Raw genomic sequence first — 144179 nt, 5'->3', positions numbered from 1 at the left:
TCCTATAGGCTAACATGGAGAGGACTTTATTAAATTTAATTAAGTCTAACTTTGGATTGGAGCTACCTAGCCATACCATTCAAAGTATCAAATTAATAGTCACATTAAATCCTCCAAGAACTTGCCAAGCACTCATTTAGTATAACTATTACAGGAAAGTAGTTTTAGATCTTACTACCCTGAAGTTACTTAAAGCAGTCCTTATTTATTTATTTATTTAAAACACTTGTAAAGCGCAGCTGTCACCTGGCAGGTATCCTGGCGCTGAAAGCTTACTCCTGAGCTAGAAGCAGTGGGAAACTGTTTTAGGGGGGATAGCCCTGGCGGGGGGAAACTAGGGGAAAAGCCACGTTTTAATTCGTTTCCTGAAAGGCAGGAGCTGTGGAATTTGACGAATGTTGGCGGGCAGACTGTTCCAGAGCTTAGCAGCAGCTACTCTGAAAGATCTTCCCCCGATCCTAACCTTCTTAAATCTGGGTACCGTCACAAGGCAGGCTGTGGCGGATCGTAGAGTTCTGGTAGGGATATACCAGGAGAACAATTGTTGTAGGGGTCTTGGGCCTGATTCGTGCAGTGCCTTGAAGACCAAGCAGAGAGCCTTGAAGGCTATTCGTTGCTTCAAGGGAAGCCAGTGTAGCTCGGCTAAAGCAGCTGTGGCCGAGGATCTCCTGGTCCAACCAAGGGCCAATTTGGCTGCTGCCGACTGGACTCGTTGGAGTCTGTCCGGGAAACAACCATTACAACGCAACTTTTACAACGAACTACCATTACAACGAAACTTTTACAACGCAAAAACTTTTACAACGCATACCATTACAACGCAGGATTTTACAACGCAAGTACCTTTACAACGCATACCATTACAACGTAAGTATTGGTAAGTATATAATTATTTTTAAAATATTATATGTTTGGATTTTTGGGTAAAGGGGTATTTTTAAGGTTCAAGGTCAGTTTTCAGTTTTTGGGTAAAGGGGTATTTTTAGGGTTCAAGGTCAGTTTTCAGTTTTTGGGTAAAGGGGTATTTTTAGGGTTCAAGGTCAGTTTTCAGTTTTTGGGTAAAGGGGTATTTTTAGGGTTCAGGGTCAGTTTTCAGTTTTTGGGTAAAGGAGTATTTTTAGGGTTCAGGGTCAGTTTTCAATTTTTGGGTAACGGGGTATTTTTAGGGTTCAGGGTCAGTTTTCAGTTTTTGGGTAAATGGGTATTTTTAGGGTTCAGGGTCAGTTTTCAGTTTTTGGGTAAAGGGGTATTTTTAGGGTTCAGGGTCAGTTTTCAGTTTTTGGGTAAAGGGGTATTTTTAGGGTTCAGGGTCAGTTTTCAGTTTTTGGGTAAAGGGGTATTTTTAGGGTTCAGGGTCAGTTTTCAGTTTTTGGGTAAAGTGGTATTTTTAGGGTTCAGGGTTAGTTTTGGGTTTTTGGGTAAAAGGGTATTTTTAGGGTTCAGGGACAGTTTTGGGTTTTTGGGGTACAGGGTTAATTTGTAAAAATAAAATAAAATTATATTTAAATTAAATTAATTAAATGTAATTAAATAAAAATTAATTATATTTTAATAATTTAAATTAAAAAATTTTTTTTTAGGGTTCAGGGTCAGTTTTGGGTTTTTGGGGTACAGGATTAAATTGTAAAAATAAATTAAAATTATATTTAAATTAAATTAATTAAATGTAATTAAATAAAAATTAATTATATTTTAATAATTTACATTAAAAAAATTATTTTTAGGGTTCAGGGTCAGTTTTGGGTTTTTGGGGTACAGGATTAAATTGTAAAAATAAATTAAAATTATATTTAAATTAAATTAATTAAATAAAATTAAATACAAATTAATTATATTTTAATAATTTAAAATAATTTATATTAAAAAAATATTATATACTTACCAATATTTACGTTGTAATGGTATGCGTTGTAAAGGTACTTGCGGTGTAAAATCTTGCGTTGTAATGGTATGCGTTGTAAAAGTTTTTGCGTTGTAAAAAATTCGTTGTAATGGTAGTCGTTGTAAAAGTATGCGTTGTAACGTCATACATCCGTCTGTCCAATAGTACCGCTGGAGATTCGAGCAGGAGAGCATTGCAATAGTCAAGGCGACTAAGAATAGTACACCTGACTATCAGTGCTTGGGCCTGGGCGGGGAGTAATGGCAGGATTTTACGCAATGAGCGCATAAGTGCCGAGCAGGTAGCGACTGTTTTGGTTACCTGCGTTTCCATGCTAAGGTTGTTATTTAGCATGACACCCAGATTGCGGACACTGGTAACCGGTTGAGGTTGATCTGGGTTTTCCGGGGGCTAGAATTCCCCCGGCAGAGGGCGAGGGATTCGGCTCCCGGGACAAAACAGAACCTCGGTTTTGGAGGAATTGAATTGGAGGGAATTACAATGCAACCAGCCTGCAGTGTCTCTTAGGCAATTGTGAAAAGCTTCCATGGGGATAGAGTTTTCCCCTTCCCATGAAAGAATGAGCTGGGTGTCATCCGCATAGTTTACTGTTATCATTTTGTGGGTTTTAATTAGAGTGACCAATGGTTTTAAGTAAACATTGAAAAGGATCGGACTGATAGAAGAGCCCTGGGGTACACCGTGAGGGACTGGGGAGAAGGCAGATTGAAAAGGGGGAAGGGATACAGCTTGTTTCCTATCTCTGAGGTACGAATGGAACCAGAGCAGGGCAGTGCCGTCAACCCCTGCGTCTCTCAACCTCTCCAGCAGAATCACGTGGTTAACAGTATCGAATGCGGCAGACAGGTCCAAGAGGATCAAGGCCACTGCTTGGCCCCTGTCTGCCCGCATACGAAGTTCTTCCATGGCTATAAGCACTGCTGTTTCGGTGCCATGGGCTGGACGAAATCCGAATTGGAAGTCGTCCAGAACGTGATTCTGCTCAAGATGTGTCGACAGACAGGAGCTGACCCAGCGTTCCACCACTTTCGCTGGAAAGGGTAGAAGCGAAATAGGTCGAAAGTTAGAAAGACACTCCGGGTTCAAATATGGTTTTTTCAATAACGGGGTAATAAGTGCTTGCTTCCAGGGGGTGGGAACGAGTCCACAACATAGAGATTGATTACAGATCCTCCGGAGGGTGTGGAAAAGCTCCGTTCCGCATGCTTTCCAGGTTTTAGGGGGCAGAGGGTCCAGAGGGGACCCAGAGGTGATGCCAAGTGCCAGTCTCTCGAATTCAACTTCGGGGATAGGGGGAAAGGCCCGTAGACCTTCCCTAGGAGGGCAGACTGGACTCGGGGGATCCCAGTTGGTGGTATCGACTCCGGGGGAATTTAGAATATTTTGCGATGGGGGGGTTGCCAGATTGTTAATGATGGTCTCGATTTTGTCCGTAAAGAACTGTGCGAGATTGTCACAGAGGGTCTGCGAAGGGGGGATGGTTTTCTTGGCACAATCAGGGTGTATGAGATTATCAAGGATCTGGAATATACTTTTCGAACTGTTAGCTGCGTTGACTATAGTGGAGCAGTAATAGGACGATTTGCTCTCTGTGATGGCAGATTTGTATTCACGGAGCTTGTTTTTCCAGATGATTTTATTGTTGTCACAGTATCCCTGTCTCCATTTCCTCTCCGCCTGTTTGCAGGCTGATTTGAGGGTTTTCAGGGAGTCATTATACCAAGGAGCAGGTGCTCTGCCTTTTGGTTTACAATGTTTTAGTGGGGCAATAGAGTCCGTAGTGGATGCTATCCTCGTGCTGAAGGCTCTGTAGTTGTTTTCAACCGAGTTAGTTGGGGAGAAGCTATCTTCCACATCGAATACATTGGTAGTGGAGCTTAGTTTTTCAAGAGCTTTCCAGTTTCTGTATGTAAATTCTGGTAGAACGCTTTTGTTCAGCTTTCTTGTTTTAGTGCTGGTAATATAAAATTTAATAAGAGAATGATCCGTCCAGCTCATGGGCACAATGTCATTCATGTGCGTTAAACCAGGACTCGAAAAAATAAGGTTGAGTCGATTGCCTGCTGCATGGGTAGGTTGCTTAACCAGTTGGTGAAGTCCCACGCTGTCACAGGACAGCAGGAGGTTGTCTAGACCCGTGTCTAGGCTACCGTTTGGCCAGAGATTAAAATCCCCTAAAATGATTAGTTTGTTGTGGGAGGTTGCCATATTCGTAAAGGTGGTGAGTAATGCTTGCTGTTGAGGGGTGGTGAAGGACCCTGGAGGTCGATAGCAAATAATTGCCGTAAAAGTATCTCCTAGGTGGCAGTTTATGGATAGGCCAAAGAGCTCAAACCCAGCCACTTGATCTATATCTATAGTGTTTATTTGCCAGGAGGCTCGGTAGATAATGCCCACTCCGCCACCACGGCCTTTGGGTCTGGGGAGGTGCAAAATATTAAAATCTTGAGGGCAAGCCCATGCTAAATCAATATCGCAATCGGCTTGAGTCCACGTCTCAGTTAAGAAAAGGACATCTAGATGGTGGGATTCTATAAGGAGATAGATTTCATTAGCATGCTTTGGTAGTGATCTGACATTCAGAAGGCCTCCCATAAGCAGGCCCTTGTGTGTGAAGTCAGATAGTGGAAACGCTGTGTCTTCAAAGGTGAGCTTACCTTCGTGAGCAAACCCTCGTAGATTAATCAGTGATTCCCGGGTATATCGTGGGGGCTGAGGGCAAATTTGGGCAGAGTTATCGGCGCTGGTCGCGTCCTCGTCGCGGACGAGCGCAGACGAGCTTGCCTTAAGCGCGCCTTTGGCGCGCAAACGGCGCGCCCGCTGCGCTCGTCCGCTGCGCTTCCGGTGTGGACTCATTACTTGTAGTGGCAGCTCAGACGTCGGGGGGGGGCGTGGCCAGCAGAGATGGCCGTGTCTCTAGGCTCCCTCGGCGTGGTAATGGCGCCAAAGAAACGAGCGTTTTTGTACCAAAAAGTCCTGTAGCAGCCTCTTCTGTTTGGTCATCCTTTGCCTGCCAGAGCCAAGCTGTTCTCTGGGTAGGTGAGATGAGTCCTTGGGCTGCAACAATACAGCCATTTGGTAGGAGGATATGATCTTTCTGGAGAAACCAGGGAGAGGAAAGGGGCTGGGTAGATAAGCTGGACGTCAAAGGCAGGAGCCTCTGCACGAAACGGGTGTCATAAGACCCATGCCATCCCCACTTCCTAGATTTCTAGCCAGATGGGAGCCCTCGCTAATTAGATTAGTAGACGGGCTGCAAGTGGAGTGTAGTGAGTTGTTACAGAAAGTGGTCATATTAGAGGAATATAACTTAGTCCTTATTGGTTAAGGTGCCCCCCTACTTCAAGCTCAGAAATGAAAGATAAATAAGGGGCATCTGAAGAGCTCACCTGATCACTGCCTGTGAAAAAAAGAAGAAGAGAAGAAGTACTGCCCTGTTGGACCTTGAACTGCATCCAAGAGAGGACTGCACTCTAAAAGGTTGCATCCGCTGCACTCACAAGGTTCAACAAAGAAAGGACTGCGCCTGCCTCCAAAAGAAAAAGAGTGGACTCTCTGACCAGCAACAGGTACAAAACAGCTGAAGAAGGTACAAAAGAGCTGACCAGTTGTAACTGGACTTGTCCTGGATAAGTGCATTGTGGGAGATTGAGTCCTAGCCCCCCAAGTGGCACCCCAGAGTCTCTGAAATCTTGGCTAGTGCTAGAGGACACTTACCTCTCCAAAGGAACCAAGAGACAGCACAGAACCGACATGAGCCGAAGCAAAGACTAACTGCACAGCTTCATTGTAACCGATGTAGCATGTCGCAACATGACGCATGACCTGACATCACAGCCCTCGAAACTCCTTAGAACCAATGACAAACAATGCAAAGCCGAACAAAGCAATGCTGCGCAGACCGTGCACCAAAGACATAAGTGCCCGGCCTAAGCTCTATTGCGGTCAGCCTGAACTTGTGCCTTTGTCCCAGTCTAACGCGACTCAATTGGTGATTTGCACCGTTTGCCGCTACTTTAACAAAATCTTTAGAAATTCACATCTCCAGTTCCCTACATTGGATTTTTGATTTGGTGTCATTTTAAAGATAAAAATATTTTTAGTTTTTATAAATTGCCATTGGATTTTTATTGTGTTGTGTCTCTTAATTATTGTTTTGTTGGTATTAAATGCTTTACACATGCCAATCTCCCAAATTAAGCCTGACTGCTCATTTGCCAAGTTACCAAAGGTTGAGCAAGAATTAATTTACTGAGACTTGACTGGACCTCTTAGTGATTGTGGTATTATTACTAGCTTGCGGTGAATACCCCCACCTACTAAACACCCACATTCCTACACCCGTGTAGAGTGTTCCCATAATCCATCCTGCTTGTGACGAGGGTGTGGGTGACACTTTTTCTGGTGTTGCTAAGGAGTCCTTTGGTGATATATCTCAGCATCCTCAGGGTGGGAAGCAGGAAGTTGTGACGGCGTTGACTTGTGTGCACATGTCCAATTTTTTTCAATGATGATCCAGAGGTTCCATGTGTGAGGTTTGGGGGTGGGAGTGGGTACAAGGTCAGCCAGCCACCAGGTGGAGTCCCAAGGTAAGGTATTTGTTTCCAAGGTCACTACATCTGCCTTGTCAGTATTAAGCGTGGAAACTTCGGACATGCAGGCGGTTATGCAGGTCATACAGGCTCCCAAAATTCAAGATAAGGGATCCCTTCCTCCCTTGTGCAGAGCCTTTGTGTCTACCCGGGAATGGGAACAGGTAAATGAGCAGTCCTTTCCCCTGTGTCCACTCTAAACCTTTGATGGGGGGTGCTTCCCTCCAAGTGGGTTTGGAGCCAGTCTGGTTAGTTTGGGCCTAGGTAACAAAGGCTCGCCCTCCTTCAGGTCTCACTTTGCATTTACTTGTGAAAGGGTAGGTCTCCTGTGTCCTTTACAAGTTAATGAAAAGGACCCAACTGTCTTTCTGGCAAGGAGAAGAAAAACTCCCCCTCCCACCCAGGCTATTGTCTCTGCTGTGGGAGCAGGTTTCACACCTCATTGGCAGGGAAGCAATTGCAGGCTAATGCTAATCAGTCTAACTCGGATTCCATCAGGAAAAAGTATACTTTCTAAAAGTTACTTGTCAAACATATTTAATAAAATTCTGATCTCACCAATATATTGGATTTTTAATTAATATGAAAAATACAGTTTGAAGGCTTATTCTAACTGTTACTTGTCAAAAGTAAAAAACAAATGTTTATAATTTATACTTTGACATTTTCCAGAGCCCATCTACAGCCCTGCCAGTGAAAATAGCTTTTGGAGGCTAGTCACTGGAGGGACATGCCAACTTTGATTTCAAACATGTTTCACTTTTAAATATCAGGCATCCTACCTCATGGGCACAAATGGGTAAATAGGGGTGACTTATTAAGATTTAAAAGGAGGATTTCCAACCGGTCAGAGAGGGTTATTTTGAAAGGTTTGAAAGAAGGTTATTAGGCTGATGGAGTCAGGCTACACATGGAAGGCCTGAAGCCATGTTTACAGGCCCACTCTGTAGATTGCACACAAGATGCTGCAGTCAACAAGTAACATTTAGCTTTTAGGCTTTATGTGCATTTCTACACCATAAACAAGAGACTTATAGGCAAGTTAGATATGCCAATCAGGAGTAAGTCAATTTCCCCTTGTTTAAAGGGAGCAAACAGGCTTTTCGCTTCTGTTTATCAGGAGTAAAGTGCACTGAATTCGAAGTCGAGCAAACTAGATAAGGCAAACATTGAGGATAAATCACAATGGTCATTTCTTAAATAGTGTGGTTCTGGATTTTCATAATCAAAGTCAATGTAGGCATTTTGTTATCTCACCCTAGGTTGCTCACAGATGATGTTCTGACTGAGCACAGGAACAAAAGACAATGCCAGGAACAACTGGGTAGGTTTGTTCGCTCTTTGACACTTTGTACTGATAACAAAGGGTCAGGTGGTACCCTTGGAGCCCCAAGGAAAATGAGTATACCTCCCACATGATTACTTATACTTAATTTTGGCATGGGAACTCAAAGATTTTGGTGAAAGGATTTACATTGGAGAGAGGAGTGTGGGCCAGAGCGGGATGTGATGTCCTCAGAGGGTCGACTGTAATACCGTCCACAAAGTGTGGGAGTGTGGCCTGATACATCTATGTACTCCAATAATTGGGATGCTAATAGCGAAGGAAGGTTTTTGGCTTCGCTTATGGCAGTCTGGTCTTCAAAGCCGGAGAAGAGTTCTCTGAGGTTCAGACCGGAAAAAAAAGGACCCCTGGTAGGAACTATTTTCTAAAGATGAGGGTAGTCACCTTCATACTTATTGGTGTTTAATGTTTGGCATGGGTATTCAATAACTTTTCTGAAAGTAGTGGAATTGTATTTGGGACAGCCCCATCCCCTTTCACAACTGCAGAGCTGAAGGAATGAAGGCCGTCGCCGAAATGATGAAGAGCAGTCGCCTGAAACTGAACTCGGATAAGACGGAGGTCCTCATCCTTGGCTCCACCCCCTCCGCCTGGGACGACTTATGGTGGCCGGCCTCACTGGGAACTGCGCCGAAACCCACCCACCATGCACGCAACCTGGGGTTCATCCTGGACTCATCTCTATCAATGACCCAGCAAGTTAACACAGTCTCCTCCTCCTGCTTCAACACCATCCATATGCTTCGCAAGATCTACAGATGGATCCCCATCAGAACCAGAAGGATGGTCACCCAGGCCCTTGTCACCAGCAGGCTGGACTACGGGAACGTCCTCTACGCGGGAACCATGGCCTAACTCCAGAAGAGACTCCAACGCATTCAGAACGCCCCCGCATGCCTCATCCTCGACATCCCCCGCCACAACCACATCCCCGCCCACCTGAGGGACCTGCACTGGCTTCCTGTCAACAAGAGGATCACCTTCAAGCTCCTCACCCAAGCTCACACAGCACTCCACGACGCCGGACCAGCATACCTCAACAAGCGACTCACCTTCTACTCCCCCAACTGCCAGTTCCGCTCCACTGACCTCGCCCTCGCCACTGTCCCACACATCCACCCGAATGACCACCGTTGGCAGATCCTTCTCCCACCTCGTCGCCAGGACATGGAACACCCACCCCATCCACCTGCGACAGACACAGGACCTGCTGACCATCAGGAGACTTCTCAAGAACTGGTTGTTTGAACAGTAGCAGCACCCCCCCAGCACCCCCCAGCGGCTTGAGACCCTCACGGGTGAGTAGCACGCTCTACAAATATTATGATTGATTGATTGATTGATTGGTTGAAAGTCGTCAGAGTGCCATACTGACTCACCAATGATAAGATCCTGTGCAAGGGGGTGGGGGAAGGGCTTCCCAGACCTGTATATCTGATAACAGGGGCGTTGGTAGCCCAGGACAGTTTGACCTAGCTTAAGTCTACTAAGCCATCAATGTCAGCGCAGACGAACGGTCCAGGTATGGGTCAGAGAAATCTCAGAGCACCTCACCCCTCACCTGCTGTAGGATCTGTCTTATCCTATGGAACGTTGGACTTTGCTCCAATCAGAGTTAAGTGTAGGGAGCCAGTGTTTGTCCCGAGCTTCTCTGGACCATAAGGAGAACCAGGTATGCTGCATGGCGGGATCTAGTTCAGCTATTGGTCTGAAAATTGGTGGCCACAGGAATTGGGCTTATGCTCATCTCCAAAACAAGCTGTGCGTAATCTTGGAATAACGATCGATAATAAACCATCCATGAAAACCCATGTCACTCTTGTATTAGGCACATGTTACTGCATCCTGCGGAAATTGTGTAAAATCTTTAAATGGATACCTATCGAAGCCAGGAAACCTCTGGTGCAGGGTCTAATAGTGAGCCAACTGGATTATGGGAATGCTTTGCTGGCTTCCCTAAACGAAGATCTTTTTTCCAAACTGCAGATCCTGCAGAACACCGCTGCCGTATTTATTTTGAATCATCCATCCAGATCTCCTTCAGCCCCTAGCCTGAGGTCCCTCCACTGGCTTCTGGTAAGAAAGAGAGGCCATTTTAAAATCTTATGCCTCACCCACAAGACCATACATGGAACCGCACCCAGTTATCTAGCGAAAAAGCTTAACCGGTACCGGCCAGGAAGACTTAAGATCGATGTTGGGGATGGGGGGATGGCCTAGTAGAATCAGCTCGGTCTTATCTCCGTTTAGTTTGAGACATGAAGATGTCATCCATGAGGTCACTGCTTCTAAGCAGCCCCTGAGTTTATTGGACTCGGTATGAGAGTGACTCAGAGCCACCACTGGCTGAGTATCATCCGCATAGGTGACTATTTTTATCCCGAACGGGCGGACGATCTCAGCAAGGAAGCTCATGTAAACATTAAAAAGGTTGTCTCACATCATGGTGTCTTCATTTGGGGAGAGGTTATTTGCACCAGATGTTATTGTTTGGTTTCCTGTATGTCAACAAAGTCTTTTATTTATCTGTTCCATTTTAGTATATGCCCTCAAGTTGTCAGGCCACAGCAAACTTGATAACTGTCCTTGTGAAATTCGGAAATGGAATTATGAAATTAAATTGGATCAAATTGAACATGCTGCTTTCTTTTGCATCCTGTCTATCCTATGCATTGTCCATCAAATGTAAAATATTATGCGCCTGAGTTTCTCATGCTCAGGTTGAAAGTTGACTGCGCCAGATATTTTGCAGGTTTATGTCTGATGGAATAAAATAAGCTATGGCCTGTCTCATCTTACCACTGGGTCTGGTGGCTTACTGCACTAATGCATCCACAGCAGGTGCCTGCGTTTGACCTCATGGTCACAGGTCCAAATCCCAGCAGGTCCACTTTGCCTTTCATCCTTCTGAGGTTGATAAAATGAGTACCATTGAGTTGGGTAACAATCAACATTTGGCATCCAGGGTCAGCATTAGGGTGGTCTGGGGACTAATCTGGAAGGGGACGGGCACTGACCTGTGGAGGGGGAAGGCTGCTGAGTTTACGAATAACTTACAACTTTAAAGCACCTGCAGTAGAGTTCTTCATTTGTCCAGCTTTCAGGCTGCAATAAAAATATCAAAATAACTCTTGTGATTAATGTTCTTGCTAGAAAGAGATCGGAGTTTTGTCTAGTGGCAGTTCTGACTCACCATAAAGTCGCGCAGAGGGTTAATGTACCTGCTACAAAGAACAGATCTGTATTTTGTGTGGATTAGTGAAGCCAGCCTTTACCAGTGCTTTAAAACAAATGAAATGTATGTGAGAGAGGGGCTATAGAGAGACGAGGAGCACTTTTACAGGATGGTAGTGAGAGAATCCGAGTAGGAGGTCATGAGGGGGTGCCAAAAAAGATTTTTGCACCGGGCGCCACCACGCTAAAGCCGGTCCTGAGCTAATGCACACGAAGACTGCGACAAAGGAGCATAGAGTCCTGGAACATGTAATCAATTCAGAGTCTCATGTTCACCCTGGAAAGTGTTTGTCTTGTGGAGACTCGGATGAATGACGTTTCAACGCATGCTTTTACAACGCATGCCATTACGGCGCAGGTTTTACAACGCAAGTCGTTACAACGACTTGCGTTGGGGGGCGCTGGATAGTGAATAGTTTAATTTACTATTCCAACTCCAGTCCCCGTGGATAGTAGGGAAGGTGTTGGATAGTAATTAAACTATTCCCTATCCTAGAGCGTCCCCCAGCGCATTGCGTTGTAATAACATGCGTTGTAAAAGTTGCGTCATAATGGTAGTGCATTGTAAAAGTTGTGTTGTAAAGGATGTTCCCCGGAGACTCTACAGGTGCACAGAGAGGAACAATGGGGAACGGGTGCTCACCAGGCTCTACTGAAGCAGGGCGGCCTGACTTGCATTGTCTGGAACCAGTCTACTGTGTCCGAAGATACAATATTGTAATGTACAAGAACACATGCAGGTGCCCTCTGAGCAATCCTTAAAACTGCTCCACATCTTTGACCAGGGCAAACCCTCCTTAAAAGAAAGCGTTTATAAATGTTAATACTCAAGAGGAGGTGCCAAAACGTAACTTATTTCCCAGTGCCAAGGAAACGTTGGCTGGTTGTGAGAGCATGTTCATCCCAAGGAAGACACTTGGGGCTGTGGACAGGTAATAGATGTTTATTGCTACTCACCTGAATGGTACAAACACCTCGAATTTCAGAAAGCCTTAAAGAATTGCAATTTCCAGTCATTTGATTCGAGTCGATAAGCTGATGCTAAAGACGGCGGCTACTCGCGTAATAGGCAGAAAACTACACAACAGGTGAGTATGGCAGCATAAAAAACAACATGAAGGCTTGCAATGGCTATGTGTTCACAGCCTCCTAAAAGAAAACAGTCAGGCTGAATTCTGGCAGTATGTTAATAACCTCAAAGGATATGCTCATGACAGATGGAATGGTGCAGGGGTATGGGGTGTGACCAATGCACAAAGCACTCAAAGGGTGGAAAATGCATTTATGAGAGACCTTTTAGCAGTTCCCCCAAGCTGCTCTAATTTTATTTGTCATTCTGAACTGGGGACCTCATATATAACAGAGGAGATCAATTGAACTTAGGGGCATATGTACAACAGAATGACGGCGCATGGCTTTAAGCAAAACGTGCTAACGCCATGCTCTGCCATTCTGACAATGCAAGGATGCACCGTATTGGCAAAGATATGCTGCACCCCTGCAGTTCTCCTAGCGCTGGTGCCTCAATTAAGCTGCCTAGTGCCAACGCAGGCACCTTTGCACTGTAGTGAAAGGGTGGCTGTGGTGGGGGGAACGATTGTTTATGTGCAGGAAGTTGTCCCTTCACAAATGGCATTCTATGACTCCTATGTGTGCTGCATTGTGCAGCCCACGTAGAAGTTGCAAATCGTCTTTCATTAATGATTGTTTATATGCAGGAAGGAACACATTCCTTGACATAAACAATCACTCATGGCGTTTTGCTGTTTCTATGTGAGCTGCACAATGTAGGAAACATAGAAATAGCAGAAATGAGGAGAAATAAAGTATTTCTCCTCATTTCCTCCTCAACCTGTTCTTAATTTCGTCATGTTAAGACCTGGTTTTTTACCTGTTTTTTTAATTTTGGTCCTGCTCCATATTTACACTACCCTTGCAAATAGAGTGCAGCGTCAAAATCAATGAGTGAAAGGGTGCCTTATTTACAAGGCTGTGTTAAGCCATAAGGCGAATCCCCTATGGCCAAAAAGTGATGCTCCTGTGGCGATAGGGGCTTGTAAATATGCCCCCTTAGTTCCCTTCCCTCCATGCCTCATCATGCAGCCACTAAGCTTCCAAAAACTGCACCACTCAAAAATATAACAAGGTTTTCACTTTCTCCCGTCTCTCACAACAGAAAATCAAAAATGTTAATCTACACAAACACCAAACCCTGAACACTGCATCGGGTTGTTATTTTTACCATTAGGAAAGCAACTGAATTATTAGGTTGCCAATTAGAAAAACAAAGAAGCTTAGACAATGACAAATGCCTCTTAGGGTTCTTGGACCAGGACTCTGCCGTGCTGAGTCCTGAGTTAGCTTGGACCTCATCTGAACGCATACTTTCAATGCACTAGGTGGCGCCAAAGCACTCAATATGCCGGAAACAAGCCTTTTAGTTAGCGTATGTTGAGTTCCTTCAGTGTTGCAAACTCCTGGCTGAGGTCATCTTTAAAATGAATGGATTTTTGGGCTCGGCTGAGCCTTTTTCAGAAACTCGATACGGGGGCCATGCAAGAAGATTACAACATCCGAGGAAGTGCTGCTAGAGGCTTTGATGAGGCCCAGGGTAAACATCTCGGTAGGTCTAATACACCAAAAAATCTATTGACTTTGGAAGGATGAACGTCAAGAGAATCTGCCATGGACGACATTTAGGGGTCGCAGCTGGCTTGCCCCTTGCTGCCCCAGACACTGGCATCAGAAGTGGAGCAATCAGTGCCGCGAACACAGGAGCGGCTCCTTTTGTTTTCTTTCACTCGTTCATTCTCCTTATATTGAATAATATTCTATTGTTCACTATTAGTGTAATAAAAAAGCAGCAAAATTAGCTGAAAGCAGACCTTTGTTGGTAGGTGAGGCAGTAAAAATCGGCTTTTCAATGTATGTTGTGTGCGTTCTTTCAGGTGAGAGTGTGTTGAGGTGAGGGAGCGTGTGAATGTGTGAGCATTTGTCTGAGTAAGCGTGTGTGCAACTCAGTCACAGGAAGTGAGAGAGCATGTGTGAGATTGAGGGGAAAATATACTAACATCTGACACAACGCAGCACAGCAACACAAAATACAACAAGAGTAGAGTAAAAACAGTGTCATATGTACTAAGAAATGGCGCTGTTTTAACCGCCCCCAGCACTGGTGCATTTTAGACCGCCACCTGCCACGCATACACCCTTCCACCATAGTGCAAGCGTTGGTGCATTCTGTCAAACATAGGTTTTTTACTTAAAGGGCACTTATTTGTCACCCATAGCACATTTTGGAATAACAGGCCCAAGTCCTGGCCTTAGGAGCATTGTGTTAATTGACTTGGCACACCATACAAGAATATAAAAATGTAATTTGCGTCTTGTCAGAGCCTGATTACAAGTCTGACGGTCTTGCGACAGCCAGATTTGAGGTGGCGGTTGTCCGTTTGCTGCATTACGACTTGAAAAGTCGTTGCGTCAGAGGACCACTGGCTGCACAAGGGAACAGCCATTCCCTGGTTGTGGCAGAGGTGATCCACAATGTAACATGGTCAGTGGGACTGGTGCAGTCCCGCTGGGCATATTACGAGTTCCTGCACAGCCCGCCTTTTCATGGCAGGAGAACTGCCATGAAAAGGCTGGCTGTGCAGGAACAAAAGGGGCCCTACAGGTCCCCAATGCCCACCCCGCCATGGGGATACATTCAGGGGACACAACATGTGACCCCTGTCTGTACTCCACACAACTTTCAGCACAGCATGGACGTCACCATCCATGACGTGCTGAAACGTTTTTGCCATTCCCGTTGCGGTGCCTGTTTTCCAGGCATTGTCGTGGGAAAGGGGAAGGACCGTCCGCCTGGACACGAGTTCAACTCGTAATATGCCGAGTGGTCCTTACGCAGGTTTGGCGCAGCTGTGCTGGCGGAAAGCCGGTGCAACTGCGCCAAACTTGTAATCAGGCCCTATATCTTTTTAGCAACTTTATGTGAAAATTGTGATTTATAATGCACTGTTGGTCTCAATTATTTTCAAAATATTTTCAAGAGGAGAAACCCCCCTACAAGAGGTCTGGCTTAATCGCTTAACTCACTCACTACAATTTGGGACAAATATTACGCCCTGCAACCTTCAAAGATCATGTCAGCACTATAATGAAGGTGGCATGGAAAATAGGCATTTGTCTGTAGTGTGTTGCTATATTACTCATGCAATTATTAATAAACTTCATGATGTTAATTATTGTGAGATCATCAGGTTTAAGGTCATGTGACATGATTTCCTTATACAAAATCATATGGGCATATGTCACTTCCTGTGATGTCATGAAGGTCAAAGAGTATGTGATGTCACTTCAGCCACCCCTGGTATGTTGGTGAATCGACATCCATGGATTCTGGCAGCATTTGGACATGCGATGTATAGGTGTAGGAAACTGGCTCTATATATACTACACCAAAGTGAGTTATAGTGTGTATAGAGTCCAGGTGACCCCAGAGGTAGGCAGATGTTAAAGTTAGATAGAACCTTACTCTATTTGTGGCAGAGTGGTCGAGCAGTGAGGCAGTATCAGAGGACAGTGTTAAGCATTTGATGTACACACTCAGTCAACAAAGGAATTCACACACTCAAGAACTGAACTCTAGGCCAATTGTTTTTGTATAAAAACATGTTGTTGTTTATTATTAGAACCAAGCAAGCCTGGCACATGTAAGCATTAAATACTTTTCAGTAATACATTGCTGAATATAGAACAGTTTGAAAGTGCAATAGAACTTGTACTTTGTTTGATTTACAGGGGATGCAGCAGGTTGCAACACGTAGCAAATACAGTACATTGGAATGAATAGGCATTTTCAGTAAATTACAGGTAAGTTACTTTCTACATTACTTTTCTAACTCAGTTCTGGATACCTAGATTCAGCACTTAGACATTTCCTGTAAACGGGTAAGTAATTACGTTTTGGTTATTCGCATGATTTTTAAAGAATATCTTTAGATTTCAAAACTCCACACTGTTGTTTTATTGGAAGAAAAATATTGCATTGAAATGACTAGGCTTTTTCAGTAAATTACAAGTAAGTTACTTTGTACGTTACTTTTCTTACTCAGTGCTAGATACCTGGATTCAGCACTGGGACATTTAAATATGTTTTGGTTATTTGTGTGATTTTAAAGAATATTTTTAGATTTCAAAACTCCACACTAAGAAACTTTTTGGAAGAAAATTGTCAATGTTATCCTACGTAGGAAAAACCGGTTATCGGTTCACATTTAAGTAATTGACTGAAGGAGTTACGGTTCTGAGGTTAGACTCGGGTCATCCAGGGTCAGTGATGCACTGTTGTTGCACCCTCAGCGGCACTAGGGCTGCCGAGTGCAGAGTGTTGAGGCCCAATGTTATCCGATGGGGGATAGGGGGCCTCCGGGTTGGCGGCTGCTGGCAAGCAGGCCACTGGGTTGTGGAAGCAAAGCTTCTATGGTTAAGGTCCGGGCAAATGGGGAATCAAATTAGCACAAAAGGTGCACCCTCAGCAGCACTGGCGCGGCCGGGTGCAGAGTGTTGTTTCGAAGTCGGGCGCCCTGTTATTTTCCATGGAGAACATCCGGTTTGTAAAAGCACTGCAGGCAGGGAGACGAAGGACTTTTGGGTGCGACCACCACTTGGAGGGGTAAGTTGGGAAGTTAAGGGTTGTTTAGGCACCGTCGGTCTGGGTACACAAGGCCATGGGGCGTCGGGTGCAGGGGTGCCTTTTGGGGTCAGATCTTCTTGCCAGCTCCTGGTCGTGGTTAGGTGGGCCTTCTGGATTTAGGCTGCAGGTGTCGGCTGGAGGCTTGAGGCAGGTCAGGGGTCGCCGGATCTCGGGTCAGGATCGCTGGGGTGACCTCCTCGTGGTATTTTTCCACTCGAGCTCGGGAAGAGTTCAGCGGGTGCAGAGTGGGCTGGATTCGTGGTCTCTGGCTGCTGCCAGAGGTTGCAGTTGCACACATCCGGTGTTCACGGGAGAAGCAATCTTTGGAAGTGAAAGCAGGCATGTCCTCTCGGGTTTTTGAGGTTGCTGGCTGCAGGACAGACGGGGATTTCGCAGGACGAGGTTCGAGGGGAGACAGGCCAGTAGCGCTGGGGCCAAGTCAGTGGGCGTATTCCTCTTGTTAGCTGGCTGCACGACTGTTCGGTCCTTCTTCTTCTTTTCTTCTTGTTGTCAGGCTGGATCTAAGGAAGCAAGGTCCTGGGTGCCCCCTAAATACTAGATTTAGGGGTGTTACAGGTAGGAAAGGACAGGGACCAATGGGTCCCTTCCATGGGGTGGGTACACCCCCTATCGTGCCACGCTCCAGTGGGAGGGGGGCAGGAGCCTGTCCCTGGTTGGTTGGGTCCCTCCACCCTCAAAATGGCGGGGACTCAGAGTAGTGCTTCACCTCGCCTCCCCCACCCGAGGGGTGGAGTTGGCAGAGGTGAGCACACCACTTTCCCTCCCTTGTTTTTCCCGCCGGCTCTCCCGCCCAAAGTGGGGGTAGAACCAGTGGGGACTAGTTGCTGAAAGCAGCAAATGGTCTGGGGAGGCTCACAAAGGTGGCGTGCATTTGAAAGCTTTCCCTTTCGTGAACCCTGCCCTTCCTGGGTGAGGAGGCTTGGCACCTCGTCCCAAGATCTGTATTGTTTCAGGCCCCCGGGAGCAGCAAGCTCTCGACCCAGGGGTCTAGAAACATGTCTGTTGGTGGCAGCCTAAGCAGTCACTCAGTCGGGTCACTAGAAATTGGCCAAGTTTCAGGGGGCATCTCTAATATGCCCTCTGTCGTGCATTTTACGTTAAATTCCACACTGGCATCAGTGTGGGTTTAATGTGCCGAGAAGTTTAATACCAAACTTCCCAGTTTTCAGTGTAGCCATTATGGTGCTGTGGAGTTCGTAGTGACAAACTCCTAGCACTATACACTCTTAATGGCAGCACTGAACTTACAGTGCCCAGGAATGGCCTTGGGCACTTTAGGGGTACAGGGTTCATGCACCCATACCCTCACCACTGGCATAGGGCACCCAGCTAGAGGGGTGACTGGTCTATGCCAGGGCAGTGGTTTGTGGGCATGGCACACGGGGATGTGTGCCATGTCGACTCTTCACTTTGTTCTGCACCAAGACACGCAGCCTGCAAAGGCAGTGTGTGTGTGTGTGTGTGTGTGTCAGGGTACAGGACCTCTAAGGGAGGCACAATAAGTGCTGTAGCCCTTAGAGGCCTTCTCTGGTCACAGTGCCCTGGGTACCTGTGGTACCATATACCAGGGGCTGACATGTGGCCAGAGATGCCAATTGGGTTTAGGCTTCAATGCAATTTTAGGGAAGGAACATAGGCTGATTAGCAGCAGCAGCAGCAGTTCTCTTGGGAAGGAGCCATGCGCTGCTCCAAAATCCACACTCATTTTTGGCCCTGTATTGCTGCTTCCTCTTGGGATCCTACAAGTGTTTTCGGCACCCTTGTCTTTGGTGTTCCAAACTCTGCAAGAATAAAGTGGGGTGCATTGCCTCCTAGCTAGACTGAGCCAGGGTAAGCTATTTTATGGGAACACCCCAACTGGTGCCCTGATCTACCTAAAGCCTGTTACTCTTTTTTTAGATTTGACGTTAGCCAAGATCTTTCAATTTTACTCTAATTATAAATATGTTATGCTTATTTATAGCGGTCTTGAGTGGCCCTCTTTATCCATAGGTCTGCTATGTAATCGTTCACATTTTTCTTCTCCCCACAGCAGCATAGCGCACGGGGGAGCCGGCCAGCCCACTTCCGTCAGTTCCTAAATTCACTCTGAGTTGTGCATACAGCTGTTTCAGAAGAAGCAAATCCACGCAAAAAGTAGTTCCACTGAATGACAGACACTACTATGGCAATGAGACTTCGTGAGACCCCTAATATAACTTTTTGCTTTCAACATTTTTGTAGATTGATGAGGGCCCAGTATCTTCACAAAGTGTTTCAAAAACTGTAACAAAACAAAATAAAAACTGACAAAGGCAAAAAACTGGCAGCTAAGATAACGCCCAACCTATTGGCTTTACTAATGCTTCTTTAAACTGTGCCCTGAAGGAACTAGCAGCAGTTCTGTGTTCAGACAAATGAGAACCTCTACACCTCACCCATCCCCCAATTATGCAGCGCGGAAGCAATTTTTAAGGCAAATAATACTTTGTCAAGGGACAGTTCGTGTAAAATAGTGGTACACAACACTTTCACCGATTTTAGTCATTATGAAAACTACTAAATTTGCAATTCGTGAAACAGCAAACAGAGCTCGAGTGACAGGTTGAAGTAATCGCGCACCTGGGTGTGTTAAGCTTTTGCTCCAGGTCTACTCTCAACCCATGCGCCGCGAGTCTTATCCGTTACAAAGATTCAATTAATTCAATGTTGAATCATGTCTTTTTCTGCACAGAAGTTTGCCAAAGCGGCTGTAGGATAAGTTACCATACTTACTGTTTTGAGATATGCTGCAATTATGCAACCACATTTTTTTTTACCAAAGCAAGCGTTAGATCAATAACAAAGAGGAAATGTATTGCCGTTTCATGAAGGTAATTATGAGGCAACTGTTACTCAATTCAATGCATCACAATGCAAAGCAACGCGTTAACAAGGTTGTGTACCCTGGGCAGCGTGTTCGGGTCTCGCCTTTGAGACAGCTTTAGCTGTTACGCCAGACTACTTTTAAAACAAGCATTTGCAATGCAACAGGTCTCGCATTTGTGAGAGTTTGTGCTATTGGCAAATGACAATGCCTTTTATGTATGTGTTTTAAAAACTTGCAAGCGGGGGGCGTGGCCAACTGCCGAACATGGTGGCAGCCTGATCCGGGAGCTCCCCACGGCATAGCGGCCCTTAAGTGAAATCCGTTCAATTATCCGTTGAATCGCCTGCCCGAAGTAGCGGCGCCGACTCCAGAACCTGTGAGGCACAGCCCGGTCCAATCCTGGTGCAAATTGGAGACCGGGAACTGCTCCGCTCGATACTTCCGACTTGTGGCCTGCGCCTGCCTGGAGACACTGGCCTTGCGTGCAGGAGGGGTCCCGGCGGAAGTGCGCCCTCTCCGGCCTCGGCGAGGTGAGACCCCCCCCGCCTTCACCCCCTCCCCGTGGAACTTTGGCGAGGGTCACTCCGGCCCTGCGCATTGCACCTGGCAGCCCCTGGGGGGAAGCGGCACCCTGAACTGCCGGAATAGGCGGCCTGGAAGGGAGATCTGAGGAGTGCGAGGTCCGCAACCCTGAACCGCCGACGGCCGCCATCTTGGGTGCGTAGCCGGCGCACATATCCTGAGCCCGGGCGGCTCGCACTGAGGACCGTGACATCCCTGTGTGGGGGTGCCCATATTCGACGCCCCGCTGATGGTCGGAGGGGGAGGAACAATACTCTGAGCCTCTGGTTCCTGTCACGATTGCCCGCAGTGGAAGTGACCAGGAGGGGCTAGCGCCTGGAAGCGTGCGACGCCTTCCGCGTTGAAGTCGCCGTGGAGTGGCTATTGAGGCACACCAACCTGCTCTGAGGTGAGAGGCTTGCCGCCGCTCGGCGGGGGGCGCCTTACCTGGGGACCGCCGCCTCCGGAACGGTTGCACTTTCAAAGCTGCTTGGCCCTACACCGTATGGACACTCAGCACGAGCGCTCTCATCTGACCAAGTAAGGGGCCGAGCTTTGTACCAAACTGGAGAGGTGCTCTCCGACCGGGGTTGTGTGGAGTGGCTGACCCGGGTGTGCTGTGCAGGACATTCTACTGGACACGTTATCTGTAGTCCGACCTCTAGCTGAGGACTTTGTGTAGAGCGGTCTGGGATCCTGACACCGGCTCGAACAGACCTGACTGGATACCTCGCCCCGGCCTGCGGAATCAGCCCCGCAGCTAGTTGAATTGTGGTGCCAAGGGTGCCGCTGTACACGGGCTCCCCGCTATCCAGAAACACCACGCCATGGTGGGTAAAGGGACTAGGAGCACCTCGACACAGGCTAAACTGGATAAATTTGCCTACTCGCAGCACGGACACCCCCAGGCGGGTGGGCGACATTCCGCGGGCTCTACTCCGGACGCGGAGGGGGCCAAAAAAGTGACTTTGGAAGATGTAATGAAAACTCTCACAGCGGTGCAAACGACAGTGGGATCCATCTCCTCAGAAGTTACCCTGTTGCGGGCTGACCTCCAGAAAATGTCGGAAAGGGTGTCCCAGGTCGAGGTGGTAACGAAAGCACTGGTGGAGGACACTTCGGACTTGCAAGCAGCAATGGAGCGCATGGAAAAAGTCAATAAACAACTGCAGGAGAAGCTCGACGACCAAGAAGGGCGCTCCAGGAGGAATAACATACGCATCCTTGGCCTGCCGGAAACAGAGGGGAAGGGTGCAATGGATTTGTACGTCGAGGACCTCATCCAAAATGAACTGCGGCCGAAAGGCCTATCTAACTTTTTCTCAGTCGAAAGGGCACACCGAGTACCTGGCGGGACACCCAAGCCTGGAGCCGCGCCGAGACCTGTACCGGCCAGACTTTTTAATTTTAGGGACAGAGACGCAATCCTACAGGCGGCGAGAAGTTCACCGCCTGTAAAAATCCAAAACTCGACTCTGGCCTTTTTTCCGGACTATACGGCGGGGGTGGCCAGGCGCCGGAAGTCCTTCACAGAGATCAAAAAAGCCCTGCGAGATAAAGGCCTGCCATACTCGATGCTGTTCCCCGCCAAATTGCGGATTGTGGCCGATGGAAAGGCGTGGTTTTTTGACAACCCGGAGGTGGCACGAGACTGGCTTGACGGATGGAGACAGGTGGGACAACCCCGGCGCCCACGGAGAGATCGACAGGAACACCACAGCGGCGGCCCGGCGGAGCAGAGACCCGTGAATCCTTCCCGCGGAGATGATGATGCAGGACTGGGATCGGATTTGGAAAGAGACCCATTTGATTCGGGACAGCCGGCCGAAATTTGAGTAGAGCATTGCCGACTCGTTCACGTCTTTGAGACATGTTGAAATCTGGAGTTGGCGGAGCTGAGTAGGGTAGGCATTGGCCGGTGCCTGTAGGGGACTCACCAACCCCACGAGCAAGTAAGATAGTTGGGGACGGGATTAAGCACTCTGCCAAGTTGGGGATGCGGGCGGGGAACTGTCCGTGGTGCAGGGGAGCAGGGAGGTGGGGGGGAAGGGAACGTAAGATGTTCTTGTTCTTGTTCTTATTGTACACGTTTTTGGTTCTGGTCATCGCACACTTCACATGTCATACCTCCACCCTAGATAGCGGCATACTCCTTGACCACGTCGCGTATGACACCGACATGTTACTTACGACACTGTTGCAACGACACTATGGCCGTCCCACTTCAGACTACACCCACTAGGGATGTCGCGGTGACAATAGGAGTGCCCCATCTGCGTATTTTAACTTGGAACGTCAGGGGCCTGGGGGATAAGATAAAAAGAGGCCTGGTGCTGCAGGCTATTAAACGTCAGGGCCCGGATGTGGTTCTGCTCCAAGAAACACATCTCACGGGAACAACGTGCAAAGCGCTGGATAGGCGCGGGTACAAAATGGCATCACATGCAGCCTTCACCTCTGGCTCTAGGGGGACGGGGATACTCATAAAAAAATCATCACCCTTTCTAATTACACAGCAGGTGGCGGACGATCAGGGGCGCTTCGCGGAGATACATGGCCAGTGGGAGGGCAGACCGCTTAATGTGGTATCAGTATACATCCCCCCGGCGTTGCACTCAGTAGCGCTACCTGCACTGGGTGAATTCCTCCTGGACCTTCCTGCAGGGGACACGATCATAGGAGGTGACCTCAATGCATTAATGGACTCTACCCTGGACGCCTTTCCCGCTCGAGACCGTCCGAGAGGGATTACACCACTCCCTGACTTTTTAGATGCATTGGGTATTGTAGATGTATGGCGACACATGCACCCCGCGGCCACCCAATACACCTACTACTCCGCCGTACACAACAGCCTATCTCGCATAGATTACTTCTTGTACCTGGGGGAGGGGCTAGGTTCGGTGGACAGGGTCGACATCCTACCCAGGGGCATATCTGACCACTCGCCGATCATACTCACCCTTACTACCAGGGAACAGAAACGCGCCAGGGTCTACCCACTCTATCCTAATTACCTGAAAGTCCCAAAAATAAGAAAGAAGCTAAAACAAGCCACGAAGCACTATTTTGCTGAAAATGAGGGTACGGTGGCCTCGCCGTCGATTCTGTGGGAGGCCTACAAGACCGTCCTACGGGGGGCTGCAATAGCGGCTATCACGGGGCACAAACGAGACTCCCAAAAAGAACTCTCTGCACTGGAATTGGCGCTCCACGAAGCAAACACAGCACATATGACGGACCCCTCCCCGACTACGACACACACACTACAGTTACGGCAACATCAATACCAGGCACACCTCAGGGCGACGGTGCAGGGACACATCACGAACACTACACATAGAATTTACGACGTAGGAGACAAGGCAGGGAAACTGCTAGCGTGGCTGGACAGGAGGGAAAGTGGTACAAGAGGTATTCAGAGGCTGACTGCCGCTGACGGCCGCATACTGACTCACCCGGAAGACATTGTGCACACCTTAGCACGTCATTACCAAACAATATACACCCCAGAACGTAACGTGACGGCGCACATAGCGGCAGCCTCGCTGGCTGATATTGTCATCCCCAGTATATCACCGGAGGCTGCACGGGATTTAGAGGAGGACCCCTCGGAGGATGAGATCCAGTTAGCAATACAATCGCTGCAGTCCGGCAAAGCGCTGGGACCGAATGGGCTGCCTGTTGAGTATTATAAGTCAGTGGCCTCAGAACTCAGTGGGCCATTGCTGGCCATGTATTTGGAGAGTAGGGAGCGGTCAGAATTACCGATAGATCAACGCACGGCCACAATAGTGGCTATACCTAAGCCAGGTAAACCCCCGGGCGAGTGCACCTCGTATCGTCCGATATCTTTGTTAAATGTGGAGGCCAAGGTACTGGCAAAACTTCTGGCCACTCGTCTGATGCCGCACCTAAGCACCCTGATCCACCCTGACCAATCGGGCTTCATGCCCCATAGAAGCACGGCACTGAACCTCCGGAGGGTACATGGGGTACTGGCTCGATCACACCTCCTCACAGAGCAGGCGGTGATCCTCTCCCTTGATGCAAAATTAGCTTTTGATTTAGTGGAATGGGAATACCTCTTTGAAGTGCTTGCACGTATGGGCTTTGGGTCGAAATACATAGCGTGGATTCGACTGCTCTACACCAAGCCGGTGGCGCACGTAGTGGTGAATGGTCACATCTCTCCGGTGTTCCCGTTGGGTAGGGGGACCAGGCAAGGTTGTCCCTTGTCGCCCTTGCTCTTTGCATTGGTGCTTGAACCTTTAGCAATCCTGCTGAGGAACACACCCCTATTTAGGGGCATTGAGTGGGAGGCGGGATGGGAGGACAAGGTATCCCTCTATGCTGACGACATGCTCATCTACATGGTAGACCCCGACAACGGAATCCCTGCCCTACTAGACATTTGTAATACCCATGGGAGATCCTCGGGATATACCCTGAACTGGTCAAAATCGGTAATATACACGTTACGGGGTCCGGTACCGAGACTGCAGGAAAGCTGCCCACTGGCGGCACCGACGGCCTCCTTTAAGTACTTGGGCATTGTTATAGCACATTCTGAAGCGGAATTTTTTGCTAACAACTTGAAGCCTCCGCTAGATCGCTTACGCGCGGACGTGAAACATTGGGCGACCCTGCCCCTCACCCTCCTGGGGAGGGCAGCTTTATTTAAGATGATGACACTCCCCAGATTTTTATACGTACTAGAAAACACCCCACATTCTGTTCCTTCACGTTATTTCAAGCAGATTGCAGCGCTGGTCTCCACCCTGCTCTGGAGCAATGGTCCAGCACGAATTGCTTACGACAAATTAGTGAAAAGTTGGTATGAAGGGGGGATTGCACTTCCCAACATTCAGCTATATTACTGGGCAGCCCAACTTAAAATCATTAACCAGTGGATCCACGCTCCGAGGGACGACCCAGCATACAGGGCAGATTGGGCGCAATTGGGGACAGACTGCATGCTATCGGTATTGTATAATAAGTCACAACTCAGTACTCTGCGTGGTCCAACACGTCACACGGCGACCCTCTGGCATGTGGCACAGGCACGATTGGGCTGGAAGGGTAGACTCACCAAGATGACACCATTATGGGACACGAAGTCGCTGGGCAACCTTAGGGCGTGTAAAGGGTTTGCGCAGTGGGACCTGATAGGGATCTCTACGGTAGGGGACCTCTGGGAAAGAGACACAGTGATACCCTTCCCACAGCTCCAGCAGCAGTATGACCTCGGACCCACTGAAACATTTCGATATATACAGATCAGGCACGCACTACTCCAGGCAATCCCACCGGGCACTGATTTGCCGGAATCTTCGCCACTTGAAGACAGACTACTGACAGATTTCATGCAGCAGAGCGCCACTTCCCTTACTTACAAGAAACTGGTCAACAATTCATCAGACCCCACGCAGAAACTTAAGGACCGATGGGAGGGGGACGTTGGTATGCTTGATGAGTCGGAGTGGAATGAAGCCTTGGCCTCCCCGAGGGAAGTGGGCATCTCGGCGAAATTCAGGCTGGTGCAACTAAAGATACTACACCGCATTTATTACACCAGAACACTACTCCACAACATACACAGAGCGCCCAGTCCCTTCTGCCTGAGGGGTTGCGGGGAGGAGGGTACATTGCTCCATACACTGTGGGACTGCCCACTCATACAGGAATTCTGGAGAAAAATATTGCGCACAGTTTCCCAAACACTCAAGATTTCCATTACACCGGAACCGCGCAAGTGCCTTCTAAATGTCTGGGGCCCCAATGACTTAGACAGATATGGTATAATCTGGGCCACACTAGCTATGACAGTGGCTAAACGTGATATTGCACAAAAATGGGGGGCTCCGGACTTACCCACGGCACACAGGTGGGCTAAAAACATGGATGTCCTGATGGTCACGGAAAGGACTGTATATGCCCTTCGGGCTGCCCCCCGTAAATGGAATAAGGTGTGGACGGCATGGAATGTTTACAGGGGTGAGATATGCGAACCCCTTCCAGAGGGGGACGATCTTGACTCCGAGGAGGAGGAGGAGTGATAGCCGGGGCTGGAGGGGTGTATTTCCTGGTGTTGGCAATAGTGACATATTGGAATAACCTGTCTGAAATGTGACTCTGGGTCAGGATGACCAGCTGATGGGTGCAAACTATTCACTTTACGCTGAAGGATGACCAAGTTTCTTTTAAAAGTTATATGAGAGTCTCCCATGTTGGTTGTTTTGCAGTGGGAGGGATTGTTCTACACTAGCTACATGTATACGGTTGTACGGAGATAAATGCATTAGGACTTGTGAGGGCGAACGAAATTGAAATGCAGAATGCTGCCTACGAATTCAGAGCTCGAAAATGTGTTATATGAAGATACGTATGCCTACTTATTAGTGCCATAATGACTGTATACCATGCCTTTCTGTCAATAAACAGTTATATAAAAAAAAAACTAAAAAAAAAAACTTGCAAGCGGTCGCAAACACGCACTTTTCTACTTATAGTCGTTGCATACGAGAACCAAGGCTGGCAGTAACTGCACCTCGTTTACTGCCAGGCTTGCTTGTCGTAAGCAAGGACTACAAGTACAAGTGCTTATTTACTCACAGCTTTCAGGTTTTCAAAACACATCAATAAAAGGTATTGTCATTTACAATGCCAATAGCTCAAACTCTCGCAAATGCGAGACCTATTGCATTGCAAATGCTTTTTTTTTTAGATTCCACCGTCACTCTCGCTGTTTTTCTTTCAGATTCCCCCAATTCTCGTTGTTTCTTTCAGATTCCTCCTTAATTCTCGTGTTTCTCTTTCAGGTTACCCCTTAATTCTTGCTGGTTCTTTTTCGGATTCGCCCTTAATTCTTGCTGTTTTTCTTTCAGATTCCCCCTTAATTCTCACTGGGACGTTTTTCAGATGCTCCATTAACTGTCCTTGTTTTTCTATCAGAATCCCCCCGTATTCTCTCTTTACTCACGCTCGCTCTTTCACCTCCACTTTTCTCTTCCAGATCCCCCTTGGCCTTCTTGCCGCCCAGTCACCCGGCCCAGCGCTCTGCTTCCTTCCATGCATTCCCACTAGGCACAGTATGACTGTTCGTCTGCCGACACTGCCTGCTCCACTGCAACACAGAATCCTCCCCCCCCCGAATTACCCTAGAACCATCATCAACGTGAACCAACTCCACTGCCTACTAATCAACACCCGCTCACTGCATGAACATGCCAGCGAAATCTGGGACACCATCTCTTTTCACACTGGACCTCATCTTTCTCACCGAGACATGGCCCCACTCTGCACCAGCTCCCATCATCGCCTGCACCATACCCCATGGATACAAGGTAACCAACTGCGACCGCACCAACAAGCAGGATGTTGGATTAGCCATCATCCGTAAAGAGTGCATCAACAGCACAGCCACCTCGGACTCCCCACCCCATCATGGAAAACCTACATTTCCAGATCAACACCAATGGCAAAACTACTCTCAGAGGCACCCTCGCCTACAGACCCCCAGTCCATGTTCTGTAAGGCCTTCTCAGACTTCATCACCTCCCTAGCCATCCACTCCAAAGACTTCAAATTCCACCTGGCAGACCCACTGACGCCAAGCCATTCAACCTCCTTGAAATCATTGACAACCTCAGACTCTCCTAGCTAGTCACCGAATCGACACACATCGCCGGACACATACTAGGTCCCATTATTTTCCATCAGCAACAGAATCAGGTACTGCCATGCCAGCGAAGTCACTTGATCCAACCACGCAATAGTACACCTGCAAATCTCCTCCACGACCAGCCCTCCTAAAAACAACCTCCAGCAACCCCTACAGGAGCTGGAAGGAGGTAACAGAGGACCTCTGGAATCACACCCTCAACGCATCACCGTCACTCTACTCCCCCAACCATGAGGAGGCCATTGAAAACTTCAACACCAACTGTGCCAACAAAGCCGCACCACTCAAACCCTCCAATCATAACAGACCCCGCCGCCATGCCTACTGCTTCACAGAAGAACTCCTAAACACTAAACAGAACTGCAAGAAATTAAAAAGGATCTTGTGTGCCAGCAAGACATCCTCTAACACAGAGAGATTAAAACTGACACTAAGCAACTACCACACTCAACTAGAAAACATCGTCAAGGAGTTCTTCAGCCCTACAGCTACAGAAAACACCATCACCCCCTCCCAGGATCTCTGGTTCCTCACAGTTATTTTTCACAATAAAATCACTACCATCTATGAACACTTTGACCCCTCAACACCCCTAGACAGCATCAACACACTACCCACCAACAAAGACTATAACATAGCAAATATCACAACATGGGATACCTCACAACACATACCACCACCATGAGCTCTATACACTCAGGAGCACCAAGAGAGCCCTGCCCCATCACATGTTCGACAAAGGAATCAACTCCATCAGCCAGGAACTCACCACCATCCTCAGCCCCGTCTCTTCAGCATACTTTCTAGCAGCCAGGAAGCACGCGGAGGTCAAATCCCTCCTTAAGAATAACCTCTGCATACCCTGAAGACCTCAAGAACTCCCAGCCGATCTCCCTACTCCCCTTTCCGGCCAAAGTCCTGGAAAAAGCAATAAACATTCAACTTACCAACCATCTGGAAACCAACAAACACTGGACCCCTCTCAATCAGGATTCTGCACTAACCACAGCACGGAAACAGCAATCATACCAGACACTGATGATATAATGGCGCTCATAAACAAGGGAGAGACAGCTGCCCTTATCCTCCTCGAACTCTCTCCAGCATTCAACTAACCCTAGACGTAGTTTGCTAGTACTACATGTAGAGCATAGCTGATGGCACTATGTACTTATCTAAACTGTGCAATAATTGCAAATGGCAACTTGCACAGTGCCAGTTATGATAAAATAAGTATCTCTATATTTATATGCTAAAGAGCATATAGTACTTTCACAAAAGCAAAACTGAAAATTAGCAAGCAGTGAGAGAGGTGATGATTTTGGGATCCTCCCTAACCTAGGGAGAGAACCAAGCAGATGCCTTGAAAACAAAAAGCACGTCTTGTTTTGAACGATTCGGTGGTGGTCCTATCCTCCTAGGACCACGCCAAGTACAGTTATTGGCAAACAAAAATCCCAACCAAAGGCCCTGCAAAGCATTATGGGACGAGATTAGCAGTGGGCAGTGAATATTATAGTATCCAATATCAAAATAATTCTACAAAGAGCTGTAGTTCAAATAGTCGTTACTAGATCCCTTACGAGTCAAATGCAAAAGCATTGAAATTATTCTTACACCATGCTGCAGTTCCACTAGTCGTTACTAGATGTCCCTCACGAGTCAAATGCAAAAGCTTCATAAAAGGGTTTCAATGCTTTTGCATTTGACTCTAAGAGGATGGGACCACCACCGAAGTTCAACAAGATGTGCTTTTTGCTTATGCTCTTTGTGTTCAAGGCATCTGCTTGGTCCTCCCCCTATATTAGGGGGGACCCTAAAATCATCACCTCACTCATTGCCTACTATTTACATTCAAAAAGTTCACTTTTGTGAATTGGTTATATGCTTTTTAGCATGTAAAATTGCTTTATCAAAGCATTTGAGGATGTTGTTGATTTAGCTGCTACTCTACAGTTTTTGTACTGTGCTATGTGCTGCAATTTGCAGAGTGCTACGTATGCTCCGTTAGCATAGTGTAGTACTGCGCCCAGGGTTACAATTAACACCGTATCTCACCACACCCTCCTACAGTCTCCACCAGATGGGTATCCAAGAGAAAGCTCTAAAGTGGACGGCTTCCTTTCTAACTGGAAGAACCCAGAGCATCCGCCTTCCGCCATACTCCTGGGCACCCAAGGACATCATCTGCAGCATCCCTCAGGGATCATCTCTACGCCCAACTCTCTTCAACATCTATATGGCCCCCCACTAGCCGCCCTGGTCAGATCTCACAACATTAACATCACATACTATGCAGATGACACTCAACTCACCCTGTCCCTCTCATCATACCCCTCCAGCAACAAAGCTAACATCCACTGTTGCATGATCAACGTCGCCAGTTGGATGCAGAGCAAGTGCCTCAAACTACGTTTTTGTTAGTAGCTGAATGTGTGTCAGTTTCAGATTCCACTTAAAAACACCCTTTAACTATAGCTTTCATCGCCTTGTTATGTTATGTAAAAATTATTTGTAGAGCACACATTCACCAGCTGGTTTCTTGGTGCTAAATATAGGAGGAGCCTGGAGCCTGGTAGGTTATTCATATGCCTGGATAAACAGCCAGGTCTTACGAAGTCTCCTAAAGATCTGGAAGTCTGTACAGGATCTGATTTTAGGGGGAAGGGCGTTCCACCTCCCCTGTTCTAAAGTAACCTGCGACACCAAGGGAATTCTGTGATTAGAAAACTGTCCTACCAAAACAAAGGAGAGAAATAATAATTTGGAACAAAAGACTCTTTTCTCACTCCTACCTCTGAAGGGAGGACAAAAGTAAATTAATCAATTAAAACAAAAGTGAAGGATTTGTGTTATCACTAAACTAAACTGAGATTTACGACTGAAATTGTGTTGTGATTATTCATGGAGAGGGTCAACTCAGATGTATTATGAATCCCTATATGGAATAATCGACTGTAAACACTGCACACTAGGTACCTGCACTCTTTTGTGCTCCTGTCTGTCCTCAGCCTCACTGCAGTTTTCTGAGTTACTTGGACCAGCCCTGAGGAGTGATGGCTAACTGATCTTGGCTTGTTCACAATGACATAACAGACTAACAATAATAAACTATATTAGATTAAGGTACAGCACAAAACTGGGGGTGGAGGGGACAGAAAGAATGGTTGAGACAGGGGCAAACAGAGTGGTAAGTTGGTCTCTTATTGCTGGAGGTGGGGCCAAGCTGCATTAACCTCTGCCCTGTTTGGTCCAAAGCTGCTTCACTGTACGTGTTCAACACCCTTCTTAGGTTCTTTAAAAATAAGTGTCTTCCTAAGCATCTTTATAGTATATCCTTTTGCACTGCAGCTACTGTACCCTCTCATTTCCTTTAAAAACTAATTCTGTCCCCTCACAGGTACCTCCCTGCTCACAATGTGGAGGGCTGCCCACTGGCTGGAGAGATCTGTCGCCCAGCAGGAGGCCCAGCTGGTTGCTGGATGGACATTTAGCTGAAGCTTCGGGCTCAGAACACGCAGTCTCCTGACCAGTAAATGCGTTGATACAACACAACTTATTCAGAGTAGCATTGTGGGGTACTGAATTTTTCACCCCTTCCGCTGCTTCTGTCTATGTACAGAGAAGGGCGTGACAGACTGTGTCTGCCTCTCAAGTCAATTCAGTTTAGTATAAAGGTGCTCCATCATAACTTATCTTCAGCTTATTGTGGTACTTCACTCCACACTTCTTCACATCATCACCATTAGATGATCAACGCCCTATTAAGAACCACTGGTGTGTGAACAGCAGGATCTGTCCTGGCGCTACTGAAACTCAATACCTCACAGTTGGTACTGCCTGTGTTTAGCACGATTTCTACAAGAAACCTGTAGACACATGTCTTATTTAGTCTCTGAAGATAGAGGGCAGTGACTGCGTGACCCCTCTTAGTACAGAACAACTCATGCCCCATCCCAAATCTTTTTACCATTTCCTTTCCTTATAGCTATAATGCTAACATTGGGATTCATATGTTTCAACATTATCAATTTAAAGGGTGATTCCACACTCTCTGCATGCTCTGAAGAGTCTTTAAATAGCTCCCTATCAGCACGAGAAAAACAGTCATGCAAGCCCTGATCACCAGCCTCCTGGACTATGGCAATGCAATATATGCAGGAACCACCACCAAACTCATGAGAAGGCTCCAGGGATACAGAACTCGCCGGCCAGACAGATCCTCAACCTGCCCAAACTGACCCACATCAGCCAGCACCTGAGGAACCTCCACTGGCTCACCCTCCAGAAAAGATGCCAATTCAAACTACTGGCCCACACCTACAAAGCCCTCCACGACCAAGGCCCAGCATACTTGAACTATCACCTTAACTTCCACAAACCATACGGACCCCTCCGCCTCCCTCGCTCTGACACCGCGCATCCGCCATAGCCACAGTCGAGGCCGCTCCTTCTCCCACCTCGCCACCAAGTCGTGGAACGCCCTCCCCCTCCGAACATCACCCTCACTCATGGACTTCAGGAAGAGACTCAAGACCTGGCTTTTCAACTAAGCATAGCAACCCAGCACCTGAAGAAGAGAAAGAACAAGCATTGGCATAGCCAATAGGTCTAGCATTTGGGACCTTATAAGTGTTTAGCCATGCAACAGTTGGTGTGTTGCACCAAGGATATTCTGCTGCATATCTAACTACTTATAGGGTCCAAAAAGCGAGACCTATTGGCTATGCCAATGCTTGTTTGTTTTTTGTTGCTGTTTTATTTAAGTTACCAGATCTACAATAGCTGGACATGGTTTTTGTTAACAGTTCTTTGCATCAAACAAACTTGTTGCTCTGAATGTTGTTTCTATTCTGGTTGTAAGAAGCAGTCATTCCTGGGGTTGTGGGGGCTGCCTAGCTGTGCGCATGCGCTGAACTTTGCAAATGAGAAAAAGCCTGGTGCAGGCGTAATTTACAAGTGTGGAGTGAGTGAGCCCCAGGCAGCATGACTAACTCACACAGTAGTTCATGCACTGCACCTGCATACTCAGCATGGTTTAAGGCACGGGTACTCATAGTACGGCCCGCTGGCCAACAGCGGCCCGGCAAGCCTTCCCTGGCGGCCCGCGGACCTTGCACATATTGTACCGGCGTTTTAATTATTATTTTTTTTTTAAATAGTGTCTGCCAACACAAGTTGCAGCAGCGCGACTCGAAGACTGCTGCTCTGTGGGGGCCGGCCGAGCGATTCCTGCCATAGTTAGAGTGGAGCAGGGGCGCTAAGAGGTGAACAACACAGCCTCATTAACATGTTAATGGTCTTTTAAAGACCTGTTAATGCGCTCGGTGCGGCTGTCTGTGTGTGTGTGTGCTCCAAAGCTGTCTCAGCCGGGCTGACACAGAGGCAGGGTGAGATGACAGAGGGAAAGGGAGGGAGAGGGAAAGAAAGTGAGACAAAGGGAGGGAAAGGGAGACCGAGTGAGAGAGGGAAGGAGGAAAAGGGAAAGGGAGGGTGAGGGAGGGAAAGGGAGTGGCTTTACTGGCTACCCTCAATCAAAGTTAAAGGTTTGGAACAAGAATGAACTCTAACTGGTATAGCCTGCAGGATTGGTAAATTAGAGCTGAAAGTAGGCGGATAAAGTTATCATGGCAGCATTACGAATTTTAAAATGCTTATCTTTACTGATATTTAACTATGTGAAGTTTAGGAGGGTGCCATGTGCTTTACTGCAGAGTCCCTTGCACTTGAGTCTACTGCATTCAAGATCCTATTAGCTTTGATTCAAGAATAGTTTCTGCCTAATACTAATACACTGGTAATAAATGTGAATTCTTCTTACTGCAGGCAAATTATGGAACAAATCAAGGAGTGCGGAATCCCTGAAGTTGAGACAAAGTGAGGGAGGGAAAGGGAGACCGGGTGAGGGAGTGAGAGGGAAGGAGGGAAGGAGGGAAAAGGAAAGGGAAAGGGAGGAAGGTAAAGGGAGGGTGAGGGAGGGAAAGAGAGTGACAGTGAGGGAGTGAGGGAGGGAAAGGGAGGGAGGGAGGGAAAGGGAGTGAGAGAGGGAAAGGGAGACAGAGTGAGGGAGTGAGAGAGGGAAAGGGAGACAGAGGGAGGGCGACAGAGGGAGGGGGACAGAGTAAGGGAGAGAGAGGGAGGGATGGAGAGAGAGAGAGAAAGAGAGCGAGAGAGAGAGAGTTGTCTGGTGGCTCAGTGGACGAAGGTGTCCGCTGCAGAGACCAGTGATCAACCTCATGGTCAGTTTTTTTTGGTTGGTCTAGCCCCGCCCACTCCCCCACTGGCTCTGCCCCCACTGGAGCGGCCCTCAGACACAAACCACACTGTCAATTTGGCCCCCGAGAGAAAGTTTGTGAGTACCCATGGTTTAAGGAAACTTGACCCACTCCCTCCCAGGCATCGAACACATATTTACCAAGAAACTCTGAGAAGAGCCTGTCTGCTGCACTCATGGTGTGTGTGCCTGGTGAAAGTGTGCACTGACTGCTGGTGGTGTGTGTGCCTGGTAAAAGCGTGCACTGACTGCTGGTGGTGTGTGTGCCCGGTGAAAGCGCGCACTGATGGCTGGTGGTATGTGCCTGGTGGAAGCGTGCACTGACGGCTGGCGGTGTGTGTGCCTGGTGGAAGCGTGCACTGACGGCTGGTGGTGTATGTGCCTTGTGGAAGCATGCACTGGCGGCTGGTGATGTGTGTGCCTGGTAGAAGTGTGCACTGACGGCTGGTGGTGTGTGTGCCTGGTGAAAGCATGCACTGACAGCTGGTGGTGTGTGTGCCCGGTGAAAGTGTGCACCGACGGCTGGTGGTGTGTGTGTGCCTGGTGAAAGCGTGCACTGACGGCTGATGGTGTGTGTCTGGTGGAAGCATGCACCAATGGCTGGTGGTGTGTTTGCCCGGTGAAAGCGTGCACTAACAGCTGGTGGTGTGTGTGCCCAGTGAAAGCCTGCACTGACGGCTGGTGGTATGTGTGCCCGGTGGAAGCGTGCACCGACAGCTGGTGGTGTGTGTGCCCGGTGGAAGTGTGCACTGACGGCTGGTGGTGTGTGTGCCTTGTGGTAGTGTGCACTGACGGCTGGTGGAAGCGTGCACTGACGGCTGGTGGTGTGTGCCTGGTGAAAGCATGCACTGACAGCTGGTGGTGTGTGTGCCCGGTGAAAGCGTACAATGACGGCTGGTGGTGTGTGTGTGCCTGGTGAAAGCATGCGCTGATGGCTGGTGGTGTGTGCCTGGTGGAAGCATGCACAGACGGCTGGTAGTGTGTGTGCCTGGTGAAAGTGTGCACTGACGTCTGGTAGTGTGTGACGGCTGGTAGTGTGTGTGCCTGGTGAAAGTGTGCACTGACGGCTGGTGGTGTGTGTGCCTGGTGGAAGCGTGCACTGATGGCTGGTGGTGTGTGCCCGGTGAAAGCATGCACTGACAGCTGGTGGTGTGTGTGCCCGGTGAAAGTGTGCACCGACGGCTGGTGGTGTGTGTGTGCCTGGTGAAAGCGTGCACTGACGGCTGATGGTGTGTGCCTGGTGGAAGCATGCACCAATGGCTGGTGGTGTGTTTGCCCGGTGAAAGCGTGCACTAACGGCTGGTGGTGTGTGTGCCCAGTGAAAGCCTGCACTGACGGCTGGTGGTATGTGTGCCCGGTGGAAGCGTGCACCGACAGCTGGTGGTGTGTGTGCCCGGTGGAAGTGTGTACTGACGGCTGGTGGTGTGTGTGCCTTGTGGTAGTGTGCACTGACGGCTGGTGGAAGCGTGCACTGACGGCTGGTGGTGTGTGCCTGGTGAAAGCATGCACTGACAGCTGGTGGTGTGTGTGCCCGGTGAAAGCGTACAATGACGGCTGGTGGTGTGTGTGTGCCTGGTGAAAGCATGCGCTGACGGCTGGTGGTGTGTGCCTGGTGGAAGCATGCACAGACGGCTGGTAGTGTGTGTGCCTGGTGAAAGTGTGCACTGACGTCTGGTAGTGTGTGACGGCTGGTAGTGTGTGTGCCTGGTGAAAGTGTGCACTGATGGCTGGTGGTGTGTGCCCGGTGAAAGCGTGCACTGACGGCTGGTGGTGGTTTGCCCGGTGGAAGTGTGCACTGACGGCTAGTGGTGTGTATGCCCGGTGGAAGAGTGCACTGACCACTGGTGGTGTGTGTGCCTGGTGATAGTGTGCACTGACGGCTGGTGGTGTGTGTGCCTGGTGGTAGTGTGCACTGACGGCTGGTGGTGTGTGTGCCTGGTGGTAGCGTGCACTGACGGCTGGTGGTGTGTGTGCCTGGTGGAAGTGTGCACTGCCGGCTGGTGGTGTGTGTGCCCGGTGAAAGCGTGCACTGCCGGCTGGTGGTGTGTGTGCCCGGTGAAAGCGTGCACTGACGGCTGGTGGTGTGTGTGCCTGGTGGAAGCGTGCACTGATGACTGGTGGTGTGTGTGCCTGATGAAAGCGTACACTGACGGCTGGTGGTGCGTGTGCCCGATGAAAGCGTGCACCAATGGCTGGTGGTGTGTGTGTGCCTGGTGAAAGCGTGCACTGACGGCTGGTGGTGTGTGTGCCTGGTGAAAGCGTGCACTGACGACTGATGGTGTGTGTGCCTGGTGGAAGTGTGCACTGACAACTGATGGTGTGTGTGCATGGGGGAAGCAGGAGCAGTCACAGTGATAGAAGACCCAAATGAAACTGACGAGGGGGAGAAAGGAGGGGGAGTGCAAACAGAGGAGCATGATTCACAGCTAGAAGACACAAATGAAGCTGACCAGGAGGGAGGGGGAAAAGGGAGGGGGCCAGCAAAAGCCTCTGGTGGCACTTTTAAAAGCCACTTACTAAATGTCTAAGGGGGGGAGAGAAAACGTGGGAAATGCTTTACAACATTATGCATACTGTTTATAAACTTGCTCAGGGGAATAATGCAGAGATAAATAGCATTCAGAATAAGGCAGAGACTAATAGCATTCAAAATCCTTAAACCAGCTAGGTTTAGCTATTACACGCCCAGACCTGGCCATACTGTTTTCCTCACTGGCCTGATAATCCAAAGATGTGTCACATATATCAGGTTGACTCGGGAGAGCTTGACCCTGTACCAACCTGAGATCAGTAGCATTGTTAGCAGTACTCTCTTGTAGGTTTACCTCTTGACCCTGGACTGGTGCAACATCAACATCTTTGAGTTGGTCATTCCCACAACCTTTGTCTATGTCAAAATCATAATCATCCTGCCCGCGAAGATGACAGTTTCTTTAGGGAGCCTGCTTTCTCAAAGTTTCTGTACATTAATCAATCTCTCCATTAAGGAAGGACAAGTGCCCAGTGTCTGGAAAAAGGCGATTGTGAACCCTATTCGTAAAAATGCTGCGCTGCCGTGGTCAGATCTGAACAACCTCCGCCCGATCTCCCTCTTACCCCATCTGAGTAAGATGACTGAGAAACATGTTAATACCCACCTGTCCAAATACATTGAAGAAGCAGACGGTCTAGACCCTTCTCAATCTGGGTTCAGACCAAACCACAGCACCGAATCAGCCCTCCTCTCCGTGACTGATACCATCCGGATGTCACAGGATAGAGGAGGATCCATGATTCTGGTGCTGTTGGATTTGTCTGCCGCTTTCGACACGGTATCTCATGCTATTCTTATTAGCCGCCTGAAGAGGGTAGGGATAGGCGGTACTGCGCTAGCATGGCTAGAAAGCTTCATCACTGGCCGCTCACAAAGTGTTCGCTTGGGCTCCCATCTTTCCATCTCTAGGGAGCTCACCAAGGGGGTTCCACAGGGCTCATGCCTAAGCCTCACATTGTTCAATGTGTATGTGGCCCCTTTGGCTGAAATTGTGAGGGAATATGGGTTCACACCAATATCATACGCAGATGATACTCAACTGCTGTTTCCCTTTCAGACACTGACGCCAGCAGTTAAAAATTCCTTTGCTGCTGGAATGAGAGCCATATCCCATTGGATGACCTCTAATTGCCTACAATGTAACGTAGGTAAGACGGAGGTCATGCTCTTTGGAGAGGCCCCGCTCCTATGGTCTCCTGAGTGGTGGCCTCCCGAACTAGGCCCTGCCCCCACTCCCAAAGAGGTAGTAAAAATCCTGGGGGTTCGACTTGACCAGTCCCTGACACTCAAAGATCAGGTCAATCAGGTGACTGGATCTTGCTTTGGGGACATTGGACTTCTGAGAAGGGTCTTCCCCTATCTAGCGGACTGCCATAGGAAAACTTTAGTCCAGGCATTGGTAATCAGTAGACTGGACTACTGTAATGGGCTACTGATTTCAACCAATGAGGAACAACTAGGCAGACTACAGGTAGCCCAAAATACAGCAGCCAGACTGATCTTGAATGTTCCATCTAGATCCCCCTCACGCCCTTTATTGAACAAACTACACTGGCTACCCATTCGCCAGAGGGTGAAGTTCAAGATATGCTGTATAATTCATAAATGCCTATCTGGCGCCGGTCCTAAGTATCTATCAGAAATCTTCAGACCCTATGAGCCTGGTCGTTCTTTGCGCTCTCAGACCCAATCCTTGCTCCAAGTACCACGGATTAAGAAGGAAAAACAGGGAGGCCGAGCCCTCTCCTACCGAGGCCCCACCCTCTGGAACTCCCTGCCCCTTACCCTTAGGCAAAATCCTAATTTAGCCGCCTTTAGGAAATGCTTAAAGACCCACCTGTTCCTGACCATGTAGATACCACTAACTGCCTGATGATCCTTTCTCTCTGTAGATAGCTTTGGTAAGAACATAAGCGCGGAGATACCCCTTTGGGGGTCGTATTCCTGCGCTATATAAGCAAATAAATAAATAAATAAATAAATAATCATACATCCACTCCATACTCTGTTTATCACATACAAAATTCTCCTCTTGATCTGCGGGTAAGCATATATCCCTTTGGTCCAAAACTTCAAAATTCTTTCTCTTACCCATAGAGAGTGCAGAGAAATGCCAGACCTTACGTCACTTAGTAAAGCAGAATTGCAAAATAATTTCTTTACCTCTAGAGGCTGGGTGTAACGACTATGCCCTTTCTCAATGAACCCACTACGCTTGACTCTATCAACATGGCCCACTACGAGGGTCACTGGTCTACACTTGTGTTTAAAGTCGTGATGTTCTTTGCGAACATTCTGTGAGCGTAACAAATTCTCCTTCACTGTCTCTGGAGAGCACAAAGCTATCTTAGCAGTTTCAAGCCAACCAAAATTGTCTTTAGACAAAGGAGTTCTTCCTCTCATTAAAACAAAAGGGCTGGAGGGTGTACTCTCACTGGGATTTACTCTGGAAGCCCACACCATTTTAAACAAGTTGTTTTTCCAGGCTCAACAGTTATTGTTGGCTAACTGCACTATGCCCTCAATGACCTGGTTGAACCCTTCTACTGCTCCGATGCCAGCAGGATGGTAAACAGAGGTTGTTTTGTTTACAATACCATTCCTTTCAATGTACTTTTTAAAGTTTTCTGAAATGTTCTGTAGTCCGTTGTCACTGAGGATGTACTTGGGTAAACCCTCCCTAGTGAACATTTTGTCGAGGAATTTGATAATACTAGCAGAATCACTCTTGTGGAGTATATCCACTTCAGACCACTTAGAGAAATGATCCACAACCACAACAATGTACACCTTCACCCTTTTCTCTTATAGGTCCCATTATGTCAATACCTATTCTCTCCCAGGGCATACTCGGGCTAGACAAGGGGTTTAACGCAGGCCTGAAAGGAACCTGCGACTTGTCAGAGTTTTCACATTGCACAAAATTCCTCACTTTTCTTTCAATCACAATGTCACGTCTGGGCCACCAATACCAAAGCTTAACTCTGCATTTGGTTATATTGATTCCAAAGTGCCCCTCGTGGCAAATCTATAAGATTCTACTCCTTAAGGATTCAAGAGGTACCACTTTTCCTTGTCTTAAAACTAGACCTCCTTCTAATGACAACTCATGTCTTAGTTCCCAAAAAATTCTAAGTTCCTTACATATATATTCCTTCCCAGGCCATCCACCAAGTATCATTTTGCTTCAATCTTGCAACACAACGTCCTCATCTTGTGCCGTCATCCACTCATCCTTGGAAATACCTGGTAATTCCTCAACGATATTAGCAACACAAAACTCCTCTTCCATGGCTTCTACATTTTCACTCATGGGGAGGGGCAACCGACTAAGGAAGTCAGCAACAACCCTCTTTGTACCAGGTACATATTGACATCATAATTGAAATTCAACAGTCTCACCCACATGTGAGCCAGTTTAGGTGAGGCAGCATACAGCCCCTTAGAGGTTAACACCTTTGTAAGAGGTTTGTGATCACTCCGTAATAAGACTTTCTTACCCCAAACAAATTGGAGGAAGTGCTCCAGACCCCACACACACACGCAAGAGCCTCACACTCAATTACAGAATATTTCTCCTCAGTAGGAGTTAAGGAGCGCAAGGCAAAAGCGATGGTGTCCTCGGTACCCATCAAGTTCTTCTGGGTGAGCATACCGCCTATGCCCCTTCCGCTAGCAACAGTAGTGACTATACTAGCTAAATTGGGATCGAAACATTGTAAGGCAGGGGCATTACGAATATAATCTTTTAGAGAGACAAAGCATTGTTGATACTCCTGGGTCCATTCAGATGTGTTCTTAAGTATGTATGTATAATGTATAAAATATTTTATTACGCGCTCTGCTACTACAGAGTATCCTGGCGCGATATGTGAGCTTAAACAGGGCCAAACCAGAAGGAAAAAGAAAAAAGCAACTAAATACTGAGATTAAAAAGGTGGGTTTTTAACCCCCTCTTGAATTCTGTCAGTGTGGCTGAAGCTCGCAAAGAGAGCGGCAGGGCATTCCACGACCGAGCTGCTTGGACAGAAATAGACTGACCACCCAATCTCACATATCTGACTTTAGGCGTGAACATCAGAAGGAGATTAGCTGATCGGAGTGCACTGCGAGGAGTATAGAAAGTGAACCTCTTGTGCAAATATTGTGGTCCTTGTTGGTGCAAGGCACGAAAGGCCAGGACCAGTGATTTGAACACAATACGATGGGCCACTGGAAGCCAGTGGAGCTTTCGAAGATGGGCAGATGCGCTAGTTCTTTTCGGGAGGTGAAATAAAAGTCGAACCGCAGCATTCTGAATGATCTGCATTCGGTTGATAAGATATTTAGGGAGACCGCTAAAGAGGGCGTTGGCATAATCTAGCCTTGATAGAATCAGAGCACGCAGAACCGTCTCTTTTGCTTCCCTATGAAGCAGTGGGAGGAACCTTTTTAGTGACTTATGGGTCGAGAAACAGGTCGCCGTAAGTTTTTTTAGATGCACTTCAAACCTAAGATCCTGTCCAAACCAGACCCCCAAGTTTTTGGCCAGGCCTCCGAGAGAGCTGGGACAGGCAAAATCAGGCGGCCAAATAAGATCCTTAAAATTGGCCGGGAAGTTGCCATAAAACAGCAGCTCTGTCTTGTCCTCGTTACATTTTAGTTGGGCTGAAAGGAGCCACCGAAAGACATTGGATAAACAGGAGCAGACGACACTGGCATCTAAGCAATTCTTAGGCCAGGTAAACAACAGCTGTGTGTCGTCGGCATACGCCATTATTTTGGCTCCCCACTGCTCAGCCAGATGGATCAACGGGGTCATATAAACGTTAAACAACAGAGGGCAGAAGTATTTCACTGTTATCTGATATCATAAGTTTTGGTGGAAAAATTCTTCACAAACTTGGAATAGAATTCCACCAAACCCCAAGATTGCTCACACGTCTCTATTCTTAGGCACTGGAGCATCTCTTATGGCCCCAACAGTTCTTTTTTTGGTCTGATACCCTCTTGTGTGATTTCATGGCCTAAATATGTCACTTGTTTTTTTGCAAATTTACATTTATTGTATTCAGCTGTCATACCTTTTTCTTGTAACTTGCACAATACTTTACACAAATTTCGGTTGTGCTCATCTTTACTTCTAGCCTTCACCAAAATGTCATCCTGAAAAATGAGCAGGTTCTCGAAACGCTTGAATACCGTGTGCATAAGTCTTTGGAACATTGCTGCTGCGGACGCTAAACCAAAAGGAACTCTTTTAAATCTAAAAAGGTGATATAAAGGTTACGTTTTTGCTGTCTGAGTGTAGAGAGATACCTGATGGTAGGCCGCGGTGAGATCAATAGTAGAGAACCACTGCATGTTTTTTGTATGAGCCAGCATATCATTGATCTTTAGTAGAGGATGCTGGTCCACCTGGATGCATTGACTGAGGTCACGTAAGTCGATGCATAGTTTCAACTTTCCTTTGGCTTTCCTTGCTTCGACCAATGGTGCAACCCACTCTAAGGACTCAGTGGGTTCTATGACCCCTGCTTTGTGTAAAGCTTGTAGTTGTAATCTAACTTCTTCTTTTAATGCAAAAGGAATATTTCTCACCTTGTGTATGAAAGACTTTGCATTTGCTTTGCGTTGTATTCTATGTTTAAACCGTTTTAACTTCCCAATGTTTCCATCAAAAGTCGTGGGGAATTTCTTGGATATGTTCAAATCTAAATTACCCTCTGCCTGCATAAGTAAAACAGCTATTGGGCTGTTGGGATTAAGGGTAATGCCTAACTTGCCTTGATCCCTCCATCCAAATACTGAAGGACCGGTAGCAAAAACATACAATTTGCTTATGGTTTCTCTATTTTTAAAAACAAGCTTCAATTTCTGTAACCCAACAGGTCAATTGGTTCGCCTGTACATTTTTTAAGAGAAACATCAGGTTGGGTTAATTCCTGACCCAAAGTATGCATACATTTTTCGTCCCACACCTCCTAATTAACAATAGTGTCATACTGCGCAACCAGGTGGTGTGGTGAAGAGATGCTATAAGTGTACGATCCTCTGCAAATTCGATGGGTTGGGAAAAGAAAAAAAAAGGTCATGAAATATGGCGGACTGACCAAGTTAACTTGCTATATGATGCAAGTGCATTTCACTGACGTCACCACAGCTAGCGTTTGGCGTAATTGACATTCAACAAGAAACTGAAGAGGTAACTGCCGCAAGCGCAATGCTAAGCTGGAACGCAGCTTGCGTGGCAATGACGTCGCTCTGTGAGCACTTCACCTTAGTCAATAGTCACCACTGGAATAAGCCGGAATGGAATGCAGCTTACGTGGCAATGACGTCTCTCAGTGAGCACTTCACCGAAGACAAAACTTACCTCAGGAATGCGCCAGAAAAGGTCACCTAGGATCAACCGCTCAGCTGGCAATGGAACACCAGTAGACTGGAACATCCGAAGACCGTTGAAAGCAGGACAGTGAAGGTACTGCCGGAGGCAAAAAGCGTCAACCCTCGCTCGTTCATTGGTGTGCTGTAATTGTCACCATTCTTATGAAGAAATACTCACACGTAGTCTTTGAAGTGAAGGTTTATTGTTCTCTGAGAAACAGCACACTACAAACGTGAGGACAGTGCAGTAGAACACAGTGTGTTGACTCCCCAACAGATCTTTTCCAATGGACACTAAATCAGCTGGCATTCTGGAATGCCAGGTGATACGTCACAATACAGGTAGGTGCGCGAGGAGGGTGTAGCGGTCTAGATGCCGCAGGACTCATGACCACCAGACCCCTGGCCTCCACACAATGTATGACTCTCCGGCCAGGCGTGGCCAGAGAGCTTAAATAAACGGGCGGAGGTCAACCGGGACTTCCGGCCCAGAGTGTATACCCGAGTGGGTGTGTCTCTGTTGCACTCTTGCCACTAGGCAGCATCCGTGGTGTGTAGCCACACCACACTGGAGACTAGGGTGAGCGTCCCTCTCAACTCTATAACCCACCTGGTACTGCCTCCTCATCTCCCTCCAGTGACACGTGGAACGGAAGGCACGGCAGAGAAGGAGTGAAGACGACACCGGCAAGTCCGCTGACTGCACACCGCTGTCCCGTTCGACTCACTACAGCGTCCATGGGTCATGCCTCAGCGGGACATGCCATCACCGCGCAGCAGCGTTTGCACAGAAGGAAAATTAAAGGTACCGCAGCATTACCGGCACTCCGCACCCCTGCTGGACCCTGCACCTCTACTGCCACCGGCCTACGAGCCACAGATCCCAAGCGAAAGCCTGCGTGCACTTGGTCTCACAAGCACACTAGCACAGCGCGTGCATGCGTGTTTCGCCCCAGTCGGTCAACCTGACTAACGACCGCTGTAGCTTAGCCCAGAACTACACGCGTGGCAGTGCGCACCGCCTCCCTGCATCTACTCGCCAGCCTGCTGGACAACCTACTCCACAAAGGCACCCCATAAAAAGGACTGGAAATTTGTCACTGCGTCCCAGGGCAAGCCACGAAGAGGGAGAAAAGAAAAAAAGGCAGAAAGCATACATTAAAGACTCAAGCACACAAGTACAGCTAAGAGAGCTGGCCAGCACATGCACAGCTGACGACCGGAACAAGGAAGTAAGAGCCCTAGTCATCCAAGGATGCCAAAACAAAAACCTTCGGACCCTTATTCTGCGGCAACCAGGGATCACTCTTGAAGATATCCTCATCATGGCACAGTCGCATGACCTATCGGATGCCAGTGCGACAGTCATGGACATTGCGATAACTCAACAAACGGAGAAGCCGGTGACGATTAAGACTGAAAGGGCAGATGCAGTACGCACACAGAACAGAAGCACCCAGCGGCGGTGGACAAGTAAGAACACACAAGGGTCACGCTGAGTATACTGCGGAAGGGAAGAGCACCCTCAAGAAGAATGTCCTGCGCAAGGACGGACGTGCTCCAAGTGTGGTGACCAGTCAGTGTTCCCTGTAACGCGCGCGCGTGCGCTCGCGCGCACCTTGCTGACCCCGAGCGCGCAGAGTCCCGAGGAAAGCGCACACACATCCTGTGAGTGCTTTCGCGCCGCCGCGTTTAAAACGCGAGCGGCGCGAAAACGGCAATTCCATGTTTGGGAGAAATATTAAGAACATAAATTGCTCCGCAATAATGGGCTGTGGCTGCGGGCTGTTTGTGGCCCTTTGTGAAAACATTTGTTAATTGCAGCACCGTCATGCGCTGCAATTAACAAACATTTTCACAATGGCTCACAATCAGCCCCCAACCGCGCTCCCTGGTTGGGGGCTGATTGTGAGCCATTGTGAAAATGTTTGTTAATTGCAGCGCATGACGGTGCTGCAATTAACAAATGTTTTCACAAAGGGCCACAAACTGCCCGCAGCCACAACCCATTATAACACAAATTCAGCTAAAGAAAAGACGGGATTAGGCGGTGTCTCCCGCCTCTATTTTGCCGCCACTTTCAACCATGTCACCAGCCCCTCCTCGCTAGTGGTACCATACAGGTAGGTCTCTGTTGTGGCTGGCTCGGGCAGATGCATGGGCGCTCTGCTCAGCTGACAGCTCGGGCGAGACAGAGGCCATAGCTGCCAAGCGAAAGTGAAATTCACCGCCTCACTGTGCTGATGCTGAAGCCATAAAGCTCTTTGTGACCGGGATTAGAAGTCACGCTAGAAGTCCGTATTTTTGCTGAATATGGTCACGAAAGGCTCGCCAATTCCACCACCAAGGAGGTATCTCTAGGGGTGGTTGTGTTTTGGCTGCAATCATCTTTGTATGTACCGGCGCGATAAAGTGAGGCAGCGCTGCACTGGAGGGAGAAGGAAGAGCGCGTACAGTAGCTGTTTAAAAACCTCAGACATAGAGAGCGAAGGTGGAGGTGCAAGGAAAGGAAAGCGCATGTAGTGAAATCCTGTGATCGACATTGGCATAAAGTCAACTGCAGGCGTGTGCTTATGTGGTATGGAAGGGCGCTTTCTGACAGAGTACAAGGAGCACTGTCACAGTGAGCCACATATTGTTTTACTTTGCAACTTCAGCCGCGCCGCGCTCGGAGCAGAGCAGAGAATGCCTAAGGCGAGTGACGGGGTCACAGGGAGGCACCAGATTTACCTCTAGCAGAAACCTTGGTTTTCATTCTGAAAACTACAATGATCGCTTTATTATTGTATTGGCGCCTGCCAGAAAAATGTCCCATTTGCAGGCTCTGCATTAGTTAACATATCATTTAATATGATTTCTTGTGCAGCTGCAAATAAGTGCTACAGTTAGAAATAAATAAACGTGTCCAAGTTGCGTAATGTAACTGGCGCTCATGTACAGCGCTCTAATACGCTCAGGTCGAGAACGCTATTCGCGCTATTAAACTGCAAAAAAATTGTAATTCTTTGACTGTAAATGCACTCTCAGTCTCAAGGTCATATGCAAGTGTAGTCAAGTGTTAAAATAACTCGGGCTAGGATATTTAGAAACAACTGAAATCGGGAGGTGGTCAGGAAGATATGAAGGTTACTACCATTAAAAAAAAGAGACAATGCTGATTTCACTTGGCAGCAGTACATCAAATCTGGTGTGTTAATTTGGTATGCGCTACTTTATACACATATGCAGAGCCTCTGCCAATGAACACACAAGTAGACCACTCTGACTTGTGTGAAACAGGGGAGCCAGGCCTCTATAAATAGCACTGCAATGCACTACAGTTCTGCCTCTAATAGGTCTGCAAATGTACGTTGACGTTATATTATTTAATCATAGCCCGGGATTCTTTTGGTCTTTGTATCTACAGTTTTACTTGAAGCAGGTGGATATTGTTCGTCTGTCCGTTATTTGTGATATGGCTGCATGCTCTGGGATAGTCCCGTATTCTGAATAGGTGTGGCTTGTTGGCGACAGATGTTCCTTATTAGTGATCATGATTTTTTTTTAAGCAGTGAGTTAAGGAAGTACTGGTTGCAATTAGGTGTGCAGAGTTGTGACATTGTGCAATAACCTTCTTGAGTGCAGAGTTTATTTACAGTAGTTATCTGCTATTTGTGATGTTGCAGAATTCTTGACGGTCCAGAACTATTTACATACTCTTTGTGAGAGAGAACCTTGCTTGATTAATTAAAAAAAGGGCTTCCATGCTTAAATTGTGTGATCTTTGGCAAATATTTTATTTCACCAAAGCTAACTTTTTCTTCATAATTAAGGCTCCCTGTTTTCCGTTTTTACTCATTTTTACAGATAAATACAGACAGAAAACCATTTATTTTCTTATCTGTATTTATTTTTAAATGTGGATAAAAACGGAAATTGGGTTAATGTTTCTCTGTCAGCCGGAGCCCTTATGTTTGATGTGGGATTGGAGTAGGTGGGACAAGTGGTTTTTAAAGGACATGTAGATCTCAGTGGCATTTTGTCCCTTGGACAACTAGATTATTTGGAAAATTCCACACCCCTGATTAACTGTCATCAAACAGCTGAGTGTTAACTGCAAGTATTATGTTAGAGCAATATGTTTTATTGCCCAGTCTTTTATTATTCTAATCTTTCCAAAAGGGTTCATTTGGGTAAAAACAAATTCTTGTTTTTAAGAGAACCTCTAACAATGGGGTCACATTTTGAATTCTGAATTCGTACTTTTCCAGAATAAGCATTGTTAAACTATATTGCCTACTAGTATCGATGACTCCTACACTACACCTTGTAGTCTTGTCTGATGTAACACTTCCAATACACTGATTTACACACCTATGATTGTCTCTGTGCAATGTGTGTATTATGTAAAGTGCTCTGACACCCTACGCTGGTATGAGTGGTGCTATAATACTAAATGAATCAGAGAGCCAGTGGTTCTGGAGACTTGAGGGCCGCTGTTAAAGGGTGCTAGTGAGGGAATCCATGGTAGAGGTGGCCATTGGGGGGGCGCCAACAAACATTGTCGCACAGGGCTCCACCAGTGTTAAAGGCGCCTGGCTTGTGCCTAGTTGAAGTTGGCTGACCAAAGTCCAATTGAACAACCTGCAAAGCACACGTCATTCTTTTGGACTTGCTGCATTTCTTTTAGATATCACGCAAGTTAGAAATCTCTCTGCTTAGCCTAGTGTGCCGCCTGGCTGGTATTTTGTTGCTTCTTTTTGTCTGTGCATCCAGATATACAATACAACAATTAACATTACATCTACAGCAGTAAAATCTTATAATGGTACTATCATTGGAGTCTTGTGCTTTTCTAAACCCGAAGTGTACTTGCCTGTATAACCAATTCATGTAATGGTATGTTTCTAAATTGTAAACCTGCCATAAGACCCTTAACGTGGCGATTTATGTGTGAAAATGCAGTCTTTTCACTTGTTTAAGCATGAGTTTCGAGTGATATTTGGCGCTGCACCCACACGCACGGTCTGGTTCCTGGCGCACATAACCATGGCTGCAGCGCACAGAGACCCCACACTGCCGCACACAGAGGAAAAAAATTAGAGGGAACATTGGTGGTGACCCCAGCCACTTTGGAAGTGTGTGCAGAGGGGAATCATGCAATCAAGGCACCTTGCGGAAGACCACCATCAAAGGCAGTAAAGCACCTGTCACTCGAAGATCCCAAAAACCCGGAACCGCTTAAAACACCGGTGAGGCAAAGGCAGTACCTAGAGGACTCATCCACCAAAGAGGAAGGCAAGTGCTACCTCATCTCCTTTGCCAGTGACCTCAAGCGGAGGCGGCACCCACAACCCATGTGCGCCCTCGAAATTGCCAGAACACAGGTCACCGCGCTGATCAACACAGGAGCATCCGTTAATGTGATGGGGCATCAACAGTACAAGCGGCTGAATCCAAGACCTATACTGACCCCGTCGCATGTTAGGATTCTCACATATGGCAGTCAAACACACCTACCCATCAAGGGTAAGATGACGGTGCAGGTGAAATCAGAAAGCCAAGAAATCACCACAACATTCCATATGGTGAACAGGGAAGCTGACATTCCAGGGGGTAGCCATACAGCCAAAGATCTCAGCCTGGTCACGTTTGCTAATGCAGTCAGAACCCTGCGGACCGAGGATGTTCTAGAACTTGTTCCACAACTGTTCAAAGGACTTGGGAGTATGAAGAGGCCACCGATAAAGCTACACATCGATAAGGCAGTGAAACCAGTCGCCTTGCGACACCGATGCATACCCTTCCATCTCCGACCACTCGTTGAGCAAGAACTCTACAATCTCGAACAGCAAGGGGTCATAGAAAAAGTGACTGGGCCAACACCACGGGTTTCACCCATGGTGATAGCAGGGAAGCCGAAACAGCTGGGAAAATTTGGCTATGCATCGATATGCGCCTTCCCAACCAGGCGATCAAGTGGGAAAGACACCTGACGCCAACAGTCGACAGCAGCCTGGCTTCAGATCAGCCAGGCTGCTGTCGACTGTTGGCGTCAGGTGTCTTTCCCACTTGATCGCCTGGTTTTTGGACCCGTTCAGGGTCCTGCTGGTTCCCCAAGCTAGACCTCAATGCAGGATTCCACCAGTTGAGGCTAGCCAAGGAGAGCGGGTACATCACAACCTTCTTGACCCACATAGGACTACGCTGCTACAAGAGGTTGAACTTCAGAATCTCCTTGGCTGCGGAGATATTCCAGAATGACGTCCGGGAAGTACTATCAGGACTCCAAGGAGTACTAAATGTCAGAGATGACATCTTGATACACTTTGCAACCATAGAGGAACATCACCGTCACCTCCGGGCCTCTCTCCCACGTCTCGCCGAACAGGGAGTAACCCTCCATCGGGACAAATGTCTGTTCTTTCAAAAATCCATTGAATTCTTTGGCTACGTGTTCAGCCAAGACGGAGCCAGGGTAGCTCTCCGGAAGTAGCAGGCCATACAGTGAGCCCCAGCGACAGCATCGGAGACCCGGAGTTTCCTAGGGATGGCCACCTTCTCCAGGCGGTTCATACTGAACCTGGCCACAATAGCTGAACCGCGGTGCGCCCTGATGAAGAAGGATGCTACCTGGAGGTGGGGCAAAGAAGAAGAAGAAGCCTTCCAGAAGATCAAGGTGGCACTCCTGGGAAAAACCACCATGGCGTACTTCGACACCACCCAGATGACAGAACTCCTGGTGGATGCCAGCCCCGTTGGGCTAGGAGCGCTCCTAGCCCAAGAGACAGAGACAGGAAAATGGGCTCCACTCGCGTTTGCGAGCAAGGACCTCACGCCGACAGAAGCCCGCTATTCCCAAATTGAAAGAGAGGCACTAGCGATTAAGTGGGCCTTCAACCACTTCCACTTGTATGTCAGTGGGCACCTCTTCAGAGTGGTGACTGACCACCAGCCACTGATCCCATTATTTAGAGGCACCGCACCACACCCTCCAACAAGGATTGAGTGATGGGAAATGCAATTACAGCACAATCAAACGGAGCTGGTATATTGTCCTGGGTTACAAAACCATGCAGACTTCCTGTCACGGCACCCACCAGACATGGCAGAAGAAAATACTGAGCAGGAGCTGCGAACAGAAGAGTACATCAACATGCTGGCCAAATGGACATGTCTGCGAGCCCTCACCATGGACGAGATCAAAACGGAGACCAGCTCGGACGCCATGCTCCTGAAAGTGATGAACTCCCTACGGAAGGGTTCCTGGAAAGACTTCCTTCACTGCGCCAACGGATGGAACAAGTCGGACAGAGGCCAACTAGGAAAGTTCTGAAAGGTATGGGATGAGCTGAGTGCCACTGCAGATGGCGTAGTGCTAAGGGGCTCCCGGATCATCATTCCTGCAAGTCTCCAGGAGCAAGCCACAATGCTAGCTCATAAGTCCAAGTCCTATGCACACGTATCAAAATGTTAGGTTCTAGTTTCAGAACCCAATGAGTGGGACAAGGTTCATGCAGACAAACGTAATGAAGGTCGAGATCCAGAGTTACGTAAAGAATAGATTTATAATTCAATCTTGATCAGTACATATGAAAATAAACCAGCCGACACGTGTTTCGTCACACCGTGTGGAGGCTGTGACTCTTCAGAGTTGTTTGTATAGTGAAGAAGAGTGGTGAGACGCAAGACGGGTGATAATTCCAACCCGGCTGCGATACGTAGTTGCTGCGGACAAGAGTCTGTGGAGTAAAGCGAATCCCTGCTGGGAGGTATGTGCCGGCAAGGGGAAGACTAAGGACGGATACGTCTGAAGTCACGACCGATCTAAAGTAGAAATGAACTGCACGGGTCGGTGCGGTCCTGATTACGGAATGTCCAGCTAGCTCATGTAGGACACCAGGGGACCGTGAGGATGAAGTCACGGATGAGGGAAAAGGTATGGTTCCCTGGACTTGAAGCAGCTGTGGACACACTAGTGAGAAACTGCAGACTCTGCCAACTCACCAGCAGCCAGGAATCCCCTGCACCTGTAGTAATGGAAGACCCTGCACCATCCCTATGGCCATGGGTGAGTCTAGACTTCGGAAGCTTTCCGGTCGGGCGAGTGACCGCCATCCTGATCGACAGCTACACAAAATACCCGATAGTCCAGGTGATCTCGTGTACATCTTTCGTCCACCTACAACCGGTCCTGGAAAAGACATTCGCAGTCTTTGGGTTATCACATGAGATCAAGACAGACATCAGGCCCCCATTTTAAGTGGGGGAGTTCAAAAATCTGTTAACACTGCTCGTAGTCCACCACCATCGCAACACCCCACAATGGCTACAGGCCAACGATGAAGCTGAATGCTTCATGCGAACCCTCAAGAAGATCCTCCGAATAGCAGTGGCGGAGCAGTCCGATTCAGAAGTGGCGCTTCAAAGGTTCCTACAGTAATATCGTAGCACCCCGCACTGCACGACACTGAGGTTGCCCTGGTCGTGATGCTAGCTGGACTCCGTCGAGACACAAATACCATGGCGGACAATTGGGTCCCCGAGCTGTATGACCCTGCCAACACTCAAGCTCGGGACTTGTGCCCTGCTTAAAGCCCAGTCCTACCAAGTATCACACATTAGGTGTTAAGACTAATGCATTTCAGTGTGGGGGTCTGCATCACTGCACTGAAATGCGTAGTCACGCATTATATGGATAGCGCCTGGCTTGTCTGTTAAGGCAGGACTGCTATTAATTTCAAATTCCTAGTGAAACTGGGTTGCAAAGCTGGTGGAGTGGCAAGCGTACCATAGCGTGCATGCTGCTCCTAGAAGGCGGCTTATGGAGGGTGGCCGAGCAGAAGCTAGCTACATTGTAGCCATTCCTGACACCGGCCGCTGGAAGTCTGATAGGCGGAATCGGGTGTTCTGCTGCTTCGCGGTTGCGCGAGCGGTGGCTAGAATTCTTTGGAGGGAGGGCGGGCATGCAACAATAGTTTTAAAATTAATGTTGTGAAGCCCCGCAACGCCACTGACGTACCCTGTTGGTCCCAACCCCTGGCACGGACCACAGCCAGTGGCCGCTGCAGAGCCCTGCACACCACTATGCTCCACCTGCCTGGTGAGAGGTCACTGTGTCTGAGAAGGGTGCGCAGGCCGGCACAGGACGGAAGGCTGCAGCGCGCTTGCAGTAGGAGTTGTTGCGACCACGAGGCGGCCCGTAACCTAATTGCTGCAGTGAGCCTCACAAAGTAGGTGTGTGTCACAGTGCCCCCTGAAGTGTGTATAATTTCTCTGCTTTTTGGTTTGCAATGGTATTGGTTTTAAATTATCAGTTGTAGCGCGATCATGACCACCTGCCTGCCTGTGCCCTGTTCAGAAGTTCACACACAGTAGTTGATCGGAGTCTGCCAACTGCGTCTTTCAGCAGAGCAGCATTGGATAGCTCTCTGCTGTGGTGTGATCAGTGCGTCCGAAGTAAGGGGGAGGTGGCGGACCAGGATACAAATATTTTGGGGTGTCTATGAGTCGAGGAGTAATGTTGAATTAATGCTGCTTGCTGTGAGTGACCTGCGTGCCTCAGCTGCCAAGTGCTCAGCTACTTATCCACGAGTCAGCTGTATTGACTCTCGTAATTTTAAATTTAGGCACCTTATATGTGCTGCTTGATGCAGGTCTGGGCAGGTGCGAGGGCCGCTTTCGGGGTAATCATGATTTTTACAGGTGTTTACGAGACTCGTTTTAATAGACTACAGTGCTATGGCTGTTGGCTCACATTGATTGCCTGTGAGGCTGAGGCTTGCCCAGTGCCTGTCTGTCTGCGGAGGTGTCCACGATTCAGCTGGCTGTGTTACTTAATTTTGGGGGCAGCTGACAAGGTGTGTTGTTGAGGAGTGTCAGCTATGGCTACAACTGACGGTAGTAGGAAGAAGTGAGCGTAGAATTGTGCCTGTTACAGATTTAACACTGGAGTTAACTGCTATGTTTTAGGTTGTTTATGTGCGATACTCCTTGTGTGCTGTGTTCCTATGACAGTGATACATTTCAATACTTGATTTGTGGCACTTTCAAAGTTAATAGCACAAAGCAGTTATGTACATGCAATGTATTTTATTTAAGTAACGACTCACCTATATGCAATGTGATGCTCTAGAATGGATGTTGAAACACCTGTGATGTTTGTGCAAGATTTACAATGAATAATGGATATCAACAGTGTCATGCCATCCTCACAATCACTTTGTAAAGCCTGTGTCCGCCTTTTTAACCTGCTTCATACATAAATTAGCGTGTTTAGATTTAAACGTTTTGGTGATCTAACACTGCAGGGCCAGAGACCAGAAAAGCTGCATTTGGGTGGAATACGCTGCCTGTAATGAGTTCTATGTGTGCCCCTGCACTCATCTCTGCTCTGACTGGTTGTGGGGGAAAGAGAACAATTGGAGCACAGGGAGATAGGGCTTGACAGTCTGACTTCTGGTACCAAGGTCAAACAAAGCATAACCTGATGCTTAGAGCCTGTCATCATGTTCAATTTTGCACGTGAGAAACTATCACTCATAGTCGTTGAATCAGCCCTGTATTTATCTATAAGGTTTTCGGGGCTTTGGCCCGAAATAAACTTTATTTGACAAGAACATGTTAATCCTTCTATGCTACCACTCTGTTACGGTATTTAGCTGGTCATCCTACACCGAAGGTGAGCGACACGTGGTAGCAATAACCACCACGTCATCGTAGCCAGCAACGCAACCAGCAGCGCCAAGCTAGTCACCCCGTAGCCCTCCCAGCCAGAACTGTTGGAGGCAGCAGCCAGACCTGTCTGGGCGGCGACCTGTTGGCACCCTGTTGGTCTCCAGGTCACTGCCGGGTCCATGACTCAGCACAACCAGAGCCAACAACCTCAGCCGGACTCTGGAGATCTGCCATGACAGTGTTTACAAACCGCGAGACCACGCTCGGTCTCAAAGGCCAATCAGCACTTCCGAACACGCTGCAGAGCAATATGATTGGCCGAGGTCGGGCAAAGACTCCAATCCGATGTCACTTTACATATTATCTGCCCCACACCCTCGTGTTCTCAACTCTCGGGAATATGTTCAACCACGGGGTTGGCTCTATGTGATCCGGAAGTACTGAGCTTACCGATTTATGTCGCCCCTTCTTAGATGAGTGAGGCCCGGCGGAAGTCGGGCCGAGTGCACGGACGGTCCGTGTCTGTAACGGACGGGTGGTCACCGCAGAAGAAGGGGACGAAGGACTCAAGTCAGCCCGCAACCAGAAACTTCGGTTTTATAACACTTCAACAAGGAATTCGTTGGTTCTTCTGCTAATCCGCCAATCAAAACAACCCTTAACCCGACCACCTGTCAGAAGGAAGCAATTCAAGATACCGACCGAGCACAACAGAAGAATACATCAGTTTTCAACGTAATTCAGAATTGGTTCTCCTTTGGAGAGCATATTTATTTAATAGGACAGTCTATCACAGAAGCCAGGCTGGCGCTGGCGGCGACCTTCACCGGAGGGGGCGACTTGCCCCCCACGTTAATTGGGACTCTGGGGATGTCCTACAAGCCCATCGCCCCAGCACCGACCACAGCCAGCAGCACGACAGCCACGACGGGGAGCAGCAACAACTCTGGTCCTGGAACGCCTGTCCCACAAGGTATTGAGCCAATAACATGGTAATGGGGCTGCAAGGACATCTGTTCCTCCAGGTAATGAGCCAATATCATGGTAATGATGCTGTAAGGACAACTGTCCCACCAGATGATGTCCCAATAACAGATGGTGATGGGGCTGCAAGAACACCTGTACCACCAGGTAGGTAATGTTTCTAGACTAGGTGGCAACATTTTAAAGGTGGCAGTCTAAACAGGCAACAACCTATGGCATACTGTCCAGTCCCAGACACCATTCCGCCAGGTAACGACCCAGTTCAAGTGTTGGAGCATCTAAGATTTCTGTGCTACCATACACTTAGCAAGTACAAAGTAGAAGATGCACTTAGGCCATAATTCACACCTATAACGGGCAAGCTGAAGGTCATGAAAATCCACCTGCAATGCGTTCATCCCTGTAATGTCAAGTTACGTATATTGTAACTTCATGTATTTGGTTCTGTACATCATTCAAGTGGTGCTAACATTCTTTGGGGCGCGTTCCTCTTGGTGTTCCAGATATCTTGTACGGGATGTAGAACCTTAGAGGAGAGTGGCCTGGAGTAAGGGTTAAAGCAGGATGTAATGCTAATGCTGTTGCTCTTGCAGTACATTGGTGTTTCAGTCAGAATAAAGTAGTATGCAACAACAATTGGTTCTGTGGGGAGTTGTATTTTTTTAACACATACTTTAATTAATTCACAAATTTTTTATGTAGGTCTAATAGCTCAATCGCGTCTTGGTACTGACCACAAATTATAGGACACCAATACACAAGAGTTTGAAAGTACGGTATATTGTAAATCATGTACCGTAAATTTGCATTTTGCTCCAGTGTTTGAAGGAGAGTAGATTCATTTGCTTCCGTCCAGAGAATCCTAATCGGATCTTGGAAAAATCGTTGCTTCAATTTAGAGCTAGCTCTTGAGCTCATTGTATATACTTCCCTGGTAGGTAGATTCCCAGGCATTTCAGGTGAGAATTGGTTCCTTTTTAGACTATCCGATACCTCATCTCAGGTGCGATACAGATAAGAACTGTAGAGGCTAACACTAACTATCACTACAGGCTTTTTTTCTGGCCCTGTCCTGGTGAAGACCCGATGTGATGATTGTGAACTGCACACATAATGGGTTGTAACGTTGATGTTAATCTTTGGCATTCCCCTAACCTGCCAAGCTATTTCCACTTGTAAATATAGAAAGGACATCTGCTTGGACAGGCATCTGTTGCTTTGGGATACCCTTAAAAAAGAACTGTTTATGTAACCTCTGTATTAGTGTATATGTCAACTGTGATTTAAGTCCACAATTTTTGGTATATGTTTACAGTCGATGTTTATCAATGTTTGTCTCTTAACTCGTTTGCCGCGACGCAAATTCCGCCACAGTGCGGGAGTTCCATTAGGTGGGCAGGCCGCGTCGGCCAACAGACGTGCGCCGCACTACCAAAGTAGTGCTCGCGACGGCTGTTGGCTGACGCGCGTACACAAGGGGCTAACAGTCCTGTGGTATTATGCAATTCAATTCAATTTGATTTATTGTTCAGTCTACCAATTTACGATATCTGAGTTATAATGTACCGTATTTTTAAATTATTTTATTGAAAAGTAGGCATGACACACAAATATACCGTATTTTCAAACTCTTGTGTGTTGGTGTCCTAAAATTTGTGGCCAGTACCAATACGTGCTTGAGTTACTAGACCTACATAAAATATTTGTGAATTAATTAAAGTTTGTGTTAAAGAAATAAAACGCACTACAGAACCAATTGTAAATGCATACTACTAGATTTCCCAGGTTCTGAGAGATATTGGGTCACCCCATTATTATTAATGGTCAGTTAGAATAAAGCTTTCAAGTATTTTATTGCACGTGGATTACTTTAAAATATTGTTGACTAGCTGCTGGAACACCAGGGAACCCACAATGCAAAGATTTTGTGTGTTTATTTTTGGAGGGCGATCCAATTTTGTTCGTTGACAGTGGATGTTGGTGGAATTATTTTATATCTGCATTTGCAGTAGTTGGTGTGGACGACTGTGGCTTGTGCAACTTGGCCGGTGTGAGAAGCTGGCTTGGTATATGATGCACACTTATGTAAGTGGGCACCCGGCACCATTCCAGACAACCCTTACTGTGATTTAGTGGTCTTAGACAACCGTAGAAAGCTCTGAGTGGTAGCTGTGGAAAGCAGCCTTCAGGCTTAGTCAAGAAGGAGTGTAAGGCAGCTTGTTTTACCAGAACATAAACATAGTGGTATAGATTAAGTGAAAAAGAACCACTATGTGTATTTATAAAAATATATTTGTTATAAGACACTCAATACAATGAGTGAGAAGGGGCGCATATAGGTCCAGCATACAGGTCCCAATAAATACAATGTAGCACCAGAGTAGTTCCTGTATGATGGGAAATGAAGGTTGGTCAACACCCTTACTCATTAATGGAGTGTGGGTGTCTCCCAATTTGGGTAGTGGGGACCTCACACACCCATTTGGGTGTCATGCTTCATCATAGGGTTGGCTCCTCGTCAGGCCGGTGCTGCAATGCCTGACAGGCACCCTATGAGGAGCTCTTTGTCGGAGATCTTTTTCCCAAGCCGTTTAGGTGAGGTGCTTGTGAGGGGCCTAGTGGTGTAGATGTGAGGTGGCATGAGGAGAAATAAAATAAGACGAGTTGGTGCTCCAAAATGAATTTTAATCTGCGAGCCCACTCGTCTCAATTAAAACCAGAATAGGGATACCGCTGATTACAATGGTCGGAGGTGTCTATATGTGTATAGTCCTGGTCAACATGTTTCTTGCCCAATGTGTGTGAATCACTCGGCAATTCTTCAGGAGCTATCTTGATGCACTATCTACACGTTTACTGTTTACGGTGTGGGGTTTTATTTCCAGCATGTTTGATACTAAACATGATAGGGTTCGTTACAGCCAGGTTAGAGATGGTCATCGCGTAATGACGCCTGGCCACTCTTAAGTATTGTGATGGCTGATGCTCTTACAATCTGGATGAATGGTCTCAGAAGGTTGTAGGGGTGTCGTGCTCGTGCAGGGGCACCCTGACACTTTGAACCAGACACCCTTCTATCAGCATTGAGAGACCTGCTTTAGGGGTGACTTATAGGTTTTAAGTACAGTGACCTCAGCTATAGGGAAACCTATATCTGTCGTAAGTGGTGCTAACACCAGCTTACACAGGCTGCAATGGCAGGCCGGTAGTTACAGTTTGAGTGATTTCCCCCATGGGTGGCATGATTCAGCCCATGGGGGACCCCTGGTGTACCTATGCCCCGGGTACCTCCGTACCATATACCAGGGACTGATAAGGGTACACAAGTGTCCAATCTGGGATGTACCTAAGTACGTACCATACCAAATTTAGAGAGTCTGGGGTCCTGATTAGCAGGATCCTAGTCAGACTAGTCAGAGCAGAGCACCAAGCAAAAAGTGGGGGTTACCATAAAATCAGATCCTACAGCAGTCTTCCCTCTCTGGTCTGTGCGGCAAATGCAGATCTTTACCATTCGCAGGCTGGCATGGCAGTTGGGCACATCCTTTGAATCGTTCTCTGCCTTGTGGCATCAAGTGCGTGCTGTGCTGTGTGACATTAAGCTCCTTGTTGAGAGTAGCTCTGTCCGCACTAGAATGTATTCGGGTAAGGTTATGCAGTGCAAATTTACGTGCTACCATCTTGGCGTTTCCGATTTGTTGTTATCCTGATGGATAGCTTTGATCAATATGGGCCGTATTATCGTTCTGGCTATCTGTAGGAGTCTATATCTGGACAATACAACAGCACCAGTGAGACAACAGATCTTCTTTTTTTTTTGGGGGTGAAGAAGGGTTGCTACATTTCCCTGTTGTGGTGATATTATATATAAGCCTTGAAGAGAATAGCCATGAGTTCGCAGAACTTTGCCTTACGGCCTCCGAAAGCGCTCTGGCCATGAAATGGGCTGAGTGGAAAGCTTATTTCCTTAACTTTTTAGAAGCAATTGACAAAGAAGGGAAAATGTCTTCTGAGCAGAAAAAAAATTGTTATCTTAGTTTCAGTGGGGCAAGAAGAATTGAAAGTATATGAACAGATGACTAGAGTTTTGGGTGGTGGAGACACTAGTGTGTTTGATGAAGCTTTTGGGGACTTTGACAAATGCTTTGCGCCCAAAATGTGTATTGGTATTATGAGATAAAAGTTCTTCCAAAGGGAGCTACAAATGAATGAGATGAGTGATGATAAATATGTGACCAATTTGGGAAATCAGTTATTCGAGCCAGATAAACATGCAGATGATTTTTCAAGAGAAACAATTGATATGATAGGGCCTTAGCCTTCAGGTTTAAAAACAGAAAAATGGGAAACTCTACATTGCTAAAAGAGGTCCCTCGGTGTTGGGATGGCAGGATCAGGGTAGTCTACACATGATATCGAATCCCTGTAGCCCGGAACAAGTCATGATTGTGGATGAGTGAAAATATTGGTACTGCAATGTTTAAGAAGTTCTCTAATGTGTTCAAGGGGGAAATTGGTAAGTTAACATAATTTAAACACTGTGTAGTTTTCAACACAAGTGTATGTCCCATAGTTCACATGGTGAGAAATATTCCCATTTTACTTGAGGATGAAGTTGAGAACTCAAGAAACTTGTATGCTGATATAATTTAGCCTTTTGAATCTTCCGAATGGATATCCCCAGTTGTGGTCGCTAGACTCATCAATGGGAAGCTCAGACTTTGTATTGACTTGCGTCACTTGAAGAACAATATTATAGTAGATACATTTCCACTTCCCAAGATATCAGAAATGTTGATAGTTAAAGGTGAAAAATGGTGCTCTACAATGGATCTTTTTGCAGCATACCATCAAATTCCATCAGCAGGAAGAAAGTAAGAAATGCACAGCCTTTGTTACCCCGATAGGCTGTTATCAATATCGGTTATCAATATAAAACAAGCATTTACAATGCAACGGTTTCGCCTTTGGAAAAGTTAGAGCTATTGGCATTGTAAATGACAAAATTTGTATTTATGTGTTGGTTTTGAAAACAGATAAAGAAATGGCATTGTCATTTACATTGGCAATAGCTCAAACTTGCGTAAATGCAATGGCTTGTAAAACTGGAGTTGCATATACACTTACAGCCTCAAAATTGATAAAACAATGCCACATATTTGCACAACATAATCATGTTATAGGGTTTACAATTGAAAAGACTTGGAGCATTGGGCAGACCGTTTTTTTAAGAATGGTTAAAATATCTTCTGAAATAGAATCCTACTTGGTGTCCAGCTCTGTCTTTGGTCTCAGGCTGTAAGGCTGCCCTGGTCGTTTGATTTTGCCCACATCGTTCCCATTAAATGGCTGTACCATCACCTTTCTCCGAAGAAGACCCTTCTGTTCGTCCCGATAAGCCTCTCTCTTAAAGCTGGAGGGCATTACTGACCAGCAGATGCCTGTGTCCCCCGGCACAAATCATACAGGGGAGATGATGTGGCGTAACAGCCAGAGGGGGTGCTACTGATGCCCAGAAACACCTTTCAAAACACAGGCGTGGGCAAAACTGGCACTCATGCCTAGTGTCTGTGCGCGGGCAACCCTTGCGTTCTTTGTTAATATGTTAATCTTAATGAATCTCTTCCTGGTCATGGGTCTAGGATTTGTGGTTCTGTGGGGGATAGTCTGCGATTTCGTGGGTCCCATTCGCTGGTATCAGTGCTGGAACTTCTTGCCGCTGCGTGCTGCGGCAAGCCCATAGCTCCTCAAGGAACCCGCGGAATTAATGAATGTGCCATTGAAGGGATTTATGACGATGCGGGGTGAATCCATTTGTTTGACATGAAGCATCTCATTTTTGTGGATGTCTGTGCTCCATGCACATATTTAATGGACATAGCACAAGCAGGGACGCCCTTTAACCATCTCATCAGGCCCGAAGCTCGCCTGATTGATTTCCATATCACGACCATCATTCTGTGGTCGCTGGACATTGCCAGCTCTCAAACCACTGCATGAGGAAGTACATATTTCCATGTGCACCACCGATTGTTGCAGATTCGGTTTCTCTGATGCAAGGCAAGAAAGCAAACGATGGCACAACATGACACTAGAGACCTCTCTGCAGTAAAGAGGGCCACAATTAGGCACACAATGAGAAGAGAGAAACACAGATTGCTAAACAATGACACCCTGCCTTGCACTTGAGTGTTTTTGTAACGTGTTTGCTGATGCTAGTGCAAAACCGATTTGTATTTTGTTTATATTTATTTATTTATTTTGTGCTTGTTCATCGCAGCATGCTGCATTCCAGCCACCGCCGTGTGAGTGGTGTGAAGGGTATGTTCGCAGACTCCCCTTCTTGAGACTCTCTCACAACCTGGCCATACTTCAGGCAAAGATGGCGGTCCCGTTAGGAGCCATTGGTAACTTCTGTGATGATTTCATACTGGTAGGAAGCTCACTGTGCGGAAAACTCAAAGGCGCCCATCCTCCTAGTAATCCAAATAGGGTAAAATCAGGGTCGGGACATAAAATATCGAAATTGACGCCTGGATCCTTCTGTTACCATGGATCGATGTTACTGGATGTCTGTGGTGCAAGAAGCCTTTTTAGGCCTGACATAGAGGCAGCTACAATTGTATCACCAGCCTCATATTTAAAAAAAAACTCATGATCGAAATACAATACATATATACACACATACCTGGGCTTTGGGTCACCCTGCACATCCACTGGTGTACTCAAGTTACAATAACCATTGGTTCTGACCCCCACAGTATAAAGCCTAGGCAAAGGGTCAGCCTACTTCATGCCTTTAGTTTCTTGCCCTGCTGCTCGGTACGTTTTGTTGAATTTTTATACTTTTGCCATTTGTGGGTCACGATCGTGGGTGCATGGTGAGTCCGTGTTGCACAGCGGTTGGAGGCATGGGAACGTCACGGACAGCGGGAGGGGGGACGGGAAAGGCACGGACAGCGGGAGGGGGGGTGGGAAAGGCACGGACAGCGGGAGGGGGGGCGGGAACGGCACGGATAGCGGGAGGGGGGCGGAAACGGCAAGAAAAAGCACTCACCTGGACTTCTTGCGGCGGTCGGCCTGCAATGACCAAAACAAACCTTGCCCCCCCCCAAAAAATAGGAACCGCCCACCACCGCATGACGTGAGCAGAAAGCCTAAAATTCTCGGGAACGCCCCCGAATCTGCTCCGCAATTGACGGACAGATCTCTGTTCCAATGGCTAGCCTCCATTTATGGAGCTAGCCAATGGAACAGAGGGCGGATTCCCAAGCCACATACTGTAAACATTAGATTTCGCCTGCGCCGAAAAGCTGCGCGGTAAGCCGCTTTCGGCGAGGCGAAACCTAAAAAGGGAATGGGAAATCTGGAAAGCATTCTATAAAGGGCAAGCACATTTTAGAGGATGACTGTGACTATGTTTCTCCTGGGGGGTACTGAAGTCGTTTTAAAGGCCGCCAGACAGTGAGTGTGATGTCCTTCCAGGGCCCTTGTTTATAAAAGATAAGGCGGTGGATATTCACAGCTTACCTGTACATAACGCACGGAGGCGCACTGTTCTTCTCCATGGCTGGCAATCTCGAACATTTAAAGTCTGAATGTTCAAAGTGCACACTGTGCACTAACCCGGCCTGAAGCCATACAGACAAGAGGCACAGGAAACCAGTGTACAGTATACCACAGTCCTACCACTGCTCATCAGAAACAAGGTGCTAGTTCAGCACAAGGGGCGTACCTAGTGAGGATCGCTGGAGCATGCTGCAGCCTCCATGCACAGGATGCAGAGGTAGCCACAGGAAACTACTTGTGCACAGTGGCAGTACAGCACACACTGCTCTCGGCTTCCACACAATGGCAGCGCTGGACGCTCTGGTATTGGCTGGAGGGGTTGCTCCTGCGTTTCCACGTACAGCACAATCCCACGTCTTCAGCATAGTGGCAGCACTAGAGACTAGTCTCGGTTGGAGGTGCTGCTCCTGTGTGTCCACAGACAGCGCAGTACCCCAGCTTCCACACAATGGCAGCGCTGGACGCTCTGTTCTTGGCTGGAGTGGTTGCTCCTGCGTTTCCACGTACAGCACAATCCCATGTCTTCAGCATAGTGGCAGCACTAAAGACTAGTCTCGGTTGGAGGTGCTGCTCCTGCGTGTCCATTGACAGCAAAATCCCCCTGCTTCCGCGCAGTGGCAGGACTGCAAGCTCTGGCCTTGGACGAAGGTGCTGCTCCTGCGTGTCCACGGACAGCACAATCCTCCAGCTTCCGCATAGTGGCAGGATTGCAGGCTCTGGCCTTGGACAAAGGTGCTGCTCTTGTGTCTCCACAGACAGACGTACAATCCTACAGCTTGCGTACAGTGGCTAGACTGGGCGCTCTGGTCTCTGCTGGAGGTGCAGCCCTTGCATAGCCACAGGCGGCACAATCCCCCGGCCTCCGCACAAAGGCAGGACTGGATGCCCTGGTCTTGGATGTAGAGGCTGCTCATGTATGTCCACGGAGAGCACAATCCCACGGCTTCTGCACACTGGCAGAACTAGATGCTCTGGTCTCGGATGGCTGTGCTGCTCCCATGGACAGCACAATCCCCCAGTTTCCGCACACTGACAGGACTGGATGCTCTGGTCTCAGATGGATGTGCTGCTCTTGCGTGTCCACGGACAGCACAATCGCCCATCTTCCGCACACTGGCAGGACTGGATGCTCTGGTCTCGGATGGATGTGCTGCTCTTGCGTGTCCACGGACAGCACAATCGCCCATCTTCCGCACACTGGCAGGACTGGATGCTCTGGTCTCAGATGGATGTGCTGCTCTTGCGTGTCCACGGACAGCACAATCGCCCATCTTCCGCACACTGGCAGGACTGGATGCTCTGGTCTTGGATGGATGTGCTGCTCTTGCGTGTCCACGGACAGCATAATACCATGACTTCTGCACAGTGGCAGGACTGGATGCTCTGGCCTCGGCTGAAGAGGTTGCAAATGCATGTCCACATACAGCACAATCCCACGGCTTCAGCACAGTGGCGGCACTAGACACTAGTCTCAGCTGGAGGTGCTGTTCTTGCATGTCCACAGTTAGCACAATCACACAGCTTCTGTACAGTAGCAGGACTGGTGGCTCTGGTCTTGGCTGGAGGGACAGCTCCTGCATGCCACCGGACAGCACAAACCCATGGCTTCAGAACAGTGGCAGGACTGGATGCTCTGGTCTCAGTTGGAGGTGCTGCTCTTGCATGTCCACAGATAGCACAGCCCTATACCTTCCACACAGAGGCAGGACTGGAGGCTCTGGTCTCAGTTGGAGGTGCTGCTCTTGCATGTCCACAGATAGCACAGCCCTATACCTTCCACACAGAGGCAGGACTGGATGCTCTGGTCTCAGTTGGAGGTGCTGTTCTTGCATGTCCACAGTTAGCACAATCACACAGCTTCTGTACAGTAGCAGGGCTGGATGCTCTGGTCTCAGTTGGAGGTGCTGCTCTTGCATGTCCACAGATAGCACAGCCCTATACCTTCCACACAGAGGCAGGACTGGATGCTCTGGTATCGGATGGGGATGCTGCTCGTGTGTCCACAGACAGAACAATCCCCCAGCTTCCGCACACTGGCAGGACTGGAGGCTATGGTCTTGACTGGAGGTGCTGCTCCTGAGAGTCCACGGACACCATCTCCAGGGATTGACGGCCTGGGCTGTACTTGCTGCATGGGCTGGCTTCTTAAAGAGAAGCGCACTTGGTAGGTTTGTGATGAGGGGCGGCAGGCAGCCCCTGTACTTCGGCTGGTGTGTGAGACACTGACAGCACGTAGATGCCCTCGCAGGCTTCAGGGAGTCAGTCAGGTGCTATATTTAGTACTTCCGGGGATAGGGAAGCAGCAGCTGCGGCAGGCCAGGAGCTCGTCAGCACTATAGGGATGAACACAACAGCAGTTTCAGCCCGAATACCCAATCTGCCGACTTAAACACACACTTTGATACAACAGGTCTGTGGGTCAATGTACAAAGACATTTTTTGTCAAAATTAATGAGGCTCAACTCCTACAACACTTTTCCATTCAAATCTGCGTAGTCATATTTGTCTCATTTCTAATCAACACTTCTATTTATCAACAGCTATAACTACATCACAAGACCAACCACGATACATGAATACCTTGGAAAGTGGTTTGGACATGAGCAGTCCTTTAAAAACAAATATTTTTTATGGAAGGATTATTCAGAAAAAAACATTCATCTGATGCTTCACTGACAGAGGGGTGTCGAATCTCATGCAAAAGGAACATCTTTCCTTTCAAATATCAACTTATTACGAACTGCAATTGGCGATCACCAGATTTTACACACAGTGATGATTCATTAGCCAGACTTTGATAACACCATCTGATGAAGCCATGTGAGACAAGTCACGCCCAGTCTGACCAAATTAAACAAGCATTTACAATGCAATAGGTCTCGCACGGACATTATTTTGAGCTATTGACATTGTAAATGACATTGTTTTCTTTTGTAAAACATAAATAAAACGCATTGTAATTTAATATGGCAATTGCTAAAAAAAGTTTAAATGCGGAACCTACTGCATTTACACCAGTGTAGTCACCGTGCTTTGTCTGTCTGCCATAACCCCTGGGGAGGTGAAATAGCTCAGTGGGTTACTGCGCCTGCTGCAGCAGCCTAACAGTCCGCAGTTGTACATCTAGGCCTTGCATGACCCACTTTCAGGGACAGGTTGGCGGAAGTGACTGGGTTAAATATGATGTATCCGAATTGTGCCTGATTTAGAAAGTGTTTATAAGCAGGTCTGCGTGCTTGTATGTGACTCTTTCGGTGCTTTTCTAATGGATTCATTTGTGACTGTTTCTCTGATTTTACATTGGATTCTGTTTGCGCCCGTTTCTCTTAACCGTCTCTTATTATTTCATTGTTTTGCGTTTGTTTCTCGGTTGAAAGATTTTTTTTCTGATTGTGTGTTTATCTCTTGACCGTGAGATTTTTATATGGATGTTTCTTGATAATTTATTTGACGTCATGTGATTTTTTTTTTTTTTTTTCTCCGATTGTGTGGATGGGCATTTCTCGGTGTTTTTTGCCCATGATTGTCGGAGACAGTAGCCAGCACTGCTGATCAGCTAACAACTCTGAAAGATAACATCTCGGGGTGGGTAGTGGGTGGGATCAAATGCCGAGACACACCAATAAACAGACAAAAGCTTACACACGCGGAGGCACATGAAAACACACAAGCATGTGCTTACACACACCCACAGAAACATGCATATATATGAAGGCGCGCATCCACACAGGTTTACATACACATTGGCACGCGAAAGCATGCAGACATTCACATATGTACACGCACGCAGACACGCACACATTCACAGTTCACAACAAGCACGGTCAGTCAACACGAGCAGCAAGGGCACTCGCCCAGAAATCTTCCCTGCTCCGTGCAGCTCCAGTCAGACCTCTTGGCTGTAAAATAAAGGGTCTGCAATGAAAGTGGGTGGCGTGCCAGGATTTAAAGGCGCAGGCCCTTCTAAGAAGTGCTCCATGTTAATAACCAGCGTTGGAATTAGTAGAACTGTATTGTGATTAGCGCAGACCAGAGCGTCTTACTTTGTGCTTTTAGATACGGTGCTGTAGCACAGGGCGGCCGAATTTACAAGCGGAAGTAGGAAGCAAGGCGAGCTGATGCTTCTTGCTCAGCTCATCCGCTATGAAGCTCTGTAAATTAAACGTTAAAGAGCTTGATTGTTGTCGGCAGAGTGCAGAAGCCATTTATGGCAGCCTACTTTGTTTTAGCTGTGGGCGCCATGCAGGAAACAAAGAAAGGCACGCGACCTTCGCAAGGAGCTGCCATGCTGTGATGAAACGCAGCTGAAAATTAAGTGAAAGCGCTTGTTCCGTTGCCGGCGGAAGCCATTGAAGACAGCCTGTTGGAGTTTAGCTGCAGGTGCTGGTCTCCTCCCTCGCCTGGCGCATCTCCGTCCAGCCACCTTGGCGGCCCTCTCCCCCAAACACCCCACGTCGTACGGCTGCCTAACCTCCCTGGGCTGTCTGTTCCTCAGCTCCAGATTCAGCCTCTTCTTCCTGTTCCTGTTGTCTCGGAGTGAGGGCGCAGAGCGAGCCAGCAGTCCGCACGGGTTGAGGGGCGGGTAAAACAAGCTATCGCCATTGTGTAACAGCAGATGCACGTTTACATTGCACTTTCTCCATAATAAAACAAGGAGGGTCCATCCACTGCAATGCCTCCTTCCTGACCTTCCAGTAAGGAGAACGAGGCAACGCACGCACACAAAATAAAACAAGTCAGGTCCCGGGCCGCGCTGTGATTGGCTGACGTCATGGGGGTGTCCCGGGCCGGCAGCCAATCACAGCGCGGCCCGGGAATGACGTCACGGGGGTGTCCCGGGCCGGCAGCCAATCGCAGCGCGGCCCAGGACAAAGGGGCGGGGCTTAAAAAACACCGCGAAACGCCCCCGAATCGCGTTTTCAAGAGAGAGCGCGATTGACAGCCTCCGTCTCCCAATGGCTAGCCTCCATTTATGGAGCTAGCCAATGATAGACAGGGGCGGGTCATCACCCGACATAGAACTCAAGAGGTTTTGCTAGCGCATGCGTACTTCGTACGCATTGCTAGGCAAAACCTAAAAATGCATTTGGGTTTGCATCGGCTGCTGCTATACTTCAGAGGCTTAAGTATCAGATATTTGCGAAAATTCAAAATGTAAGATGTTTCCAGGGTTACATCTTGATTTTTGGCAAGAATAGACAAAAGCGTGATGAGATTCTGGAGGAACTGCTGAGTACTTTTGAGTGAAGAGGCTAAACTATAGAGTATTCTAAGTGTAAATTTGCTATTCAATCAGTAACCTATATAGGACATGTCTTGAGTGAAGAATGAGTTTCTACTAAACCAGCCTTAGTCGAGGCTATTCAAAATGCTCTGCATCCCTCGAGCAAAGATGAAGTGAGGACTTTTCTTGGCCTGATGAATTCTACTCTAAGTTTGTGAAGGTGTTCTCACACAGGGTCTAAAATAAGTAACTCTTAAAAAGGAAAAACAACATTTTTGTGGACTCCGGAGTGTCAAAGGGAGTTTGAATGCATAAAAAGCTATTGTTACAGCTCCTGCATTGAAATGTTTTGACCCTGATTTGGAGAATATCATTACTGCTGATGCTAGCAATAAGACATTTGGGGGGTGGGAGGTACAATCTAAAAAAGATGCTGCAGGTAAAGAAACAATTGTTGCATATGCTTCAAAAAGGACAACAATGGAGTTGTTACCAGCTTTTAAGCTTTCAACATGCAAATCCTTTGTTTTATGATAGTGTCTGGATGGTCTTGAAGGGTCTTGAATTAAGCTTTATTGTTCAATTACTTAAAATTGTTACAATATACTATTTTTTTTACAATAGTCTACCAGAGAGAAGGAAAAAAAAAAGTTAAAATCTCACACAACTTGCTACGAACTGTAGAAAAGTTTAAAACATAAAAAAAAGTTTATCCAAACTGGCAATAAAGTGCAAGTGCATAAAACTTTGTGGAGAGTATTATCATAGTTTCTCTTGCTTGAAGCCCAGCTGGTTTTGTTTTTGTGACTCAGATTTCTGTAACAAGGCTGCCCGGATTGATTCTGTAAATTTCCCTAACCGTGCGGCTATTTGGGCTGTTTTAGCTGAAAAACACAGGTCTGAGACTTCTCTGCATCGTACTAGGCCATAAGACCTGCAGATGGGAAGAACCAGCTGGTGCCGCTCGCTAGCCAGCTTAGGACAGCAGCACAGCAAGTGGAGCCAGGATTCCCGGTGATAGCTGCAAAGACGACATGCTGCTAAATTGTCCTTCCGGGCCCAGGCTTGGTTAAAATCCACGATGGGCAGTGCAAGCAGTCTCATATAGGCGATTTTTTTCCGGGCTGGGTCTGTCAGTGTTTGCTCAAAGTATTGCTGTGGTTTGCCGACTGTATAGGAGGCGTCCAGTGCAGAGAGATTGGGATGATGGTGTAAACTTTCCAGATCTCTTTCGTAGGAACATTTCTTTACCTGTGTGTTCACTGTTCTTTTCCACGCGGTTACCGGAATATTTAAACTGTGCACATTTTGAGCATCTATTTCTAGCGTTTCTATGGCTTCTGCCAGCTGAATCTGCCATGGAGATCGGCCTTCTTCAAAGATTGTTTTAATTAGCCTTTTCAGAGCGTTTTCTGGAGCTCGCAGGGTGTTGATATAATATTTTAGAGTATCCCCTAAGCAACTGATGTCTGGACGGATGAGGCCCAGCTCCAACCTTACTCTTGCTTTCCTGGCCTGTCGTGGGAGTTCTAAAACCTTCTTATAGGCAGAAATTTGATGGTTTGTCAGACACTTGGTGAGGGCTCCGGGAAGGCTAGGTGGTCGTAGTTCAGAGAGGGGATTCACTTTGCTTTTAAAACTTTCAGGATGGGTTCGGCAGTCGGACTCTGTAGACGTCTGTTGAGATTTCTCAGGCTGTATATAATGCTGGCCCCCTTGCTCCTTAGATGTTTCAGATTGGCTGTAGGTTTGGCCCCGTCCGATAGCCTGAGACCAAGATAGTTATAAGTTCTGCATGTTCTAATTTGCAGGTCTTCTAGGCGCCATGGTGCTGTCTTCTTTCGATGGTACTTCCCAAAGATAATTATTATTATTATTATAAACCGATAGATTGTTTTTTTTGGTTAAACCCATCCAGAGCTTCTAGGGCTTTCTGTAGGCCTGTCCTGGTGTGGTCCATTATGACAGTGTCGTCTGCATATTGGAGGATTTGGAGTCACTCTTTCCCCAGCCTTGGGGTCAATAGATTTGCCCCCTCCAGAGCTTTGCCTAGATCGGCTGTATAAAGATTAAAAAGTAGCGGGGCAAGGACGCATCCTTGTTTGAGTCCATTATTGGTTAAAACCTTAGATGTTACAGTCGTTTGACTGATTTTGACACAAACCCAGGTCCCCTCATGGAGGGCGATTATAGCCCTTAACAGTTTTTGAGAAACGCCCCAGGAGACCAGTTTTTCCCACAGCATCCCGCGGTCAACTCGATCGAAGGCTGCGCTGTAATGGACAAAACAGCAAAGTAAGGGTAGTTGAAATGGCTGGGTCGCTCGGAGTGACCGGTGTCCCAGTGCTAAGGTATTGTCTATAGTAGAGCTTTGAGGCCTGAAGCCGGTTTGAAAGAGGGGGAGGATGTTGTTATCCTTAACCCAGGTTTCTAGTTCTTTCAGCAGGATTCTGGCATATGCCTTCGCTTCTATGTCCAATAGGGCAACAAGCCGGTAGTTTTCGGGTTTCGTACGGTCCCCTTTTTTTATAAATGGGAAAAAGTATTGAGCCTTTCCATGACAAAGGAACAATAGAAGTGGCAAGTGTATACTTAAAGAGTGATGTTAACTGTTCTGCCCAGAAACCTTGAGAGGCTTTGAACACTGCTGCAGGGACTCCATTGGGGCCTGGGGCACCATCTGTTCTCATTAGGTCTCGCCTAGACGAAAGCAAAAAGCGAAGCTTTTTGCTGTCTAGGGCGAGACAACTTATGTAGCCACTTCTGTGGGAATGTGTACAGCAAAGTGTTACGAGCTTCTCCTGGCGGAGATTTTATCTCGTGGGCGCGCACGTCGCCGTGGCTCATATTTCCATGCGCACACAGGCAGCCCCCACACCCCTGCACACAGATTACACAGGCACACGCTGCAGCCCCCTCACCAGACACACACATACAGACACGCACGCATACACACGCCGCTGCCCCCTACCTTCCCCCCCTGCACAGACACACACCCCCGCCCCATGCATCGTGAGATCTGCCATACCTTCAGGGGAAGGAGCGAGAGTGGCAGCAAAACCGGCAGCTTCCCCCAGACCGGGGGCGCATCCCCGCCAGCCTCCGCCAACATCGCTGAGGGCTGCGGTTGCAGGCCCCCGGCGTAAGAAACAGGCCCCCGCACACTGGGAATCGCAAAAGGGGACGAGATCCATGGCGCTCGACGCGGCACAGGGAGGCGGTGCGCGCTACGCCTCCGTCGCTGGCTGGAACGTGTGCTCCGCAGCCTCTCGTGAACACGCCTCCTTCTGGTTGTGGGTTCAGTGATCGATGCAACGGAACAGGCTTGCCGATAACATCTGCGGTCTGCAAGGTGATCGGCTTGTATTTATTTATTTCCCCCTCCACTTTTTACATTACTTTAAAACGCGGCGCACGCTTTAGGCATCCCGCTCACTTTATTTATTTATTTCCCGCTCCACTTTTCTCGTGAAGCCCAACGCTCCATTCCTCTCCCTTCTCAACATACTATGTTACTGGCCAGACACGTGCAGTAACAGAGTATGTTGAGAAGGGAGAGGAATGGAGCGTTGGGCTTCACGAGAAAAGTAAAGCGGGAAATAAATAAATAAAGTGAGCGGGATGCCTAAAGCGTGCGCCGCGCATTTGCAATGCAATAGGTCTCTCATTTATGCGAGTCTGAGCTATTGACATTGCAAAGGACAATGCATTTTATTTACATTTTAAAAAATAAAAGGCATTGTCATTTGCAATGTCAATAGCTCAAACTCGTTTTTTTCGTTTTTGAGACGCGCTTGTTTGCTCTATGCTGTGGTCTGGTTCCTTCGCGGCAGAGGTGAGGTTTCATTCCTTTGTGTCCAGGAGCACACATGGTAAACGGTGGGGGCCGTCGCCTGGTCTTTGGAGACAGCCATTTAGCATACCCTGTACAGCTCACTGCGCCCATCAATAATTCACACCCACTCCTGCTGAAGCAGTCTGTTGTGTCCATAGCGCTGACAGCCCCGTGCCCTCAGGGCATGCCTTACATGCTGGCACCCTGTTGTGTTCAAGAGGAGGAGGAGGCGAGCAGGGACATGGCTGAGGTGCGAGGCACTGAATGGAGAACGCAGGGTCTGCCCAAGGTCACACATGACAAAAGGAAGAGGGATGAGCTTGCGGCGTTCGCCATAGTCCACACTTCTATCTTAACGTCACAGCTCCTGCACACCCCACAAGAATCTTCCCCCCCCCCCCCTCCACCCATAGCCAGCAGCACCTTTACACCATCACAGAGTGCAGCGCGCAGCACCCTCTCCCACAGCCGGCGCCCTACATCACCCGCCACTGTCACCACCCCTCCACACCCCACAGCAACACCCTCATCACCCGCCACTCTTACCACACCCCGCAGCAAGTCCCCCTTCACTGGCAGCACTCTCACACAGTCACCCGAGTGTAGCGCCCAACACCATAGCGCTGACAGCCCCGTTGTGGAAAAGTAAATTTTGCCATGTTCTGTGTCCCTACGTGTCATCCATCATATGTTATGTGTGCATGATTAAATATGCATATGCATTCCCCATGTTCGATTAATGACGCAATTACAGTTGTGTCCACCTCTAGTATGCCAGTTTCTAGTCCTCGTGAATACTACGAATATCAGGCCTATGTAAAGCTACGTTGCCACGTTTCTCAGTGTGCACGTTATTCTATTGTAAAGTTCCCGTTTCTAGGCCTCAAAAGGGCCTGGACACCAGATTCAGCTCCTGTCTCCTGACACTTCGCTGAGGAGCGATACAGCCCCCACCTGTATCCTCGACCCTTCACTTACTTCCTGCCTCGCAGTGCCCGGCCCAGCCTGGCTCAGTCTCTGAGTCTGCCAAGAATATGTTATGATTCCAGTTATCAGTTCAGTCCTCCTTCTCTGCATTCCTAAGCTACTGAACTGCATCAATAGTTTCCGTCATTGTCTAGCCTTCACGTCTCCACGTTAGAGAAATACTGCATTTAATGGTCATTTAATATTCTTCATCACGCACTACATGTAGAATAATGCATGGTCCAGTCTTAGAATCAAGTTAGCCTTTCCTCTCCTAACTTCTAGTTCCTATCAACATGTTCTCTAAACATCAGATACTAGATACTGTTTAGGTACATGTCGCCCTGACTCTCCAGACTTCAGTCTCTGCTCCTAGCACAGAGTTCGAAGCCCCCAGCTTCTCCTAGTAACACGTCATTGCCAGTTTGCGCGCACCATCAGGTTAGAGGTCCCGGCTCCTCAGGTAGCCCCCTCCATGGTTTCCGCCCCATTCATGACATATTCTGTTACGTTTGCATCACATGTCTATGTATACGCCCAGTTACACCTACTTTCGCCCTTATCTTTCGCGACTGCTACGCGTCACGCCTTCTACTCCACCCACTGCTACGCCTACTGCAATGTAATGCTATGTGTTTGCGTTATGTATATATGCTCATGTATTGTTATTAAAAGTCAGCGCGCTCATCCCAGATCCAGCCCCAGCAGCTGCTGGGCCCTGTCATCCTATTCCTATGCAGGTTGTCCTGTTCCTGTCCTTATGCTGTATTAAACCTGCAAAACTCCTACTACCTCGAATCTTGACTCTTATTTATTGAGCTATCTGTTATGATATATGTCTAGTCAAAAAGAGAGGTATTATTTATTTATTTACCACATAATGGCGCCCGAACAGGGACTTGCCCTTTCCCCACGCGTCGGTGAAGCCACGCCGACCCCCTGACCCTCTGCAGTCGTGACGGAACTCTTCTGTGCACCGGCAGATATTTCTGCTTCAAGTATCCCTCAGGCCCACGGAGGAGACGGAGGAGGCGGTCCAGCATCCAAACGAGACGGTGGAGGAACGCGGCGAGTCCCGACCAGAGCCCAAGCCAAGAGTCCAAGGTCCGAGGTATCCGGAGGCCCACCCGTAACTGAAGTCCGAAGTTCGTCGTCCGTCGTCGTAGCAGTCCAGTCCAGTCCGAGGCCTTCCGTTCTTGCTGCCCGGTGAGTACCATTACTGGGGTAGTATCTAGACAGGGTCAATCTAAATTGACTCTGGTCCGTGGGTTGGTGGTACACAGACTCACAAACGAAGTGTTCACCTAGGTGGATACGGGTCTTGATGCGTCCCTTTACGGGACCGGTATGTTCCGTACTGTTTCAGCAGTGCATCCAGTAACTCTAGTCTGTTCCGTTCTCGAGAAATTCTTGTGTTTCTGTTCTCAGTATTCCAGGTAATATTCTGTCCGAACTGTTATGTTATGATGTTGTTCAATGTATTTCCAATGTTGTGGTATGCCTGAATTGTTCTCCAAATTGTTATTGTTTCTCGTGTATTGTATTGTGTTCCGATTCAAGTTTACAATGTCTCTCTTTTCGAGATTACGTCAGCTAAAAACTAGAAAGGGTTTGTTAGAAGAAGCAGTTCCTGTCCCGCCGAGGGACAGTCCAGGTCACTTTATGTATCAGAAGCATGGCATAAGCGCCATATTGTATCTAGATTTATGGGTAGAGTATACCAAACAGTTAGAAGAAAAGTATAGATGGCCCGTATCGGGTACATGGGATGCCGAGTGCATCATGCGAGTAGAAGAGGCATTATGGAAAAAGAAAGCCAGACAGTCACAGAAAGATGCCATCGAGTTATGGCGTAAAGAATCTCATAAAAGAACTGAAAAGGAAATCAGAAAGTCAGAATTAAGTAGAGAATCCTTAGAACGAGCACAAGAAAAAGAACTAATCGAGATAGGTGAACAAGTCAAAGCCGAACAGTCAGACAGACAGAGGCATGCCCTTAATAGGGGTATGTATCCTCTCCTTGCCGAGGGCTTGCCAAAAGCGACCCCAGAGGCATCCAGTAATTTCCCGCCACCATTAGTTCCGACCAAGCTACGTCACAAACAGACCGCAGCTGATATTTTTATTTCGTCCTATTTGGACGACACAGTCCCAGAATATGCAAATCCTGTTCGCGCTCCACCAGTCCCTGTAAATCAGGCACTTCCCGCTCCTCCAGACACCGGAGTACCTGTTACGGTACCCCCGGTCCAGTCCGTCATACAAGTCCAGCCTACATTTCCATTTCCCACTCTGCCAGGACGAAGAGCCTCAGTAGACCTAGACTCCAGTTTAGGGGCCGCAGGGGGAGGTACTCCTCAAACCCCGCCGCCACACAAGCGTTTAACGTTAGCCGAATTACATGCACAAGCGTCACAGCGTACGCCTAGACATCAGACTGTAGCAGAAATAAGAAAATCCCTTGCCGAATGTGGCTATGATCCAGTCCCAGGCGAGGATAATATGGTTTTATATTCATTCCGCGTAAGAAAGGTGGCCGAGTATCTAGTCACCTTACCGAATATGAAAGAAGATCTAGACAGAATATATCGTTTCATCCATACAGGGGATGATCCAGAAAGCATTAGCGAGGCCATGTCTCAAAGGAAAGCCGAGATCCAGCTCATGATATTAAAGTTTCTGATCAATTGTCTAATAAGAGAACAAGATTACCCGTCTAAAGATCCGGCCGAAATGAAAATCCTGACCAGGTGGAGTGATAATATAGCCGAGGGTAAGCACAAGACCGTCGGTGCTATGGAGAGTATGTACAAGAAAATCCGTAGAGAAATAATAAAATTACACGAACAGCGTAAAGCAGCACAAGTAAGCGAGAAAGAAAGTAACTCTGATACTGAAGAGGTAGAGGACGAGAATCCCGCCAGAATAGCGTATGTAGGAAAATCTAGATTTCCAGATCGCCATTTACGCCTAGAACACAAGTCTACTTTCCATCATCCAGCACCAGAACAAGGTTCACTAGAACAAGTATTCCAAGCTACCGATCACATTCTGAAATCACGAATCGGTTACAGTGAGTTAAGTACCATGCATGAACAAGAACTAGCCCGATCAGCAGTCCGATGGATTACTGATTCTACCACTTTTCCAGACGAAATAGTGGCACAAATGTTTCTGAAAATGCCCCCAGCCGAACAACGACTGGTGGGTATGTATATGATTCAGCACCTCATTACATTGTATGAGGGTCAGCACTCTGATCCAGGTCCGTTACATGATGTCCTGAACGAGTTACTCCAGTATAGATGGAAAGGTCTAGGTACCGATTTAATTAGTGTCATTCTAGAACAGCGCCACAAATATAGAACGTTTTTGAACCCGCATTTTGTTCATGTCTCACCCCCAGAAAGTAAACCATTTTACATGGAGAGACAGAATCCGTTACGAGAAGTCCACCCAGTTAAAGGAACGGGTGGCGAAATGCAGCGAGTGTTTGTTTACACTCCGATAACAAAGATGGAACTCCTCGAGATGAAGAAATTAATTCCCTGTCATGACAAAGATCCAGCAGGGTTCCATAGAGAACTAAAAGACATGCTCCGTATGGGAGAATACACATACCCAGATATAATTAAAATGTTAAAGGTTCTGCTGCCCGCAGGGGTGTATGAAAAGCTCAAGGAAAAAGAATGGGAGGTGGGAGAGAAAAAGATCGATTGGGCAGTCCTAGAAGCTGAAGATAAGGCACGAGTACCAGGTACCGGTCTTGGAGATAAATGTAAAGAATTACCAGAATTATTAATACAAGTTCTACCCAGATTATTGACAACGAGAAAAGAAGACTGGGATGCAATCTCAGCCTGTAAACAGAAGCAAGATGAGGATATTAGTGATTTTTATTCTAGATTTGAAAAGTGTTTTAGTATCAACAGTGGCCTCAAGACAAGTAGTGAGTCATACCCTCACCTTTTTGTTACTAAATTAGTCGAGAATTCAAGTCCACAAATTAAAAATCGAGTTTTGAAAGTCGAAAGTACCTGGCAAGCTAATACCCCGTCCCAGATGTTGCAAATGCTTCAGTATCATCAGAATAGAATCAGAGAAGAGCAAGAACACGAAAGAAAACGTATGAAAGACACGAAAATGAAAGTACTAGTTGCACAATCTGTTCCTCAAGACAGTCAGAAGAGGGGTCCGAATCAAGCCAGTCATCCTGCAGCTCCCGTTAAAGGGAACTGCAATTATTGTAAACAGCCAGGTCATTTTATAAATGAGTGTGCAGTTCTGAAACACAACATAGCTACTGGTAAGACTAAAGAAAGACCACGTCCGCCTAGACAAGAACAAGTTTCCCAGATTCCTCAGTCACAGAATGCACCACAGACAGTTACAGCACCGCAGCCTATCGCTGCAACACAGCACGTTACATCGCAGATGTACCAGTATGCACAGTCTGAGTATCCAGAGTACCAGCAGTATTCATGAAACAGCCTAGAGAGGGAGGTAGGCTTGCCTCTCATCGAGATACCTGTAGATCAAGAAGGTCCCTATGTTCATAGTCAAGTATTAGGGAAAGACAGAAAGTTTTTGATTGATACAGGGGCAAGTAGGACCACAATTAGTCATGCCGAAGTTCCAGGGGCTCCGCTCTCAGGCTCAAGAAATGTTTCCCTTGGATTTTCAGGAAAACCTATCGTAAATGAGATTTCAAAACCAGTTTCTCTAGAAGTAGGTCCATTGTCCCGCACTACTGATCTGTTACTTACTAAGTCATGTCCAGAAAACCTATTAGGCATTAAAACACTGAAAGAGTTAGGTGCAGTTATATGCTGTTCCCCAGAGGGAATACGATTGTTCCTACGTGACTTCAAGGGTCACTATGTATTACGAGATTTTGATTCAAGACTGTCTAATGTTCCGCAGCACTTATGGGCGCAAGGTCCAACTGATGTAGGTTACATGCAAATCACACCCTATCGTGTGACTCTCAAGCCAGGTGTAGTGTTACCACGAATCAGACAGTACAGATTGCCACCTGAGGCTGTAGCAGCCTTATCCAAAATTATTGACGAGCTTATTGCTCAAGGAGTGGTTGTAGAAACTGACTCCAATGTATGTAATTCTCCGATCATTCCAGTCATGAAACGTACTGATCCAAATGCACCCCCAGTATATCGATTAGTGATTGACCTACGAGAGCTTAATAAATGTATTATTCCGCAGTACCCAGTTGTCCCAGATATCTCTTCCCTATTAACGGCCATTGATTCCGAAGCCACGTTCTTCACTGTCATAGACCTCAAGAACGCATTTTTCAGTGTTCCTATTCATCCAGACAGCCAGTTCCTTTTCGGATTTTGTTTAAATGGAAGGAGCTATATGTTTACACGAGCTCCTCAAGGTTTCACAGAAAGTCCTAGTATTTACAGTCAAGCACTCAAGAGACAACTAGACAACATTCACATGCCAACTGACACTGCCCTGCTCCAGTATGTCGATGATCTACTGATCACAGCCCGTTCTGAACGTGCTTGCGAGCGAGCATCCCTTACAGTCTTGTATTTCCTAGCCGAGATGGGGCACAAGGTGTCCCCTTCTAAGCTTCAATTCTGTGTCCAGCAAGTGGTCTACTTAGGACACTTACTGTCCAAGAGGGGTAGGCAGTTGACACCAGACCGTATCCAGTTAATAGCGAGTCTTCCTCAGCCCAAGACCCAGAAGGAGGTACGTGCTTTTATCGGCCTTACTTCTTACTGCAGACAATGGATTCCCCAGTATGCATTTCTAGCCAAGCCACTGATACAGTTAACGACACAGGAGGCAGCCGTATCGACTGTCCTCCCTTGGACATCTGAACATACACTTAGTTTCAATGAGTTAAAGAAAGCCCTATGCCAAGCTCCAGTTCTAGCGACACCGAACTACAGTAAGCCTTTTACACTTTTCGTCACTGAACGCGAAGGTACAGCATTATCTGTTCTCACACAAGATCAAGCAGGACAATACAAGCCTTGTGCTTATTTTTCGAGCACATTAGATCCAGTCGCCCAGGCGTTGCCTGCGTGCCTCAAGTCAGTTGCAGCCACAGCACTAGCTATCAGACAAAGTGATTCCATAGTCTTAGGACATACCTTGACAGTACAAGTTCCACATTCTGTGGAAGTTCTTTTAAACCGAACACAGACTCAGCACTTGACAATTGCACGTTTAACAGGTTATGAATTGACACTGTTCCAGCCACACATAGAAATCAGACGCTGCAACATCCTGAATCCTGCTACACTGTTACCATCAGTTAATTCAAATTCTGCCACACATGACTGTGTGGAAGTAGTTAACATTACGACAAAGCCAAGACAAGATCTGACAGATATTCCGTTACCAGACCCCGACCTGACACTTTATGTGGATGGTTCATGTATGAGAACTAGTACAGGAGAACTAGTCGCCGCGTATGCAGTGACTACTGACACTGAAGTTATAGAGACACACCGTATTGATACCCTGTCCGCTCAAGCAGCAGAGCTAGTTGCTCTGACACAAGCCTGTATACATGCCAAGAACCAGAGAGTTAATGTTTACACAGATTCACGTTACGCATTCGGAGTTGTACACGACTTCGGAGTGCTCTGGCAGGAGAGAGGTTTCATGACTTCTCATGGAACCAAGATTCAGCATGGTCTCCTTATTCAAGCTCTGTTAGATGCCATACATTTACCGACATCTATTGCTATCATGAAGTGCAAAGCACATACGAAAGTTACTGACATTATTTCCCAAGGTAATGATCTAGCAGATCGCACAGCCAAGCTTACAGCACAGACTCTAGACATTCCAGTTAATCAGACACACACTCCAGATCCGACCACATGTATGACAGTTAAGGACCCTACACAAGATGTCATAGATATCCAGTTACATGCTACTCCCGAAGAAATCAAGAAATGGTCCGAACAAGGAGGGGTCCAGACAGATCAAGGATGGTTAACGAAGGGTAGAGCCACATGGTTTCTCCCCGACTCTATGGTTCAAGTCATTATTAATGCCGCACATAGTCCAGCACATTTAGGAGAAAAAGCTATGTTAGACAGTATCCAGAACATTTGGTTCAACAAGCATTTACGAGCTGCAGCCAAGCAGAAAGTCCGTACCTGTATGATATGTTGTCAGTTTAATCCAGGTAAAAGTGTCCCGGTGGAACAAGGTGGATTCCAGCCCCCTGACCACCCTTTTGAAGTCCTCCAGATGGATTATATTCAGATGGAGCGATGTCGAGGTTTCAAGTATGTCCTTGTAGTTGTATGCGCTTTGTCCAGGTGGACAGAAGCATATCCAGTCCCAGATTACACAGCCGCGACCACTGCTAAGCAGTTGGTTCGTGAGTTCTTCCCTTGTTATGGACTCCCTAGAGTCGTATATTCTGACAACGGCCAGCCATTCTCATCTGAACTCATGAAGCATGTTTCCCTTTTGCTAGGGTACCAGTGGAAGTTCCATTGTGTACACCATCCTGAAGCAGCCGGTCTCGTAGAGAGACATAATCAGACTCTGAAAATCCGTATTGCAAAAGTGTGTAAAGAAAAAGGTGTGGACTGGCTAGTAGCTCTGCCAGTCGCTTTATTTTATATGCGCATGGTCGCACATTCCAGATCAGGTCTGTCCCCGTATGAGGTCGTATTCGGCCGCCCCCCTAATATGTGGGGTACTCCTAGACCCCGAAGTATTACCGATGTTTCAAGTAATATGCTGACAGATTACCTAGCTTCCTTGATGTCTGCCCTCAACTCATGTCGTTCACAGGTTGCCGCCGCATTTCCAGACAATACCGAGGTGGCACCGCACGAAATCGTTCCAGGATCCATGGTGATGGTCCGCAACTTTGACAGATCAAGTCCGTTGGAGCCTCGTTGGAAAGAGCCCCGACAGGTCCTCCTCACCACCCGTACAGCCGTGAAGTTGGAAGGACGCAAAGGCTGGGTACACCTTTCTCATGTCAAACTTTTTAATGGACTGAAACCCGTCTTAAAGAACATTTCCCAGGATTTGAAGGATTGCCAAAGCATTGTTCTCAAGGACTGTCCCGCAAAAGACATTGCTACAACCCCTCCCCTGTTAGAGAAAACTCCACAACAGGAGTACAAGCTAAAACTCCGGTCTAGTAAAATAAGTCAGTCAGTTTGATTGTCTAAGTCCTCCCCTAGGTGAAACGGTTAGACTGTTTCTGACATGTATAAAATAGACCCCCATAGTGAGAGAGTTAGTCAAAACTCAATCCGATGTATCGTTTTTCTATGTTTCATATTGTTTTCCAGCCTTATGATTTCCTGCACCAGTTATGCATTTTTCTTGTATTTCCCAGTTCTTCATGTAAATAAGTCTGCTAATGCTACAGTAGAGCACACGTTTAGTGATCTGCCTCTTCATGAACTCTCTTACCGCCTCGCTATGCGAAATAACTCATTTGTCCGCATGTTACATTACTCACACCAGACCAGCAATGCCACTAATTGTTGGGTGTGTGGTCGACTCCCCCCTTTCCAGACACCGAAGGGAGTCCTGCCACTTTTTCCTTATCCATTCTCACATAATGGTTCGTGTGGAGCATGGTCCACGTTAACGTCATCCTCAACAGATATGTCTTTTCTTAACAGTACATGTTTTCCAGACAAGCAAGGTCTTCCCCACAGAACAGGTTTAGATCTAGAAAATGAAGTATATAATCTAGGAAACTATTCTTCGAATTTCATGGTCCTGAATGTTCAGTCTGATACTACTCCAGACTTACCTGCTATTTCAGTACTACCAGTCAAAGGCGAATTATGTGTCCGAAATAATGGTTCCGTACATGTAGGACATAGTGATTGTACTACTATTGTCAAGTATAGTGACAGTGGGAAATCAATTTTTAAAGCTTCACGTCATTCTTATTTTATTTGTGGTCAAACTGCATATGTTCGTCTGCCCCTCGATTGGGAGGGAACCTGTTACATTGCCTTCCTACTGCCACCAGTTTTTCTAGCCCCACCTGATTATCATAGAAATACACATCTAGTACACATTAGACATAGAAGGGAGTCCCCAATTGTCGATTATACTGAAACTGCTCTAGAACAGTATACAGATTTCAACAGAGGTTTCTTTTTCTTTATAGGACCTATCCAGAATAGTAAACTGATCCGTAGGTTAACCAGAACCCTTGAAGCTGTAGTAAATGAGACTGCCTCTGCTCTAGGTAACTTAACCGAAGAGCAATCTGCTATGAGATTTGTCGTTTTACAGAATCGTCTCGTCCTTGACGTCATACTGGCCGATAGGGGCGGGGCCTGTAGAGTCATCGGATCTAGTTGCTGCATTTTCATTCCAAATAACGCGCCGTCTGTTTATTCAGCTATAACCAGACTCCATAAAATTGCCCATCTGATACACCAAGATCCAGGCACCTGGACATGGTCCGGTTGGTTCTGGAATATAATTTCCGCATGGGGATGGAAAATATTGTCCTTTCTAGGTATTGCAGTAGCGATCATATTCAGCTGCTGCCTCTGTATACAATGTGGCCCTGCGATTTGCGGCATTTGTGCTACCTCTTGTATTCCTAGTCCCAAGCCCCGTTCTAAATCCCGTTCCAGGATAATTCGAGACGAGCAAATGATACTGTATGAAATGATAGATGGTATCATGAATATTGATGTTTCCTGATGGAAACGTAGTGACAAGGAGGGAATGTGGAAAAGTAAATTTTGCCATGTTCTGTGTCCCTACGTGTCATCCATCATATGTTATGTGTGCATGATTAAATATGCATATGCATTCCCCATGTTCGATTAATGACGCAATTACAGTTGTGTCCACCTCTAGTATGCCAGTTTCTAGTCCTCGTGAATACTACGAATATCAGGCCTATGTAAAGCTACGTTGCCACGTTTCTCAGTGTGCACGTTATTCTATTGTAAAGTTCCCGTTTCTAGGCCTCAAAAGGGCCTGGACACCAGATTCAGCTCCTGTCTCCTGACACTTCGCTGAGGAGCGATACAGCCCCCACCTGTATCCTCGACCCTTCACTTACTTCCTGCCTCGCAGTGCCCGGCCCAGCCTGGCTCAGTCTCTGAGTCTGCCAAGAATATGTTATGATTCCAGTTATCAGTTCAGTCCTCCTTCTCTGCATTCCTAAGCTACTGAACTGCATCAATAGTTTCCGTCATTGTCTAGCCTTCACGTCTCCACGTTAGAGAAATACTGCATTTAATGGTCATTTAATATTCTTCATCACGCACTACATGTAGAATAATGCATGGTCCAGTCTTAGAATCAAGTTAGCCTTTCCTCTCCTAACTTCTAGTTCCTATCAACATGTTCTCTAAACATCAGATACTAGATACTGTTTAGGTACATGTCGCCCTGACTCTCCAGACTTCAGTCTCTGCTCCTAGCACAGAGTTCGAAGCCCCCAGCTTCTCCTAGTAACACGTCATTGCCAGTTTGCGCGCACCATCAGGTTAGAGGTCCCGGCTCCTCAGGTAGCCCCCTCCATGGTTTCCGCCCCATTCATGACATATTCTGTTACGTTTGCATCACATGTCTATGTATACGCCCAGTTACACCTACTTTCGCCCTTATCTTTCGCGACTGCTACGCGTCACGCCTTCTACTCCACCCACTGCTACGCCTACTGCAATGTAATGCTATGTGTTTGCGTTATGTATATATGCTCATGTATTGTTATTAAAAGTCAGCGCGCTCATCCCAGATCCAGCCCCAGCAGCTGCTGGGCCCTGTCATCCTATTCCTATTCCTATGCAGGTTGTCCTGTTCCTTTCCTTATTCTGTATTAAACCTGCAAAACTCCTACTACCTCGAATCTTGACTCTTATTTATTGAGCTATCTGTTATGATATATGTCTAGTCAAAAAGAGAGGTATTATTTATTTATTTACCACACCGTGCCCTCAGGGCATGCCTTACATGCTGGCACCCTGTTGTGTTCATGAGGAGGAGGAGGCGAGCATGGACATGGCTGAGGTGCGAGGCACTGAATGGAGAACGCAGAGTCTGCCCAAGGTCACACATGACAAAAGGAAGAGGGATTTCAAACTAACAAGATCTTGCCAGTAAATAAAGTGCCTTTGTGCCAAGCTAAATTAGCTGTCTCACCAGTCCCTTACCTTTCAAAAACTGCCAAAGCACAGTTCATAGCTATAAAGTATGAAGAGAGAAGGAACTGTTCCCTAAATACAACACATTTTTCATATGATACTTATTTAGCAGCAACCAATCCTAAGAGCAAATCTGCCGAAAATAGCGAAATTAGCAGCCATCTCTCAAACAAGCATTTAAAATGCAATAGGTCTCGCCTTTCATTAAGTTAAAACCATTTGCTTTGCTATATAATACCATTAGCAAAGCAAATGGTTTTAACTTAATGAAAGGCGAGACCTATTGCATTTTCAATGCTTGTTTTTTTAATTAGGTTGATTATCTCGACCTTAGTGGTGACTAGAGTCTTGACGCCTTTTTGTATTTCTAGGGGAGTTGGTTGTATTTGGGTATAAAACCTGTTCTGTTGTGTTGTAAATAATTTCTTTACATATTTGACCCACTCCGAGGCTGCCACCCCATTTTCCTTGATCTGTCCGCTGTGGCTGTGTTGCTTAATGTGTCTCCAGAATTGGATGTGACCCTTTTCTTTGAGAATATTGAATATTTTCAGCCACTCAGCCTCGATTTTTTTTTTTTCTTTTTTTTTTTTCCAGTCGCATTTCCCATACTTTCTTTCTGTGCTCCTTGCGAAGCACTGATATTACTGTTGTTTGGGAGTTAGGGACTCCTTTTCTTCTTGCCTTCAAGGACTTTGAGAGACTATACTTGGTCTGAACTAAGGCCCTTGATTTTATTTTTGCTAGTAGGCATTGGGGTTGGGAGGCCTGAGTTTTAAAGGTTCTAGTTCGTGCCACAAGAACGGATTTTAATTCATCTAAGAGTGTTCTCCATCTCTCCAGTGGGGATTCAAGGCTTGTGCCTGAGGAGCTCCGTTCTTTTTGTTTAATCCAAACCTGAAGTTTAGTTCCTAAATTTGTAGACCATTTTATTCTTTCCAGAACTTCATGTTGCTCTTCTCCGGTTGGCACCCCCAGTGTTTCTAGTTGTTTTGCAGGTTTTCCGTTTAGCTGAAGAGAAACCCTCAATGGTCTATGGTCGCTCTCATTCCTATTTCCCACTTCGAAGTTGTTAAATAGTGGTACCAGGTTATCCACTATGAAGATGTAATTGATTGTGGACTTGTCCCTGAAGGTGGAGAGAGGGAACCAGAGGGGATCCGCAGCTTTTTTGATTGTATGTGCAGAAATCATTTTGTGAGTAAGGAGGAGGCTCTGTAGGGGGGCCACTTTGATCTGGGCGGGGGAGGCCGGTTTTCGGTGCCCCAACTCTCGGGTGTTCATGTCCCCAACAATAATTGGAAAATATGCAACATATTTATTTATGAGATGGTCCATTTTAGTTGACAGTATTTTTAGTGCTTGCTTTTTTTGCTGGGAGGCGGGGTTGACGTAGCAGTTGATTAACAAGAGGCGAATTGGGTTGTTGTTGCTTTTTAATCCGCAAAGCAATACCGCTTGCAGGTTAGTGGTGTTCGTTGTTAGTGGAGTTGCCTCTATTCTGCATGCTTGGCTAATAAAGATTGAGAGCCCGCCAGATGCTCTCCCAAAGAGGTTACGTTTTATGGCTGCACAGTGGAGTTCGAAAAAGCCAGGGAGAGTTAGAGGTTCGGTAGCCCATGTCTCTTGGAAGCACAGGATGTCATTTTCGCAAAGGTATTTTTTTTTACTGATCTACACCCAAGCAGTCTTTTTAGCCCAGCAACATTCCAGGATAAGATGGACAGCTGTATGTTATTTCCCGGTGTTCCAGCGGTGGTCTGATGACGGACTGCCTTTGTGGTGTTAAAGGTGCCATCGTGGCGGCTGTCTGTCTGGACCAGTACGGGTGCCATACGTGATGGAGTGCTTTGGGCCACTAATGTGGACTATCCTTTGGTCAAGAGTGGCTGGATGGGTTAGAATAGTTTTGACTGCATGTAGAGACCTGTTTCAGTAACCACGTCTAGTCCTACCTAAAGTGGTAACTTTGGATTATCAATTTCAAAACACCTCTGTGATTTAAAGGTAATATGAACTGATAAGAGTTCTGGGTCTACAATTTTTTTTTTAATGTGTTGGTTTGTTTGTTCGTATTTATTTTTGGGTTAAATATTAGGTTCCATGTGATTTTTCAGGAAGCCATGGCCTGCAACTACCTTTGCTTGGAATATATTGCAGAATTATATGTCCCCATAAACTCTGTTCATCCACAGGTCTTTAAAGAAGAAAGACAGTCCTCCAGCTGACTCGTGTTGCCTATAGCAGAACTGAAGATTGCTCAAACACCTCTGCCATATGTGAAAAAATTGTCATAAAGGTACACAAACGTTGTTAGTCACATACACCAAGGCATGTTGGAAAGAGGAAATTCCGCTGCTGCCCCCTAACTCCAAGTATCCACTAAATAATTTATTTTTTCTCCCTTTCACCATTTCCATGGCTGTCTTTGGCTGTACATGTAATTCTCAAGGCCCTTTGTCCATGAATGCTTGCCCAAGAACGCATCTAGCAATCTCACTATTAGACTTTATACTCAGGTTGGTGATCTCCAGGCTCCAACAGGTACTCTTGTTTCAGTGCGCTACTAGAACTGGTAGACGATTACAGTCTAGAACCCTGATAAAGCGCTATACTTCTGTACATTCAGTGTCTCAAATTGCCAATCCTTCAGGAATAGAAGTCCAGTGGTGTGTGTGTCTCACACACATTTTGCGATTCCCAATGGGATCGCAAATGGCCGGCCTCAATATTCATGAGGCAGGTCGCAATTTGCGACCCTTTGGGAATTGGCATTAACACACGTATGGTGGCCTGCTGGAGACCGCAGACCCCTATGTCTGTGTTTGCTTTTGAAATAAAGTAACTTTTTTTTTTTTAATGTAGCCCCTTTTCCTTGGAATTAAACAGGATAGGTTTCAAAAATGAAATGTTTGTTTCATTTTTAAGAGTAGGCATTGATCCATGTTACTGCCTGCTCTTAAAAAACGTGTTCGCTGCCAATTACAAAGAGAAATGGGTCCTCTTAAGACCCCATCCTGTTTGCAACTGGCTTACCACCTACTTGAAGTATGCAGTAAACTGCGATTGTTTTGCAACTGGAATGCAGCCGCAAAACAGTCGTACAACTAGGAAGGGATGCCCTTGACACGCCCCTTCCTAAAAGCGACTCGCAAACCCTATTTTGCGAGTCGGTAACAGGTTACTGACTCTCAAAATAGTTAATACATGCTACAATAATTTGTAGTGGATGCAAAGGGCCTGAATCTCTGCTTGCGACTGATAAAAACGGTCATACTTGTGGCCCCATGTGTTGTCCGAGATCCGAGCTCTGTTGAAGGGGATGGGTGAGAGAGCCATGCTTACTCTCGCATTGGCTGTACTTTCAGGATTTCTGGGGTCAGGTGCTAAAGGACATAACCAAGTGATTGGGTTTCAGGTAACTCTAAGTCCCAGGCTGTTCTATTTAGATAGACATCGCCTGATGAGCACACTTGTCATCTGCCATGCCAAAAATATTGCTGTTGAAAATTAGTACGTTTTGGTGAACATTATCCGCGCCATCTTGCCTCTTCCCCTGATGCCACACTTTTGTCGTGCGCACCCGCCATTTTAAGACGCCCCGATCAGAACGAACCCTTTTGCATGCCGCTGGCCCCTGACATAGCCCTTCGCCTTCACTAAGCCTGCACGCTGACCACCCCCCTGCTTGCACCTGCCTTGAATCATAAACCCCTCTTCGGCGCTGCTCTGCCCCAGGCCCTCATCCTGTTCCCAGCGCGACACCTCCCTTCTTCCCTTTCATGATCCCCGGCCCTTAGATGCAAACCCCTTTTCCCCGTGTGCCCGTTTGTCTTCCCCGTTCCCAGGCCGACACCCAGCTCTGCCGATACTATCCCTTGCCCCTCCCCGTACAATAGAAAGCTTCCCTCCTCAAAGGACCCCCGAGTTGATCAAAGCCCCCCCACCCCATGAGATCCGATCGAACCCCGCATTCCATGAATTGGCGGAATATCCAGCTGCGCGATAGTTATCACCTGCTGTGACCAGGGTGGGGATTTCTACTGTAGATATGTGTGGGAACGGGCCCGAAGGGGGATTCCTGGAATGTCTTTTCGTACATCAAAGCTTTATCATATGTATGTAAACTGTAATAAAAACCACAAACACTGTATATAAGGGGCCATGCCCCAAAACGTAAGTTAGAGCACCTCAGAACGATACCTTCTGTCCGTTTTGCTGTGTTCTCCTCCGGAGAGAATAAAAACCTTGTTTCCTGCTTTCCAGTCTCCAGCGCCTGCCTCTTCATTGATTAAATAACTAGAGGGTCACAGAGGCAATACCGCCGGGCAAATATCGATTGTCCCCGACCCGACTCAGGTTTCAACAATTGGCGTCCCAAGCGTGGGGCCCATCAGCGACTCGTGGATCCAGTGGGAGAGGTCCCGACGACAGAGTGAACGACTGCAACGATCGGGAGAGCTCTTGCCCAATAGACCCTCGTCTGGCAGCCGATCATCCGAACTTCACTAGTTCCGAACAGACCTCTCTCGAGTGATCTACGGTCCTGACTGGGGACCATTAGGAGTGCCGTGAGAATTACGAGAAAAAGAGGACGATCGGGCGCTGGATTCGGAAGACAAGAAACTGTCCACATGGTCCGGGTAAGGTCGTGTAATCACGACAAGGTGCGAAATGATTGCTTGATTGTTTGATTGCTTGATTATTTATAAAATACTAGTATTACTCTTTGTTTGACCTAATTGGAGATTCACTGTCTGCACACGGAGAAACAGTAGGCTCCTTCTCTTTTGCAAACGGTGAAGGATAGGTAACGTAACCGTCGCGCCTATCTTTCTCCCCCACTGACTCTATTATTTCTCAACGGTTTTTGGGAGACTCCCCACTCCCTCACTGATTAACTGGGTTCTTTAACCCCGAACTACTGTTCACAGATTGTCTTCTGGAGATTCTCTGTCTGCAAACCGGAAACAACAGCTTCCTCTTTGCGGTTAGTGAAAGGGTAGAGGACGCAGACTTTTGCGCCCTACTTACTCTCCCCATTGTCCTTTTTCTATCCTATTTATTTATTTATTAATTGCTTGATTGTTCCGCGTTCTTGGTTACTCTTTTTTTATTTTTGTTCATGAGGTATTCACTGCCTGCAAACAACGTAGAATAGGAATATTCTGTCTAGTCTTTGCACCTAGTGATAAGATAGGCACTGCTGACTTATTAGTCCCTCGTTACGAGCCGTCATGTCTGTCTTCTCCCCATTGATTGATAATTGGTTCAGCCCGGACCGTGTATTAGAGGTGGACCATATAGCTCCACTAGAAGGCACCCCTAATAAGGACATGTTCATAAACTATGGATTAGTTACCATAGCCTATAATAAATTGTGGCACAGGTATACCAAAGAAAGTCAAGACAAACAGTGGCCACTGGCAGGATCCTTTGACCTTGATAAAATAGAAACGTTAGAAATAGCCCTTCGAAATAATAAGACAACGCCTATTATGCTCGACAGTCTCGGTATGTGGCGCAGAGAGGCTATGCAACGACAGAGAAAAGACGAGGACAAACCAAGTAGAGAAATATACCGACAGGACAACCCCAGGACACCGCTACCCACAACTTATCCCCCGACACTATGCAAAAGACGACCAGACTTAGGGCCAGACCAATGCGCTTTTTGTAGATATGTCGGACACTGGAAAGCCCAATGCCCGACTCTACTGAGCGTGAGTAAAGGCAAAGGGCCGACAGGAACGACAGACCGGCAGTACGAGAAAAAGCGCGAGACAAAGAAGAACCCGACTTACATAGGCAGACCAGATAGAACCACCACGTTTGATTATGCCCGATGGCACAGATTTCGCCAGGACAATTTCAGCGGCATGCTCAAGTTCTCCTAGGTCGGGCAACGTCAAGACGGGAACCCAGCCTCGCTTTAAAATTCACAGATGGAAAGAGATAATCATGACCAATAACTGTTTTATATTCGTCTTGGGTCTTTGTATGTCGTACTTGTACTGTCCCCCGTCTGAGTTTGTGTGTATGTAATGTACGAATCTGCGTCATCCCTCTACACGTGTTTCCGTGTTACTCGACCTCTGTTAGCAGAAACTTAGCATAAAAGCAACCTGGAAAGAAAGAAATGGCAAAACAAAATCCGTAGACCATTGATGAACTTGAACTTTTAATTTAGCACAACAAACAAGGAATAATAACGGTAAAACTGTAGAAAATGAAAGTCAAACAGAACATTCACCCCCCCCCATTCTGGAACCTTCCAAGGTAGGGCAGGGTTACGGCTACGCCCAACCAGCGACAACCCATATAAGGCGGGCCCCGCTGCCAACTCTTGGTCAGGAAATCTTAACGTATGGGGGAGCCGGAGGAGAGGCAGGAGCCAGCAGCCTGGGCAGTTGTAGGTAGTCCCGCCACATGTCTCCTCAGCCAGCCGCAACGGGCCTGGATAGACTTAAGTAGTCCCGCCACATGTCCAGAGAAGAACGAGGCACCTCTTTCTTTTCCCTTCCGTAACAACCGCAGCAGCTCTGGACGGCGGGATGTCCTGCACGTACCTCCACAACAATTTGTCCAAGTTGGGCTGGGAGGGAGAGGCGACGCGGACGAGCCTCTCCCACCTCCACCGATAGGAGGTCTCCCAGCCCCCGGCCCGACGCCGAACACCCCCAGTCAGGCGATGGTGCCAATACTTCCACAGCACCGAACACACCATGGTGGCACCCCAGTACTTGCGCAGCACCGAACGTGCAATGGTGGCCATATTTTCGGAACACCGAACCAGCAATGACTGCACTGATACTCGTGCCGCGCCGAATGCGCGCCACAGGTGGCCATACTCCCACAGCACTGAGCACAAGACTTGGGGAACACCGGATGTGGAGAGACCTTCATGCGGGGCGATGAAAAAGAACAGCATGGAGTGCACCGGGAGAAGGAGACGGCGCGAACGAGTCTCCCTCGCCCCCCCCCAGGTGGGGGCATCACAGCTGCACCCCAGCTGAACGTCCCGCTTTCACACAACAGGGACCTCTTCCTTTCACTCCGAAGGATCTCTCCCACTCTTGCAAAACTCGACGAGAGTGGCCCCTGTAGGGCCTCAAAATGGCGTCTGGGTCCGCTGGAAGGCGGGCCCCGGCCACTAGAGTAACTTTGACCAGCAATATAACTCAAACATTTGCCCGCTGGGGCACGAGCCCCCCATCTCCGACAGCATCTCCGCAGCCTTGAAGATCCTACAAAGGTCCCCGGCGGAACCTTCGGCCTCTGCAGGTTTCCGGTAAGGGACGACTGCCTTGATCGCCAACGAAATAAACGTGACATTGCCACTCCCTCTGTTAGCATGAATTCTAGAACTGCCGAAAAGGACTCTGGTCCAACTGCCAGTAATGGGAACATTTCCCCCTGATGCTGCCTCCGGTCTGAGCCGGCCCCGCCCAAGATGGCGCTGGTATCCATCGGAACTTACGAACACCTCGTGGTGTTCCTTCGCACTAATATAAACTTGATGTTCTGAGACTTTATATGATCCTTTGTACACTTGGCTAGAAAAGACAAGGAGAGCTCACTCGACGAACAGTATGAAAGGATCGCGTTACAAATGCTGATTACAAATGTACAATGTATTATATTTTTTTATAGCTGATGTATAACCTCATCTACGACGCACACATACGGTATACATATAGGAAATCTGATTGCAACTATTATGATTATGCTTCTAAATTATGAAAATAAATGCCCCCCCGAACCCCCAGCCAATTAATAGACGTTTTAGTTTCTTACAAATGAATGAATAAAACTTTCCGATGTTTTTATTGCTGCAAACGACACCCCCCACTGTACGCACTTTAGCCATTGCCACGACCGGCCAAATACGACCGCACCCTCATAATCCACGTGCTGAAATGATTTTGCAAAATAAAGTTTTTTGAAACTATGGACGGGTATTGCATGCTTTATTTTAAAAATGTGGGATCGGTGGGAAAGTTCTTTTCCGTGCACCCTACTCTGCTCTCTCTTTAAGGTTAAAAGAAGATGGTTGCCCAGCCCTGGAGAACGGGTCGGATCGACAACACGACACCCCGCCTTCAAAAGTACGCGACTGACCCATGAACTCTCGCGTAGAGGAAGGCCTTGACTTCCAAGGATGGGTAAAACGAACGGTGTAAATGAGGGAATGTTAAAGGAGGGTAAAATGAAATGGTGTAAATGTTATAAAGTACAACGTTCCAAGGTATCAGGGAACGGAGCTGACCCAAGAACCGAAGAACCTTAGAACGCCACAGCGTTGAAAGAGGTTTAAGGATCCCGATAGTGAGATACATCCTTTTGACTAGATACCTCGTACTAGGCACCTCTGGTTTCCTTTTTACGTTTTCCCCGCACACGACCTATAAGGGCACACTGCCCCCCCCCCCCCCCCTGACTCCAGAAACCATATCCCCGGGGACTCTGCCCCGAGGAGGGAAGACGAGTAAGAGGTGAGTAAAAAGGACTCTTGAATACATGTATTTAAATATGCGCGAATGCTGTCTCCCCCACCCCCTTTTTCCTTCCCTCTGCAGGTTACATCAGAGATTACAGCCGAGGTGTGGCGAAGATCCGAAGCCTTGCCATGTCTAATACACGGAGCAGACTAGCACCGCAAGGTGGTGCCTAAGCACGCCTGCAAACTACTCACGTATCGAACAAACCCGAAAAATTAGCACAACCTGATAAAAAGTGATCACCCTTAAACCAGACCGGACGAATGAACCCATGTCACATATGATGCGAAACTATGAGAGAATGTGTGTGTGTGACTGAGGCGTTGACCCAACTGGTCGAAGGACCGAGAATGCGAGAAAGTGCGACAAAATGGTACCTCCTTTCTTCTTTCCTTTTTCTCAAGGCGCGTCCCCTCTACCCTGTTTAATGCTCCAACTGCATGATTACAAGATTCTAACGCAGACCCATGAATGCCCTTTACTGTGTAATGCACTAAATAGCCTTTCTTGAATACACTGCCACCCTCTCTGTTGCACGTGTACTATTTAGCCTGCCGTTGCGCTCTCTCTCTCTCTCTCTCTCTCCCTCTCCCTCTCCCTCTCCCTCTCCCTCTCCCTCTCCCTCTCCCCCTCTCCCTCTCCCTCTCCCTCTCCCTCTCCCTCCCCCTCTCCCTCCCCCTCTCCCTCTCCCTCTCCCTCTCCCTCTCCCTCTCCCTCTCCCTCTCCCTCTCCCTCTCCCTCTCCCTCTCCCTCTCCCTCTCCCTCTCCCTCTCCCTCTCCCTCTCCCTCTCCCTCTCCCTCTCCCTCTCCCTCTCCCTCTCCCTCTCCCTCTCCCTCTCCCTCTCCCTCTCCCTCTCCCTCTCCCTCTCCCTCTCCCTCTCCCTCTCCCTCTCCCTCTCCCTCCCCCTCTCCCCCTCTCCCCCTCTCCCCCTCTCCCCCTCTCCCCCTCTCTCCCTCTCTCCCTCTCCCCCTCTCTCCCTCTCCCCCTCTCCCCCTCTCCCCCTCTCCCCCTCTCCCCCTCTCCCCCTCTCCCCCTCTCCCCCTCTCCCCCTCTCCCCCTCTCCCCCTCTCCCCCTCTCCCCCTCTCTCCCTCTCTCCCTCTCTCCCTCTCTCCCTCTATTTTTGCACTCCCACTCTTCCGAGTGATTAGCCCCGAAATTGGCAGACTGCCCCCCCCTCTAGCACACCACCTAATTGGCTTCAAATACCGTCAGTATTTGCACAAAAAAAAAAAAAAAACTTGTCTTTAATACAATCACCCCGAGACCGCGTCATTACCTCTCCTTTTCCGCTAGAAGTCAATGAACCGAGGTTGGGCCGTAAGGGAAAGGACAGGAAAGACGACAGAGGTTCCCTAATCTGGCCCGTAATAAGGGAACTACATGTCAACGGCTCCTATGGTATAAGAAAGGACCTCAGAATACGCGACCCTCCCCACCCCGACTTGTCGCAATACCCAAACAGGAAAAATGATCACCCCTGTTACATCCCCTGTATCAGCCGCCCAAAAACGGGAGTTATGAAACTACCCCTCATTTCCGGTTGTGAGAGATGGGTCGATTTACGCCCTTACCACAAGTTTCTATGTCCCTAGTCGTCTCCCACAAAACCCCTGTCTTTTCTGATTAAGTACTCAGGCCGTAGGAAGTTACGTAGGACCCAGAATGATGTTTTACAAGGTTAACTGACTAGTCCAAGGTGAATCATCGAAATGAACCCCGTAGTAGTTGAAAAGCAGGATGCATCGATAGAAAAGAAATGTTTAGCCATGTTCGTCTCTCAGCAAAATGCCTGTGTAGTACCATGTTGACAACTCACAGTACCCTTTGTAAATGTAAAACTCTAGAGAACGGCATATCTTTGCCAGGTTCGTCTCGCGAAGGTGGGTCACCATCAGATGAACTGTCGTGACTGTAATAAATAATTGTGAAGGAAAGTCATAGTAGATCCAACAGGCCCGTCACCGGTCATTCATATGCCAGTTGTGAACACTAATATAACGGGCATTTTTTCATTCTTTGCCTGGAGCTGGGAGAGAAATAGACTTTTTGATTATCTTCATCTGCGAATTCTCTAAAGACTGTCTTTTCAAACTTGTTTAAGGGTACTGCTGTTGGAGGAGAGAAGGACCGGATGTGGGAGCACGAGGCCTGACTGCAGACTAAGGAACACCTGCGACATTAGCCAAGGCGAGACTACGACAGAAAAGAGCTGCAGGACGAGGCACTGTTTTCGACAACATGAGAAGAAAGGGCCGACCTGATGCCCCTGCTCGATGTCCAGTGTTTGCCGACAAGTCCCCGCTCTCTGAATTCGGTCACACGCCCGCCTATCTGAAGTCTCTCGTTCCCTTAGTCTGTTCCTAATTTGGCCTTGCTCCATCCCCCTTTTTCTCCGACCTACCCTATGGACTGTTTTGTACGCTCTTCTTCCATCTGAACTTTCTGACAATCACCTCAAAGGACACAGGGCGAAAGGGACCTTTCCGACCAGAAACGCGAGGAAAGGGTCGTACCCTGCAACGCAGAACTTAGAATAGAGCTGGACCCGTAGCTCCATCGCCGGTGCTCCACAGCGCCAACGAAAGACCACAAAGAATAATGAGAACTCGTTAACTTCGAACATTTGACATCCTCAATCACCGTTTCTGCTATGCCTCATTTCTCTCCCAGCCGCCATTGTATTGATCCTGCTCCAATCCGAATCTGAGATATGTAATAACCTGCCAGTTCACGTTATGATATGTACTTGCTGCTCTCGCTACAGAACCGTTTTTTTGTATTACATTCCTATGACTTTCCTGCTGAACAAATTTATCAAAGTTTATCCAATAGGTCCAGCTCCTAAAAACTAGAAATCTCAAAATGTATTGTTTACAACTCTTTCATCTAGGGTTCCTACCGTTTTCTTTCTCATGCCCACCGCAATAGAACCAAGTAGAAAATGAACCAGCAAGATGTCTTGAATATGTTAAAGGGAGGACTGTTGAAAATTAGTACGTTTTGGTGAACATTATCCGCGCCATCTTGCCTCTTCCCCTGATGCCACACTTTTGTCGTGCGCACCCGCCATTTTAAGACGCCCCGATCAGAACGAACCCTTTTGCATGCCGCTGGCCCCTGACATAGCCCTTCGCCTTCACTAAGCCTGCACGCTGACCACCCCCCCTGCTTGCACCTGCCTTGAATCATAAACCCCTCTTCGGCGCTGCTCTGCCCCAGGCCCTCATCCTGTTCCCAGCGCGACACCTCCCTTCTTCCCTTTCATGATCCCCGGCCCTTAGATGCAAACCCCTTTTCCCCGTGTGCCCGTTTGTCTTCCCCGTTCCCAGGCCGACACCCAGCTCTGCCGATACTATCCCTTGCCCCTCCCCGTACAATAGAAAGCTTCCCTCCTCAAAGGACCCCCGAGTTGATCAAAGCCCCCCCACCCCATGAGATCCGATCGAACCCCGCATTCCATGAATTGGCGGAATATCCAGCTGCGCGATAGTTATCACCTGCTGTGACCAGGGTGGGGATTTCTACTGTAGATATGTGTGGGAACGGGCCCGAAGGGGGATTCCTGGAATGTCTTTTCGTACATCAAAGCTTTATCATATGTATGTAAACTGTAATAAAAACCACAAACACTGTATATAAGGGGCCATGCCCCAAAACGTAAGTTAGAGCACCTCAGAACGATACCTTCTGTCCGTTTTGCTGTGTTCTCCTCCGGAGAGAATAAAAACCTTGTTTCCTGCTTTCCAGTCTCCAGCGCCTGCCTCTTCATTGATTAAATAACTAGAGGGTCACAGAGGCAATACCGCCGGGCAAATATCGATTGTCCCCGACCCGACTCAGGTTTCAACATTGCTACTTTTAGCTTAACAGTAAATCTGCAGTAGATGGGGCACACAGGGAGCCTTAGAATAATATGGTATGATCTAGTACCTCTTGGGGGATGAGAAAGACGGTCTATTCCTTTTGAGGGGGATTTTTGGACATTTAGCCAAATATGGTCTAGAATTCAGTGGTTCATAACCTGTGGTCTGAGGTGCCCTGGTGGTACGCGAGGCCTACTCAGGGGGTCAGTGACTGTATTGCAAAATGAAATTGTTAAAATTAATGTGTAAATAAATCAATTATGTACAAATATAGAAGCAAAATTAACAAGCATTAGCATACCCAATAGGTATCGCCTTCGGGACCTTAAAAGTGTTTTAGCCAGAGATATTGGCAATGTGAACTCCTATGTTAATTAATGAGGCGCCAGGAACGTACAGATGAACGGTAACCAAATGCTCCTATTTGTGCGTGAATAGTATGTTTTACGGTAGCGCGTAGGCAGTGTAATACAGTTGTAAACTTAATTCTGTATGCTTTAAATCTATATTTTTTTTAACAGTGTTAAACACATCAGTATTTGAACTGTATTTTACAGAGACTGGGGCTACTGGAGGGGGTACAGATGGTGGGGGGTTTCTACAAGGGGAATGTAGAACACGAATAATTGTACGTTGGGAACAGTGGCTGCTAAGTATTCACACCTTTTTGTAAGATATAGAGGTGCTACAGATTGGAGACAGCCCTACTGTAATAAGATAGAGGATTGAAAGGATATGTCTGTGTCTGCTGGTTTGTATAGAAACCAGTAATTGGGATTGCATCCAGTGATGGGTAGTAAAATAAAAAAAAATGAAAGCAAGCAAGATACGCATCACTGCAGTAAGGAACATGTTTTTGGGATGGAACAAATTTGTTTTCACATTTAAAGGTCAGGAAAGTACTGCCATGTATGTACCTAGGAAACAACATAGTATTTAAGCTTTAGCGCACATGTTGTGTAAAAACATATTTTTTTGCTTTAGTTGCTCATTTTCTTTTGCATGATTAAATGTTTTTAATATACTACAACAGTGTTAACTGCACCAACAGGAACGTTCCTCGGGGGACTGAGGCTGAAACCAAGCAGGGCCCCAGGGCCACATGCAGAATTCATGCCAGGCGCAGAAGAAGGGAGCTGCAAGCAGGCCACAAATCTGCGGGCCCCACCTGCCTCGCCCTGAATTGGAACTGGGGCAGGTCATTTCACTTTTTTTTTCTGCAGATTTATGTAGCGCGAGCTCCACCCGAAGGTTTTGGCGCGCTTTACTTGAGCTCTAGTTACGTTACACAAGGACACTTTAATGAGCCTGTGCGCATCAAAAGGATTCAGGGAAAGGTTGTGTGCATTGCAGTGGCGTAACACAGGCCCACGCGGTGCGGGGGGGGGGGAGGGGTGCCCTAGCTCTAAGGTGCCCTCTCGGCACTGAACTCTGGCCGGGAGAGCTCCTGATTGAGCCCGGAGGGGGTCCTCCCAAGTACCGTGCAGTGAGGCCCCGCACTTTTCGTTATGCCAGTGGTGTGTTGACCACATACCCGCTGTCAGCTGCTAGGGCAGAGATAACCAAGCTTTTATTGCATAAGCATGTAAACGTGGGGCACTGCAGGAGACGAGCATGTATAGCTAAAGGTAGCCATCCTTCCTGTGACGGCTACCTGCAGATAAACACCCAGAGAAGCTAAGCAAAGAGAAGCCATGGAGACGGGTACTCGTGTTTCAAAATATGTCTTCCATCCCAAAACTTTCACCCCAGTCCCCCTGGCATCGTCGAATGCTTTTTACCTACATTTCGAATTATGTACGCAGCACCATCTATGGTTGGGTGCATGGGTCACTGGGCAGTGTGCACCAAACACAGCAGGAAGCGCTTTGGTGGCACCGGCTGCCTGGGTTCAGATAAAGGGATCAAGTGGAAATAAATCCGCTTTTAGCAGCATTAAAGGCCTCCAGGACAAGCCCTCCTTGAAAGGGATGGCCACACACATGCAGTGTGCAAAGGTCGATGTCTGGAAATGGTTGCCATTGAAAGGGGTATCCCGCTAATTACCATCTGACTAGCGCTTAGAGGCATTCAGGTGAACAGGCACCCGACAAGTAAATCACCAGAAGTGCTCCAATGCGTGCACCCTGGCTTTACACCCACAATCACAGTTTACTAGAGTATTCTTAGCCCATCTTCCAAATGTTTTCTGACAGGCTGATCGTGCGGTTTGAGGAGCACCCGCATAGGCAAACCGGAGTTTCCAGGCTCCAGTATCAGCAAAAGTGGTACTGGACCTCAGTTACCTGCTGTTCTTGCCTAACTTTAGATTACTCGAGGGATTCACCCCTAAAAAAAAGACGATTTTTTTTATATAGTGCTCCAAACCGCAGTCCTGCGTCTAAAGCACTGTAAATAGCGGGTATTATTGTCACCCCATATAACGGGGCTCAGATTGCCGACCTCAGAAGGATGGGAGGCAGAGCGGCCTACCTGAGAAGTGATCCTGTGGCCGGCATGAACCCACTGAGCTCTCTGTATCTTCCAGATCTTTCCCTGTGCCTTTGCCTGCACGGACCCAGAGGGTCCATTAGAGTGCAGCGGGCTAGTTTACTCGGCAGCTAAACCGAGTCCCTCAGCAGTTTCTCACTCTTTAATTAAAAGATCACTTCTGCTACGGTCTCCTGCCAGGGTGTGCTGCCAGGGAGGCGACTGTTGCCATTAAAGGGCCGTCACTGCCTAGGTCTTTCCTACGTCTTCCTGCCCAGCCCCTCCCCATCGTTCATCTGTATACAGGGGTCCTATTTCACTTTACAGAGGCGGACCTCGAAGGCGTCGGTGTCCTTCCGGGGCTGCGGAGCACCAGAATAAAAGGAATGTGTCCATCTGTGATCCCCAAAGATAATAACGGCGTCTGAGTCCTTCCGGGGCTGCGGAGAACCAGATAAATAAATAAATAGCAGCTCAATAGGATTAGTGGGGAGTGGTGCAGGGGAGACAAGGAGGCACTGCAGCTGCCGCCCTGCGCGCCGCTGCTCGGTCCCGCAAGCAAAACGCTGTTGGAGTGGACCTTTGCAAAAGAGGTGGGACATGCACCCACCTTTTGCCATTTGCAGGCTATGATGACAAAATGACACAGGCAAAAAAACAACCCAATACGTGGGGGAGTCAGACCCACACAGAGTAGTTTAGAGTAGCCTCGCAGCGCATGCGCAGTGCGCTAGGCCCGACCTAAAAAGGGGGGAAACGTTTTCTATGTTTGATTGTGACTTAAACTAAATATTTCAATATTTGAGCATTTGTTTGGTGTATACTTGTTTTTGTATTTTTGTGTATTGTTTTGAGGTTCAAATCATAAAAATTGCTTAGGCATGGGGTCCCCAGCTTGCAATAAGGACTCGGTGGGGGTCCCCGGATTCCAATAATGATTCAGTGTGGTCCACAGAAGTCAAAAACTTAAAACCCACTGGGCTAGATCTTACAAAACACTTTAAGGATCTGTCTTGTGCTAAAATATTGGGAGTATTGAACATCTAGATTATGTTGTTCTAATACCTTGTATTATATTGGCGCAAGAGTGGGCCATCATTGAACGCCTAGGTGGCTATTTTATAATAGTCATTGTGAGTAATTATGAAGAGAAGTCTGATATAGAGGTAAAGATTCTTGGACATTTTTCTCTATCACCTGGGGCTTGGCTATGGTATGGCTGGGTCACGCAAGCAGAGATGGTTTGACAGTTTTGCTCAGTATGTAGTTATATGATGTAAACCTCATTAAAACACCAACGTTTAACAAAATGTAAGAGAAACTTAGATATGACGAGTTGTTGAAGATAACCCTTAATTGTCATTGTTGGTTTCTTTATCAGTGTGAAACAAGAGTGTTTCTCTGGTGGCCCCAGTGAATGCCGAGGCCAAACACCCTTGGGTAATATCCAAGTTCCCAACTAAACATGCCTCTATATCAGCCCCTTCCAGCTGCAGCAATGAGAAGCTTGCTTTACTTTACGGTCTAATCTTTGTGCTTAGTCCTCATTTTTGCCTATCTGGAAAAAACTAAGAATGTTCCTTTTTGACACATTCTTTAGTGACTTGACTCTTTCCCATACACTCCATTTTCTGATTCCCTAAGAACAGTCTTGTAGAGAGTTATCTAATTATTTTGTGTGAAGCCCTGTTTAGGCCGAAGTCTACCAGATAACACAGCTGTTTAGTTTACTAAAGACATCTTTGGGATATTTTGAAATCTTCCTGGGTATGTATTCCACCCGTTGCTTACCATTGGCTTTGTGGTTTGTAACTCACATTTTCTGGCTTTCAATTTGCTGCATTTATTTATTTTAGGCTGTCCAGGGTGAGTTTGTCCCTCCCAAGGAGCAACGCCTTTTCACCCCAACTCATCTTGTATTCTTCCACAAGTGCTCCTTTCTGTAAACAGACCTATACATCTTGTTCTTATTCTGTCACGTTTGCTGTGCATTGAAAGACCAAGGTCAGATGTCAGGCTATGTCGAGGGAGCTTGGTGTCTACTATTCTTTCTCTGACTTAAAAGTGAGCGAATTTCTGTGACCATCAATCTTGCTGTATACTGGGGTTAGGAGAGTGTTTCTTTTCTATCACACAACAACATTTAAATGAACTGTGCAAGTATTTCAGTATATATTAGAATTAGGAACATAAATGAAGCACATTTTTTGTACATTCTGAAGTGTGTTGGAAACAAATACCTTAATATGAGCAAAACACTCAATACATGAGGTGATGCAATTTGCACACATTATTTGTTGTGAACTGTATAGTTTTATTAGTAAAAGTGTATTTCTGTGCATATGTAATGGTCTTTTCAATTGAAACTGTGTTTTTGTAATAGCAGTGTGCTACTACGCCGTGCATACTCCATTCTACGCTGCTCCACGTCACTGCACTCTACTCTGCACCATTCCACTCTTCGCCACGCCACTCTACTCCACTTCACTCTATGCTGCATCAGTTTAGACCACTCTAATCTACACAAATCCACTCTATGCCAATGCTCTTTACTCTGTAACACTCATGGAGCACCCTCAGGAGGTTGCTTGGGATCTGGAGATCCACCAAGTACGTGGACTCCCTTTTCGGGCATGGAGGGCATTGTCAGTATCTAACTTGGATCCCACCCTCTCCACAAAGGTGAAATAAAGAGCTGATAAACTTCAAAGCGACCACAATCCAAACGCATGTCACTCTGGCTATTAACTTATAAACTTTAGCATGCTGTGTTCATCCTCCAGATTCAAGCGTGTTTACCCACAACTTCCAGAGCTGCGGACTACGGTGTGTGCATATATACCATCACATGCTAGTTTAACACCTTCTTTGCTCAAAGATGTCTCGTCAGTTGGTGCTTCAATTCACATGACAACCAAACAACCCTTAATCTTCCCACCACCCATTGTGTATCCCTCCACTGCTTCCAACACTCATGATTTCCATCCTGTGTGCTTCATTTTCTTAAGCAACTGTTTTGCCTCTTGCAGTTTCCAATGTGAGTGTGCCTTCACCGTCTGGGTCACTAGGTGGAACCTCTGCTCCCTTTCGACCTCTCTTCAATGACTTCGGACCACCATCCATGGGGTACATACAGGTAAGGCTTGTGTATCTTCTGAAGTCTGTGATTAGGAGATGGGCGAGAGGGGAGAAATATAACTCCCCCTTCTCCTAAGTTTAGTCTGTCCATCCTTAGGTACTAACTAGGATAGTTTCTGCTGGTAGTGCCGTATCAGATGTACTGCTCTTAGGAAGAACTCATTCAATCATAAGCCCTACCTCAACCCTCCTAGTATTCTACTGGTCAAAATATGTGGCTAAAAAAATGGGCCACTGAAGTGCCACAAAGAAAGCGGCTTCGATGCATGAGCTGTGCAGAGAGCAGAAACTGCTGCATAGCAGTCAAGTCTAGAATCACATACTGGATGCACTGAGGAGGGCAGGTAGACTCAAACATGCGAGACACTAGGGAAGAGGTGGCAAGTATAGTAACATTGGAAACTCGGGGTGCAATGGGCGGCGGTAAGGTGGCGAGGGGAGCCAAACATGCTAATATGAGGTAATGTATTCCTGTAGGCACTATGGAGGCAGCATCTCCTGAGACAAAATGCAGGAAGTTGAGGACCACGCATAAGAGTATATGTGAGATCTTGCGAGAAGTCCTAATGCAGAGCACGCTTGGCCATGCACAGATGTAGAGCCATGTTATAAAGTGAGATGCATGGAGAGGCACGCATGTGTGAGACTAAATGATTGGGTCCCATTAAGAGACTAGTCCAGGATACAGTGGCTGCCACTGAGTTGAAATAGAATTGTGGTAGAATTGTGGGCTCCCGCCATTTGACTCCAGGTCTGTTACTTTTACAAGGATTTGTGTCTCCTCTGAAAGTTGCTGCATTGCTTGGTGTTTACTATTCTTTCTCTGACTTAAAAGTGAGAGAATTTCTGTGACAATCATTCTTGCTGCCCCGTGCCAGATGAGAACATGGTGAATGCTTCCGCCTTCTTTGTGTGGATGTGGTGTGAGGTCTGGATCTTGGAGTACTGAATCTATGTGCCTTTGTTGGTCCTTCCTCCTCCTCTGTACAGTTTCCGAGCAGGAGGAAGAGAGAGGGGTCATGTTTGGCTCTTTGAATTGCTACCCACAAAAAGCCTTAACTGTGAAGAGAAGCATTTGCAGAGGGCTCCCTACTACTGATCCCCATGTGTGGGCACCTATACCCCAATCTCTCTGGTCAACCCCGGTGGCCATCTTGTTTCCAGGCACATGGTTCACTCCTGTAGTGACTTGGAAGATACTGATGCACTAGAAGCAGTCCGAACCCGGTGCAAAAAGTGACTGACCTATCCAGTATAGGTGGAGTAACTCCTTCAAGAAGAGGCCAATTCAAAAATGGTCTTTATTACATAGCACATGCACTATGATTTGGATTGATTTATAAGAAACAAAACGGTGGTCTATGAGGCATAGTGCAGGTCTGGCATTGCTCTCTCCACACACATTCATGTGTCTGTGCCAGTACATTCCTACAAATGTAACCTTTAGTCCTATGAATAGTCTTGTTCTCCTTTTATGTGAAATCAGGTCTCCGGTTGTTGAAATAAGTTGCTTCATACCGCACGCGCGCCATTTCTAGGAGTGTAAACACCAAATGTTCTTATTAATACATTGAAAAGTGCTTGATTTATTGGCTGTGGAAAGATGGACGCTTGAGCTTGCCTGGCCGGCCGGCATTCAGACTTCGCAGCCGATGTCCGCAGCGAGCATTCACTCCTGATGGGCCTCACTGTTGCCTCTAGCAAGGAAAGCTGTTTTGTAATGCAGACTGTGACTTGGAGCCTGCATATTTATTTATTTAAAGGCTTATATAGCGCTAGACTCGACTCCCGAAGGAGTATCTCTGCGCTTGGTTCGCCTGACGGCTGCAGGACAATGCTCTAAAGGATATACAAGGGCTTATATTATCTGAAACAAAAACGTCTTCAGTAACTTCCTGAAATTTAGGGAATTATTACATTGTCTCAGGTTGAGAGGTAATTTGTTCCACAGACTGGGGCCCAAAAACGAAAGTGCTCGGCTTCCCAGTCGTGCTTTTCTGATTGGTGGAATCTGAAGCAAAAATTGGTTACTGGAGCGAAGAGTGCGTCCTGGTTTGTAAGGGATAAACTTTTCAGCCAGATACAAAGGACCTGAACCAAAAATGCTTTTATGGATAGTACAGCAGGTTTTAAACTTAATCCGTTGTCGGATACGAAGCCAGTGAAGTTTATCCAAGAGGGGGCGGGATGGAGTTCTAGGCGGGGCATTAAGAACCAGCCTAGCTGCGGTGTTTTGACCCACTTGCAGTCTACTCAGCAGGTTGTCATTTGCAGATAGAAGAAGACCGTTACAATAGTCCAAACGGCTAATTACAAGGGCTTGGACAAGGGTCTTTTTAAAAGTGTCTGGCAGGAAGGGAAACACGCGTCTCAAGCGTCCAATTACCCGAAAGCAGGACCCAGTCGTTTGATTCACGTGTTCCTTTAAAGACAGACCTTGGTCCAGTCGCACGCCAAGATTTTTCACTGTCTGTTTGGGACTGGGGACAGGACCCAAGTCTAAAGGCCACTAGTCAGGTGACCACCGAAGTGGGGCCTCCCCAAATAGCATGACCTCGGTTTTCCCTACATTGCTTGCAGGAAATTGGAGGCCATCCAGCAGGACACCGCTTTCATACCCTCCGCAAAAGAATGTTTAATTGCAGGAGTAAGAGTCTGAAATGGGAATAGAAGCTGGGTGTCATCGGCGTACGACACTGGAATGAATCCATAAGCTCTCACAAGGTCACTATTATATCTATATATATCAGAGTGTGTGTAAAAGTCAAGCCAAGCACTCATCTCGGTATGTTGAGCTCCAGTGATTGCAATATCTCACAATTATTGTAGTGTTGTACGGTAGTACCTTCACAATAATACAATGCCATTCTGTCTTTAGTATATTATATGGGGTGCATGTTAGGTGAGCCGCATCTTACATTTGAACTCGAGGGCCCTTCCCCCCCCCCCCCCCCCTGTTTGTTTATGTAGTAGGCTGACGATAGTCCAAAGGGATGTACTATCATACATGCTTGACACTAGTGGGACAAACCACCCTCAAATGCCCTCTCAAATACTGATTGTTGGTTCGAATCCTGTGTCGCTGTTATGCTAAATAAAAGGGTCTGCCTTGGCTCTGGGAGGGTGTTAAAGACCAATCATAAACCAATACGTATGTGCCCGTAATGCGGTTTCACGGTCCACACCAAGGGCCACCGTCTCACAGGGTGCCAGGATGGGCCCCTGTCTGCTAGCCCAGCAACAAAACTTCCACAGTGCGACCAACACCCGCAATTCGACTATCCGTCGCAGGGGTGTGGAATTTTATAAAATATCTACTTGTCCATGAGGCAAGTTGCTTCATAAATCTACTTGCCCTGTAACAAAATCCACTTGACCGTTTTGAGCCATGTAATTCAATGACAAATTAGGGCAGCAATCTCAGTACATGAGAGTTCTGACATCCTGTTTGTAATTATGCCAGGGCTCATACCATAGTAGGGTTTGAACACTAACAATTGCCTTGTTTTGCTACGTTTCCGCAGATCTACATACTGAGGCTGAAGGTAGTGGTAAGAAATAGTTCCAGGTTTGGGATGCTCTTTTGAGCCTATGCAAACCTACTAACTTGTATGTTTTAAGGGTTTTCACCAACTCTTCTCTAATCTTTTTGCCATACAGAGAAACGTTGAAAATGTACTCCTGACAATGGCAGACGTAAAACTTCTTCAAGGGGTTGAAAAAAATGGTTGGAGGTAGTGAACTTGTAAACACTCAACAGATTTTTGCCTGAGCAAATCTACACATGCATATTTGCCGATGCTTAAATGCAGTTATCAAATATTTTCTAGGAGTACTATTTCTTGGCCTACGTCTGTAAATTATTGCGAATTCACGAAAGCCATAGATCTGCACTTAATGCAAAGACACATACCATGGGTGCACTTTTGAGACTTTCATTAATAATTGGGCCTTAATTAGGTCTAGCATTAACCATGACCTTTCGTGTTTATTGAAATTCTGTCTTTCTGTCTATGGCTGACTTCACTGTAAGCTCTTTCAGAAGGAGCATATCGGCACACAACGTTTTGTTCAGTGCTAGGAACTACTGTGGCAATATGGGCTTTTTGAAACCAAAAACAAGTTTTGCTTTTGCCAATGTTTGTTATAATGGTGAGGGCCCGGCAGCTCCCACACTGTTAAGGTTTTACAAAAAGCATGCCAAAACAAGGCACGCTTTGACAAAACCAAAAGGCTGACCACCAATTTCAGACCTACTGGGTTTGCCAATGCATGTTTATTTTTGTTTTCCATTATCTTATTCAAACTGGTTCCGTCCGTATGGTATTAAGATCGTTACCTACGCGGACGATACTCAGCTGGTGGTCTCTCTGGCACAGGTAGGGGGATCTTCAGCGTGTGTGGATCTCGCTGGTTGCCTGGAGACGGTTAAGAGCTGGATGACCATGTCTTGTCTCAAACTCAACGGAGACAGGACTGAGCTCATGCTACTAGGTCACACTGCACCATCTTCCATAGACACTCTCTGGCCATCCAGCTTGGGTCCTGCCCCTGTTCCCAAAGACGCCATTAAGAGCCTCGGTGTCTGGCTGGATAGGTCCCTGTCATTCGATCAACAGGCAATAAAACTATCTGCCACCTGTTTCGGCATCTTGAGAGTCATTAGGAAGATCATTCCTTTACTCCCCTTCGAAGCAAGAAAGACTGTGGTCCTGGGCTTGATCCAATCACGGCTGGATTATGGGAACGCTTTATATCTCGCAGCTCCTGATTTCACTCTGCGCAAACTGCAGTTGATACAGAACTGCGCAGCACGAACTCTTTTACAAATCCCCCGCAGATCCTCAGTAAAGTCTGGACTAAGGAAACTGCACTGGCTTCCCGTTAGGGAAAGAGTAAATTTCAAATCATTATGCATTGCACACCAGGCCTTCTGGTCTTTAGGTCCGGCAATCAATCTCCCCCTTATCACACCTTATCATCCTTCCAGACAGCTGCGCTCTACCTCTGCCAACCTGGCCATTGTGCCGCAAATAAAGAAATCAAGATCTGGAGGCCGCTCCTTTTCTTATAATGTAGCCAAGCTGTGGAATGCCCTTCCCCAGCATCTAAGATCTAACCTCGACATCCTCTCTTTCCGTAAACAGCTGAAAACGCTCCTGTTCATCAACTAAATAGTGAGCTGACACTCCCTCTCCCCACTTAGCTTCAGTTGGTATTCTTAGCGCTTGGACGCCTCAGGGCAGCTATGTGCGCTCTAGAAATCTCAATTCATTCATTCATTCAAACTGGTTACACTGATTTTCCATTTGGAATATTTTTGGAAAACGCTAGCATATATCAAAACATTTTACTGAATAAAGCTGCAAAGAAATGGTACCTAACATTTTACAGTAGAATAGCAAAATGTTTTTTTCCTATTTGCATTTTTTTTGTGAACATTTTATTTTGAAAGCAAAGAATCCTCAATCTTGCTTTTAAGCTTCTGCAAATGTGTATCTAATCAGAGTTTTCTGGGAGCATTAAACATAGCCTCATATTGCTAAACTTTGAAATCGTGTGTACACATTTTTATACTGGACCACTGTCATGCAGTCTGAGCCTACAACATTTACTTAGAACACTCACACTAATTATAACAGCTTTGCATTAATGTACCATGAATACAAGTTTGAACCGTATTAACGCATGTAGACAAATGTTACCTTAACTGCAGACAATGCCCTTCCCTGATCCATAATGTGGTACTGTAAACTGACAGCCAAAGGGTTTGTGCTGCAGGGGGTTGGGCTTACTTGTGCCAAGGACAAAATGCACATGAAAACTTGTTGGCCTTGACCCCAAACAATATGTCTTGGGCGTCGGGCTATAGGAGTTCCACATCTGAGTTGACACCCACTTCCTGCAGGCCACCGGCAGATGGATCCCCTGCAGTCTGAGTGGCTGAGACTGGATGGTGCAGGCCACAATCGATGCTATCCAGCTCTACACATGGTAAGGTCTCCAGCGCTCCCTGTCCCTGACAGCTAGTGCGGGCGGCCTGATGCTGCCTAACTCAGAGTGAAGAGCCTTCAGCAATAATTGCAGTACCTGCAAACCGCCATCAGGTGGCGCTGCATCCATGACATTCAGAGAAAAGAATAGTCCACGAGTCACTCTTTATCCACCACTGAAAGAACATATCAGCTAAACCCCAAGAGTGCCAAAAACCGAGACCAGCTGAAGACCAGGGGCACTACATAGTGGGTAAACCCTACCAACGAATGATGTTTCATATCTCACTGCCCCTTGAAAGAGACACTGCCCTCGGGGCATGTCATCTGTCTCTGTGGTGCCCTCTTTTGAACTTTCTGCAAGACCGTAAGTCTCAGGCAGCAAAATGGGCAATCCGGATTGGCGGTAACGGCAATCCCCAGCGACCGCTAGAGGCATGCTGCTGTATCTAGCAGGTGAGGACATCTACAATCTCTCCTGCACTGTGGGAGAAGCAGGGCAGAGCTATGAGAGAAGCAGGGCAGTGCTATGAGAGAAACAAGGCAGCTCCATGGGAGAAGCGGGGCAACCGTTTATGTGCACCACCCTTGTGACTGCACGGAAGGTGTACTTTTCCCCTTATTCCAATCCAGATTATGAAGATTTCCTTCTGAGACAATTAAAACAGAAGTCTGATGAATCAGTCAATGTATTCCGCACTCAAGGAGCTCTCCAGCATGTGACGAAAGGCACGCGTTGTTCATACAAGGGGGTGTCCATGTAAAGTTGAGGTGGTAAGTACTGCAGGAGCCTGGCAAGCCACTCACTCTGATATCTTTACACTGACTGATCTCTGGCGCTTTTCATTGTCCAGACATCGCACATGTATGTGGCACTCATGAAGCACCTTTTAATCAAAAAGAGCGTCAAACACCAACGACGACTCCTAAAGAACTCACAGGGAAGACCTGTTGTCAGTGCGGTGGCAGCTTCTCACATGTAGGAAACTGCTCAGCAAAAGGGAAACTGTGGGGAAATCGATCACTCTGCAGGAATCACTCAATGAGAGGATACAGTGCCCCGCCGAATAAAACTACTCTGTAATCCTCCCTAATCAAAATTTGCCAAAAACAACATGAGAGATGATGCCAAAAAGACCCATACATGTGGTCTACACCAGGGAAAGAACAGATAGGTGACCAACATCACAGTACCAAATCAAACCAGGAAGGCAGCTTGTCACCACCATCTTTGACAATCAATCAACGATTTGTAGAGCACTGCTCATTACCCGTGAGGGTATCCAGGTGCCTGAGGGAAGCTGCTGCTGGAAGTTAGTTGAACATCCAGGTTTTTTAGGCCATCTCTGAATTTCTGTAGGGTGTGGGTGCAGTCCGGAGGTGGAGTGGGAGGCCATTCCTGGTCTTGGCAGCCAGGTAGTAGACGGTGCAGCCATCGCTTCTGGTTTTGTGGAATCAGGGTGTGGGCAAATTAGAGGGTGGGGTAGTGTAGTTGTCTGCCAGGTCGGTGGAAGTTCAGTCTGTGGTTGAGGTAGGCTGGTCCTTTTTTGTGCAGGGGCTTGTAGGCGTGAGTCAGCAGTTGGAACTTGCACCTTTTTTGTACAGGCAGCCAGTGGAGCGCTCTGGGGTGGGGGGTGAAGGGGGCTCTTCTCTGGAGGTCGAGGATGAGCCTGACTAGCGTTTGGATGGTTTGAAGTCTGCTCAGTAGTTTTGAGGTGGTGCCCACGTAGAGGAAGTTACCTTAGTCCAGGCGGCTAGTAATGAGGGCTTGGGTGTTGGTGGGGAGCCGTTTGAATATTTTCCAGAGGGTGAGGAAGCAAGCTGCGTAGACAGCGTTATTTGCTTCTTCATGGTGAGCTTGTTGTTTGAGGTATTTGTTTTGCATCCAGCTGCCTACACTGGTCAAGCACCTTTGGATATTGGTTTTGATGTTAGTGAGGTTTGAGGCTAGGGAGACGATGAGCTGAGTGTCATCAGCGTATGATATGTTCATACCATAGTATTTGACTGGCGTGGAGGGGGAGCATGTATGTGTTTAACAGGGTTGGACTCCGTGAAGACCTTTGGGGAACTCCGCAGATTTCCTTTGGGCCTGAGGTGTAAGGCCGGAGGCGGACGCTGTGGATTCTTCTGGTGAGGAAAGAAGCAATCCATTTAAGGGCATTTCCTTTGATCCTCATCTGATGGAGTCCGTATTAGGAGGGTATAATGTGGCACAGTGTCAAAGGCTGCAGAGAGGTCGAGGAGGATCAGGGCTGTGGTCCCTCCCTGGTCTGGAAGAGATCGGATGTCATCTGTTGCAGCGATTAGGGCGGTTTCTGTGTTGCGATTAACACAAAATCCCGATTGGGATGGATCATGGAAGTTGTTGTTCCCTAGGTGGTTGGAGAGATGGCTGTTTATTGCTTTCTCCAGCACTTTAGCATGGGGATAGGCCGGTAGTTCTTGATGTCTTCTGAGTCAGCTGTAGTTTTTTTTTAGCTGAGGTTTTGCTTCTATGTGTTTCCATCCTTCTGGGAAGGAGGCAGAGGTAGTGGATGAGTTGAGGATGGTGATGAGTTCCTCGCTGATGTAGTTGCTCTACAGATTTAACATGTGGTGGGGGTAGAGGTATCTGGGTGCTCCTGAGTGGATGGAGCTCCTCATGGTAGCAGCGGTGTATCCCACATAGGGATTATAGTGTTTGAGGTATAGTCGCTGCTGTTGAGGAGTTCATAGAAGTTGTCGCTGGTTGGTTGAGGGTCGATGTGTTCGTAGATGGTGACGTTTTTGTTGTAGTAGAAGTCTGCAAGAATGTCAAAGAGCTGCAGCGAGGGGGTTACGTTATTCTGTTGCTGAGAGGTTTGTGAGCTCTTTGATGCTGAAGAGTTCTTTGCTATTGTTGGAGCTAGCTTCGAGGTGTGTGCCTAGGGCTTCCTTTTTGGCATTTTTAAGGCATGTTTTAAATTTGAGAGCGACTTTGAAGTTGGTTCGGTCGCTGGGCGATTTGTTAGTGCACCAGATTCTTTTTAGTAATTTGTAATTGGGAGGCTTTTAGTTCAGGAGTGAACCAGCTGGTGTTTGGAGAGTCTCCCTTGTTTTGAGGGTTTGAGGGGTGAGACTATGTTGGTGCATTCGGTGACCCAGGTGTTGAAATTTTGAACAACCACATTGAGGTCGGAGGTGGTGTATGGGGGAAGGTGTTGAGGGTGTTGGTCCACAGATTTTCCGTTACCTTGCTCCAGCTCCTAAGAGTGATGCTGGTCTGGTATGTGACTGTGTTGGGGTGGTGGAGATGGAGAAGTGGATGATTGAGTGGTCGGACCAGGTGATCTCAGAAGTGTGGCTGTATTTGATTCTGTTGCTTGCTCTGAAGATCTTTTCCAGAGTGTGTCCAGCTATGTGCGTGGGGTCTGTGACGATTTGGGTGAGGCCGAGGTTGTTCATGCTCTCCATTAAGTTTGCTGTGTTGACTCTGCTTGGCTCGTGGAAATTGAGTTCTCCGAGGAAGATGAAGTTCTCAGGGCGGATGTCCAGAGGGTCTAGGAAGTCCGAGATGTCATTGCAGAAGGTGGTGTGTGGTCCTAGTGGTCTGTATGCCAGGGTACCCCTGAAGGTGGACTTGCTGTCTGTTGAATTTGAAATTGAGGTGTTGTCGGCGGATGTTGTGCAGTGGAGGGACTCTTGTGGATGATGGCTATTCCACCTTCGTGTTTGTTTACTCAGTCTCGGTGTATGATCTAGTAGCTGCTGGGAGCGGCGGTGGCTATGTCCGGTGCACAACCGGGGTCAAGCTATGTCTTGGTGAGTAAGGTGACATCGGGGGTGAGGGAGGTGATGGTGTCCCAGATTTCTGTGACATGTTTGTGGAGTGACACTGGTGCCTCCTCGATCAACACCATGACAAAGAGCCATTATGACCTAACACCGCAACAGGCATTCAAGCACACTAAGGTGAAAGTATTTCTCTACGGGGAAAGTCACCACTGCCCCAGGTTGTGTTTTCATGCCAAATTGACTCTTAAGGAACACTCTGTAGCCTCCAAAATATATGTCACCAGAAAAGTGAAAAGATGGGGTTTCGCTCATCTTTGTCATCCGGAAACCTCGCCAGCCAGAGAGTGTGCAGTTGCATAGATATGTGCCTATCAAACATTGCCTTCTGCCAAGAATGCCACTTGAAACCCTCCGTAGATGAACTAATATCAGAGGTCAACAGCTCACAGTAGTTCTCCAAAGTTTACCTCAATTTGCAGTACCACCAGTTGCTCCTGAGTCCCCAGTAAAGGTACATGATCACTTTTGCACAACTCACCATGGCCTCTTCCGCTGCAAGAGGCTGATTTTTCTGAATCCCCAGCACCACAGACGTCTTCCATAATACCATGAGGGAGTTGCTGCTAGGCCTAGTTGGAGTAGTCAACATGAGTGACAACATCGTAGTACATGCTGCATCAATTGAAGAACACCACATTGCCTCCAGAATCTCTCTCAAAGACTGAGCAACCGTAGCCTCGCACTAAGCAGGAGGAAATGCAGATTTCTTCGATCCAACATCGATCTATGTGGACACAGGTGTTCGGCCCAAGGAGACACAACCAACCTACCAAGGTGGAGGACAGTAAGTCCGCACCACCTACTATGTCAGTTTTGAAAGTTAGCTGCATGGCTTATTAGAGATGGTGACATTACAGCAGAATTATACAAAAACACCCTTAACAGGAAATGGTGAGAGAACTGACTAAATCAACAGTCTTGTGGCGCTGATCAAAAGGCAACATTTCATGCTTCCAAAGAGCTTGGAAGAGACAACCCTAATGTACTTTGACACTGCTCGAGAAACATTACTGTCCATTTATTCCAATTCCAGCAGGATGGAAGCTCTATTTTTGCAGAACGGCCATGTGGGGAGTTGATGCCAGAGACGCTTGTGAATGGAGTGCTGACTCCCGTAGATCAGCGCTAATCTATTGAGAAAGAGGCAATCCCTGCTCACCTGGGGTGTTTCCATTCCCATCTATACATCCTCTTAACTATTCACCACACACCACTAATTCCTCTATTCAAGGGGTCTACAGCCAAGGCACTGCCGAGAACAGAGAAGTGGATACTCCAGCTCCAAGAACATTCATTCTCTCTCTGGTAGGTGAAAAGGCAGCAGATTTTCTGTCACAACACCCTGACGTGCAAATCCCCATGACCTAGACGAAGCATGTAGGACGGAAGAGTATGTTAGGCTCATTGTAGTGAGATGAAATGAAAATAAAATTTATAAAGCGCTACAGTTGCCCTGAGGCGTCCAGGCGCTGAACTAAACAAGAAACCCTCAGAAGAACAGGAGGTTTGTAGTTACTGAAACAAAAAGGTTTTGAGCTGTTTCCGGAAACTGGTCAAGTTGGGGTTGCCTCTCAACTGCAAAGGAAGGGTATTCCACAGTCTTGACACATTATACGAAAACGAGCGTCATCCTGTTCTGGCTCTGAAGATTCTAGGAATCTTGGCCAGTGATGCAGTCGAGGCTCTAAGCACCTTGTTGGGCAGGTAAGGAGAAATCAGGGGACGATTGATTTCTGGACCCGTTTTCCAGAGGGTCGGATGAGCAATGCACAGAGCTTTGAACTTCACTCTATCCCTAACAGGCAGCCAGTGTAGAGTTCTTAGGCCAGTTTTTATTGAAGTTCTTCGTGGAACTCCCAGTAGCGCACGGGCAGCACAGTTTTGAATGCGCTGGAGTTTTTTCAGGGTATAGTCGGGGGCTCCAAGATAGAGGGCATTATTAAAGTCCAGGCGGGATTGGACGAGGCCCTGTATGATTATTTGTCTGGCCTCAAATGGAAGAAGGGGGAGAATTTTTTTGATCACCCTGAGGAGGCCAAAGCAGGTGGCCGACACCTTGGTGGCCTGTGTATTGAGGCTCAGCGACTTGTCTAACCATACCCCCAGACTTTTGATGTTATCTCTGGGGGCAGGAGCCGCCCCCATGCTCGTGGGCCATAACCGCTCCACAGTAGAGGGGGCCGCCGGGCCCAGGAGCATGAGCTCGGTCTTGTCGTCGTTGAGCTTCAGACATGAGCTCATCATCCAACTCCTTACTTCCTCCAGGCACGCCGCTAAATTGGGCGGTGATTGGAGGCCACTCTTCTGCGCAAGGGAGACCACCAGCTGGGTGTCGTCCGCATAGGAAATGATGTTAATGCCATGCGGACGAACAATCCCAGCCAGCGGCCTCATGTATGCGTTGAAGAGCGTAGGGCTCAAGGATGAACCCTGCGGAACTCCACACCCCAAAAGCCTGCTTGATGACATGGATGTGCCGTCAAAGACCTGGAAGGTTCTGTCCGATAGAAAAGACTCGAACCAGACCAGGGCTTCTCCGGACACTCCCAGGTCGGCGAGACGGTTCATCAGAATTTTATGATGTACCGTGTCAAACGCGGCACTTAGATCGAGGAGGATCACTGCCACTGACCCCCCCCCCCCCGATCCAAGATCCGTCTCGCCTCCTCAGTCACAGCCAATAGAGCAGTCTCTGTCCCATGTTTTGGGCGAAAACCCGTCTGGGAAGCATCGAGGAGATGGTTTTCCTTGAGGAACTTCGTCAGAATGGTATTGACGTGCTTCTCCAGGATCTTAGATGCCCATGGGAGCAGAGAAATCGGGCGATAGTTGCTAGGGTTAGCTGGGTCGAGGAAAGGTTTTTTTAACAGGGCCCGTACCATTGCATGCTTCCATGTCGCCGGTACCATCCCACTCAAGATGGAGGAGTTCAACAATTCCAGGAGAGATGGGGAAATGGTTTTACTGGCCAACCCCAGCGAGCCCGGGGGGGGGGGCAGGGTCACACGGCGAGCCGGATTTTATTTGATGGGCCAAAGACTCCAATGTTTCCAGATTCAACAATGGAAAAGACTCCAGCTTGTTGTGAGAGGGAGTTACCGTGTCAGGAGCTGAATCCGAGCGTTGTGAGAGTTGTGAGAGTGAAACAATGGCTGGATCTATCGAACAAACTTAGGTTGTGTGCGCTAGACACTGTATATAGATAATGCAATAAACGGTGAGGAAATGTCTTCATTGCCAGGCGACCAATTCCCATTAGTCTTCAGCACCCGAAAATAGTCCCACTCCAACCAGGGGCAAGAGTCAGTGTGGACTTAGGTTCATTTCCTGATGGGTATTGCATGCTGGTGGTTATCAATGACCTTTCTAAATATCCATAAGTAAAAGATGTAGTCTCCATCTCCGCTGAAGCAATTGTCTTGAAGCTGGAGAAAATGGCACCCTGTGTTGTCATCAAAGAACTGCCAGTGGACCCCATTTTTAGAGCCAGAGGTGGCTAAGTATCTTTCTTCACAATGAGTCCAACAGCGGCAAATAACCCTCAGATGGACGCAGGCAAATGGTGAAGTAGAACCCCTTATGAAAACATTTGCCAAATTCAGCTAGATAGCTCATGCAGCTGGTCAGAACACCAAGTGAGCTGTCTGTTTTTCAGGGAGAATATGGACTAACACATTATCTTACCACAGAAAGAGCTCTGACTCACCTAACCTCTGCTGGGGACGATAGTACACAATTTTCTTCCAAATTGCACATCCTGGACTCCTGAGCCTCTGGATAATTAAAGGACTTTGGCCTGAAGAAAAATCTGGAACAAAAACAGCAGTTTGAGGTGAAGAGTTAGGCTACCAATATCGGTCCCTGGTGATGTATGTGGCACGCCTGAGAGATCAGCATCCTGATAGCATTTTTCTTTCCCTTTCAACTTCCCTATGGAAGATGATAATGGAGAGAGGGACTCTGGTGATGGCAAAAAAGGGGACAGAAATGTGTCATTCTTTCATAAATTGAAGGGAGAAATGGTCTCAAGCGATGACCAGCAGTTGGACACGAGTGATACTATTGGCAGGTGTGGAAGATTTTGCCATTCAAATTGCATCTAAGTGTGAAGAAACTGCAACAACATTCCAGGATGCCCGTGAGAGTCCCACTTTTGGCCTGCACAGACAGTTCTTGACATCCTCTAGGCGACATTATCTGGGGCTTCCCGAGCTGTTCACTCTAGGTATGATCTGAGAGAAAAGCCTACACCTTCTCAGTGGTACCAAGACTTTATCCATTGAATATTATTATATTACATTTTGTTTTGAGGCATCTTACTCAAACCCCGTCTCTAATGATGATTATTGTTTGTGTCCTGTGATGATGATGTGCGAAATAAGAGTATACCTGTGTTCCCTTCTCCTTTCTTTAGGTCACAAGGTGGTAGTCTGATCTTCATGCGTTTGCGCATGTGGCTCCTGAACTCTCTTGTGAAAATGGCCTCTTGTTGAGGAAAGACTGTTTGGTTCCACCGGTTACTTTGAGAGCTGGTCTTTTGAAAAGGGGCTCGCAGTGGCCGTCTTGGTAATTCTTCTACTTCTATAAAAAACTATGTTAGTTTTATTATCTGCCAGGGATGGTTAGTGATATTTGCAGGATGGTTGACGCTTGTCCTGAGTGTGTTGTTTCTGACAAACATTGGAGATTACAGGTTAGGCCCTTTATGTGGGTACCTTTTCCAGAGAAACCTTGGGAGAAAGTAGCTCTTGATTTATCAGGCTCTCTCAACCTTTGACGTGGGAAGATGACGTTTTTGATAGGTCTAGTGGAATAGTACTCAAAATTCATTCACTATTCTTTTGTGGGTGCTGCATCTACCCGAAATGCTATGAATTTCTTGGAGACTGTGGTTTCTATTGAATGTCCTCCTAAGTATATCATCACAGACAATGGAACCCATTTTTCCTTACGGGAAATGTGACTTTTTCCTCTCACAGAATTTTAAACACATGCAGGTTGCTCGTTATAGCCTTTCTTCTAATGGTCTAGTAGAAAGGGTCAACTGTTTCTTGAAGGAGTGTATACAATCCAGTATGTCAGCTGGTTTAGGTGTTGAGAAATATCTTAAGTAAAATGTTTGGTCGTATCTTACTACACATCGCTCTACCACTGGGGTGTCCCGATTTAGACTTTTAAGGGGGAGAAATGCCAATGCTCCTATTCTTCCTATTTGGTTGGGGTCGACACATGAGTTTAAAATTGAGGACGAGAAGTCACTTGATGGGAAAATTCGCAGTCATGGATTTGAGAAACAGGAGAAAAATAAAATGTAATTGGACAATAAGAGGAAATCTAAAGAAAATGAGTTTGAGTTGGGACAATGGGTTCTGGTCAAGAAACCCATGAAGATTACGAAGGGGAAATTTAAATAGTCGTCACCTGCCAAGATTGATATTTTCTAAAACATCTGTTCTTTTGTGCGGTTGGTGGATTAAAAGTAGTGTTTTACCCATCACAAATTCGGAAGCAGAAATTATTATGGGAAAACAAAATGTTGTGAATAACGAGAACTCAAAACATTGCTGCTGAATCTGGCTTGGAGACTGATGTCAGTCTCTGGACTAGTTTGGATCAACTTTCTGGTAAGACCACAAACAGTAATATTGGCATTAGTTCAGAAGTAAGTACCAGTTGTGTACATTTAGAGAGTGATGCTTGTTTTTGTTTGCCTATTTCCACTGATTTAAATGAAGAAGTAGTTAAGTGTCATCAGACTCTGCTTGGATGTAAAGTCAAATTACCTGCCAAGCTTTCTGATTTTTCTGATTTATCTTGAATTAATTCTCACTTGTGTGTGTATTTTATTTTGTGATAAAGGTCTCTTTGTTTGTGTTAGGAAAGGGGGTAAGGTTAGTGCTCTGTTTATTCATTAGTGTTTTATTTCATGGATTCTCCTTTCATTAGGTCACAAGGTAGTAGCCTGATGCATTGTATATGTTATACACTCTACTGTTGTGTATCTTTGATTCACATTCGACTTCCAGAGTGGTGACCATGGTTCTGACTGGTCAGTTGCTGCTGGTAGTTCAGAGCTGCCGGGCGCTGGCCTGGTTGTGGGCTCATTTCAAGTAATAAACCTCTGGCTTGAAAATACACTGGAGTCTAGTGGGTTTTATTTCTACAGCCTGGTCTTTCAGACCAACCAAAAGCAAAACATGTGTGCCCTTAGAATTCTTTTTTATGTGTCCCCCAAAAGGCCTAGCTCTCAGCACAGAGGGCCTGACACCTTGGTGGTGCATTAGTGACTAGTGTCAGGAGTGTAGGTTTGTATGTGTACTTTGAATTGGAAGTCGTATTTGCAGGTTAGCGTCCTCTCTGCTCCTTACTCCACGTAGTCTGAGCCCTCACTTGTCTGCTCTCATTGGCAGAGCCTGGTAAACACCCGTCATTAATACTGCAGGCAACCCTGGGTTAGAAATGGTACTTGTCTTCATAGTAATCGAAGCATAACCTAAACTATCCGGGCCATCGGACCTTCCCATTCCTCCGATTGCCTTGTGAGCAAGGCCTGCTAGTTGTCCTGCTTTGAGTAGGCGTCCATCTCCTGTTGTGACTCCTGGCCTGTGCATTTCTGTTCCTACTGCCCCCAATGCCGCGCCCTCCCTTCTGGTGCTGGTCGTGAAGTCTCCTTCCATGCAATCGCCATGACAGCCTAGTGGAGCTCGGGACAGAAGCCATTGTCTTCTGGAACATTCTAGAAAGAGGAAGTGCATAGTACGTCCTTCTGATCAGGTGCTTGCCTTGCATGTGGGTAAAATGTGCCCCCTGTCTTTAACTGTTCCGGCTCTGCCTGCTTTTCTTGTTTGGCCATCACTCAGTCTGTTATTTTGCTGCTCTGTTTGTTCCACCCTCCTTCCTGTTGCCTTTGCCTCTCTCCATACTTCCCGCCTCTCGCTTTCTCTGAAGCTCACGGTCTCTTGAGCCTTTGCCCTTTTTAGGTCTCGCCTCTCAATGCGCATGCGCATGCGCATTGAGCGAGACTATAAGGACTTAAACAAGGTTTACCTAGACTGGCGATTTACTGGCGATTTGATGCTGTGCCCGTGCGCTTTTAGGTCAATGCGCAAGCGCATTGACCTAAAATGCGCGTGCACATCATCAAATCGCCATCTGTTCCCCAGCAGCACTCCTCCCACACCTTTGAAGTGAAGCTTAGCTTCACTTCAAAGGCCCCTGCTGCTTCGCACTATTCACGACCCCAGGCCGTGTCTCTCCCTCATCGCCGTTCTCCCCGCTCCGCCCCCGGCTGCGGCTGTGTCCCATTTCTCCTCCCCGAAGCCCCCCCCCCTCCCCACAGCAATGCCCTCCGTCTTGTTCTTGCTGCCGCCTAACTCGTTGGAATTGCCAACACATCAGTTACCTGCGCGCCTTAGGCGCACGGGCCAATCGCCGTTTCTTTACAATGTCCCTCTTCAGAGGTTGCGTGGGAGAATTATTTTTATTGTTTTAATTGATGCTTTCTGCTGCCGCAAACTGTGCCATCTCAGCCCACAGCAGGAGGCACGAGCCCTGTTTTCTTTAATGAACACGGTGCCCAACGACATTTTTAACATGAGCACAGGTCTTAACAACTCTCACGCCGGGTATCCCTTCCCCATCCCATTCGGCTCTGAGCCTGCCCACCCTCCCTTCCCTATCCCGTGTCATCTCTCCGAATCACAAGCGGCTGCCTGCCTGCTCCTCCCCTAATTATTCCCGGCCGGCCGGCCGTACTTTCACTTTCACAGCCGGTAGGCCGTGTGTCGTTTTATTTTATATTCATGGCTTGTTTTTGTTTGCAAAAAGCGTGATCCGCCTCTAACCAATGGCCTCCACTAATCCCCCCACCAACCCCCCTTCTCCCCCCGCCAAAAGTACTGAAAGGAATTGTCTCCAGACACCCAAGCTGCATAGCAGCATAAGTGGAAAGCACACCAGAGAAAATCGCAAGTGTGGATTGGACAGCTCATTTATTGTGACTTTGGCACGTTGGCGAACTAGACGATGAAATCCTCCTGCTCGTCAGCGCTATGGTGAATTGTCCAGGCAGCCCTGCTGACTCCCTTGCGTGTGTTGGAAGTTTCACGAGCTCGCCTGCTTGTGCCTGGTCTGGATGTCACTGCACTCTGAAGAACATCACTGGGCTTCCAGTCGTGTGGATCTGGGATGTTTCTGCATGGCGCAGGCATGTGCACAATGCCTTGCTTTATGGGGTTTGCTCCCAGAGAAGAGTAGAATCCTCGTGTGACGTCTGGTGCACGCAGGCCTCCCTGTTTGATTTATTTGATCCCCCCCCACTTTTGCTTTTCACGCTACTTATCCAAGCTTTTATTTTTTGATTTGGCCAACAAGGCTGTCATTTTATTTTAATGTGTGCAATTGGTTGCATGACTGACAGCGACTGCGCGAGCTGAACAACTGTGATATTTAGGGGGTTCCAGTGACAAATCAGTGTAGTTAAATGATGGTACCTGGTAGAGATTTCCAAAAAAGGAAGTTCGCTAGATGGCTGTATTGAACTGCAGCGCTATGCTATGAAAACATCCCTGGAATGCACCACAGCCAAAGGCCTAGAGACAGTTCATCCTAGAAATTCGATGGGCTTGTGTAGCAAGTTTTCCTAAGGCTACTAATGCCACTGTGAGAGATTTCTTTACTTGAGTCACCGGCAGGGGTGCACTTGACCATTTTACCAGGTGCCTCTTGTGTGGAAGTGTAGCCGAGTGTGTTTTGTCATCGCCATTGCTGAAGCTACCTTTCCACCGGCCTAGGTCATGTGACGCCTTTATATCGGCCTAGATAATTAATTTACATTCATCGTATGTAAAGGAATATTGACTCAGTAAAGGCTGATAACTGAAGACCGGTACGTCGTGTATAAGTGGCAATTCCCTCTTGCTTTGTGAATAAACGACTGCCACTTGTTAGCACTGCTGTAAAATTATCAAAAGGACAGTACTGGCGTGCACCGTCTTGATGTTCCTGTTTTGCTTTTGCCAAGGCAGGTTATATCACGTCATCAGCATTTCATGTAGCACGCATCGGTCATATGCATGGCCTCGTAGCATTTTCGAAGCCTGGTCGGCTTTTTCACGATTGTGGAGTCTCTCAGTGGCAGGGGTCATGGTGATATGGTGTCATTGTGTGTGGTCAGTGTAGTGTTTTGTTTAGTGATGGTTCGTATTGTTTTTGTGCAAGAAATATGATGCATCTGAACCTGGAAGGAGTGTTTGTAGTGTATCTTGTCAATGGATAAAATAGGATGTTGACGTGTGTCTTGTTTCAAGAGGGTGAACAATTGTAGATTGCCCAGCATGTTCAAAGCGTTGTGGAAAACTCTGTTCACGCGGGATGCAGCCACTGTTGAAATGCGTTGTTAACGCGTTTTTAATCAATTAATACATGTTCAATTGATAAAATAGGATGTTGACGTGTGTCTGCTATAGGTGTCACATTTGCGAAAGTTATAACTATTGGCATTGTAAATGACAACGCTATTAATTTAGCTATTTTAAAAAACAATACATAAATAAAAAAAAATTCATTTATAAGACCAATAGCTCAAACTTTCCTAATGCGAGACCTATTGCATTTCCAATGCTTGTTTCTGTTTCTGTCTCTCCTCGCTGTCTTAGTTTATGCTTGCCATTTTTACTCTGGGCACTGCCTACTTTCCTGTCTCTTTCCTGCACTGCCCTTGGTGCAACTGGGAACCCTTTACTCCCTGTAGTATATCCTTCTTCTTAACAGTTCCCGCTTTGCCTGCCTGCTTTTCCCATAAGCAGTTTTATCTTCTTGTGTCTCTCCTCTTACCAGTTCCTGCCCCTCTCTTTCCCCTGCTCTCCAGCAGTATCTGCCCCTCTGATTCCCCTACACCCCAGTTGTTCCTGCCCCTTAGCTTCCCCTGCTCCCCAACAGTATCTGCCCGCTGCTTCCCCTGCTCCCCAACAGTATCTGCCCCTCGGCTTCCCCTGCTCTCCAGTGCTTCCTGCCCCTCTGCTTCCAGCGGTTCCTGGCTCTCTGCTTCCCCTGCTCCCAGCGGTTCCTGCCCCTCTGCTTCCCCTGCTCCCAGCGGTTCCTGGCTCTCTGATTCCCCTGCTCCCAGCGGTTCCTGGCTCTCTGATTCCCCTGCTCCCAGCGGTTCCTGGCTCTTTGATTCCCCTGCTCCCAGCGGTTCCTGGCTCTCTGAATCCCCTGCTCCCAGCGGTTCCTGGCTCTCTGATTCCCCTGCTCCCAGCGGTTCCTGGCCCTCTGCTTCCCCTGCTCCCAGCGGTTCCTGGCCCTCTGCTTCCCCTGCTCCCCAGCGGTTCCTGGCTCTCTGCTTCCCCTGCTCCCAGCGGTTCCTGGCTCTCTGCTTCCCCTGCTCCCCAGCGGTTCCTGGCCCTCTGCTTCCCCTGCTCCCCAGCGGTTCCTGGCCCTCTGCTTCCCCTGCTCCCCAGCGGTTCCTGGCCCTCTGCTTCCCCTGCTCCCCAGCGGTTCCTGGCCCTCTGCTTCCCCTGCTCCCCAGCGGTTCCTGGCTCTCTGATTCCCCTGCTCCCAGCGGTTCCTGGCTCTCTGATTCCCCTGCTCTCCAGTGCTTCCTGCCCCTCTGCTTCCCTTGCTCCCCAGCGGTTCCTGGCTCTCTGATTCCCCTGCTCCCAGCGGTTCCTGGCCCTCTGCTTCCCCTGCTCCCAGCGGTTCCTGGCCCTCTGCTTCCCCTGCTCCCAGCGGTTCCTGGCCCTCTGATTCCCCTGCTCCCCAGTGCTTCCTGCCCCTCTGCTTCCCCTGCTCCCCAGCGGTTCCTGGCTCTGATTCCCCTGCTCCCCATCGGTTCCTGGCCCTCTGCTTCCCCTGCTCCCCAGCGGTTCCTGGCTCTCTGATTCCCCTGCTCCCAGCCGTTCCTGGCTCTCTGATTCCCCTGCTCCCATCGGTTGCTGGCCCTCTGCTTCCCCTGCTCCCCATCGGTTGCTGGCCCTCTGCTTCCCCTGCTCCCCATCGGTTGCTGGCCCTCTGCTTCCCCTGCTCCCCATCGGTTCCTGGCCCTCTGCTTCCCCTGCTCCCCATCGGTTCCTGGCCCTCTGCTTCCCCTGCTCCCCATCGGTTCCTGGCCCTCTGCTTCCCCTGCTCCCCATCGGTTCCTGGCCCTCTGCTTCCCCTGCTCCCCATCGGTTCCTGGCCCTCTGCTTCCCCTGCTCCCCATCGGTTCCTGGCCCTCTGCTTCCCCTGCTCCCCATCGGTTCCTGGCCCTCTGCTTCCCCTGCTCCCCATCGGTTCCTGGCCCTCTGCTTCCCCTGCTCCCCATCGGTTCCTGGCCCTCTGCTTCCCCTGCTCCCCAGCGGTTCCTGGCCCTCTGCTTCCCCTGCTCCCCAGCGGTTCCTGGCTCTCTGCTTCCCCTGCTCCCAGCGGTTCCTGGCTCTCTGCTTCCCCTGCTCCCAGCGGTTCCTGGCTCTCTGATTCCCCTGCTCCCAGCGGTTCCTGGCTCTCTGATTCCCCTGCTCCCAGCGGTTCCTGGCTCTCTGATTCCCCTGCTCCCAGCGGTTCCTGGCTCTCTGATTCCCCTGCTCCCAGCGGTTCCTGGCTCTCTGATTCCCCTGCTCCCAGCGGTTCCTGTCTCTCTGATTCCCCTGCTCTCCAGTGCTTCCTGCCCCTCTGCTTCCCCTGCTCCCCAGCGGTTCCTGGCTCTCTGATTCCCCTGCTCCCCAGCGGTTCCTGGCTCTCTGATTCCCCTGCTCCCCAGCGGTTCCTGGCTCTCTGATTCCCCTGCTCCCCAGCGGTTCCTGGCTCTGATTCCCCTGCTCCCAGCGGTTCCCGGCCCTCTGCTTCCCCTGCTCCCAGCGGTTCCTGGCCCTCTGCTTCCCCTGCTCCCAGCGGTTCCTGGCCCTCTGCTTCCCCTGCTCCCCAGTGGTACCTGCCCCTCTGCTTCTCCTGCCCCCCAGCGGTTCCTTCCCCTTCCCCTGCCTCCCAGCGGTTCCTGCCCCTCTGATTCCCCTGCTTTCCAGCGGTTCCTGCCCCTCTGCTTCCCTTCCTCCCAGTCATTCGTACCCCACTGCTTTCCTGCGGTTCCTGCCCTTCTGTTTTCCAGCGGTTCCTGCCTCTCCTCTGCTCCACAGAGGTTACTGCCCCTGTCCTTCTGCTTCGCCGTCCCGTCAGTTCTTGTTTTCTCTCTTCCCATCAGTTCTGGCTTTCTATCTCTGCCCTGCCCTGCCCTGCCCCATACCAGTTCCTGTTCCCCTGCTTCCCAGCAGTTCCTCCTTCATGCTTCCCTTGCTCACCGGCGGTTCCTGCCCCTCTGCTCCCCACCGGTTCCTACCCACTCTCCTTCCCTGCTCCCCAGCAGTATCTGTCCCTCTGCTTCCCCTGCTCCCCAGCGGTTCCTGTCCCTCTGCTTCCCCTGCGGTTCATGTCCCTCTGCTTCCCCTGCTCCTCAGTGGTCCCTGCCCCTCTGCTCCCCACCGGTTCCTGCATCTCTGCTCCCCGCCGGTTCCTGCCCCTGTGCTCCTCACTGGTTCCTGCCCCTCTGCTCCCCACTGGTTCCTGCCCCACTGCTTCCCACCGGTTCCTGCCCCACTGCTTCCCACCGGTTCCTGCCCCACTGCTTCCCACTGGTTCCTGCCCCACTGCTTCCCACTGGTTCCTGCCCCACTGCTTCCCACCGGTTCCTGCCCCACTGCTTCCCACCGGTTCCTGCCCCACTGCTTCCCACCGGTTCCTGCCCCACTGCTTCCCACCGGTTCCTGCCCCACTGCTTCCCACCGGTTCCTGCCCCACTGCTTCCCACCGGTTCCTGCCCCACTGCTTCCCACCGGTTCCTGCCCCACTGCTTCCCACCGGTTCCTGCCCCACTGCTTCCCACCGGTTCCTGTCCCTCTGCTTCCCCTGTGGTTCCTGTCCCTCTGCTTCCCCTGCTCCTCAGTGGTCCCTGCCCCTGTGCTCCCCACTGGTTCCTGCCCCACTGCTTCCCACCGGTTCCTGTCCCTCTGCTTCCCCTGTGGTTCCTGTCCCTCTGCTTCCCCTGCTCCTCAGTGGTCCCTGCATCTCTGCTCCCCGCCGGTTCCTGCATCTCTGCTCCCCGCCGGTTCCTGCATCTCTGCTCCCCGCCGGTTCCTGCATCTCTGCTCCCCGCCGGTTCCTGCATCTCTGCTCCCCGCCGGTTCCTGCATCTCTGCTCCCCCGCCGGTTCCTGCATCTCTGCTCCCCCGCCGGTTCCTGCATCTCTGCTCCCCCGCCGGTTCCTGCATCTCTGCTCCCCACCGGTCCCTGCCCCTCTGCTTCCCACCGGTCCCTGCCCCTCTGCTTCCCACCGGTCCCTGCCCCTCTGCTTCCCACCGGTCCCTGCCCCTCTGCTTCCCACCGGTCCCTGCCCCTCTGCTTCCCACCGGTCCCTGCCCCTCTGCTTCCCACCGGTCCCTGCCCCTCTGCTTCCCACCGGTCCCTGCCCCTCTGCTTCCCACCGGTCCCTGCCCCACTGCTACCCACCGGTCCCTGCCCCACTGCTACCCACCGGTCCCTGCCCCTCCGCTACCCACCGGTTCCTGTCCCTCTGCTTCCCTTGCTCCCAGTGCTTCTTACCCCTCTGCTTCCCCAGTGGTTCCTGCTCTTCTGTTTGCCAGCGGTTCCTGCCTCTCTGCTTCTCATTCTCCTGCTCCACAGAGGTTACTACCCCTTTGCTCCTCTGTCTCTCCAGCAGGTCCTGCCCCCTTGATTCCGCTAGTCCCCAGCGGTTCCTGTCCTTCTGCTTCGCCTGTCCTGTCAGTTCCTGTTTTCGCTTTCTCTGCCCCATACCAGTTCCTGCTCTCTCTGCCCTATACCAGTTCCTGCTCCTCTGCTTCCCAGCAGTTCCTCCTACATGCTTCCCCTGATTCCCAGTTATTCCTGCCCCTCTAATCCCCAGCGGTTCCTGCCTCTCTGCTCCTCCTTTTCTCCTCTGCTCAGCAGAGGTTACTGCTCCTCTGCTTCGCCTTTCCCTTCACTTCCTGGTTTCTCTTTTCTCATCGGTTTTGGCTTTCCCTCTCTGCCATGCTCCCTTTCAGTTGTGGCCCCTCTGCTTTATCTATACCAACAGTTCCTTACCTGCTTTTGATCACTTTCTGGCCTCATGCTTCTCCTTTCCAACGATTCCTTGTACTCTTCTCCCATAATTTCTGACTTTACCTCACTCTCCTGTCCGCTCATGCCCATCTGCTTTCCCAGCCCCATGCAGTTCTTGCTTACCCTCTTCAACTGCCTGCAACTGTCTCATTCTGTCCATGCTTCCCTTCTTCCACAATTTCCCCTCCTCCTTCCTGTCCTGCTGACAATCCGTTGCTGCTGCTCTGCTTCTTCTGTCCCAGAATTCCTGCATACCTTCCTTCGATCCTCCTGTTTGACTACCTGTCCTGCTTGTCTTGTCCTCAACAGTTCCTAACTGACTCTTCTCTCATCACTTCTTAGGGTGCTTGTCTTCCCGGTCATTCTTTAAATTCTCCACTGTACCCTGCTCCCCATGAGCTAACCATTACTACATACACCCTTTTCCTGCGCCTCTCTCTGTCACTTCCTTTTCCCACTGTTCCAGAGCAGTCCAGTAATGTGTGGTATCACTAATCTGTTACCATGCCCTTGTCTCCCAGGCCATCAAGCCACCAGGGTTTCAGACTTTCCAGAGTGCGTACTCTGCCCTGCTCACCAGTACCTTGCTTACTGTGCCGCTGGATTCAAGCTAACCTGGCTGATGAGGCTCCGCCAGCCCATGGACCTCCGCCTTTTGGCCCCCCTCCCTTGGCCCCTCCCCGGTTCCCTCTGCCTCAGTCAAAACCTTGGGAATCAAGATCAGTCAGGACCTCTCCATGCGCCCTCAGATTGGTTCTTTTGTTTCATCCTGTTTCTTGTCCCTTAGAATTATTCGCAAGATTTCCCGCTTCTTTTCCTTTGAAGCACTTAAAATTATTGTTTTGGCCATGGTTCTTTCTCGTTTGGACTACGGGAACTGCTTGTACGTGGGCATCCCTGCCTACGAACTGCGGCGCCTCCAGTCCATCCAGAATCAGGCCGCTCGCCTTATTTACCGGATTCCCAAGCATCATCACATTACCCCACTACTGAAGTCCCTTCATTGGCTCCCCATCCTGCAGAGAACTCTCTTCAAGATGGGCTGCATGACCTTCATGGCTCGCGCCGGTACGGCCCCAGCTTACATTAACTCCATGGTCACCCCCTACCTCCCTTGCCGTAACCTCCGTTCGGCTACTCAGGCCCTCCTCAGTGTCCCTCGCTTTCGAAAGTCCAGAGTGGGTGGCAACAGGTTCTCCATTCTCGCCCCCCGCTTCTGGAACAGCCTTCCCCTGACTATCGGGTCTATGACAGTATACCTGCACTTCCGCAAAGCACTCAAAACACACCTTTTCACCCAAGCATTTTCCCTATAGTAACTCCCCGGTGCTCCCTTTCCTCCGTCTGTCAGTCTCCCAGCGCCAGGAAACCGCTTGGTAGCAGAGCGCTCTATAAATCCTTTCAAATTCAATACCCCGAAACCGGTACCAGGATGCTTGTTTCCATTCCAGGGAGGACCTGCCTTGGCAGTTCGGGCTGGACTGTTCCCCTGAAGAGCAGGGTCAAGACTGATTTGCATATGGCTGGGTCTAACCTGGGGTGGCATAGTGAGGAAAAGAACAATGGATTTAACCCAGATCTCTTTACTGGGGTGAATGTATGATTTATTCAGCATTCTGTCCAGCATTTGTTTGCGTAGCACTGCTCACCAGTACTACACGCACCCTCCTCCTGCTCCTCTCCCCGTCACTTCCTGCTCCCACTGTTCCATAGCTGTCCAGTAATGTGTACTATCACTAATCTGTTAACATGTTCTTGTCTCCCAGGCCAGGAAGCCGCCCGGTTCTCAGGTCTGCCAGAGTACATACTCTGGCCTGCTCCCATCTGCTTATCAGTGCTACTCTCACCCTCTTTCTTCTTATCTCTCCATCACTGCCTGCTCCTACTGTTTCATTGATGTTGTGATATTTAGTGATGAGTCTAGTAATGTGTGGTAAAACTAACCTGTTGAACATGTTTTTCTCTCCCAGGCGATGAAGCCACCTGGGTCTCAGGCCTCCCAGAGCACGTACTCTGATCTGCTGTCCGTGATAGAGGAGATGGGCAAAGAAATCAGGCCAACATACGCCGGCAGCAAGAGTGCCATGGAGAGGCTAAAGAGAGGTGAGGAGCAGCATGTGTAATCCAGCTCACTACATCTGTCACCTTTCAGCTACCTACATGCATTAATTTTGTGAAATTACATGAAAATATTTTCAGTGTATACTTGGTACCGAAAACATATGCGAGATACCAGCAAGAAAAAGACTTGTCCGCATCAGATCACATCATTACTAATAAAGCAGCGCCCAAAATTCTTGTGGACACCTAGACGCTGATGCAACGCCGAGCCATTCGTTATCCAAACAGATCAATCTTTAAAGCCTCCTGAGTAGGCCTGAGTAGGTCTTCTGTTCTCTGCCAAGGAGTTTCAGAATGTGCTTTCCGTATGACTTTTCCTCTGGTTTTCCTCCTAACACTCTTGGCTAGTACAAGATGCTGTTGTTAACACATTCTTGGGGCAATAGCGACTAGGACTCAGAGCATGACGCAGCTGTGCACAAAATGACAGTTTTTAGACCATGCATGCACGTTTGTGTCTAAAACATGTTATTTGAGAACACAGATTTGTTTACAGATGTCAGAGTAGCCTCTCAGGTCCTCAAGAAAGATGCTGACACTGCCTTGGTTATAATTTCATTCCTTTAGAACAGGCCTCTCTGAAGAGTAGCTCTTTAGCTATTGGCAGCTCTCCAGCTATCAGTATGTAGCTCTCCTCTGTGGAGCCCAGTCTGCTAAATTAGAAGTGTTTGCTCGGTTGTGTGTGTGTATGTATATATGTGTGTGTGTTTTTGTGACTAAACTCAAAAGCTGATGTTGGGAGAAAAACTGTTGATTTTCAGTAGAATTTTCAGTTCAATCATTCAAACCTTTGACTTGGGTTACAATAAGCATTGTTATTTCAGCTCCAAGATATCCTTAAAGGTGAGTGTGTGCTTTATGAATACACATTATGTTATGTTCTATTTGAATCTGATCTTTGAGTGGTAAATCATGTGGTGTTGTGTTGACTTATTACATACTTGGTGCACTATGGTATGGCTGCTTTGGATTATCCTTGTAGAGGCATTCCAAACTGATCAAGCCTTTTTAGGTCTCGCGTAGGCAGCGCTTGCGCTGTCTCTGTCTCTTCAAGCCATGCTGTATTCAGGATATGGGCATAAAGCTCCGCCCACTATCCGCCCATCTTTTTAATTCGCTCCTGTCCTTTGTAAATGGTGGCTTTCCATTGGTCTATAGGCTTAGGTAGTCCCTCCTTAGTACCACTTTGTCTCTTGTAACTTCCTATGAAGACACCCCCCCCCCTTTTACATGTGGTGTTACTCCCTAGGTTTTAATTGCAGCTTCAGGGCACAATTTTCTTTAAAGGCTTCAGACAGGACACACCCTTGGTCCTAAGCTAGGCTGGCAGTGGTTACTTCACTCACTAGAACATCTCACATGTTTGTGAGACCATCTATACATTTCTCTTCATCAGCTCCACACAGAGTACAACCTAATCCGAAATTAATGTAATAATTCTTTTGTCACATTTCAAAGCTACTAATTGTATATATGGCAATACCTATTTGAATGTACTCATATTACTGTCTTGCATGCAATGCGTTATGGGCAGTGTAGAGTTACCATATCTTATGCAGGGTGCAGTACCATATGTGACCATAAGAGGTCCCCTTTTGGTCACAAATGGTACTGCAACCTGCAACATGGCTAGGTTGAAAAACATTGCCATTTATAATGCCAATAACTCCAACTTTGTCGACATGCAGTGCTGGTGCCTTGCTCACTAGTGACCTCTAGGAGCAGCTTGCTGTACTGCACCTTGACATGCAGTGCTGGTTCCTTGCTCACTAGGGACCTGTACTGCACAGAGACATGCAGTGCTAGTGCCTTGCCCACCAGGGACCTCCAGGAGCAGCTTGTGGTACTGCACCTAGACTTGCAGTGCTGGTGCCTTGCTCAGTAGGGACCTCTAGGAGCAGCTTGTGGTACTGCACTGAGACATACAATGCTGGTTCCTGGCTCACTATGCAAGCATTTGCAATGCACTAGGTCTTTGCATTACTGGAAGTATGAGCTTTTGGCATTGCATTATTATTTGCAACACCAATACCTCAAACTATCAGTAATGCAAGACTTATTGCATTGCAAATGCTTGTTATACTGCTGCTAACAACCATGCCTGATGCACTGGAGTGGTTACTGCTGATAGTCGTGTAGGATGTGGTCACTACTACAACTCTGATAATATTCGTAGCTCGCAATGATTTTTATGGAACATAAATAGCTGAGATTACAGAAAAGGTTGGAGACCGCTACTTGATATGCCCTTTTGCCCCACAACTAACTCTCATTCCAGCAGGCAGCATTTTTATATATGCAGCTATCCTGGAAGGGAGGAGAGCATAGTTTTTGTTAACACTGGTCAGTTCTGTGGATTCCTAGCAGAGAAGAGTGTGGCAAAGCAGCTGTCACTTGATAACAATCTCCTCTCCCAGCCTAACTTGGGTAGGAAAAAAGCTCACCCATATTACCTCAGAATGACTAAAATGCCATCAGACTGGAGAGGTTTTGTAGCTTTAAGCATCCGGCTACATATTGGCATTCCCACTCACACCATCTTCTCAAGTCTGAACCAATACAGCCACTGATACAAGGGAGGGGGATGTGGGGGCGCAAGACCCTGAACAAGGGCTACATATGCACACGGTTGGGTTTTCAAAAAGACTTAGTCGTTATCCTATTAGAGAGCCTATTTCTCTCTATAAGAGTAAGTGTGTTTCCCAGAGGACTTTTTGGGCTGGCGTCTGGGGCTACTCATTGGTGGGCAAACAATGAAAATTCAATTCCTCTGAAGGATACTTGCCGTGCTGAGGAGTACGGCAACATTTATTACTCAATTGGAAGTTTTGATTGGTATTTTTTGAGGATCTAGTTAAGGTTGCCCTGCTGTTGCTATGGTTAAAGATCTGGCACTCGCCCGATGCATCATTCAGTCAAATGATTCTTCCTGATTGTCTTAAATTAGATCATTCAACTGCAATCCCTTGGCTCGCATATGTACAAAAGACTTTCGCAACTATAGGACTGCCTGTGTTCTTTCTCAAACCTCAAATCAATGGAAGCTCAAAAATGTGTAAAACCCTCAGATCAATCGCATTCCAGGCTTTTAAAACATCAGTTTATGACCTCAGTCGCTTGCTATTTAGATCTGAAGCAGACTAAGGGCCAGGAACAGTACCTTACCTGGATTACAAATTTGGAAAGCAGATTTTATCTGACCCGTTTTAGATTGGGTACTTTGTATTTCGTTGTAGCCCACCCTAAGCAGGGCTCGTGGTTCTGTTTTTTTACCTCCCTGTCCTTATGTTGGGTTTTCTGAGCAATCGCTGACCCGATATATTTAGGGTTTTTTCCAGACCCGGGGCGTTTTTTTTTTAATGTTCCTTCCTGCGCTCTTTTGGTTCTAATTCTTTTTCTGTCTATTTTCTTTGTCTCCAACTGCTAGAATCCCAATTGTGACCGCTTTTATTGATTAATGCTATGTTTATTCACCTAGTATGAGAATGGAATTTGAAAATGGCATTGTGAATAGCTTGAGATTACACTGCAATACTTTTATCTATTTTAAAAATGTGCATGTATGATAATTATTCTTTTATAGCCTTGTGCCGAATACAGCTTTGAATCGGATTGCATACTATTTCTGCATTAAACTGATTAGAGAACCCTCAACAAAGAAGCCTGCAAACAATGTTCCTGTCTGACGACATTGCATGTATTCTGTTGAACCACCAGCTGGGAGACTTCATGTGTTCTCTGGGCTTACAGAGCTTCTGTTCTTGCAACCTGATTAACTATAAGCAAAGTCATTTACATAGATTTCTGTTCAGAGGCGAGCCCTGGAGGTTTATTTTCCTTCCTTTTGGGTTAGGATCTAAATCGCACATGTGCACCAAGTGTCTTCCCAGGTAGCAGCTCCTTACACTGACCAGGGATCCTCATGCTCTACACTAAATAAACAAGCACCCTTACACAATTGAACAGTAAAACTCAGTCTCTGCAGCAAGCAGAAGTATCTAGCCCAACCTATCTGTCATATGTCCATGAACTAGAAGACGTCCGATGTGGTCATACAGGTCAATGTTATTATTGTGTTGGCTCCCTGTCAAGATCCAGGTCTGTGCCCCAACCTTTTACACACTTGTGCCATAGTAATATGCTGCTACTTTCCTATGATTCCTATGGTCACTGAGACCTCACCAGAGCCAACATCTGAGCTATGGATTACCCTGATTTTTTTTAACAATTTTTCATTTGAAAGAAAGCAGAGTCATAAAATTAGGCACATGTAAATCAATACAATTGAATCAAGGTTACCACAATCAGGAAAAGATTTGCATGCGTTTTGTCATATAGGTCGAACTCTGGCCATGGCCAGCTCCATCGTCGGGGATTCACAGAGTTCGCCACGGTATTTGTTCCAATGTCCCCATTTTTTGTCCCATTTCTTGGGGCAGCCTCTGATTTTATAAACCGTTTTTTCTGCAAGCATGCAGCGGTCCATCTCAGCCATCCAGCCCACCACCAGCGGCCTCCCGGGATCACCCCACTTCATAGCTATGGAGCTTTTAACAAGCAGGAAACCTAACGCTGCCCATTGTAGTTCTAGGTCGTTCAAGTTCGTGGCCCCCCATGTATTAAGGACACATTCTTTGTGCTACAGTGGGACTGTCTTGCCCAGGGAGCCACCCATTTTGCGATGTGTTCCCTCCCAGAATCGCTGTACCACCGGGCACTCGCAGAGGGTGTGGTAGAAGGTGCTGGGCAGGCCGCAGCCCCGTAGACACAGCTCATTAGGGCGCCTACCGATTTTGGCCAGTGTGGGAGCAGACATGTAGGCCCTGTGTAATACTTTCAGTTGGATGAGCCGGAACCGATGGCAGATTGCCACCTCTCTAGGGGACATTAGGGCAGCCTGCCATTCCTTATCATCTAATGGGCCCAGGTCCGCCTCCCATTTATCCCGCAGTGGCTGGAAGGTGTCAGGAAGGTTATTACAGAGCTTGCGGTATGTGTAGGAGATAGCCTTCGATGGGAGGGGTTCTGATAGCAATCTATCCTCCAGGGGGGAAGTCTCGGGTATGGATTTGAGGTCGGGGGATGGCGGCTAGGATGGCATGCGTGATTTGGAGATAGCGGAAAGATTCTGTCAGTGAAAGGGAGTGTTTGGCTTGTAGTACAGCGAACGTCCGTATTTTGCCCCTGTGAACTAAGTCGCCCACCGTCGAAATGCCTATTGTGTCCCATTTGTCAAAGCCTTGAAGGAAGCAGAGGGAGCCCAGTTGTTGCGACGACCATAGCGGTGTTGCCGCCGTAAGCCTCTCCGACCACCCCATAGTTTTGTTTGCTCTATGCCAGATTGCGACTGTGTGTCCAACATACCTATTCCTAGCCGGTTTGCTATAGAGGGCACCCAGGTAGCCCTCCCGCCCGGTCTGGTTTCTGTCAAGGAGGAAGGCTTGATTCAGGGGCGAGCCGTGTATCCAGTGGTTGACGGCCACCAGTTGTGATGCCCAGTAGTAGAGACGCAGGTTAGGCAAGGCAATACCACCGTCGTACCAGCTTTGGCAGAGTTTACGCAGGGCGATACGGGCTGCACCACCGTCCCACAATAGGAGTCGAAGGTCACCCTCCACAGCACTAAAATAAGAGTCGGGGATCTGGTAAGGACAGTTTTGCATGGCGTACAAAAGCGTGGGAGCGCCAACATTTTAAATAATGCCACCCTGCCAGGGAAAGATAGTGGAAGAGATCGCCAGTGGGCCACGTCGGTATGCAACCGTCAAGAGGGGACCCAGCAAACTTCGGTCGTGGAACACTTTGGGGTCTGGTGTTACGTAGATACCCAGGTATTTAAATCCGTCGGGAGCCACCGTAATGGAGAACCCCCGGGGCAGCACAGGCGGGGGGCCATGTAGCAGGTACAGTGTCGATTTTAGACCAGTTGATCGAGTAGCCCGAGTATTTTCCAAAGTTAGTGAGAACGTGGAATAAACTATTAATAGAGGACCGAGGGGAGGCTACATATACCAGGATGTCGTCTGCATAGAGGGAAATTTTGTCCGTTATCTCATTGTCCCATTGGAGGCCTCTGATGGAGACATCTGTGCGGATCCAGTGGGCCAGGGGTTCCAGGGTGAGGGCAAACAACAATGGCGACAGGGGGCAGCCCTGCCTTGTTCCCCTGTGAAGTCTAAACTGTCTGGACGTGTGATTGACTCGTACTTGGCCTAGTAAATCCGTATATAAGAGTCGTACCCAACGGATAAACTTAGGGCCAAAGCCCAATCTGCGGAGGACCTCAAAGAGATAGGGCCATTCGATAAGCCATTGTGGCGTCAAGGGACAGAATGGCGGCGTCTTGCTGTATAAGGGACTGTCGACTCAGGACATTATTGACCCTCCGAAGATTTAGGTTGTGTCCCGGAAAGAAGCCCGATTGGTCATCGTGAATCAGGGAGGGAAGCACGAGGAGGAGGCGATTAGCCAGAAGCTTTGCTAGGATCTTTGCCTCCGCACTAATGAGAGAGATCGGCCTATATGAACCGCAGTCAGTGGGTGGTTTATTCGGCTTAAGGATGACAGCAATGGAGGCTAGTCTCAGGTCGAGCGGTAAGGAACCACTGTCTCTGCTGCCCTCGAACATGTTTTTTTGGTGAGGAACAATCCCCGGAGCCATGCCTTTCAGGAACTCAATGGGAACTCCGTTGGGGCCCATAGCTTTACCGGAGTTAACGGCAAAGAGCGCCGTAGTTAGCTCATCAGCCGTGATGTCAGCGTCTAATGTCTCTTGTTCAGCCTCTGAGAGGGTAGGTAGGCGCATCTCATCCAGAAGTTGTCTGGACTACTCCGAGGTGTAGCGCGCACCAGCAGAGTATACAAGTTCTAAGTGGTCGGCGAAAGCCTCCGCTATTTCTTGTGGATCCCCCGTCACGGACCCATCTGGTCTCACTATGGATGGTACCCATCTTGACCCTTGGTCACGTCGCTCCAGCCATGCAAGCATTTTCCCCACACTGTCTCCGAATTCGTAGACACGGTGACAGGTATGGAGTAATCGGGCCTGTGCCTTTTCCTGTGCTAGCCTTTATAGACAGCTTGCTGGGTTCGGAGGCGGCGAGCCGTTTCTTCCGAGGGGGCAGTGTTGTGAGACCGTTCGAGACAAAGGAGGTCAGATTCGGCCTGCTGGATCTGTTCGTCGTGTTTGCGCAAATAAGCCATTTTAAAGGGCTAATACCTCCCCTTTAATGACCGCTAAGTATGCTCCCCAGAGTGTGACCGCTGAGCTCACCGAGCCCACGTTGTCTGCGAAATAGAAATCAGTTTGTTCGATCAGGCTGTCTTTAATGTCTGGGATCTGTAGGAGCCAGGGGTTGATGATAATGGGACCCCGGGTGTGCTGTCGGTGGTACGTCAGATCCACGCTAAGGGGAGAGTGGTCAGAGATACCCCGGGGAAGACCGCTCGGTCGAGTGAAGTAGCCTCTATCTGTGGTGGGACAAAATAAATAGTCAATTCGGGACATGCTGTGGTGTGCGTTGGAGTAGTGTGTGAAATAAGGCGTATCGGGATTGTGGGTGCGCCAAATATCCTCGAGCCCCATTGCCTGCGCGAAGTCAGACAGGTCAGAGCCCTGTCTGTGTGAGCTGCGCCTAGGATGTCGATCCAATTCATCATCCATCGTCATGATTGCCCCCGATAAGAAGTGTGCCGGTGGGGAGGCTTAACAGTCGGGCTCCCAGCTCTCTGAGGGAGTCCCTACCTAGGGTCGGTGGGAGATATGCTGATATGATATTTAGAGGATGCCCCTCCCAGGTTGCCTCCACTAGAGCAAAGCGGCTCAGTGGGTCGGCCCATGTCTGTGTAGGTGTCAGCGCCAGATTCTTCTTAACCAGAATCCCGGTGCCGTGGGATCCTGAGGTGAACCCCGCATGGACTAGTAGCCTGTAACCCCCTCTGTGAAGTGCTTGACATGTGTTGCCAACCAGGTGGGTCTCCTGTAGCAATACTATGTCGGGGGAATGGCGCCATAGGTATTGGACTATGCCGCGTTTTATTTTGTGCCCCAACCCGTTAACGTTCCACAACATTATCGTGATGGATCTAGCCTTGGGCCGTGACATGGCGGTGGTTAGTAAGAGCTCTACGGGTATAAAACAAGAGGGGGGGCATTGTGTGGCGCCAATGTGTGGTGGTGAGGCGAGATACAGGATCTAGGAGCCTCCGAACAGTTTGGGGACTAGGTGGTATCCGGAGGAGCTGACCCGCCGCATGTGGACCCTGGAGGAGTAGTAATTTGTGACAAGGAAAGACTCTGTAAGAAATGCAGAAGAGAACCAAAAGAACCAAAACAAAACTCCCTAGAACCCCCCTCCCTCCCATACCAACCCCCCTCCCTGCCCGCGGACTTGAAACTATCCACTTCCTCCCAACTAGGCAGAGTGCCTGTCGCCCTCCCAAACAGAGACGGGGTGTGTGGAGAGCCATGGGTGCCCTCGCTGACGGTTGACAGAATTGCGTAGCCTAGTGCATACAAAAGCAATGTACATCAGGCGTATCTTTTACATATTACAGTAGATAACATAATAGTATGGACGATCCGTAGTGTCCGCACCAGAGAAAGGATACATGGAGACCCAAGCGGGCACCAACCGGCCAATGCCAGCTGGTCAAAGATTAAGGGTCTCAACACCACAGGGCGGGCCACAGAACAGCAGCCTGAACCAACAGCTGCAGAATAGCGAGTAGCTGAAAGGGTAACTGGTCTCCCTGATTGCCTTCGGTGAACAAGTCTTGGCTTTCCAGAAGCAAGCTCGGGCCGGCGTGCACGGTCGAGCCCCGGCGATGAGTTGGAGTGGTCCCTGAGTGCCCCATCCTTCGATCCAGTCCCAGACTTCTTCAGGGGAGACAAAGAACCACGTCTTGCCTTCTGACTCCACCCGTAGTTTGGCAGGGAACAACATGGCGTATTTTATGTCCTTGGCACGCAGTGCTTTTTTGACATCCAGGAAGCTGCGCCGACGAGCCTGGACTTTCACTGTGAAGTCGGGAAAGAGCGTGATCTGAGCGCTCTCCAGGCGCAGGGGTGGCGCCGTTCTTGCCGGCTGAAGAAAGATGTCTCGGAAGTTGAACACACGAGCAATTATGGGGCGAGGGGCCGCCCGGTTTCGGTCTTCCTCCGGGGACCCTGTATGCCCGCTCGATGGAGAAAAAATTAGACAGATGTCGTGGCTGGAGATGTTTCAAGATTAGATTCTCGACAAAGAGGTCGGTGGCCTGTCCCTCCATCCGTTCCGGAACTCCCAGGATGCGGATGTTGTTGCGCCGTGCGCGTCCTTCATAATCGTCGAGGAGCTCCCCCATTTGTTGTTGTTGTTTCTGCAGTTGGGTGACTAGTTGCTGGAGGGTGGAGGTATCCTCTGAGAGCTGTGGTCTTGACTTCCATATCGCGGACCTTGGAATCCATTTTGCGGAGGTCCGCTCACAGCAGGGTGACCTCTATGTTCACCGAGTCTATCCGGATCCCCCCTCGGCCCGGATGCCCGCGGGCAGACGTGGACCCCCAGTCGGTCGTGCTTGATGCGGTAGGGGGCAGTATGGCCCTGTTACTTAAGCGCAGGCCCAAGTTGATGCCACCAGTTGCTGTCTTTCAGCTACAATCCACAGGCAGGTATTTTCAGGGTAGGGGGGGGGCCGGGCCCCCGTCAGAGCAGTGTCCCTCTGTCCCCGTGTAGTCCGGACTTCGGGACCCACTAAGGCCGTTAGTGTGGGCCTGATGATTACACTGTCTGGAGCCCCCCCCCGCCGCTGTTTCAAGGCGGGTTATTGCCAGCGTATCTCCCTCGAGGCCGGGATGGCTGCGCAGCACCCCCTCAGCAGTTGCGGCCCCCACCGCACCTCCCGGGGGCCGATATGGTGAATCAGGGCAGGCGTCAGGCAGCGGGTGCAGGCAGAACAGTGGCAGCCCGTGCCGAGCGGTCTCCGGCAACAGGCCCAAGGCCGGGGACTTGCGTGGTTTTCTCGCCGGCAGCAGGGGGGGCCCAGTGTCAGCAATGAAGGGTGGCACTCACCGGTGCGTGGAGGATGGGGCCCGCCGGAGGGTGATGGCAGTCGCCGCCTCAAGCTCCGACCCGATCAGCAGCGTTGCTAGGCGGCGTCCAAGCCCTGGATTCAGGTCCGGCAGCCTACAGTTAGCGCGGTCGCCATCTTAAGGCCCAGGAGCAGCCACGTCCGGGGGACCGGTCGCGGTCACCCGGGCTCCGGGGCGGTCCGGGAGCAGACCCACGCTTCCAGCCGGACCTGTCAGGGATGCCGCTTGGTGTAGGGAAAAATCAGGTTCACTGGCAAAGGATAGTATGCCGAGAAAGCAGCGAGGGCAGAGGAGTCGCTTTAGAGCGCGGCCATTCCCTTCGGCTGCAAACCACGCCCCGATTACCCTGATTTTTAATTGCATATTAAACGTGCATCATTTTGAAGTTTAAAACTTAAAATTTATCGAAATTTGGTGACAAGGAAGGTGATGCATTTTGAAATTGTACACAATGTTTGGAGTTTGGGATTAGGTGGCATTTGTACCTCCCAGAAATTTGGAATACCGATAAAGCCATGTATCTGTCAGAGAGTTTGTGCAGAAAATGTTTTTGCTGAACCTACAGTAGTAATTCTAATGTTTGCCTGAATTAAGAGGTGCCAGCAAATGTTTTTGTACCCTTCATTGCCATGCACCTCTTTATACAAACGATAGTAAATGTGTGGGCAGGCATATTGTATTGGAGAACAAGAAGTGAAAACCATGACAAGTCAATTTTTCAGGATCGTTTTACACAGACTTGTTACAGTTTTTGGCCTGTGTGTCAGCAAGTACCCTAGACACTTTTTTAAACTAGAATCTTAGGAAATCCAGGAAGCCGTGAATTGAACCACTTTTTCTGACCATAATGCTCTGCGGATGTCAAAACATGGCCAAAGAAAGCCTGTGAAAGACGCAATTACCAGCAGCAAAAGGATGTCCTCCTGTATTCTCAAGTTTCACTTCAAAATCGGTCCACGCAAGGTAGTGTTCTTTAAGTGTGGCAGAGGAGCTGGCAAAGATCCCAATAATGTGAAGACAATTTTTGACCATCATTTTGCACAGAAATTTGGCTTGTGGATGACTGCAATTTGTGACTTAGTGGTTGTCAGGACTGAGTTCTTGACAGGATCTTCAGGTACAAACAGGCCACAAGAGGAAGGTATTAATGTACCCGTAGCACTTGAATGGCAGCTTGTACTTTTCCAAATTCCCATGTTATCCACCTCTGATGGGCATGAAAGACGCAGACTGGAAACTTGAAAGAAAGTCAAGCACGTCTTTAAAGCACAAGCATACAGACATGATTTCCACTGTAAGAAAAACCTGCTAATCTCTACAGTGGGCGTCTTATCCCTTTGTATTGTGGGTTTCATGAGATGTAACACAACCTGTAATATTCGTAGCCCAATGCTAGATGGTAGAGTGCACAGCTATGAATCTACAACTCTAAAAGCTGCAAAGTGGGTGCTATCCGTAAGTAGCAATTGTATATGGTACACTTGTCGGCTTAAATCCAGTACTGTGGCCATTTAGCCTCATCTGTCTAATGCACAGTTTGACTTAAAATGTTCTTTTTACATGACAGCATTGTTGAAATAAATTATGTCATCTGTTACGTCATGTGTGAAGCCATGAAGAGCACGTATGGATATGTTGCTCTCCATATCTTGGAATATCAGCTGTTAAGTTTTGCACGATTACCAGAGGAGACTCCTGAAATTGTGGATCTACAGGCAGTAGTCTCCCTTTTGGATGGTCAGGCGTATGTCCCACAGCACCAGGATATCCATGGGGTTGCAGTGGCACGTAACAAATATTTATAATATTAATAACACAGTCAGCTAAGGTTTTTAGGAGAATTTCTGTGTCTGTTTGTTTGTAGTAGCACGTGGTATTTTCTATTCTGGGGTATGAACCATAACTTTTTTCAGGCAAAACACACACTCCTACATTTGTAAAAGACTCAAAATGGCAGCTGCAATGCAGCTACTAGTTTGGGCTTTTGTATGCAGCTAAGCTGGTACCTATTTGAAATGATGAAATTCAAAGATACTCAGATAAGAGGAAATGAGAGTGTAAGTAGCTTGTCTTCATGCAACATTCTTGCAGTTGTTATGGGTTAAATATTAGTACATTGGGTAAAAAGCACCTGTATACCAATATAGGCATCATGGAGCAAAGTAAGGAGTCAAAATGTAAATAGTAGTGAAGTCTTAGGCTTTCTCAACTGTGTTTTAGCTAGCAAAAAGTCCAAGTACAAAGCCAAGTTTTTAAAGCCTTTGTGGAGGCAAACTGGAAAGAATTAGCCTTGAAATGTAGAGGCAAATAATTCTAAAGATAGTGGCTGAGATATCGGAGAGAGAGTCCCAGAGGGAAGATCACATGCAGAAGAAGAAGGAAAGGCAACTGTGCTGTGGATCAGAGATCCAGTGGGAGCCTAGTGAACAAAGCCTTACAAGGAGGAGTTTTCTGTTTGATAAAAAGTGGATTTGAAAGCTGTTAGACCCGTCTGCTTCTGAGAGTCCCCTCACCACTATGATTTCTTTTGTTCCCCTGTACCTCCCAAAATTTGTCGCTTTTTATTTGTCTACCAGGACTTTTTATGTGTTGTCTCATGGGGTTAGATGTTCCTTGATGCCCAGTTGCTCACAAGGTTTGTGGCACCTATTTACAAGGCGCCTGGCCCAAACCTGTGGCATTACAAACTGGGGTTGTCAACCTGTATAAATGAACCTAAAATGGTGGACACCCTTTTTCCTCATGTGAAGTGACTCCCATTGGAGCCTTCATGAACCCTGGCCTTTTGAGGTTTTGGCGCCCTTTGTTTGGCGCGCATTTCTGACGGGAATTCCTTTGTTTTCCTCAGGTACACAAAATGGCTGCTCTAGAACCCCAGTACGGTGGCTGTGAGTGTCCTAAATACCCCTCAAGAGTGCCTTGTCATTGTCACAGCCAGAGAAGGTTCTAGAACCTTCTGGCTCGTGCCAGTACCCCAGGGCACTGGCTATATAGGGCCCAGTCCCTGGCGGCCATTTTAGATGAGATGGAGATGAGATGGAGATGAGATGGAGATGAGATGGTTCAGACTAGAGAAGAGGAGATTAAGAGATTCCAGACTTGACACCAGATTGACACCTGCCCTGTTGACCCCTGAGGTGGCTGATAGCGCAGGCAGTAGAGCAGCAAAGGGTTGCTGGCGTTGTGTCTGACTGGCGTTCCAGTCAGCTACGTGAGAAGTGATCTAGCGCCTACAGCGCCTGCCCAGCGAGTACCTCATTGCCCCCAAAAGACTGTGGCCAGATTCGTGTGCCTCCCCGCCCCCCCGGTGGGGAACTGTGATCGATTTATCGAGTCGCGAGGCGAGAGCAAGTTCCCCGCGATCGTCAGCTGTGCCCCCTTCGCGACAGGTGCCTCTAGAGGGGAGCTCGGACGTCTCCGAGCCCCACCAGCGTAGAGCGCTTTCTGCGCAGATTGAAGGTGAGGTGGTGCGCCGGGGCGGGAAAAGGCCGGCCTTCGTTGGGCGGGACTAGCGTCTCTGCCACTCCCCAGTGACCCTGTAGCTGTGGGCGGGAACCACCCTGTATGCGGAAGTCGGAGGGAGGTCCGTGGAGCCCCTGAGAGCCCCGTCGCTAACGAGAGAAGTGCTGTGCCCGACTGAATCGTATTTTGATTGCAGCCGATGTGAGGTGGGCCCGTTTCCTCATAGTGAATGCAGCGTTGTGAAGGAACTGTGAACCGGCATTTATTTGACTGTGCGCGAAGGTTGTGTGACCTCTCCGGCAGCCCGTTCGTCAGTCTAATGACTTTGAACTGGTGCCGCCTGTGCTCAAGTGGTGCTAAAGCCCGTAGGCGCGCATAGACTTCACCGGCAAAGCAGAGATCCTATCCCGGTGACTGCCGAGTGCAAATGATGTATTTACTGTGTTTCCTTGCCTTCTAGATATACGCGCATACGCCTCGAGTGATTATTAAAGAGTCCCAAACCTTATTTTGTGCTCAGAGAAGCAGTATACCTGGTCATTGAAAACAGCATAAACTGTAAGAGTTATCTTTCCCATTTGAAACGTATTGCAGATGTAATGATTCTAAAGTATTTAATTGGTGGCAGCGATACCAGAAGAAACGTGGTTGTTTATTTAAATGAACCAATATTCATTCTGATATTTATTCTGATATTTATTCTGATATTTATTGTGAAACTCATTCCTGAAGTTATTCTATTTATTAATACTATTTATTACCAGAACTGTATGACCAAAAGAAATGTATATGTGCTTTCCCAGTCAACCCTATTTACAACAAAGAACTTTTATATAAAGGAATCGTATTTTTCTACAGCAGTGGTGTGGTGTCCTTCTTTTTGGTGTGGCTGTACAAGGAGTTATTATTGGGTCAGAGCCGGCTTAACACTACAGCCTTCACTTGCCTTGTCACTTGAGCCAAGCTACCCCCTTTGTGCTGGGCTTGCCCATCGCAGGTCCAACAAAAGCTTTTTGTGTTTTTTAACCAGGAGCCAATGAAGCCCAGTATACAAGATTATGTAACGTGAACAAGACAATGTAGCTGGCAGAGTGCCCGCAAGGCCAAGTTTTTGGATCCTTTGACATGTGGGCAGTGAAGAGTCTGGCAGTCCTGGGTAAAGGATGTTATCTAGCCTAGAGAGAATTCTGGCAGACACTAATTGGGCAAGCATGTGGCTTGGTGAGAATGAAGAACCTTTCTCTGCAACATAAATAAAAACACGATGACGAAGCAGTATTGATTTGGGCTGAGAGGGAAGGATCCCAATCACAAGGACTCTTACAGATTTCACTGTAGTTGCAGGGGCAGGATAGAGTAATTTTACCGCTTCATCGTGTGAACTGTATAACTACAAATGAAAGTTTTCTTTCAGAGATCCAAAGTCTTTGTTTCCTTGGTGGACATTGCCCATGCCAGTCCCTCTACCTAGAATATTCTTCTGACGTCAACCTATTTAAGTCGAGGATCACCCACCTTTGTTGATGTGCGCACTCTGAGATAAATATATATATGCATGGTAGGATCTTGTTTCGTGGACAATGAATCTGAACGGTTGGGAAGTTTGATATTGTCAGCAGTGCTCCCATTTCAGAAGAGATGTCTCAGTAAATGCAGCTTGTGGCCAGCACTCCAAGTACTGTACCAGCTGGAGTCACTAGGGTATCACTAGGGTATCACTTGTCTCCCCCCCAAAGTCTGCTACTTTAGTGAGACTTCAAGTTCTGTCCGGTAGATGTTGTTGAATAGTAATACTAACCTGTGCCTCAGAAAGAATGTTGTTTCTTTAACAGCACTCCCATCCCTAAGCTGCAAATGTCAGTGTAACAGTTGTGATTCATTGTTATTTGTGTTTTAGAACCTTCTCATGACTGCTCGTTTTGATTGGTAATATTGATGTCTCTTGTGTCTTCCACCAGGTATCATCCACGCCCGGGCGCTGGTACGTGAGTGTCTGGCTGAGACAGAGCGCAATGCCCGCACGTAATCCCCTCCATTTTGGATGTACTCTTTGGGATTCCCAGTACCTCCCCCCCCCCTCATGAATTTTCCCACAATCGGACACCCTGGAATTGGCACTTTCTTTGGTTTACTTGCAGGGCCTTCGCCAGAAACCCTTCTTCAGCCCTTACCTTCCCAATTGGACTTTTATTGTGACAACCCTGTTCTCCTCCACCCCATCTTGTAAAACAGCTCACCCAGACCCTGCATCCGCCAGCCCTGTGCAGGTTTCCTAGGGCCAGGCAGATGCAATATCCACAGAAGATGCATTGGATCCCTCAGAATTTGTTCTTTTGATAAACTACAATAAAAGTTTTGATTCCAAAAACTGGCATTCTTTCTTAAAAATGTTCCTCCTATTTTTATACCATACGTGTCTGAAGTGTGGTCATTGGTGCAGTTTAGGAAGTATTTCCAGTACAGTGTGCTGCAGGCTCCATAGTTTTACATACACATTTTGCCGTAGACCACATATTAATTTTGCTGTCCTGTTTTTCACCCTTTCTAACTGGTGTAATACGGCCTCTAGGAGGGCTAGTGAGATACACAATATTGAGGTAGTTTTGACTAGAGTGGCTTCATAATGTTTGTGGAGCAAAGGCAGAAGTTTTATTAACCCTCCACCTTGATTTGAGCAATTGGCCAACATTGAAACGTTAGAATAGAGATAAACTTGTTACCTCATAGGGTCTCCAAAGCAAAGTATGAGTTTCTTAAATTCCCACTCAAAACTAGGCCATTATCCGGTTGGTTTCTGTAAATGCATTCCTCCTACATGGGTAGGCTGGGGCATTACAACCAAAATCCATTGCTATAGAAGATGATGGCAGTAATCCGCAGTGAGGCGATGTATCTGAATCATTCCAAGCCCCACACTTTGAATCTGCATGTGCCCCACATTCCAAAGAAGGCTGCATATTATCTAATATTTTGGAATATGTCCAAGCTCCACACTCCAGAGAAGCCTACAGATTTGGTGTTGTTTTTAAATTGTCCATGCTCCACACTCCAGAGAAGCATACAGATTTAGTGTTATTTTGGAATCCGTCCATGCTCCTCACTCAAGAGAAGCCTACAGATTTGGTGTTTTTAAATTGTCCATGCTCCACACGCCAGAAAAGCATACAGATTTAGTGTTGTTTTTAAATTGTCCATGCTCCACACTCCA

The 144179-nt window shown here is 47.9% G+C and overlaps 1 protein-coding gene across 3 annotated transcripts; it reads left to right on the top strand.

The window, feature by feature from the left end:
* Positions 1–54148: 54148 nt before the first annotated feature.
* On the top strand, positions 54149–143339 carry CDK2AP2 (cyclin dependent kinase 2 associated protein 2). Of its 3 annotated transcripts, none has more exons than XM_078659292.1 (4): positions 54149–54688; positions 101311–101417; positions 127287–127419; positions 142930–143339. In XM_078659292.1, exons 1-4 carry the CDS (start codon positions 54586–54588, stop codon positions 142995–142997), a joined length of 411 nt encoding a protein of 136 aa, XP_078515418.1. In that variant the 5' UTR covers positions 54149–54585; the 3' UTR covers positions 142998–143339. The 3 variants fall into 3 exon arrangements, with proteins under 3 accessions (XP_078515418.1, XP_078515417.1, XP_078515419.1); XM_078659291.1 differs by lacking the exon at positions 54149–54688 and adding an exon at positions 54695–54846; XM_078659293.1 differs by lacking the exons at positions 54149–54688; positions 101311–101417 and adding an exon at positions 116702–116852.
* The last annotated feature ends 840 nt before the right edge of the window (positions 143340–144179 follow it).

This window comes from Lissotriton helveticus, chromosome 1_1, assembly GCF_964261635.1.
Source record: "Lissotriton helveticus chromosome 1_1, aLisHel1.1, whole genome shotgun sequence".
Classification (NCBI taxonomy): Eukaryota; Metazoa; Chordata; class Amphibia; order Caudata; family Salamandridae; genus Lissotriton; species Lissotriton helveticus.
This window is presented reverse-complemented; position numbering and strand designations above follow the sequence as displayed.

Bases quoted from the DNA above. Each gene is read 5' to 3' on its own strand.
- CDK2AP2 (XM_078659291.1), top strand. From the start codon at position 54,705: ATGGTAATGGGGCTGCAAGGACATCTGTTCCTCCAGGTAATGAGCCAA. The intron at 54,847-101,310 runs GTAGGTAATGTT...TGCCTCTTGCAG, and splicing joins AAGAACACCTGTACCACCAG to TTTCCAATGTGAGTGTGCCT. The intron at 101,418-127,286 runs GTAAGGCTTGTG...TTTCTCTCCCAG, and splicing joins CATCCATGGGGTACATACAG to GCGATGAAGCCACCTGGGTC.